General features: G+C 49.9%; 3 protein-coding genes and 1 non-coding gene across 13 annotated transcripts; 3 read left to right on the forward strand and 1 right to left on the reverse strand.

Annotated features, from left to right (window-relative positions):
* The first annotated feature begins 6,256 nt into the window (after positions 1-6,256).
* PIK3R6 (phosphoinositide-3-kinase regulatory subunit 6) lies at positions 6,257-63,974 on the forward strand. Of its 9 annotated transcripts, none has more exons than XR_004347350.1 (22): positions 6,257-6,273; positions 6,931-7,039; positions 18,521-18,622; positions 27,583-27,666; positions 28,268-28,359; positions 29,029-29,097; positions 29,566-29,698; positions 29,843-29,912; positions 30,910-31,093; positions 35,879-36,044; positions 38,145-38,243; positions 39,304-39,727; positions 40,093-40,171; positions 40,806-40,928; positions 43,491-43,601; positions 44,842-44,932; positions 45,232-45,302; positions 46,066-46,156; positions 47,351-47,466; positions 51,586-51,698; positions 62,548-62,699; positions 63,569-63,974. XR_004347350.1 is itself a non-coding variant. In XM_032615823.1 (21 exons), the coding sequence occupies exons 3-21, from the start codon at positions 18,610-18,612 to the stop codon at positions 53,728-53,730; spliced, it is 2,307 nt and encodes a 768-aa protein (XP_032471714.1). In that variant the 5' UTR covers positions 6,257-6,273; positions 6,931-7,039; positions 18,521-18,609; the 3' UTR covers positions 53,731-54,390. The 9 variants fall into 9 exon arrangements, 7 of the variants coding, with proteins under 7 accessions (XP_032471714.1, XP_032471716.1, XP_032471713.1 ...); XR_004347351.1 differs by lacking the exon at positions 63,569-63,974 and adding an exon at positions 60,554-62,206 and having other exon boundaries at positions 62,548-62,662; XM_032615823.1 differs by lacking the exons at positions 62,548-62,699; positions 63,569-63,974 and adding an exon at positions 53,547-54,390 and having other exon boundaries at positions 47,357-47,466.
* On the forward strand, positions 54,737-57,326 carry MFSD6L (major facilitator superfamily domain containing 6 like). The gene has a single exon (XM_032615829.1). It carries the CDS (start codon positions 55,284-55,286, stop codon positions 57,069-57,071), a length of 1,788 nt encoding a protein of 595 aa, XP_032471720.1. The 5' UTR covers positions 54,737-55,283; the 3' UTR covers positions 57,072-57,326.
* Positions 63,975-79,904: 15,930 nt separating the features above from the next.
* Positions 79,905-92,819, forward strand: CCDC42 (coiled-coil domain containing 42). 2 transcript variants are annotated; one of them, XM_032617069.1, is made up of 7 exons: positions 79,905-80,187; positions 80,483-80,588; positions 80,897-81,001; positions 83,346-83,543; positions 87,750-87,971; positions 88,056-88,214; positions 92,550-92,819. In XM_032617069.1, the coding sequence occupies exons 1-7, from the start codon at positions 80,105-80,107 to the stop codon at positions 92,625-92,627; spliced, it is 951 nt and encodes a 316-aa protein (XP_032472960.1). In that variant the 5' UTR covers positions 79,905-80,104; the 3' UTR covers positions 92,628-92,819. The 2 variants fall into 2 exon arrangements, with proteins under 2 accessions (XP_032472960.1, XP_032472961.1); XM_032617070.1 differs by lacking the exon at positions 87,750-87,971 and having other exon boundaries at positions 80,104-80,187; positions 92,550-92,627.
* A 38,540-nt stretch (positions 92,820-131,359) lies between these two features.
* TRNAR-CCG lies at positions 131,360-131,432 on the reverse strand. Its single transcript has one exon. It is a non-coding gene; the product is annotated as a tRNA-Arg (tRNA).
* Between the last annotated feature and the right edge of the window lie 10,261 nt (positions 131,433-141,693).

The following is a 141,693-nucleotide window of genomic DNA, read 5'->3' on the forward strand; positions in this document are numbered from 1 at the left end:
TCACTCCCCTAACCCTAACCAGCAAATCAGGGTAAAGGGAGCCGGCTCCCCTGGGAGAGTGCCCACCCCATCCCCCTGGAGCAGAGACAGGCAGCTGGCAGGCTATCCCCCTCTGTGCCCTTTATTTCTCTCTGTCCCGGGCACCAGGCACACCTGTGTCCTGGGCCAGTCCACAGCCCCCAGGATCTCAGTCAGCTTGGGCTGCTCTAACAAAATACCATAGAGTGGGTGGTTTAAACAACAGACATTTACTTCTCATAATTCTGGAGGCTGGGAAGTCCAGGGTCAAGGTGCTGCCAGGTTTAGTGTCTCGTGAGAGCTCTCTTCCTGCGTTGCAGACAGCCGTCTCTCACTGTGTCTTCACAAGGTGGAGGGAGGAAGCTCTGGTGTCTCTTCCTCTTCTTATAAAGACGCTAATCCCATCATGGGGTCCCCACCCTCAGGACCTCATCTAAACCTAATTACCTCCCAGAGGTCCCACCTCTTAACACCATTGCACTGGGGGTTCAACATGCGGATCTGGGGAGGACACAGACATTTAGTCCATAACACCTGGCAATTCTGAGGATGTGGGGACTCGTGCTGCAGCAGAAGGGAGCGAAAACAAGCGAAAGGTGCCCTTGCTCGCTCCCTGAGTGGGGGCGAGCTGGTCCCTTAAATGGGGTGAGGGGGGGTTGGGCCGGAGCGGTGGCTCAGGTGGTCTGCCCACCCCTTTGGTGGTGCCGTGTGCAGGGATCATGTGCAGGACCCTGCTTTTCCTCCCCGCCCCTCAGAAGTGGCAGTCGGGTGTTGACCTTTTTGTATCTTCTTGTTCATAATTTGCCCCAACTGCGCCTGCGTGCAGGTATTTTTAGTCCCTTTTAGTTTCTTTGCGTTCTGTTGCTGGAGGAGACGTTTGTCCAGCTGCAAGCCCTGCAGTAGAGGGTCCGAGGTCGCAGCCTGCCTCATCCTGAGGTAGGTACTATTGTGCCCATTTTACAGATGGGGAAACTGAGACAGAGAAGCTAAGGAACTTGCCCAAGGTCACAGAGACAGTGAAAAGGGGAGGTCAGGACTCAGCCAGGCACCAGAGTCCCTGCTCTTAAGCTCTGCTGCTCCCTCAATCCCCTCATGTGAGCTGTGGGGAAACTGAGGCCCAGAAAAGTAAAGTTCGCACAGATCTGAGGGGGATGGCTTCATCCTAATGGAATTCCAGAGATGCCCTGCTGGTTTCACAGCTACCCTCTTCACACTCCCTGGGGATGGTGGCGGGGCGGGGTGTGGAGAAGTGGAAGTGGGTGGGGGGGCGGTGAGGGAGGAGAGTAAAGGGTTGGCGGGGCTCCAGGCGAGTCTGTGTGGCCACTGCTGGGGGGCGGGGCAGGGGAGTCAGGAAGGAAGCCCTTGTGAATGAATGTCGCTTCAGCCCCCAAAGCTGGCCCTGATCCCAAAAGGGTCCCCTGAGACATCGGGAGAGAGGAAAGTGTGGGGAGGGAAGGGAGCAGAGCAGCCTTCCCCACGCCCAACCCCTCCCCCACCAAGGAAAGGGGCCTCTCTGAGCAAAACTGTAGCCGCAGGTCTACAGAAGCAGGACTGCCTGGGAAAGAAGCCGGAGAAAGCTAGGAAGGCTTTGCAAACACACTCTCCAATCCCTCAGGTTACAGATGGGCAAACTGAGACCCAGAGAGGAGGGGACGGAGCAGAGGCAGCTAGGACCAGAGCCCGGCCAGGACGCTCTGTCTCCTGCCCCAGTGCGTGTACACGCAGGTGCACAGGCCAGGCAATTTGCCCAGGTAATAAGGGATTGGGCTCTTCGGGTTTTCTCACTGATGTCCTGCTGGATCCTCAGCCTTCTAGGTGAGAATTTTATACAGACAAGCGCCTCCAACTCTTCCTCCACACTCTGCGAAGCTTGCAGACCTGTCCTGGAGGAACCTGCCTTATTAGGAAGGTAAGGGGGGGGGGCGGTGCGAGGGTGCCGGGACAGGGAAGGATGGTCTCCAGGCTGACCTGAGAACAGGGTGTGTAAGAGTATTCCAGGCCCTGCCCTCCAGGGCAGCCCCAGGTTCTCTCTGCCCTTGACCCCGTTTCAGAGGGGCCTGAGGGGCCTGAGCAGCTTGGAGGGGGCACAGGTGCAGAGGGAGGCCTGGACAGAGAAGTTTTCCTCACCAACTTGAAGAATGGCTTGTGCAAGAAGGAATGGTCTGGGTTTCTCTGTATCTTTCCCATCTTGATCAATGTAAATGTGTTACTAGTCCAGAAAATACGGATATTTAAATTTAAGAAAGAATGTGGTTGATCCTTAGGTACTGATAATGATTTCCAAGAAAGAAAGCAAGCTGAAAAACAATTTGTATAAATCACCCCAAGCTATGGACAATGGTGGTCACTGGGAGAGGAGGGAAAAGAAACTGGGAAGGGGGAGAAGGATTGCCTTTTTTTTTTTTTTTTTTTTGCGGTACGCGGGCCTCTCACTGTTCTGGCCTCTCCCACTGCGGAGCACAGGCTCTGGACGCGCAGGCTCAGCGGCCATGGCTCACGGGCCCAGCCGCTCCGTGGCATGTGGGATCTTCCGGGACCGGGGCACGAACCCCCGTCCCCTGCATCGGCAGGCGGACTCTCAACCACTGCGCCACCAGGGAAGCCCTGCTTTTTTATTCTGTATACTGCTGTATAATGTTTGTTATCACGATGAAAATGTATTTTTGAATTGCTTGAGCCATTTCTTAAACACGAAAATTTAAAAAAATGTTGCCAGCATTTAAAATCAAAATTCCTTCTCCCCCCAAAATAAAAGGTGAGGGAATGGATAAAAACATAAATCAGCTTCCTACACATGTCACCCCATTAGCCCTAACTCTGCGCTCTCTCACACAACCAACAAAACCACACTGCTGGAAGTAAAGGGTGGAGAATCCCCGATACGCCTACTGTTCCTCGGCAGACAGTACTAGTTGCTAACAAGGTCCCAGGTGATTCCGATACTCCTGGTCCAGGAACCGTACTTGGCGAAACGCTGGTTTAGGGCATTATGTTGTTCTGCTGCCCTGGAGGGAATTCACTAGAAGCAGAGGTGCCCACCAGGTGAGTGCCAGCCCTGCCACTGCCTTGGTCTCCCTGCAGTAGAGCTGAGAGCCAAGGAACACAGGCCAGGCTTCAGGCTGGCTCAGCCTGGAGGTCCTCCCTGTGGTCCTACAATGAACTCGCTGGACTAGGTGTTTCCTGGTTCAAGTCCCAGCACCTGCCAGTTATACGAGCCTTTAAACTCAAGTTTACCCATCTCCATAATTGTCCTAACTCTTGAATTGATTGTATAGGTAAAGTAAAATGTGTTTCTATAACAGCTATTTTCTTGTTTATTACCTCTCACTGCTTCCTAAGGATGGGTCCTACCAACCAGAGAACCATTTGTTTTTTGGTTGTTGTTAATGAGTTCGGGGTATAAAAACTGGCAGGCAAGGATTAGAATGGAGTTGAGGTGCTCTGAATGCACTTCAAGAGTCCTTTGATGTGTTTGTGAAAAAATCTGGGTGGGAGGAGCCAGGAGTTAGTGAGTTGCGGTCACGGGGAGAAAAGAGAAAGAAAAAAAAAAAAAAAAAACACTCTACCAGTCCAACGGCATGGCCTGGAGGAGGTTGTCCGGACAACAGAAGACTCCACGGAAGATTTTTAAATAGCTTGTTAAGAGATGAGTGATATCCACTTCTTCTCCATCCTCCTCATGTAATCGTCAGTAAAATCTACGTTGCTTATTAGGATTTTCTGAGAGCGGACTCCTTAGAAAACTCAAAGAGATGATGAATTCTGCATCAGCTGCTAAATGATCCCAAAGGGGACCCCTGCAGAAGATGGGGCTGGAGCAACGCACAGGTGGCCCTGGGTTTCCTGTATCCAAAACAAATAATTCTTCCCTGACTCCAATACCCTGGCCCTCTAGAGTGCCCTGATCACAGCACTCATCTCCCTACCACCACAGTTACAAGAGGATTTAATTTGTTTAAGAATTTAAAGTTCCGTTTGTTTAAACCTCTCAGTGGCTTAGTAATAGACAGGGAAATAAGTAAGACATATCTTTCTGAATAAAGGGGACTGGAAAGAGGGATGAGGATGGAACAGAAGCAGTGGATTGTCTGCAGGAAAGATAAGTAATGTGGCAGCTCCAAGGTGAATTAGTGAACAGACTTCCAAACGCCCAGGCTGGGATAGAGGAACCTGGGAAGCTATCACAGCTCTGCCCAAAGGGGCCATACATGTCGAGCCTCTGCTTCTGTATCTTGGGCGTTGATCACCCCAGAGTGGCTTTTCAACCATTAGCTAACCAGGTGATCTATGAACCAGAGCCGTAAGTGCAGGGAACCCTAACCCTCTCGAGTCTGATGCTTATGGATCATGCGGTCTTGTTGGGGGAAAGGGCTGTTCCTGAGAGATCGGTGCAGATGGGAAACTTGGCAACAGACGGCCTGAAAAGCCCAGATTAAACAAACACTAAGAGCGTCTGGAGGGACACGGCATCACTGGGAACAATCAGAGGGGCAACGCCATCCCCTCGGTGATGGTAGGCGTGGTGCGCTGGGGGCAGGTGTGGGGCCTTGGTCCTTCCTCTGTCCACCTCCTTCACTCTCTCTTTGTCTCCTGGCTGGCTGTCAGCTGCGTACCCACAAAATGAGGGCACCTCAGCTCCTCCTTGCAGGGCCCAGCTCCCAGGCTGTCCACGGTCACCAAGCAGCCCCTTCCGTGGCTACCACACCCACGGTAGTTGCAGAGACATCAGCCGATGATAAGAGGAGCAGAGCAGCCACAAGAGGCTGACATCAACTTGTGATTTCCGACTCAGGCCAAAGCTGATAAGGAGAAGGGGCCGCCCGTGATGGCCACACTGCTGGCTGCTGCCGAGTCCTGAACCTGCAAGGGCTGAGTTCTTGGTCCTTCGTCCTGTCCTGGCCTTATTCACTTCACTCATTCATTCCCTCATTCATTCGTTCATCCATTCATCCTTTTGTTTTATTTACTGAGCCAGACTGTCTCTTAACATTTTTTATCCTGTGATGGATACAATAATGAATAAGACCTAGCCTCTGCTTTCTCAGAACTCACAGGGGGAGGGATGCGGCAGACGTGTGACCTAAGAATACAAAGATGCAAGATAAAATGTGAGTTCAGTCACGTGAGTGGGACCGAAAAGAAGTAGCCATGAGAGGGAAGCTGAGCTCTAGAGCAAATGATTCAAATTTCTGGACTTTTTTCTTCTTTTCAAACGGCCTCTTCTACAAAAGGAAGGGATGGAACAGAGCCCACTCGGCCCTTGCAGAGAAAGGTCAGCGGCTTCTCCTTTGGTTGCAAAGGAGAAACCCAAGTGACAGAAACCCAGTGCAAACAGTCTTAATCGAAAAGGAGGGAGCATTTATTGGATCACATAGTTGAACAATTAAGAGAAGATCTAGACATCAGGGTTTCAGGCACAGCTGAATCCAGGCATTCATGCTGTCTGCAGTCTGCCTCTCTCCAGAGCCATTTAGGCCATATCGGATGACAGCCTAGAGTGTGTGAGTTTTTCAAAGGTCTAGAAATGTGTTGGAGCTTCCCCAAAATATTGCTTGTCTTCAAAATATGGGAAAAAGAAAGAATATGACAGGGGCTTCCCTGGTGGCGCAGTGGTTGAGAGTCCGCCTGCCGATGCGGGGGACACGGGTTCGTGCCCCGGTCCGGGAAGATCCCACGTGCCGCGGAGCGGCTGGGCCCGTGAGCCGTGGCCGCTGAGCCTGCGCGTCCGGAGCCTGTGCTCCGCAACGGGAGAGGCCACAGCAGCGAGAGGCCCGCGTATCACAAAAAAAATAAAAAAAATTTAAAAAAGGATATGACAAACTAGCAAACATGGCACCGTGGAGGTGGTCTGCTCCCCAGCACTGCTCTCTCCTAATCATCAAGCTCAGCAGGTGCTTTTGGTGTTCATCCACGTCCTGTCTGCAGTCTTGGACACCGTTGACCATCACGTCCTTGACACTGTCCCACCCCCAGCTTCCGTGGTACTCCACTTTTCCTCCTGACCTGTTTTTCCCTCTTCTGTACCGAAGCAAGGATGGTTAGGAGTGAGCCAGGAGAAGGGTTGGGAAGAGAATCCCAACTTCACTGCACATGCGAAGGCCTGGAGGTGGGAGACGGCCTGGATCATTAAGGAACTGCAGGCGTTCTGGAAGGCATCAGAGCAAGGGGATAAAGCCTGAGGTTGGGGATCAAGGAAGGACCAGATCAAGAAGGGCCTTGCAAGTCATGCTAAGGAATTTGGCCATTCTCTTGAAGGTAATAGGGAGCTATTGAAGGTTGTAACTAGGTGTAACGCGATCAGATTTGTGTTTCACTATCAGAAAGAGACCTTTGGCTACGAGGCGGAGGCAGGCAGACATCAGGCAGTTGTAATAATTTAGGAGAAAAACAGTGGTGACCTCATGACTGCCATGGGAGATGGAAAAAAAAATGGGACAGTTCATGAGACAGTGACAAGACTTGGTGCTGTTTAGGTGTTACAGTTGAGGGAGGGGGAGATGTGAAGAATGACACCCAGGTTTCTGATTCTGAGATGAGCAGCAGAGAGGTGGGTTTAGAAGGTGAAATGAGGACCTGGCTTTGCACCTGTTGAGTCGGAAGAACTTGGGACCATCTGGCTGATGGTGTCGGGGGTGGGGGTGTGGTTCTTGGTGTGTCTGGAGCTCGAGAAAGAAGTCAGGGCTCCCTGCATCGCTGCCCAGGCAGCACCAGCGGGGGGCCCACAGAGGTGCCACCCTCCCACCCAGTCAGAATAAAGAACCTCCAGTGACCAGTGGCTGACCACAGACACTTCTCTAGAAAGCAACCTAGTAGCAGGATGTGCTCTGGGAGGAGCTTTGAGGGCCATGGGGAAGGGGAAGGAAGAGGAGGGGACAGAGCCAGGGCTGTGCGACACTGGGCTTTTCTCTGCAGGTCTGGAGGCTGCAGACACCGGTCAGGGCTCGTCTAAGACATCAGGTGGTCCCGGGCTGGAGGCCTCCCTGGGCAGGACTGTGGACAGCCGAGCTGCAGCTGAGCCAAGGTAGGCGCTGGCTGGGGGTCGGGTCTCCAGGGAGGGAGCCGGGAGAGGCAGACCTGAGCAGAGCAGATCGAGGGTCCCGGAGGAGGGATGCTGGAAGGGGAGCCCGTGAGGGGCAAGACACCCCTGGAACTTGTGAATACGCGCCCAGCCTTTCTGAGACGGGTTGCCCAGATGTGGTGGCTACTATGACCATTCTGCCAAGTTAAAATTATCCAACCTGGGCTGTCCAGTGGTTAGGACTCCGCACTTCTGATGCAAGCGGCACGGGTTCGATCCCTGGTGAGGGAACTAAGATCCCATATGCCTCGAGGTGCGGCCAAAAAAAAATTAGAAAAAGATTATTCAATCCATTTTCACAAGAAGAAAGGACGCAGGACCCTGTGAGAAGACCCCTCCTTTCTTCTCCGAATCCTGTAAATGCCAGTAATAACAGTACTAATTATTCACGCCTGGTGCTATAGGATACATTCTTTAGCCCATTGGATTCTCACGGGCAATTGGAGGAAGGCTGGGTATGTTTATAATGCCCGTTTATAGGTCAGGAGACTGAGGCAACTTACTTGCCAAAGTGCAGAGTGGGTAAGCAAGGCACAGGGCTCAGAGAGAATCTTCTGGGTCCCCATCGGTGCCCCTCCTGGGACATCATCTGTCCACCTCTGTCCCGGATCTTGGCCATTCTCTACACATACACACACACACACTCACACACATTCACACACACACGGATCCAGCGTCTTCTACATGTGCAGCCGGCACCAGAGTCCAACCAGAGCCGTGTCTCCGTCCTTGAGAAGCTGCCCGGCTGGTGTGCGGTTGAGACACAGCCGTGAGTGACTAACACAGACAGTAACAGGCACCGGGGCCGCTGGCGAGGCGCGGTGTGCGCGCAGGTGGAGAGAGCCCCGCAGGTGTGGGATCAGGGAGGGCTCCGCGCAAAGTGGCACCTGGGTCTTGAGGGAGACAGAGGGCTTGTGTGCAGAGATGGAGCAGCGGGCGTCCCAGTGAGGGGGACAAAGTGCGCAAACCCAGAGTAGGAGAGCGGGTGTGAACAGCGAGAAAGAAAAGCTAGAGATTCAGTTTGGCTGCTAACGTGGGGTTTGTGGAGAACTTAGCAGCATGGGCCTGGCCTGTTACTTTATTCAGCTCTAAGTAAGTGGCTTTTGAATGTCATCTCATTGAGTCCTCACAGTAATCTTATGAGGTAGGTGCTAATATTAGGTCTCCTTTAAAGATAGGGAAACTGAGGCACAAGGGCTCTAAGCAACATGTTGCCATAGCAACAGAGAGGCTTGGAACCCGGGCAGTCCAGCACCAAATGCTACCTGCCCGGCCACTCCGCCACTTTCCTCTGTCACCTCCTCGGCTCTCATGGTGGATGTGAATGCCAGGCTGGCTCGTGGCTTCCTGGTCTGCATCCAGGCCCTGTCACGTTCCTCCCAGGCTCCCCCCGCCCACCCCGCCCAGGAACAATGCTCGCCTCCTCCCCACTCGACCAGCCCTCTCGCATCCAGGTGTTTCCTTCCCAGCCAGAGGCAGACTCAGTGAGGAAGTGGGCCTGCCCGTTCCTCAGGGGACAGCTGGGGAGCAGGGCCCTCGGGAATCTGGAAAGCCCAGCGGGCCTCGTGGGATGAGGGTTGACAGGGGCCCCCTCAGAACCCCAAGCTCTGCATTTCCACCCCCCACTAATCACAGGCTCTAAACCAAAGAGCTGGGTGCGTCGTCTGGCAAGTCTGTCTCTACAGAGAGAAGAACTCAGAGTCCTGGAAATGGCATCTGCCCCGATATCCTGGGGGCGGCCGGCTGGCAACGCGGGTGGGAGGAGAGGGGAGTGATTCAGTGGTGGGCGGTCCCTTCTCTCTGTGCCAGGGCGGTGGGCGCAGGACAGGAGGGAGGCAGGGGTGTGGTCCTGGGAAACTCCGTGTCTTTCTTCCCAAGGGGTGGCTTCTCCTGTCTGAAGAGTCTGGCCCGGGAGCCAGCCATGGGGCAGGCAGGGGATCTTCCGAAGCTGGGCTCTTCACGGCCAGACACTGACCCGGAGCCAGGCCTCCTCAGTCCTGCTCTCTGCAGCCCTTCCTCCAGCAGGGAAGTCTTTCCCACGATCTCTTGCACAGAGAGAATGGGTAGCCGCAGCTGCGAACAGGGCCCCATCTGCTTCTTCCTGCTGTGTGTCACAGGACCGCCTCTGTGGCTCTGTGGCTGGTCCTGTGGCCTGTTTTATCCCAAGGCAGTGAACGGCCATGTGTTCGCACCCGCCCTGAGGACTGTTCATTGCTAATGTTCTGTGTTTAAGGAGGAGCGTCCTCTGCATCCCAATTCATTCATTCACTCGTTCATTCTTTGTTTCTGGTCTCGCCCCTCTGCTGGAAAGGGTCTAAGATTTTACCCTCCTTGTGACTAACAGGTTAGCGTACCACAATTTTAGGGATGCTGGCAGAAAACACGAGATTCTAGAGTCAGAGACCCGGGTGTTTACCACTCACGGTGCAACAGGCAGTGTGAGCGTCCTGCCCCCAAGTCCCCTGGGAGAGCGGGGAGGTGGCCCCAAGTGGATGCTGTGCGTCACGGCTGAGATTAGCCCTGAGCTAAGGAAACCCCCAGTGTTCACCGTGGGCTGCGAGCAAACCTGCCGTCTTTGCCCTGGAAGGAGACATCGTCTCTATCATACTGGTTGGCAAAGAAATCCACCCTTGGCCCTGGAGGAGATACTTGCTCTCTGTTCCAAGGCTGTTCACGATACAAACCTTCTTGAAGAAATGATCTGGAACGAAAGCTCACCAGACAGGCACAAACCCGGGAGGACTGTCTGCCAGCAACCTCCTACTGTCCCCTCGCCGACTGCACCCCAGCTGCACTGCCCCTTGAAAATCCTCGGGCACCTCCCTCCTCAGCGCTTGGGTGGCTGTTCCCTTCGTATGGAACATGTTTCCTGCAGACATTGGCTTGCTCCTTTCCTCCCGCAGGCTTCTACTCAGATGTCACCTCCTTAGGGAGACCTTTTAAAATCGCACACCCAACGCTGGAACCTCGCGATCCCCTTCTCAGCCGTATTCCTATAGCACTTCTCAGCATCTCATATACAGCTTAATTATGGCACTTATTGTCTTCCCCCGCTCCCACCCTCACTACGTACCCTCAGGAGTGCAACCTTTATGAGAGCAGGTGTTTTTGCCTACTTGATTGCCACATCCCCAGGAACTGGAACAGTGTCTCACACTTAGAAGGGGCTCGAAACAGAGTCGTTGCGTGAATGAATGAATCCATCCACTTATATGATCTTCGGTTGAAGACCTGGTTCTCCTACCTTGAGTCTGTAGGACAGATAAGGCTCAATCACTATTGAGCAAATGAGACAAGGAGCGAATAGCACTGGCCAGGGATGGGGGTGGGGGATGTATGAGAGGCCGCAGTGCCGTGACTCGTGGGGCTGCTCCCAGGTGGCTGGGATTCTCCCCTTGGCCGCTTTCCGTGCTGCTTGTACCAGCTGCTGGGAATCTTTCCAACTGGTGGCAGAGGCTGGTGTGTTTCTATCCTGTGATGTCGCATTCTTGCTATGACTGGGGGAACCGGGGGAGGGCAGGGGCTTGTGAGCTGAGCTTGGACGTGCCGTTTGCCTGGTTAGCAGCACAAAAGCCACAGTCGGTCATCCGAGACGGAGCCGGAGACCAATGCCCCGCACAAGTGGCAGGGCAGCGTCCTTACCACTGTGTCTGGGACCCCCTTCCCATGGGACCGCTGCCTCTTCACCAGTGTTTTCAGCATCAATGTCATCTCTGTCTCCTGTGCCAGTTGCCATAGCAACCATGCTGAACAGACTTGATTCCGTTCCCTAGCCTGAGAGCGGCTTGGGGACAGGGACCCTGTCTTGTCTTCGTACAAGTGGTTGACATTCACGAGGCAGTGCATCAGGGGCTGCGGAGAAGTAGAGAAGTGTACCGTAAATGCTTGTGGAATGACTCACATGGCACCTCGGGGCAACTGCAACGCCCAGCTCCCGTCAGGCATGTCTGTAATTAACTCTCCTCTCTGAGAACTGGGACCTGGGCCACAGTGGACAGTCCCCAGCTTACAATGGTTTGACTTAAGACTTTTCGATTTTACGATGGTGGGAAAGCAGCGTGCATTCAGTAGAAACCGTACTTCAGATTTTGACCTTTTCCCAGGCTAGCGATATGGGGTTCGATATGCTGGGCAGGGCAGCTCCTAGCCAGCCACGTGATCACAAGAATCAACAACTAATACGCTTACAGCCGTTCTGCACCCAGACGATCATTCTGTTTTTCACTTTCAGTAGAGTATTCAATCCATTACGTGAGATAGTCAGCCGTTGATTATCGAGTAGGCTTTGCGTTAGAAGATTTTGCCCAACTGTAGACTAATGGAAGGGTTCTGAGCAGGTTCAAGGTAGGCGGGGCCAAGCTGTGATGTTCTGTAAGGGTAGGTGTGTTCAGCGCATTTTCGACTTAACAGTATTTTCAACATACAATGGGTTTATTGGGATGTAACCCCATCACAAATCCAGAAAGATCTATATAGCTTGTGGGTTGCCAGCTTGTCTGCCTCAAAGAGCCCAGCAGGAAGCATGAACGATGCCACAGACCAGCTGACAGTGGTGGATGCAGTAGGAGGGGCGGGTGCCTGGCCCTTCCAGGGGGGCAGCTGCAGTCCAAGCCCACTGATTGTTGCCACGTGGAATTACGGGCCCATTGTTTCCAGATCTTCCAGTTATTCCTTCTAAGTAAAAGCTGAGAATCTCGATTTTTATGTGAAATCTGACTTTTAAATGTGGGCTACAGAGTCACATTTTCTAGAACCGTGGCTGCTTCTAGGGAAGGAGGATGCTTGCTTTTTCACTGTATAGCATGTGTACCTTCCAGACATTTGCCACGGGCAGAGTTTTTAGCGTGGGCAGTGAATTCTAACAATGTACCAGGCAGAGCAAGTCTCTGGTTCCCCGTGCAAATGTTACCAAACACGTTTGGTCTGCCCGAGTCGCAGTGAGTCAAATGCTGAGGTGCTGAGGTTGGCAACAGAGAAAGGGTTTATTCGTGAAGCAGCCAATCGAGGAGACGGGAGAACAACCCTCAGATCTGCCTTCCTGACGGCGAGGGGGCGAGGGGTACTTACGAGGTAAAGATGAGGCGTGTGGAGCATGGGGAAAGGTGATGGGGATAAGAAAAGGTGAGGTAATCATTGTTCTGTGCAGGTACAACTAAGCTACAGGCTTCTTCATAGGACGCATGCTCAGAAAATGGTGCTGTTAGCGTGTCCTGAGGGTGGAGGTATTGGGCCCCTGACGCCAAATGGTCACCAAGTGGACATTTGCGCCTGCCCAGATGGAGGGTCGGTGGTCTCAACCAGTCTTAATGGGCTCAAACTCGAACTGGACGCAGCTTTGAGTTCCTGAAAAACCACTTGGGCAAACGTCTTATCGTTCAGGCTTCATGACACTTGGAGGACACGCAAGTTTTTGTAAAAATAATTAAAGCAAAGCCTGACCAGCAAAGGCAGTATTTATGAATGGCTAACTGATAGCTACCCTTGGTTTCTGTGTAACACGTGTGTCATAAAGCTTGCTGTGGGCATGGACACCAGTGTGCCAATCGTGGGCCGAGAACGTGGCGAGTAGGGCCACACTGCAGTCAGTGAGAAGTCACGGGCTGGTAGGCCCCCAGCTCCTGAGGGCCTGTGAGGGCCTTCAAGGACTGTGTCTCATTTAGTTACCTCTAAACGTTCAGGCCCGGCGCGCTTTCTGCCACGTGAACAGTGTTCCATAGATGCTGTTTGATTTACTCAGCAATCTCAGTCCCTGGAAACACTGCCAGGAGCTAGGAAGAGAGCCAGAGGGCCTCGGAGCGGCCCAGATAGATGTTCCAAGAGCATGGGAGTTCCATGCTCTTTTTTCATAGACCAGTTTCTCGGGCTTTGTCTCCCTATTTTACATACAAGACAATGCCATGTGTTTATCTGGCTCCCCAGCGTTCAGCAAATTGGCAGTCTGGTGAAAGAGCAGAGACAGCAACAGGGCAGCCACCCGCACAGAGGAGCCTTTGTTCCAGTTTAAGAGAGGCATCCCCGCTGAACAGACAGATGACAGCAAGCGCCCTTTTGGATGGATTACAGAGCCTCGCCCTTCCTGGCTGGGAGGGCCAGTGAGGCGATGGGCCAGACGGCAGCCCCGTCCACCCACTTTGTGCGGGGTGCAGTCCCCACTGCTGAAACGGGATTCATATCTGAGAAAGTAGGAGCCTTTCAGCGTAGGATGGAGGCTTCCTTCACCTACCAGCAGCCCCTGAAATCGTCACTGTGTTACGGTGAGGTACGTGCAGTCATCTCCCATGAGATTCATCGAGGAAACCTCAGAGGCAAGTTTGGGTGCTTAAAAGGGCAAGGTTTATCTCCTGAGAAATTCACATCATCCTGAAGTGAGACAACTGAGATGTTGCTGCGTTTTGCCAGAATGACCTGGGTTCTGCCTGTTTCTATTTCCTGTCTGGTGCAGGCTTGACCCCTGAGGGCTCTGCCCCATACTGGTGTGGTCAGCAGCCCCAAAGGACAGGAAATAGATTACAGAGGTCCCCTGCAGAGGAACAAGGGGGTGACACAGCATATACCCAGGACCTGCACAAATGCATACAGGCACCGAATACATGGTTGATGAGTGAATGAGTGAGCGAATGAATGAGTAGAAGAATGAAGGAGGCTTTCTGACAGCGATTGTTCAAACCTCTTAGGATTTTGCTTTCCATTAAACATCATCCCAGACCGAACCCGGGCCCCCTGCACTGGGAGTGCAGAGTCTTAACCACTGGACCACCAGGGAAGTCCCTACTTCTCTTTTTTTTTATTGAAGTGTACTTGGCTTACAATGTCGTGTAAGTTTCAGGTGTACAACACAGCAATTCCGCTACATATATTCTTTTTCAGATTCTTTTCCCTTATAGGTTATTATGTAGTATCTATCGAGTAGGGTTCCCTGTGCTATGCAGTAGGTCCTTGTTGGTTATCTATTTTATACATAATAGTGTGTATATGTTAATCCCAAGCCTCCTAATTTATCCCTCCCCCGACCCGACCTACGCTTCTCTTTTCATCTATATCTTTGTGGTTTCTTTTCCTTTAAGTCTGCTCAATGGTCATTATTAGCTGATTCCTCCCCGACAAAAGTTTAACTGCGTGTGTACTTTATTTTCCTCGGGCAGAGGGTGCTTTGTGAGGTTTGGAGCAGGGGAAGAATGGGTACGAAGGGAAGGGAGGGGGCCGTGACTGGGCACCCCAGGCTGAGATCTGAGCTCTAGCCCTGGTTCATCATTCACTGGACATGTGACTTCAACTATTTCTCCAAAATATTTATTCACTGTCTCCTGGGTGCCGATAACTGCCTTAGGCACTGGACATGCTGCTGTGAATAATAGACACTGGAACCCACTGTTTGTGGAGCTCACATTCTAATGAAGAGCCCAGAAAACTGATCATTACATGGGAAAATTCTGATCCTGATGAAAGCTATGAATAAAATAAAAGAGTGTGCTAGAGCATGACTGGGAAAGCTATTTTAGAAAGACTGCTCAAGGGAAGGGCTCTCTACGGAGGTGACATTTCAAATGAGACCTGAGTGTTGAGAAGGAGCCGGCTGTGAGGAAGGCTTGGGAGAAAGGTGTTCCGGGCAGAGGTGTGCAAAGGCCCTGCGGTAGGACTGAGCTTGGCAAGTTAGAGGAACACAAAGAGCCATGAGGTGAGATCCTGGTGAGCCAGAGGGAGAGCGGGATGAGATGCAGCTGGAGAGAAGCACTGAGGCCAGATCGGGCAAGATTTAGGCAGGGTGAGGAGGGTGGACTTTATGATAAGGTCTAAGGGAAGTCATTGGAGGGCTTCAGTCAGGGGCTAGGCTGTAGGGGGAAGAGTGGAAGCTGGGAGACCCACTGGGGGCACTGCCGTAATTTGCACAAGAAATGATGGTGGCTTGGACCTGGTGGGGCGGTGGGGTTGGAGCAGAGGTTCTTACCATCCTTCTTCACAACCACATAACCGATAGAGGGGGACTTGAGAACACAACTTCTGGGCTCCCACTTGGGAAGCTTCTCTTTGTCTCCCTCCACCCCTGGATTTGGGGATCTGCCCTGTTCCCACTGCCTGTCCGCCTTGGGCGGTGGCTCTGACTGTGTTGCCATTTTCCAGCTCCTCCGTGTAGACTGGGAACACCCACAAGGTCTTCCACTCACAGTCGAACTTTCATGTTTGAAGTTTCATAGTTCATTTAGATTTCAGTGTCAAGTCTCGCCCACCAAAACATGCCACTGTGCATTTTTAGAGAGAACAAACAGCATGAATGCCTGACACCGTCCTCTCTTGAGTGGAGTTTTAGTTCCCCGACCTGCATGCCTAGCCCTTGATCAAAATGTCATCATGAAATAGTCTGACATTCTAGCTGGTTCTTCTGGGTGTCCATCTCACAGAGAGGCCCCCAGTGGGCCCCCTGGGGATGGGGGTGCTGGGACTTGAGCCGGATTCCTCAGACTCCAGAAGTTACGCCCACAGCTCAGCATGGTCAGCCTTACAGTACAGCAGTCCCAGAGACCCAGGGAGGAAGAGAAGAGCAATTATTTTAATAGTTTTATTGTTTTTTTCCCTGAGATTATAAGCTACACGCACAGTGTAATTCAATGGCCGTGTCCTTGAGTGATGAGCTCACAGGTGTCTATTTTATTATGCTTCCCAACTTACATACATGTCATCTCTCTCTTTTGTGTGCCCTCTGCCACATAATAAAAGTAAAGTCAAACCTATTTCATATTAAGACATCAGATGTAGAAATGTATTAAAAATGAAAAACAGTGCCTATGGGTAAGTGATACCACTTTTTTTTTTTTATAGTTTAGTGTGTATCATTAAAAGATAAAGGACTCACACACATACACACCAGGGAAATCTGAATAAAAAGGTATCGATGTCAATATCCTGGTAATGATACTTGCACTGCAGTTTCACAAGGTGTTACCACAGTGGGAAACTGGGTAAATCACACGTGAGATCTCTCTGTGTTATTTCTTACAACTGCGTGTGAATCTACAGTTACCTCAACATTGAATGTTTAATTTAAGAAAAGACAACAGCTGTTACTTTTTTTCAAACAGAACTACAAAACTATTATCTCCCTCCACCCAAATTTCTGTGGTGTTCAAATTCCCAGTTGCCTCAAATGTCATAGTTTTTTTTTTTTTGCGGTACGTGGGCCTCTCACTGTCGCGGCCTCTCCCGTTGCGGAGCACAGGCTCCGGACGCGCAGGCTCAGCGGCCATGGCTCACGGGCCCAGCCGCTCTGGGGCACGTGGGATCTTCCCGGACCGGGGCACGAACCCGCGTCCCCTGCATCGGCAGGCGGACTCCCAACCACTGCGCCACCAGGAAAGCCCCTAACTCCGTAGTTTTTTGTAATAGTTTGAATTAGGATCGAAATAAGAGTCACTTGGTTGATAATGTCTCTTAAACCCTGTTAATCTGTAGCCCCCCCCACTTCCTTTGGCTTTACTGCTCCCCTCCTCACCCTCACCCCATCTTCCCTGCAATTTATTTGTTAAAGAAAACAGAATGTTTGTCCTGTAGAGTTTCTCAAACGCTGGATTTTGCATCCTGGTAATCTCCGTATTTCCTATAAATTGGTAATTAGATATAGAGGCTTATTTGCATTTAGAGTATATAAAACATGCACAAGCTTAAAAAAATTAAAATGGTAAAAAAAAAAGGGTATATATTAAAATATGTCAATTATTTTCCACTCCAGTTCCTCGGATGTTTCTCAAGAGGTAGCTGTGCCTTGTGTGTAAATGATCTGGTTTTTTAAAGATGTGAGAGCACCATTGAACAAACATGCCTTTTTCTTGGTAAATTCTAGAATTTGGTCAAAGCCAGCTAAGCACCCAAGCACGTGATCCCAGTTACAGATTCAGATGTGGGTTTCTTTCTTTTTTTAATACCTTTTTATATTTACATACAGTAAAATTGACTATCACTGCTATGCAGTTCAATGAGTTTTAACACATATATCGATTTTACCACAGGATACAGAGCAAATCCATCACCCCAAAAGTTCCCTGTTGCCCCTCTGTAGTCACCCCCTCTCCCTATCCCAAACCCTTACAACCACTGATCTATCTTCTTTCTTTTCTTTTTTTTGGTAATAAATTATTTATTTATTTATTTATTTATTTATGGCTGCGTTGGGTCTCCGTTGCTGCACGTGGGCTTTCTCTAGTTGCGGCAAGCGGGGGCTACTCTTCGTTGCGGTGCGCGGGCTTCTCATTGCCGTGGCTTCTCGTTGTGGAGCCAGGCTCTAGGCGTGCAGGCTTCAGTAGTTGTGACACACGGGCTTAGTTGCTCTGCAGCTTGTGGGATCTTCACGGACCAGGGCTCGAACCCATGTGCCCTGCATTGGCAGGCGGATTCTTAGCCACTGCACCACCAGGGAAGTCCCTAGCAGGCAGATTCTTAATCAATTCGCCACCAGGGAAGTCCCTTCTGTTGTATTTCTTTTTTTAGTAGCTATCCCAGTGGATGTTAAGTGCTTGCTGTATTTTTTTAAACTATCCTCATTTGATTTTTGGTACCAAGGGTAGGCTGGCTTTTTCAGAGAATCTTTTCTTTTTTCTCTATTCTTTGGGACAGTAAACTCTGTGCTAAGTAACATAAAAACTTGCTTCACTCTGTAGGTTTGAGAGAGCTTATCAAAGGAACCATCTGAGCCAGATACCACTTTTTTAGAGCCAGTTACTTGATGGCTTTCTCTGTTTCCTCACTGGTTACTAATATAAGCAGTTTTTCTAACCCTTCTAGAGCCTTTTGAGTCATTTTTATTTTCCTAGAAAATTGTGTATGATACAGAGGGTTCAGACTTTCTTTATACAGATAAATGTCATATGGGATGTTTATCATTCCTAATATTGTCTCTTTGTTTTCTCTTTCTCAATTAGCTTTCCCAGGTGTGTGTGTGTATGTGTGTGTCTTTTTTTTCTTCAAAGAACAAGCTCTTGGATTCTTTCAGAGTTCCTCTGCTTTTCAGTTGTGGAGTGTGTTGCCCTGGGAAGCAGACTTGGGTGGCCCTCCCTCTGGGGTCACAGTGGGGCAGCCTGTGGTCATGATTGAGGGCATGAGCTCTAGAGCCAGATGGTCTGAGTTCAGGTGCTCATTCCTTTACTTACTAGCTATTTGACCTTGAATCGTTATTTGTCTCTGTGTTTCAATTTCCCCGTCTGTGGAATGGGGAGAAAATAGTGCCTACCTCATAAGGTTAATATTAAAGAGTTGATAGTTTTTAAGTGTTTAGAAGAGTGTCTGGCACATAGCAAGCACCATAGTAGCACTTCTTAAATAAATCTAGACTCCCTCCCCTCCAGTTTGAGAGAAGCCTCGTTCCCCCGGGAGCCTCTCCATTCCACAAATATACTTTGTACACGTCCCACCCACCACTAACTGTCTCTTCTTTTGCAGAACCAGCTCTTTGCAGGAAAACAAGCACCTTACTTTCCATTCTGCTGCCTGAGACAGTCACACCCTCCTCACACTTACCCCAGGCCCCCATGGAGAGCTCAGGTCAGTATGGTCCGGGAGAGAGGGGTCTGGTGTGCCTGTTTGCAGAGTGGGGAAGGCCCATCTGGCAGATGAGGTTGCCCCCAGGGCTGGCAGGACCACCTCTACCCAGCGGGGCTGAGAGACCCGCACTCAGCTCCCCAAATGCGAGACCATCTTGAGAGATGGACATCTACACGCTTGTACGAGCCCCAGCTGCCGGCAGATCACTGAGCTGGACATTGGGAGTAATGACAATAATAGCAACATATATTGCCACGCACTTGCATTTATTTAACAGAAATCTCTATGGCACTTACAATATATCAAGTAGTGGGAAAAGCACCTGACAAATGTTAATTCGTTTAGTCTTCATAAAGACCCCATAAGATAGATATTATTATTACTTCCATTTTACAGAAGACGGGAGGGGCTTCCCCGGTGGCGCAGTGGTTGAGAGTCCGCCTGCCGATGCAGGGGACACGGGTTCGTGCCCCGGTCCGGGAAGATCCCACGTGCCGCGGAGCGGCTGGGCCCGTGAGCCATGGTCACTGAGCCTACGCGTCCGGAGCCTGTGCTCCGCAGCGGGAGAGGCCACAGCAGTGAGAGGCCCACGTACCGCAAAAAAAAAAAAAAAAAAAAAAAGAATATGGGAAAGTGAGTAGAAGACAGGTATTGTCCCAAGATCACATAGATATTATATGGTCAAATCGGGATTTGAACCCAGCAATCTAGCTCCAGCATCTGTGCTGTGAATGACTTCTCTACGGGTTGCCTCATGCAGAATATCAGGAGGATTCTGCGAGGTAGGGATATCAGTACAATTGTCCTCATCTTACTAAAAGGGAAACAGGCTCAGAGAGGTTAGGTAATTTGCTCAAAGCTACAGAGCTAGTGAGTGGCAGATCCAGGATTGGAACCCACGTCTGGCTGCTTCCAAAACCTAGACTTTTCTCCCTACACCGTCCTGGGACAACAAGCAGAGATGACCCTTCCCCCAAGATGTGTATCAACTAATGTTCTCCTGGCAAGTCAGAAACCACTCCTCCGGCCACCAGGCATAGACTCCCATGCCGTTGAAGATCCCTGTCCCAGGGAAGAGTAGGGGACACCCCGAGGCAGGCACAGCCACTAGCTTGTTATCATTCCTAAGACAGCATCCTTTCCACACCCCACTCACCCTCAGAGAGCCTCACCCAATCAGAAGAAGCTTCAACCAGTGAATCTTGGTGTCACAAGGTTCCTGGTCACCTTTAACCAGCTGGGGTTTGGGCTGGGAGGATAAGGGTGGGGACAGCACTGTGAAAATCTCCTACTGAACATTTCAAAACCAACTTACTTTGCACTCACTTTAATTACAACAATTAAGACACGTGGGTATCGTGTTTTAGGAAGGGAGGTATACCGATAAAGGTTCTTTGGATACAAGCAATAGAAACCCATATGGTTCATTTAATATTCAAAGAAGAAAAGTGGCTGAGCATTGAAGGAACAGCGGAAGCATCCAGAAAGGGCAGGGAACAGGGTGGATCTGCCACCAGGACAGGAAGAGGGAGGCTCTCTCCACTCCGGGCTGTCACCCACACAAAGGTCACCCAGAGGGACAGAGAGTCCGTTGGCCAGCTTGGTCCCATGCCACTCCAAGGCCAGGTCAAAGCAGGGCAGCTGGGTCACAGTGCCACCAGGATTATAGTGAGCAGGGAAGGCTACAGAGCAAGAAAGACCACCAACATCCAAATGACCCCCTGACCCAAAATCCAGTGGGTGAGAGAAGCATCCCCAAATTAGGATACTGGCCCGAAAACAACTCCGAAAGGGAGTTTTTCCATCAGGACCAGGGACTGCAGTTGTCCTGGCTGGCTTTCCAAATTATAGTTGTTTTTAACTTTTCCCACCTTCCTACAGCCCTTAGAGACCTCTCATCCTAGAGTCAAGAAGAGGGGCACCCGAAAAGTAAGACGTTTATTTGGAGGGCTGCAAAGAGCAATGTTTCAAGGTCACCAAAGGTATTGTTATTTTGCCACTCCTGCAAACAGGGGCAAGATTGCAAACCTTTTTAGAAACATCTGAGCCTTTGTACCACGTGGGGGGATGGTGGGAGTCAGGCATGGGATGGAAGAAAGAGGAGCACGTGAGCGTGTCACTCACTCCAGCCAATGGTGCAACTGGGTGCTGAGCACGTGATTTCAACGAGCAGCTGAGATGCTCAGACAGTGCTGTCTGTTCACCAGGGGATTCTCAGACAAGTCCTCGCCCCTGGTAGGAAGGGCAGTCGGTAAGGTCCAGGTGGTCAGCGTGTTGGGGCCCCATGGGCTCCAGGAAAATGGAGCCCAGCTCAAAGGTCAAGGTCAGGAAAAGGTCACCCTCCAAAATGGAAACTAGTAAACACAACATGTACCACATGACATTCACCGGTTCAGAGCTAAGCTGCCTGCGGTAGTCCAAGGCTGAATTGGAACACACACAAACAAACCATATTCTTCTCAATTGTTTTATGGCTCACCCGGCGTGAGGTAGTGGGACCCCTGGGTTAGGGATTTTATTGTGATTTTAAAGGGAAGGGACCAGAAAGAGTTCATTGGTGTGTTTCCATTTCCATTCCAGGGAGGGGGTTCTGATTCTGACGGCTGATACCCAGAGAGTGGAAAAGGACAGTTCTCCACAACATCCTAGTTTGAGGGAAACATCCCTTGGGAATTATGAATTCATCTCTTTGGTAGTAATTTTATGTCCCCTGTAACCCTCTCGTCTGGGTGGTTCTGTGCAGCGGCTGGAGCAGGCTGAGGGAATTTTAAGTTTGATTATTCCACCAGCTTTCCCCATACTGATGCCAGGGTCCTCTCTGGGCATGTTTGTCGGGGTTCTCCAGAGGAACAGAACCAGTAGGATGTATATACCTATACAGAAGGAGATTTATTATGAGGAGTTGGCTTACATGATTATGGAGGCTGACAAGTACCAAGACCTGCAGTCAGGACAGCCAATGGTGTAAATTCCATTCCAGAAGCCAGCGGGCTCGAGACTCAGGAAAAGCCAGTGTTTCAGTTCAAGTCCAAAGGCAGGGGAAAACCAGTGTTCCAGCTGGAAGGCAGTCAGGCAGGAGGAATTCCCTCTTCCTTGGGGGAGGGTCAGCCTTTTGCTCTATTCAGGCCACCACTGATTGGATGGGGCCCACCCACATTAGCAAGGGCAATCTGCTTTACTCGATCTATCGATTTAAATATTAAACTCATCTAAAACACCACAGACACAATCAAAATAACATCTGACCAAATATCTGGGTGCCCTGTTGCCCAGTCAAGTTGACTCGTAAAATTAACCATCACAAGAGGGTATGGGACAACTTCAAGAAGACAAAGACTGGTCTGCTTGAAAAAAATCTTAGGAGATTTTATTCCTGTCATGGCTGGACCCAAAGAGTGTCAGAACACTGGTGTCTATAAGGGTTACATTTCTAAACAAAGGTTATATCTTTTGCAAACAAGCTAATGGACAACAACAAAAATAATAGTAATAATAATAAACTTTCTCCAATTGTATTCTTTTAAATAAGTTTATTTATTTATTTTTGGCTGCGTTGGGTCTTCGTTGCTGCGCTTGGGCTTTCTCTAGTTGCGGTGAGTGGGGGCTACTCTTCGTTGCAGTGCATGGGCTTCTCATTGCGGTGGCTTCTCTTGTTGCGGAGCACGGACTCTAGGTGCGCAGGCTTCAGTAGTTGTGGCTCATGGGCTCTAGAGCACAGGCTCAGTAGTTGTGGCGCACGGGCTTAGTTGCTCCGCGGCATGTGGGATCTTCCCGGACTAGGGATCGAACCTGTGTCCCCTGTGTTGGCAGGTGGATTCTCAACCACTATGCCACCAGGGAAGCCCCTAATTGTATTCTTTTAAATCTCCTCCCACCACCGTAAGAGCCAGGAGTATCGCCAGGGAGGGGCCATCCTGACCCTGTGACTTAATTCAGGGACATTTGTCCTCTGTGAACTGAGCATCTTGTCACTTCAGGGCTTCTCTAACAGATCAGTTACTCATATCTCCAAACTTATCTAATTCTCACTGAATTAGATTAGTTCTGTAATCCTGTACCTTAGATTCTCCTGGGGAGATATTTTTAAAAGTTGATGATTGGGCCCCACCCTCAGATATCTGATTTATTTGGTTTGGGGTGGGCTCTGCATTGGTATTTTTTTAAATCTTTCCAGGTGATTCTAATATGAGCCAAGGGTGGGAAGTAGGGGAAAAGCAAACATCTAAGAGGAGGTTGGGGAGAGATTTGACTGTCTAGGATCGCAGGACAATGGACAGCTGACATTGCCAAGTCCTGGGTCAGCTTTGAGTGGCCGGAAGTAGAGGAGCAAACCCTGAACTATGGGTGTCCTGCCACAGCAGGACCCTGTCAGCCTTTGTTCTCCCTTCCTTCCTCCCTATTGTCTCTTTAGCTGTAATAACATCTACCCTGGTTGGAGAGCGGGGAACCCTTTTCCAGGCAACTTTATCAGGGGCGTTTTTTTCTGCATTCAAGCCCCAGGCACACATAGGTAGACACGCGCTCACAGTCTCACCTGGGTGTCCCCTCTTCCCTTTCCCCAGTAAAGAGGTGAATGGTCACAAGTAAGATGACAGCTTTAGAGGAAGTGCATTTTGGCAAGCAGAAAGCTCTGCTCCAGCAAAAAGCTCTGTGACCTTGCGAAAATCGCCTCTCCCCTCTGAGCCTCATTTCCCCCTCCGTGAAATGGGAAGAGAGAGAGCCAGCCTCCGAGGTCCCTCTGGGTCTGACCTTCTGTGGTTGGAGAGGCGATATGGGGTGACTTTCAATCTGGATTCCACAAAACAGGGAGAACAGTAATTGTTCTGGCAAACTCACAGGGCTCTGCTCAGAATCCAGTGAGACAACACACACAGTTTGTGTGTCCCTGAGTCAGAGAACAGTGGCTGCCGTAACAGATGACCCCAGTGTCAGTAGATCAACACAACAAATGCTTCTTACTCTTGTCACCACCCAATCTGGGCTACAGTCTTTCAGGGACAGAGGCTTCTTTCCTCTCAGGGCACCATCATCTTCCACATATATATTCCAAGCTCATGGAGGATAGGGTGGAGGGTTTTATGGCCACGCCTGCAGGTGGCACATACCACCTCCACCACGTGCCATTGGCCAGAACTCAGTCACATGGCTCCTGTGAAACAGCAAGGGAGTCTGGGAAATGTAGTCTTCTCATCTACCTGCGACAAAAAGGAACTTGGTTTGATGAACACGTACCGTTGTCTTGCTGCGCCTACGTAAGACTCTCTACACGTGTACCATTCAAGTGCTATTTATTTTATTATTTTTTTTTAATGTATTTATTTTTGACTGCGTTGAGTCTTTGTTGCTGCACGTGGGCTTTCTCTAGTTGTGGCAAGCAGGGGCTACTACTCTTCGTTGCGGTGCGTGGGCTTCTCATTGCGGTGGCTTCTCTTGTTGCACAGCATGGGCTCTAGGCATGCGGGCTTCAGTAGTTGTGGCGCACAGGCTTAGCTGCTTTGCGGCATGTGGGATCTTCCCGGACCAGGGCTCGAACCTGTGTCCCCTGCGTTGGCAGGCGGATTCTTAACCACTGTGCCACCGGAGAAGCCCTCAAGTGCTATTTAGATGTTAGGTATTAATAGTAATCTGGATACCTGATAGTTATATCCTATTCCTGGATGGAGGGGTGGATAATGAATGTTATTTATTTAGTGGGTGTTCTGGACCAAGAATGCGGTTAGACATTGCATATCATGTATAAACGACCCTGAGATACTTGAGGCACGAGAAATATTATTTCTTTGGCTTAATCAAATCAAATCCAGCTTCAAGCCCTTGTTTTCCAAGGTCCGTACAAATTCCAATGTCATTCACTTGCGGTACCCCCCTCCTCTCCTTGGGATCCTGTGAGAAGGCCAGGGGTTACAAAGTCTGCATGATGGGAAGTGTCAGTGGTCTTCAGTCCACTATGGCTACAGCCCCCAGAACAGCTTGCATGGTCCGTAAGGAGACAGGGGGCTCCTTTGGGGACATTCTTGTGCTCTGGCAAAGGTGGCCCAGGAGACCACAGCAGTGGCACTCAAGCACACAGAGTTTAGTGCTTAGCTGCCCTCATCTGAGATCTTTGCCACCACCGTTCAGCTATGTCCCAGCCAACCCTGGTCTTCCTCCTTCCTGGGTCCCCATAACCCTCGTACCCTCACAGTCTTGGGAATCCAACCTTCCACCCTTGAATCGCCACTCCCCTCTTTAACTAAAAGCAGCAGCCTTCACCCCCATCCCTTGGAGACAATCCAGCTTGATCGTCTCAATCAGACAGCCAGGGGTCTCAAAGTCAAGGGGCTGGGGAGAGGATGTAAGTGAGGGAAACAAGGAGAGTGACCACTCTGAAGCCCTAGGGGAGCTGTGCCCTGTCTCAAGCGGCAGCTGCTCCCCAGCCCCTGTCACTGTCATATGTAAGAAGAACGCACGCCCAGTGTCGACAGACTTTCAGGAGATGCCAGAAATCCGAACTTTGATGCAAAATCTCCTGATTTGTGAATGTTGGCAGCTAGTTCATTTTTAAAATTTTTTCCAAGACACTCTACAAGCCCAAACAAGACACGTCTGCAAGCCAGATGTGGACCAAAGCCTGAGAGTTTGTTCCAGCTGCCCAGACTTTTGAAAATAAAGTTTATTGGGGGTTGTCTCCCGGGGCTACTGGCAGAGTCTAACTTCTCCATTTTTTCTCTGAAACATAAAAACTTAACTCCCTCTGCAAAGCAGGAGAACCTAGGGCTCGGAAGACAAAGGTTTGGCTGCCCTTCTAATGAGGGGGCAGGGAGGAAATCACAGATATCACAGTTTTAAGTCTTTTGTGTAGTCCATGGCGGGAAGGTGGGCAGAAGAAGGGAGGGGAGAAGGAAGAAAGAAGGAAAGAAGAAATAGGACATAGCATTATTTTTTAATAACCCACCCTGCGTTAACTCATTTATTTTCATGCCAGGTGGAGCTCGGTAGATGGAAGGATGGCTTGGGACAAGACTTCTTGCCAGGCTAAATCATTTCCTTGCTAGTTTTGGGAGACGCTGCACTGCCCAACAGGGTGGCCGGGTGGGCAAACGTGCGCTGTAACACCTGCCCACTTCCTGCCCGCTCTGAGCCTGAAGGAGACTCAGATTCAGACCTGGACCTGGTCTGGGCAGGGGAACAAGTGAGAGGCAGGAGGAAAATGAGGGTTTCAGAGATGCTGGGTGGCCCCAGCAGACGTACAAGGGCCCACGCCAGAGCTATGGAAGGGCCAGTCCATGAGCACCAGGGCATGAGGTGCCTTGACCTAAAGAAATTCTAACTCCTGGGCTGCAACCTGCTGGTTTTTTAGATTTGTCCTCTCTACCCTACCTATTTCCAAAGGAATCTGAGGCAATTAAGATATATGTTTAGTAGAACATGAAGCAAACGCACCCGAAAAGGAGCAAAGGAGAGAGGTCTCTGTCACTTGAGATGAGCTGATTTTTGAGACGGGGCCCCAGTTTGGCTGTAAGTTTCCTGACCGCCAAGGCAAAAGGGGAACCTCTGAGGCGTGTGGTTTGTACTGTCTGACAACAGGAGACTGCACCCTCGCCTGTAAAAACAGCCTCTTGGTTGGAGCTGATCATAAAGGGGAATTGATGGTACAGGGAGTGTCTCCCGTACTTCCTGTGTTGGTCCAGATCCTCTAAGAAGCAGATAGCGAGACAAGATTAGACATGCAAGGCTTCATGTGGGGAAACACCTGTGGGACAGAAAATGGAGACGGAGGGAGCTGGTGAGAGCTGGGAGAGCGAGCGCCCAGACGGTGATGAAAATCCAACTCTGAGAGAAGGAGGAAGGGTTGGGTGGAAATGTGCTAGACTGACGGATGGGTCTTGGGTTGGGCAATCCCTGAGCCACAGGGTCAGCCGCCTACAAAGCTTCCCGAGCTGGCTTTAGAATTCCTGCTGCTGCCCCTATTGGCTGGGAAGTGTGGCCTCGGCAGGAGGCGATGGATTTCACAGCCCAACAGCACAGAGCTCCTTGGTTCCTCACACTCGTTGTAGCGGGAGATCAGTGAGGTGCATTCTCACGGCTACCGTGCTCTCCAAGTGTCAGTTACTGATTCGCGTACCCACCTCCACAGCTCTGCAGTGTCAATGCCCTGCTGTTAAAGAAAATAATTATTTTGACACTTGTTAAACCCTAAAGAAGACTTTATTCAAGATTATTGCAATGGAGGAGAGAGATGGGCCTGTGCTCTGAATAAGGCAAAGACAGCTGGGGATTTACAGCCAACAAACAGAGGGAGGGGTCAGTAGATGGAAAATTCCTAAGAGGGGACCTCAGGGGCGGGAGATTCTTACTAAAGTGACCTAGCAGGGTTCTTGCCGGACACAGGTCAAGAACTTACACATCAAAGGTGGGGAATAGAGAGCTTGGTCAGATATCAGGGAGAGGGACTTCTATCGACTGACAGCAGGATCCTTGCTAAAACTGGGCTTGGAGACCAAAGACAGGACAGGGGCTACGCTGAGGGCCTAGTGGAGAACAGGGCTCCGAGGACCCCGAGAGAGTTCTTGTCACCTCCTGGTATCTATCTGATATGTTTCTTTAAATTGACTTTAAATTTTAGCTTCATACTAGTTGAGGAACTAGTTATATATTTTTTTCTATACATTAAAATAAGTGCATAATTACTCAAATTTTAGAATCATCTGTGTACCATCTAAAATTGTCTCACATGTCACTGGCAATATACGTACCGCACTCTGGGGAATGTGGAGTTTACAAAGAACAGAGAAATGCCGATTGAAAGGCTGTATTGCAGTCCTGGCCGGGATGCAGGCTGCCAGCTCTAAGTTGATTACTTCCGGGCACCTCTTGAGGCTCAGAGAAGACGCTAAGGACATTCTCAGGGAGAGTGGAGGTGGGAGCGAGGGTAAGGCCAGGGGCTCCTGGCCTCAAAGCTTCCCCACCCTGCTGCCCAGATGTGGACCTGGACCTCCAGCGGAGCGTGCGCGCTGTGCTCCGAGAGCTCAGTGCCCAGGCCCCTGCCCTGCCGAGCAACCAAGGTAAGAGCCGGCAGGCACCGTCCGCTCTCTCTGCTTCCCCCACCCCAGCCCAGCCAACTCCGCCCACGTGTTCTCGCGAAGAAAGCGCCCCAGCCTGGAGCTCACACAATGAGGGGCTTCCAGCCAAGCCCCCGTCCTCCTGGAAATCCTTGGAGCCTGAAGGACCCAGAAGGTCTTCTCTGCACCCTGGCTCACCCTCCAGGGACTGTGGCACAGCCCACCGGGGGTCTGCCGCCCTCTTTCTTAACCGCCTTCTCCAACTTGCCTTGCAAATAAAATCCCCTGGCACTCCAGGCCCGCATGACTCCCAGGAACGTGGCTTGGGGTGCTGAGCTGTAAACATCGCTGCTCCAGAAGACACGTGCACAGACCTGTCCCCGCTAGCGTCCCGCCTCCCTCCTTTCTGCCCTGGGAATTCACCGCTCATGGGGGCTGCAGATCAGAGAAACCTCCCCCCGCATTGGCGCGGAGCCCAGCACCTGGCAGTGGGGGCGGGGGTCAGACCTGGGACTCCAGGGCTCAGAGTCCTGCTCAGAGGGGTCTCCTTTCAGAGGCCCCCCTCCCCCCTGGCTGGGCTGGACACCCCTTTCTCCTGACCCAGGCATGTGGAGATGGTCCCTGCACAAGAAGGTCGAGCGGGATCCTGGTAAGAGTCCGGCACTGGTCCGCATACTGCTCAGAGAACTGGAGAAGGTGAGTCCTCGGGCTTCGGGCAGGGGGCAGACAGGGGCGAGAGGAAGAGAGGCCGTTCCCGCTGGGGACTTGGGCCCATCCACCCCGTGTCTCACACACTCTGGTCGTTTGATTTCTACCGTATTTCTCCCTCTCCAGTACTTTGCTATAAGCAATTTTATCTTTACGTTGACTCCCACTCTTTGACCCGAGTTAACGTCTTTCAAAAAGGATCTCTACGACACGACCGTAAATGGAAAACCCGTATCACTGGACAGAAATGGAAAGTACCTGTAAACGTAAATGCCTAACTACTGAAAATTTTCAAAATTATCCTCGTAATTACCCTCCACACCACCCAGTGCTCTACGTTTGGGAAACGCTGCACTCAGGGGAGCCTCCAAGCTGGCGCCTCACCTGTCGCTTTGCTACCAGCTCCTGCCCTGAGTCAGTGCCGCCCCTCCCTCAGGGAGTTCCCTGCACCCCTCCCACACGCCCTCACACCTGGGCTCCCGCACCTGTGCCCCCCACCCCCGCTCTTCTACCAGGGCAGGCTGTGGCCCTTTTCCACTCCCCTCGGCCTGCTGGGACACTGCCTTCCACCACATCTCCCGCTAGGATGTGGCGAGACCCCTGCGACCCCCCGCACCTGTGCGCCCCATCCATGTCCTGTGATCTCCTGTTTTCCAGGCAGAAAGTGAGGACGCCCGGCATGTCATCATTCCCTTGCTGCACACTCTAATGTATGTGCTCACTAAGGTGAGCGGGGACTGAGGGTGAAGGGGGTCGGGGTGACCCACGGGTGACGGGGCTGGACACTCAGGAGACAACCAGTCTCTGTCTGGTGAGCGAGCCTAGAGGAGCTCGAGGAGCACCTGCCCCTAACTGGCTTCTCCCCATAGCCCTGCCCTCGCCCTGATACACGAAGAGATGAAATTGGGGAGGTAGTGGCGGTAAATTCGCAACCCCGACAGAGCAGAAGGGCTGCGAGGGGAGTTGATGTGCTGGCAAAACAGGGTGGGGATGAGTTTCCATCTTGAGAAGCCTGAACATGGTGTAGGAGGGGAGATGCCTTAGAGATGCTGGGAGAAGAGGCTGAAGGTGTAGATTTGGGAGGGAAGTGTGAGCCCAGGTCTGGCTGCTCTCCCCGCCCCCCCATCACCCCGCACCACCCAGGACCCTGCGAGACCTGGGCTCCGGGCACCCTGATTCCTCCGTCTCACCCAGGCCACGGGCATCACAGAGGAGCTCCACCGGAGAACCTATGCCTTTTGCACGAAGTTGCTGACCCTGCCCGCCCCCTACTGCACCATCGCCCTGGACTGCGCCATAAGGCTGAAAACGGAGACGGCCGTCCCAGGTAAGAGCCACTCCAGCTCTGCCCAAGGTCTTGCCTTCCTCTCCAGGATTCCAGGGAGCTCAAAAGCCCCAGCACCTTCTGGGAAAGTAGGGAATGGGGGTCAGAGCCTCAGATGCTGGTTGGCTGAAGTGGTCTGCCCCGCAGGGACGCTGTACCAGAGGCTGGTCATTGCCGAGCAGAACCTGACGAGTGAGCTGTACCCCTACCGGGAGAGGTGAGTGGCCCCAGCGAGGGTGCCGCCCGCAGGACAAGTGAGGAGTCTGCGTGGGGAGCATCCCCTCCCATCCATGGCGTTTGTCCAGCAGCGGGCCGTCCTCAGGGTGGAGAGGGCGTGTCCTTCCCTGGAGATCCCTGAAAGCAGTTAGGACTTTCTTCCTGGGCTGGATTCAGAGCTCGCCCGCTCACATGCAGAACGTGGACACGAGCACCGGGCCATTCTGCAGATCCATGGTTCCACCTCCATTCTGCCCTTGGCCATGGTGTTGCACCAAGCAGCCAGAGGCACCTCTAGAATATCAGTAATTCAGGCCACAGTCACACCATGAGATCTGGGGTCTTTCATCTGTGTGTGTGTAAGACTGAGGACACGTCCACTGCTCGTGCTGGGGAGAGAGGCTGATGGAGTCGGGGGGGAAGCAGGGGGTGCGTAGCCTCCTGCCCTGCAGGTACCTCTGCTCGCCTGGTACTGAAAGGTGTAGCCTGGGGCTCTGTGTTCGTGGAGGGTGCAGGGAGGGGAAGGGATCCAGACGACTTGGCATGGGAGAGGTTGAAATGACAGTTGAGTACGGAAGAGAGGGTGGGTGAGGTTGGTTTTCTGCTGTGATGAGGGGGATGAGAGAAGAAGGGGCTCACTTAGGGTTCAGAGCTCCTTTCGGCAGGAAGGATTTAGGGTCCCTCCTAGAGGGCTACGGGGTCAACGGGCCACGACACTGAGGGAGGGAGGGGCATTTCAGCTGGAACTTACCTAGACATGAGAGGGACCCAGAGGGACCAGCTGCCCCCCTGGAAGGGCCGTGCCTGCTCTTCTTTGCCGCAATCCCCACCACTCCCTAGTGTTGTCCCCCAATAGAATTTTGAATTTGAGGCTCCTGTTTTTGGAGGAAGTAAATAACTTGGGGGTGGGGGGTGGCGGGTGCTGCAAGGCTCTGAGGGTGGCCCTTCTCCCCGTGGTCCTCGTCATCAGCTCCCGGTCCCCCCACCTTTGCCCTCAGAGTGTTCCTCTTCGTGGATCCTGAGCTGGTGTCTCCCTCCGTGTGCAGTGCCCTGCTGCTGGAGATTGAGGCGGCCCAGGGGCAGCAGACACCAGAAGCCTGCATGCGCCACGTGGTCTCCCACGCCCTGCAGGCGGCGCTGGGGGAGGCCTGCGAGGCAGGTGTGCTGCAAAGGAAGCTTCAGGTAAGGTCACTGCCCTGCCCCCCCATACCAGCGCTCACTCTCCTGGGCTTCCCCCTTCTCCTGTTTCCACATCACCTTTTTCCCCAAACCAAAGATAAAGACACATTCACTAAGGAAAATTTGCGAAACAATGCAGGAGAGCCAAGAAAGAAAATAAAACTCACTCACACCCCTCTACCCACACACATTAGCAATTAACATTCGGTATGTTTCCTGAATAATATCGACAGTGATCATCACAAGAGCCACTGTTTATTGAACGTCTGCTGTGTTCCAGGCACCGTGTTCAACACTTTACAGGTATCACCTTAAAAAACTCTCACCACAGCATTGTGAAATGGATGTACTTACCAAAACAAAGGCGCAGAGAAGCCGATAACCTACCTGTGGTGACACAGATAGGAAGTGGCTGTGCCTGGATTTGAACCCAGGTCTCTCTGACTCCAAGCCTGTGTTCAGTCGCCTTCCAGCCCCATCCGCAGCCCCACTCCTTTTTAACAACTGAGCTATCAGACTCTGTATACGGTTTATATACTGCCTCTCTATGTGCATAAATATAATACCTATTTCTCCTTGCCACTGGAACTATGCCGTATGGAAATATTTTCCTTGGAAAACACGTGCTTCCGCTGGCGCAGAGAATTCTCTCTCGTGAACGTGCTGTTATTTCTTTATCCCCGGCTCCTGTTGCGGGCATTTAGTTTGTTTCCAACACTTGCCCACCTATTATTTCCTAGCTTTTCTCTCTGGCTCAGCCTCACCCCTGTCCACAGCCAAGACTGCAGCAGGTTGCAGATTCTCTGGCCGCCGTGGCCCCAGGCGCTGGATTTCTTGGGTGGGGGAGGATGCCAGTCGGAGTCTGCACAGTAGGCGGAAAGGTGCCTGCCCTTCGGGAAGGGGGGTCGGAGGGTCGCTCAGGGCTGTGGTGCCGTAGGAGGGGCCGGCTCCAGAACGGGGCGTGCCCTTGAGGGGTCCACGATCCCCTGCCCGTCCTGCCCCAGGAAGTGGGTGTCTGTCCTTTCTCCAGCCCGAGTCTCAGGACCTGCTTTGCTCATCAAAATGCACTGGAGCCGTTGGTCTTCCTTCTCTTGTTTCCATCTGGGATTCTCCACACCCTGAGCCCTAGGTCTTGGATCCTTCCTTTGATGGGTGTCTTTTATGTGCGGCTGGGTTCCTTCTTTTTTCTTTTTTTTTTGCGGTACGCGGGCCTCTCACTGTTATGGCCTCTCCCGTTGCGGAGCACAGGCTCCGGACGCGCAGGCTCAGCGGCCATGGCTCACGGGCCCAGCCGCTCCGCGGCATGTGGGATCCTCCCGGACCGGGACACGAACCTGTGTCCCCTGCATCGGCAGGCGGACTCTCAACCACTGCGCCACCAGGGAAGCCCTGGGTTCCTTCTTAAACCATGTTGGTCGTTTTCTGTCATTCCTTTTCTCTAAAAGGACCATCCCCACCATTCCTTTGTGGTTGCCCACCTGCTTGGATCCACTGAGGGTTCTTGACTCCCTTCCCCCATGCCGCCATCCGGGACATCCCTCCTTCCATAACAGCCCCTTTGGGGGCTCACAGCACACAGACGCGTGATGGAGGAATGCCCCTCCCCGCCGGACTCGTACCTAAGCCCCAGGCTGGTTTTAGCACAGGCACCTATGGCCCCTAATGTGTCTCATGTGTCTGTCCTAACGTGGGCTACTGTCCCCTCTCCCTGCACTTGGCCGTGGCTCTCGGGAAGGGGGGAGGGTAGTCGCCTTCCTGACCAGAGTTTGCCAGCTGACCCGGCAGCCCCTGTGTGGCCACCTGCGTCTCTGGAGATTGTTTCTGCCTCACCAAACAGCCCATGGTCAAGGCGCCATTTTCACGCAACAATGGCAAACATGTAAGTGTTGCAGGAAGGGGGACCGCTTCCAGGGCCTGAGAGTGGGCTCTTGTCTAGCACTCGGAAATGAATTGTCCGAGGAGACACACGTGCTGACAAAGCGAGAGACTTTATTGCGAAAGGGCTCCCGGGCGGAGAGCAGCAGGGTAAGGGAACCCAGGGGAACTGCTCTGCCACGTGGCTCGCAGTCTCGGGTTTTGTGGTGATGGGGTTAGTTTCCGGGTTGTCTCTGGCCAATCATCTTGCTTGGTCCATAGTCTGACTCAGGGTCCTTCCTGGTGGCGTATCTCTCAGCCTAGGTGGATTCCACTGCGAAGGATTCTGGGAGGTTGGTCATCTCCTCCCTCTTTTGGCCCCTCCTGAATTCTCGGGACCTCCTGTTGTGAGATAGCTCAGGCAAGCGGTGATCATCGAGCCTGGCCCAAGTGAGTGGTTTTGGTCAACAGTTCCCAAACATCTTAAGCGCATTGATTTTTGTTTCTCAGTGATGCGGACATTAGAGGATCCCCAGCCTCACTCCGTCCCCGAGTTGGATGTGGCTGGAGTTCAGGGGTTGGCTTGGGAGTGAGGCTGGGCTGGGTTTGAGGGCATCAGGAATGGGGCAGGATTGGGAGGTGCTGGGTCAAGAATGGGGTGGGGTTCAGGGCTGAAATTAATGGGTCTGATGCGTGCACTACTTCGCTATAGAAGAAAGAAATGTTGAAAGTGAAAGCTGTATTTTTTTAAACATAGTCAAAATCTTATGCACCCTCCGCCACCTCTCTTTATGTGGAGCTCACGGCTCTGAGTCTCCATGTTTGTGAAAAGAGAATTGGGGCGGGGGTGGGGAGGGACCAAAGAAGAGCCAGGAGAGACCCAGGGAATGCGTCACTGATCTGAAGTTAGAGACCCTCGGAAGCTTGGAGTTAAGGGGTCCTCAGTGGTCCCCCCGGCACCCCCTCTCCCCTTTTGGGTGCTGGGGCTCCTAGACCTCAGCCCGGCCTGGGGCTCCCCGCCCCCTGAGACCCCAGCCTCCTTATCTGGAATTCTGCTTGAGGGGTGTCGTTCCCAGTCATACCTGCTGGCTCGAGGGCCGGTGGGGCCTGGGAGAAGTGGCCCAGCCAACCACGGTCTGGTGGGTAGGCCTTTTCTAGCCACCAGCCCACATCCTGTCTGCTGAGGGCCTGGTCCGAGGCCCAGTTAGGAGGTGGGGGGCGTAGATTGGTCTCCCTTCGTGTCCACAGGATCTGACAAGGTCTCGAGACTGGGAGGGCGGCCTGGGACAGCCCAGCCCTCGGACCCTCTGCTCTGTGTTCCGGATGCTAGAGACGGTGTCCAGGTGGGGCTGCCCCGTGGCAGGTATCCACATGACTCGACCCTTCACTTCCTTTAAACTTTTAGTCAAAAGTCACCTTTCAGTGAGGCTCCTCTGGTCACACTGTCTAAAACTTCAGCCCCTCCCCCAGATTGCACATCCTCCTCCCCTGCTTTATTTTCTTTTCATCACTTTACTGTTATTTATCATACTATAAATTTCACTTATCTTGTTTATTATTTCCCCCCCCCCCCACACACACACACACAAAGAGATCCACTATAATATAAGCTGCATGCAGACAGGAATTTTTGTCTGTTTTGTTTACTGCTGTACTCAAGCACTTAGAACAGTGCCTGGAACCTAGTGGGTACTTGATAACTATTTAATTAATTCACTTATAATCAATTTATAAAATGAAGCAACAAGACGAGATGGTCCCCGTGGCCCCTTCCAACTCTGATTCCCTCTAATTGCTCGTGTTCATTCAGCAAATATTTACTGGAGCCCTAGCTAGTCAGAATGACCCACTCTCCCTCAGCCCAGGAAGTTAAGACCCTGCTCAGCGGACCCCTAGCACAAAAAGGAGATCAGAGCAAGCCCTGCTGTGCCTGCCCGTGTCACTCGTTTGGGCCCCGCATCCTCAGTCATGAGCTGGGATTAGCTGGTGGTGAGTGGGGGTGAGGGGACACAGCCAGAGAACAGTGATCCAGGGGAGTTCTCAAGGTGTCCGAGAGGTACCCATGGAGACAGTAGCCTTCGGTGCTGGAGAGCATGGTGAAACTCAGAGAGTGAGAAGCTCTTCAAAACCTGTTTGCGTTAAGGAGAAAGGCTCAGCTTGGTGCTTTACCCTTAACCTCTTGAATGCTTGCTAATCTGCCTTTTTTTAAAGAAAAAGCAAGCTTCCAGCTCTAAAGCCTTGGCAGGCCATAGTACCTGGCTACAATGTAGTAATAGAGTTTTGTGATCATTATTTTCATCTTAGTGATTTTCTGTTTATGACAAGTGACACTAGCCATTTTACTTAGAGCAGCAATATAAAATTTGCTTTTGAAATAGTTTTGAACCAAATAAGTGCAATGATTTAAAGAAAAATAATGACTTATAGGTGGTATGTCAAGGCAGTATAGGAGCGACAGACGTTTAGGAAATGTTCAACAAATATTTATCGAGCACTTACTATGAGCCAGCAGACGTTCTAGGTGTTGGGGATGCAGCTGTAAATGAAACAGACAAAACCGCTACCATCCTGAGTTTACATCCGAGTGATGGCAGAACAGTGATCCAGATACTTAGTGACATCCCAAGGAGGGTGGGCGCCAGAGGGCATCCCTGCCCCCCAGGGTTCCCAACATTGCCGGGCACCAGCTGTCCCCCCACACCACGGTGTGAGGGGCCGAGGGGACCCCCCGCTGCAGGCGGCATCGGGCAACAGCTATGGCAGGGCAGGAGCGGAGCCCTGGACGTGGGAAGGCCTTCATGGGGAAGCTCCTGCCGGAGTCCCGGGCAGAGGGGAGGTGCCACTGGGCTCTCCGTGCACCTGCAGGCTTGGCGTTGGAGCAGGGGTGGGTGGGTGCAGAGCCGGAACTCAAGCTCTGATGCTCCTCCCCGGCAGACCAGCTCCCGCCGCGCCCTGGAGCACTATTTCCACGCCGTGGTGGCAGCCGTGGAGCAGATGGCCAGCGAGCCCAGCCCGAGCCGGGAGGGCCACCTGGAGAGGCTGGAGGAGATTTACTGCTCGCTGCTGGGGCCGGCGGCGGCCGCCAGGGGGCGCTGCGGCGGTAAGCGTCAGGCGCGGCGAGCTGCGGTCCGGGTACCCTGCAGGGGGCGCCAGAGACCAGCGCTGTACCTGCTCAGAGTCTGCGCGCGTGGCTGAAGCGGGGTGGGACACGCAGCGGCTCCCAAGAGCTTGAATGTCCCGGGCTAATTAGAAGGTGGGTAATTAGGGTCATGATAACAGCTGACACCTACTGGGCACCTACTATACCCCAGTTGCTGTTCTCAGCAGTTTACATATATTAAATCAATTAATCCTCACAGTAGACTAATGAGGTAGAAAGCATTAACCCCATTTTGCAGGTGAGAACACAGAGTTAGAAAGAGGCTATAAATCTTGCCCAAGATCACCCAGTGAGTAAGTAGCAGAGCTGAGATTCAAACCCAGACTGTCTAGTTCTTAACCACCATACTATAGTAACCAAGGGATCCAATGGTCCACAGATCCCCTAAAGAGCATCTGAGTCTACATCACTTACATCTGGTCTCACAGATTTTTATTCCAACGCTTCCTTTCTGCTTGCCTTTTTATAAGACAATGCCATACACTGATGGGAAGCAAGCCCGTGTGTGTTGCAGAAACTCCAAAGAGCCGAGAGAAGTGTCTGGAACATATATTTTCTGGCTACTGGAGGACGGTTCTGATTTGTGTCCTGTTTCATGGCCGCTCAAAGCACCCGTGGAGTTTGTCAGCCTGCATGCCCCGAACACACGGTGCACCCATAGGTACACAGCACTTGCCTGAGGACTGGAAACCACGGGCAGAGGCCAGTGTGCCGGCCCTTCCTGGGCTTGACCTCGGCAGCCCAGGGAGGGTGGAGACTGCAGAAGTCAGGGTGAGGCAGGCAGGTTGGGCACCTGCTTAAAACTTCCTCCTTCTCAGCCTCCTCTTATTTTGCTTTAATATTCTACACTGCCTCTGATTGCCACATGGAAATGTCTGTTCATGAAGCCTCTCCCCTCCCAAAGCTGGGCGAAACCCTGAGGCAAATCTGGCTTTGCTCTCCTTGGGTACCACTTGCTAACTCAGCAGTAAATCTGCGTGGGCAGGACAAGACCACTCTGGGCTGCCCCCACCATCCCAGACACATCCAGGCACCTGCCTCCCGCCCAGACTTGCCCTGCGCATCTTAATGGCCAGCCAGCACCCCCGTTGAGCCCCTGCTACTGGGGGGCAGCATGGGACAGTGGTTATGGGCACCGTGTCATGGGTAAAAGCATGGACTCTGTAGCCGGGCTGCCTGGGCTCAAATTCTGGCTCTGCCACTTACTGTGTGACCTCAGGCCAGTTACTTAACCTCTCTGTGCCCCTGACTCCTCCTCTATAGTGAAGATAATATTACCTGTGCCCCAGGGTCGCTGGTAGGACCCGGTGAGATGATAGCACTGTGGGCACGGTGAGAACAGTAGTAAGTGTTCAGTGACCGTGGGTTGCTCTCCCCTAAGGAAGCTTGCAGCCTTGTTCAGAAGGGAGCTGTGCTATGTGGAAGTTAAATCCTAAGGCTACATGTTAGGTGTGCCCAGTGTGCAGCCAGTAAGGTCTGCGGAGGGGATGACTCCCAGGCTGGAGTGTCAGGAAGGCTTCTGGAAGCAGGAGACGGGGGTTGGTTGGCCCTGCTCTCTCCCCTGGATGCAGGCTTCCTGCTGCCCTTCGTACTTGGCCGTGACTCTTTTCAGCACCAGGAGCAAACATTAATTGAGCATCTACTGTGTGCATGCTCCTGGAGGAGGCCCTGAGAAATACGGAGGCCTTTCCCCTGGTCTGCATGTGGCCAGGATGTCTCTGAACAGTCGGAAAGGCAGCATGGCTGCAGCGGGGCTGGGGGAGGGAGAAAAGGTTGGGAATGATGCAGTGAGCTGGCTTGTGAAGGGTCTTGAAGGCCCAGCTAGGAAGTTTGTAGGAAACTGTGAGCCGCTAGGCATCCTTGGGCAGGTGTTAGGCCCTGGATGAGCTGGTGGTGGAAGAGAGGCAGAGGAACTCGACAGGGCCAGATACGGGAGGGCGAGGGTCTCTGCCACCCACCCCCACAGGCCCCACACAGGAGCTGGGGGTGGGGAGAGGGCAGAGGAGAATCCCACAGTCCTCTCCTCCGTGGTCTCCACAGCCTGTCCTTCAGGTGAGCCCCCCCAGGACCGGCTTCCAAGCATCCCTCTGCCCAGCCCCCATATCACCTTCCACCTGTGGACCAATGAGGAACAGCTCTGTAAGTGCAGTGCCTTTGACCCCTCTGGGGGGAGCGGGCTGGAAATAGTGGTGTATGCGTGTGTGCATGTGTGTGTGTGTGTGTATGTCTTTTGGTGTGTGTGCAGGTGTCTTTGTGTGTCTGTGTCTACATGTTTGCGTCTGTGTGTGCACTGTGTGTGTCTATCTCTATGTATATTTATTGTGTATCTGTGTGTATGTCTACGTCTGTGTCTCTGTGTGTGCCTGTGTGTATCTTTGTGCGTCTCTGTTGTGTCTTTGTGTCTGCCTGTGTATCTGCTGTGTGTGTGTCTGTGTGTGCTCCTTGTTCCCTGAGTTGTTTGCAGCATCTGAAATGAGAATACATTTGCTCGATGTCAGAACACTCCGTGCATTAGCCACTGGCCACATGTGTCTAGAAAGCGTCACATGCCATGATGATGCAGACAGACAATACGCATCCCCAAGAAGGAGGCAGGCACAAAAAAGTTATGGTTTCCAGAGCAGGAGGGGGCCCACACTTCCCCTCCACGCTGATGTCTGTCCCCCAGTCCCCCTGGCTCTTCTCAGGGGAGGGGGGAAGATAGAGCGGCAGGTTGTGGTGGGAAGTGCCAGACTGGTGAACCGGATTCAAGGCCCACGTGTCCTTTCACGTGCTGGGTCACGCTAGACGTCAGTTCCCTGGGGGCCTCAGTTTCCTCAGGAGCAATAAAATGAAGGTCAATTAGAAAAGCCAGGAGCTGATGCTCTGTTATCTGTGTCCCGGGGGAAACTATGGGGCCGCTGGAGAATGGAGGATGCTAATGAGCAAATGTGGAGAAGAGGGCTCTAGAGTCAGCAGGCACTGCATTAAGCTACAGGACTTCTCAGAGCCTTTAAGATGTTTACTTTGACAGGAGTGTGTGGGGTTCTTAGTCTCTGTTGGCCACAGAACCCCTGTTCCTTCACGGAGCATCTCATGGGGCTTCTGTTCAGCTAACCGTGTGTGGGAAACACGGAACCACCGACCTTGCCAGGGTGGGGCCCCGCCAGCCTCGCGTCCGTTCTCCGCCCTGATGGTCCCCTTTGTCTCCGCGTCCCAGGGAAGGAACTGGTTCTCTTCCTGCGCCCGCGATCCCAGCTGCGCCTCAGTGCAGACTTGGAAGCCTTGGATCTGCAGGGCCTCCTGCCAGACCGGGAGTTGGCCCGGGCGTCCATGCTGTCCACCGACAGCGGCATCGAGCGGGACCTTCCTTGGGGGGCCGACGAGCCGCCCACACCTGGCAGCCCCGAGGTGGAGCGAGCCAGGCTGAAGCGCAAAGGGGGCATCAAGAAGCGGGTGTGGCCCCCAGACGTCCTGATGCCCGGCAGCTGGGATGGGCCCCCGGGGCTGCACCAGAGGACTGGCAGGCCCAGCGGGGATAGGGGGCTGCTGCCTGGGGTCTCCCGGCTGCACACGGCCCGGGTGCTGGTGCTGGGGGACGACCGGATGCTGGGGCGCCTGGCCCGGGCCTACCACAGCCTCAGGTAGGGCCCCAAGGGGCGGCTGGGGATGGTCGGGGCACAGGTGGGCCCAGCCTGTGCTGGTGAAGGGTGGAAGGGTCGGCGGGGGGGGGGGGGGGGGGGGGGCGGCCCACAGGAGGCCGAGGCCAGGCTGGGATGGCAGAAGATGGTGCACAGTAATCCCCCGGCCCCCGCACCCGGCCACCACGGAGCACTGTGCTGCCTGCTTTACTGCACCCATTCTACAGATGAGAAAACAGAGGTTCAGAGAGAGTAGGTCAATTGCCCAGAGTCAAGACATAATAAATAGCAGAGCCAGGATGTGGAACCAAGTCTGTCTGAAGTCAAAACCCCTGCCCTCATGCCTGTGCTCTGCTCCCTCTTGCCAGGAAACGAGAGACCCAGAAGTTCTGCCTCACCCCCAGACTCAGCCTGCAGCTCTACTACATCCCTGTGCTGGCATCTGAGGTGGCTGGATGGGGGCGGGCGGGAGACGTGGGGGAAGAGATGGAAGGTGTCAGGAGCGGGAACTGGGATCATTCTTCCTTAGGATGTGGAGCTGGGAGAGACCTGGAGGCTTTCTGTCCCAGAAGCCACAGACGTGGGCCCTGGGGGCTGCATGTGGCCAGAGAGAGATGCTCTCTCACTGGGAGCATCGTTTTGCTTTTCTAACGGAATCAGTGGCAAGCTTCTCAAACAGGGCTCTCTCTCACACACACACCCCCTCAGCCACATACACACCACCCTTCCCGGGGGGCCGGGAATGAAGCCGTACCGGCAATTTTCCTCTTCTGTTGCCCACTCTGCTTCTGATTGGAAAGCATTAAATTCAAGGCAATACTTGTGTCTCCCCTTTAAAGGCTGATGATCATTTTTCAGTGTCCCTGGCAGGCATCCTCAGGGAAGGGGATTCCAGCTTCATCTCAGGTGTAAAACAAGTCTTCACATGGTGCAGAAATCAACGCCCCAAGAGGTTGAGTGATTTGGTCATATTCCCAAAGCTAGTTTGCCCGGGGCTGGTACCTGGGGACCCTGCGATAGGAAGAGAGTGCCAGAGAGGGCCTGACGGGTCTGCCCTGTCCCCTTGTCCCTTTGTCCCCAGAAGCCCACAGCATCCAGGCGTTCGGAGCTCGGAGAGTTGGCTGCGTTCCTGGGCCGCGCAGACCCGTGGTACGAGAGCATCGTCAACACCCTGTGCCCCGCCATCCACAAGCTGGCAGAGATGGTAGGGCAGCGGGGGTAGGAGGGCGGGAGGGAGGTGGTAGGGGGTGTTTTCTTGACCCTTGACCTCAAGAGTCAGCCCAGGGAGCCCCATGAGGGGTGAGGCAGGAAGGAATACAGAAGAGGAGCCCTAACCAGCTAGTGGCTGGAATTCACTCAGAGCACGTACCAGGCCCCTATGGGAACGCTATGGAGAAGATAAAGTAAAACATTCTTAAGTGTGTAGGCCAATTATATGCCTTCTTTTGTGAGTTTCTTGTGCTATTTTCTCTCCAACTGCAACAGTTCATGCTTCCTGAGCACTGCCCCATGCCAGGCACTGTTCTAAGCACTTATACGCAGCAGCCCTACCAACCAGGTACTCCTGTCTGTCTACAGGCGCTATTGCCACTGCATCCCCATTTTACAGATCAAGCAGCTGAGGCACAGAGATTAGGTCACTTGCCCCGAGTAACAGAAGGAGTTCCACTTGGAATCACGCAGCTTGATTCCAGAGCATGTTCTCTTAACCACAAGCCATAGTGCCAATCCCCCACCCCCCAGGCAGCGGTGGGGGGCGGGGGGGCAAGGAGAGCTCATCTTTTATTGATTTGAAAGGCCTTCCCTTTCTGCTGTCATATGTGCTGCAGACATTTTCCCCCACTTTTTTATTTGCCTATCAATTTTGTCAGAGTGGTGTTTGTTTTTGACTTACAGAATTTCAATATTTTTACCCTTTATGATTTTTCCCTTTGGAGCCATGCTTTGAAAGGCCTTCTCCACTCCAAGATTAAGTAAATATTTACTGATAATTTCTCTAACCATCTTATGGTCTCAATTCTTACATGTAAATAACCTATCTGCTATTAATTTTAGTATGTAATTTTATGTTTTCCAAGTGTTCAGCCATTTACTGTGCAAACCATCTTACCCCATCAATTTGAAATGCCACTTTTATCATTTACTAAATTGTCACACATGCTTGAGTTGATTTCCGGATACCTATTCTTTCTGATTCATCTATCCATTTTTGTATAAATTAGCACTTTTTAATGTCAATGTTTGGCACGGTACATCTACCCCGTTACTCGTTCAAAACTTTCCAGACTTGGAAAGTCTTGTTTCTTTATATTTCCAGATAAATTTTAGAATCCCTTTGTCGAGTTTTATTTTTAATTCCCTTGGGATCTCGATTGAAGTTTGGAGAATTAACATCTTTAGCACATTATGTTACACTCTCTGGGGGTGAGGTGTAACTCTTCACTTATTAAAGTCTTCTTGTATCTCCCTCTTTTTCTCCCATTATATTTGGGTAGTAGTTACTGCTAGTGTAAAAGGAGGTTATTGATTTTTACATAATTACTTTCTAACTGGCCACATTTTGCTTCATTGCCTGATTGATTAGGGCATCTTCTTATATTCTAATAAAGATATCGGAGATAGGCATCTTTTCTGAATTATTACTTATCTGAAAATGTCTTTGCCTATATATGAAAGACTGTTTAGCTGGGTATTAAAATACCTTTTCCTCGAAACCTGGAGGATACTAACAGGAGAAACATCTGATGCAGGGTCTCATTTATACTCCTTTGTTGGTAGCTGTTTCCCCTGCCAAGACACATGTAGGATGTTTATTTTCCCCTGCTCTCTTTCCCCTTATAATTAACAATTTATGTGACCCTTACACTTAACTCCAAAAGCAGTTTCCACATGAAGAAAATGGAAACAGTGTGAACAACGGCAGCACTATTAGAATAAGTTCATAGTTCCTCAGTGTGAGCTTCTTGAAAGGAACGAGATTTCAATAGACCAGATGTGAAAGTTAGAAGAGATATTATAAGATTGGATATAGGTGAAACACGCTCAGCTTCTTTCCAGCTCTGATACTATCAGACATTATATAGACGTTCTGTTTACCTGAAAAACCCATTATGCTTTATAATCATACGGGGTTGGGGAAGGCCTGTAGGACATGGCACTAGTCATTTCCCAATAGCATGTAAACGTTAGCTCATTTATTAATATATTCAGATGCCACAAGAACTCAAAGAGACATCAGATCATCTGGTTCCAGCTCTCACGCCCAAGCTTACCTGGCTAGTGAGTAACTAATGCAAACTAGGACCCACTCCAGTCTCTCTCATCATTACTTACATTCTCAAGCATCTGGTCTACCCCAAGCACCCAGCACAGTGCCTTATACACAGAGCTGCCCAATATGTCTGTGCGTGATTGAAGTGAGTCAGAGTCCCTGAGATGGGGATTTAGACAGTCATCTTTTGATTAGGAGCAGAAATTGGGTGGTCGGAAAGGCTTGGACTGTTGAAGGACCAGCTGGGTCAGTGTATCACAGAGGGCACGTGGGGGCTTTGGAGTTTCTCTGTTAAGAAAGTGGTGGGAATTCCCTGGTAGTCCAGTGGTTTAGACTCAGCACTTTCAGTGCCAGAGTTCGGGTTCAATCCCTGGTCAGGGAACTAAGATCCTGCAAGCCATGCAGCATGGCGAGAAAGAAAAAAAAAGAAAGAGTCAGCTCCCGCAGTAGGATGGAGGAAGCTGGCTGAAGACAGTACCCCTCCCTCACTCACAGCCTCTCTCCCTGGACACGTCCCAGACCGTAGACCCCTTCATCCTGGATGCCATCACCTACTATGTTCGCATGGGCACCCAACCCATCTATTTCCAGATCTACGCAGTCAAGGTAAGCTTCCCACCTGGGGCTCCAAGGAGACCGTGGCAGCCTGCTGGATCCCAGGACCCCACAACCTAAATACCCTGGCTCCAGGGAAACAGGGGGCCAGGATGCAAGTCATAAACTCATCCAGACATTCTTGGTTGTTAACTTTCTCTTCTTACTCTCTGGATGAGTCAGATAATTATTAACTCCTAAGGCCTCAAGTTCTAGCAGAAGCAGGTCTTCTTCATGTGGAAGGTTCTCTCCCTTACCTCACATCCTCCCCTTCATCCTTGCTAGCCCTCACATCCTACAGCAAAACTGCCCTCATCTCTGCTCCTCTCAGCCCGATTGGGTGCTTCTCCTGGGTGCCCCTGTGATGCCCTGGGCATCCCTCTGATACCTCACTGCCACTTTGTCATATATCTGCAGACACCTGTCTCCCCCCACCAAGACTCTGAGTCCCCTGAGATAAGAGACTGTCCTTTGTTTATCTTTGAATGTCCTGCTATTAACACCATGAAGTGTATGTGTGTGTGAGTGTGTGTGTGTGTGTGTGTGTGTATGTGTGTGTGTAAACCAAAGAGTGGGTCAGTGTGGGACCGGCTGGGTGCAGTGGGTGTAAAGTTAGAGTCTGTGTGCGGTGGTAAGAAGTTCATGGCTTTGCCTCCTGGTCCCCCCACCTGCTCACTGTGGGATCGCGGTACGTTCTACCTCTCTAACATTCATTTTCCCCATCTTCAAAATGGGAATAGGGACTTCCCTGGTGGTCCAGTGGTTAAGACTCCACGCTGCCAATGCAGGGGGCCCAGGTTCGATCCCCGATCAGGGGACTAGATCCCACAGGCATGCCGCAACTAAGAGTTTGCAGGCCGCAACTAAAGATCCTGCGTGCCACAACTAAGACCCAGCACAGCCTAAATAAAGGCAGAAAGAAATATTAAAAAAAAAAAAAAAAAAAGGTGGGGCTGTCTCAATTGGCACAAGCTTTTCTCCTTTCTGGAAGGCAGATGCAATGTAGGAGGTGGGGCAACCATTTAAAATAGGAATAATCTTCACCACAGGGTTCCTGTGAGAATTCAAATGAGTAGAAAAATAAATTAAAAGATAGGGGAAGATAAGGGCAAGGAAGTCGGCCCATGGAAGATCTGAGGGCGGCGGTGGGCACTTGGATTAGAAGCCCGCATCCCGGGCTGCGGGGGTTGGGGGGAGCTGCCTCTGCAGGGGACGGCCTCCTCCAGCCTCCCTCCTCCCCGCCTCCCTCCAGATCTTCCTCAGTGACCTGAGCCAGGACCCTGCAGAGGACATCTTCCTCACCGAGCTCAAAGTCAAGATCCAGGACTCCAAGTTCCCCAGAGGTGGGCATCTGTCTCCCCTTTCCCAAAGCTTGCCCTGGCTCAGCTCCTCAAGGCCCGCTTCCAGAAAGTCCCCCCACCTCTCACCTAATGGTTCCCCCCAAGCCCCGTCCCACCTCTGCTGAATACCGGGGGGGGGGGGGGCTTTGCCCTACTGAAGGGCAGCCTGGCCCCCCTAGGGTGCTGCTGCCTCTCCATCCCGGGACAGATGCAGCTTCAGCTCCACCTCAGGGAGGTGGGGAGCCAGGGCGGGAGGGACGGGGACCTCCCACCTTCATTCAGCCTCTTCTCGTCCCCTGCAGAGAGCCTTTCACCCCGGAGGAGGGGCGTGGCCGAGGGCCCAGGGGCTGAGCTCTCCGTGCGTTACCAGAAGGTCAGTGTGTGTGTGTGTGTGTGTGTGTGTGTGTGTGTGTGTGTGTGTGTGTGTGTGTGTGTGTGGCGTGGTCAGAAGGTGGCCCGGAGGTTCAACTGGGGGGAAGCAGTTGTCAGGGACATCAGGGGGAGCGGATAGAGCCAGAGGAAACTTCTGCCCTTTTCTCGTGGCTGCCGCCAGAGTTTCCCAGCCTCCGGGGAGTTTTGCAGGGATGGGCGGGTTACAGTTGGCCTTCCACACAGCCAAGGAGGCGATCTGACCTAAGGAGCAAGGCGCTGTCGCCTTGCTCAGAAATACCCTCCTCGGGCTGCCCTGGTGGCGCAGTGGTTGAGGGTCCGCCTGCCGATGCAGGGGACGCGGGTTCGTGCCCCGGTCCGGGAAGATCCCACATGCCGCGGAGCGTCTGCGCCCGTGAGCCATGGCCGCTGAGCCTGCGCGTCCGGAGCCTGTGCTCCGCAACGGGAGAGGCCACAGCAGTGAGAGGCCCGCGTGCCGCAAAAAAATTAAATAAATAAATAAAATACCCTCCTCTCTAGCTGACCCGCTGTATGGGGGCGTAGTCCTTGGTCTGGAAGGCTCCCTGGGCTGAGCGTTCTGAGCCTGCGTCCTCTACCTCCTTACTGGACATTAGTGACACGGCCAACACTCAGGGCTGGGGCGGGAAGCGGGGGATGGGGGGAAGGGGACAGAAGCAGGACTGTTGACGTGGTGTCGTGTACCTTGTCCTGAGGACCCCCCTCCGTCCCCGCATCCCCCTCCCCAGGCCCTGCTCAGCCACCGCACACGAGAGGTCACCGTCTCCCTGCGGGCCACCGGGCTGGTCCTAAAGGCCCTTCCAGCCGGTGACACTGAAGGTGAGGGGCTGGGCACGCAGAGCAGAGACAGGGAAGGACACGCACGGGAAAGCTGGGGTGCGGAGGAGAGAGGGCGGAGAGAGAAGGAGACGGGCTGATCCAGGGGAAGGAGCCTCCCTCCCTGTCCCTGGGATCACGGAACGTGGTCGAACTCCTACCCGTGCTGGGCCCGGAGCTGGGCGCCAGGCTGCCCGGGCGAGGACCCGCCTGGCCTTCAGGTTGGTCAGCGTCGAGCAGCGCTGGGTGATGCTTCTGCCGCCGGATGTGCCTGAGCTGGAAGGTGGAGGGACCACGCGGAGGGGTGTACGTGGCCTCGTGTACGTGAAGGAGACGTGGAACTTGGGAATAGCTCTAAGACAAGAGGCGGTCACAGAGCAGTGGGGCAGGGGCACAGATTCTAGAACCAGATGGGCAGGCGTCGAAGCCCAGCTTTGCCGCGTTTCCATCTGTGTGACCTCGGGTTACTTGTGACCTGTCTACCTGCTTGTTCATCTCTAAAATAGAGACAAGATGCTAATATATGTGCACACAGTAAACTGTAGCGTCAGCCCTATCGTTAAACTTTGTTTTCTTCTGTTTCCCTTACAAAACTCCCACCCCATCCACCCCCACTCTAACTCCTGAATCTCCTCCAAATTTTCCATCACTCAGTCCTGTCCGAACTTGGATCTCTAAGAACCCTCCTTTCTCGCCAGGGAGGGGTAAAGCCGGGCAGCAGTCACACAATAATGGTTTTTGACACATTATACACTGTGAGGAAAGTCAAAGAAATGCTCTCGACATGTTGGGACAGATGCCTTCCTACAGCCCTCTGTCTTACACACCATCCTGGGCTAGGTGGTCCTGCCATTCTGAGCATGCCCAGTGGCTGCAGAAGAACTTCTTCCCATTGGAAACGGGTACAGGAGAAGGTGAAAGAAAGGATTTAGGTTGGTGATGGCCGCTATGCCTCAGGATATAGAAATGTGGATTCTCCAGGGGACGGAGACGGATGATCTGGAGGGAACCGAGGCTTGGCGGGGACCAAGGTGGAGTCAGGAATTAGGGGCTGCGCAGGGTGCGGGGAGGGGTTAAAAGGGGGCGGGGCAGTAGTCAAGGTGGGTTCGTGTCCTTCTTGGGAGGTGGAGTCTCAAGCTGCCCTACTTCCCTAGAGGCCCATTCACAGCCCCTCACCCACCATCTCATTCTTCCCAGTTTCAGGGCCCACCCACTGCCCCCCAACTGCTGCTCCAGAGGCAGCCCACACATGCCTGAACATTAGCGTGACAGAGGTTGTCAAGACCTCCAACTTGACAGGAAGGTCCTTCTCTGTAAGTACTGGGGAGATTCATGCCGGGTAGGTGGCGGGGAGCCCAGGGGGAGGGTTTCAGCGAAGGGGGAATGGACTTTTGAGCCTTTGCTGTTGAAGTGGGTCATCCTGTTGGAAAGAATCTGCTTTCCAGTCAGTCTGTTTGAAGTACTGAGCACCAACTGGCATAAGTAAGGCCCTGGAAGAGTTAAGGCCCCGCCCTCCACCTCCACCTGGACCATCTGAGGACCTAAGACGTACCCAGATAGTGCAAAATGCACCCGGGTTCTGGCGTCCCCTGCACACAGCAGCTAGACTCCCAAACAGCAATGGGCCGGCCTTTGACCACATCACACCAGCTCTTTCAACCTCATCACCCTACCGCCGCCCTTTGCCCTTTGCCTTAACCCTTACCGACACTCATAGGGAGTCCCTTATTGATACAGGCATAGGACCCGCCCATTTTCTCCCTATCTGATGGCCTCTCTGGACTTCACTGCCCTACTCGGCTGGGCTTGGAGCCCGTGATCATACCTGAGCCACGTTCTTCAGACAGCCTCAGCTTCCCCACATCGCCTGTCAGGCAGACACTGCCTTTAGGTCAAGCCGCCCACTCGGTCTAATGCTCAGGTGTCTGAGTGCTTCCGCGATACCCTGCATCCACGAGGTCAGGGCCGTGACCTTCCACCTCATCCCAAGCCTTGGCATCACTCAGCCCTTTTCTCTGGACTCTTTTTCCTAAGCCAATTCCTCAAATAGCCACTGTTCTCCACTTCAGTCCATGGCCCACTTCTTTTCTCATTCCCTGGACTCTCAAAACCACGTCCATGGCTTTAGTCCAAGTTGTTAAGGGTGCCCAAACCTTTATCTCCTGCTCTGACATTCATCCCTGAGTGTCTGACTCCTGCATTCAACTAAGTTAGCATGACCTCAGTGTCCCACGACACCCCAAACCCAAGATATTCAAAACCAGAGCCAGTGCTTTCTAGTAGTTAAGAGCTCTCTGGAGCCAGACTGCCTGGGCTCAGATCTGAGCTGTCATTTACCAGCTACGTGATTTAGGCAAGTCGCTCCAGCTCTCTGTCCCTCAGTCTCGTTATCTGGAAAACGGGGACAGTAATGGTACCTACCTATCCGGTTGTTGTGAGGATTAAATGATGGTGACGTGTCAAGCTTCTAGAAGAGTGCTTGGCCAAGTCAGAGCTATATATGTATTCGCGACTGTTTTTATTTCATCCCCTCCTCCCCTGCGCCTTGTCTCTCATTCAGCAGGACCATCGTTAACCAGTCACCTGTCCCGGCAACTTTGGAGTCAGCTCAGATGCCTCCCCTTTCTCACCTCCCTGTGTCCACTGGTTTTCTCTCTCAAACACTCTCACACCTCTCTCTTCCTCTCCATCCTCCTTCTTGTGGTCCAGTGAGGTTGACCATCTGTCCCAATTTGCCAGGGACTAAGGGGTTTCCTGGGACGAATTGGTCACCCTTGGGCCAGACCTTCATCCACCCCCTTCTCCTGGACAAACTCTACAGCCTCCCAGCCAGTGTCCCCGATGTCATTCCAGTACTCCTGCAATCCACCCTCCATACCTCTGCTTGCACGATCTTTCTAAAACAGAACTCGGACACATGACTCTGTGCTTGAAATCCCTCGACCATTTCCTACTCTCCAGGGCAGAAGGGCGGAGAAACTTGCATAGCTTGGTTCCGCTTTCTCTCCATCTGCAACCCTGGCCACCCCTGCGTGCACTTTACACGGGGGTATCTGTGATACCGAACCAAACCTGGGTCCTCTCGCCTGCACTCGGCAAAGCCAGTACACTGACAGCGGGTCGTGGTGAAGGACAGTGCAGTGTTTTTTGCAGGGTGCCAAGCAAGGAGTCCAGGGCAGCTGGTGCTCAAAACCACCAAAGTCCCCGATGGGTTTCAGCAAAGCGCTTTTAAAGGCCAGGTGAGGGGAGGGCGTCCCAGTGTATGTGATCAGCTGGTGCGCAGTTCTCTGATTGGTTGATGGCGAGGTAACAGGGTGGTGTCACAGGGGTTAACGTTATCAATCCTTAGGCGCCAGTAGGTCTGGGGGCTACGTGCTCATGGTCATCAAGTAGTTAATTTCTTCCATTTGGTGGTGGTTTTAGCATCTGTAAAACAGCTCAGGAAATGTGCATCAGATACTGTTATCTAGGTACTTCAGAGAGGAGCTACAGCAGAGGATATGGGGGAGGGGTCTGTCTGGGGAAGGTCCCGTAGTATCCTGCTCGGTTCCATTTGGAAGTGTACTGGCAGACCTTCCTCTGTGCCTTTGTTCACGCGCTTTGCTGGGCCTGAAACCCCGTTCCTCCCTTTCTCTTCCCCATCTTCCTTTCGTAACCCCTATCTCTCTTTCAAGATGAAACTCAGGTGTTATCTCCCCCAGGAGGCCCTTCCCTCCACCTCCTCCACCACACCCCCCATTCCCCACTCCCCGGAGAGCTAGGGACCCCACCTCTGTGCTTCCCCAGAGCCCTGGGGACAGAGCCACTGAAGCATTTGCAAAACTTGTCAATGACGTGATCTCGTGGCTCAGGCCGTCTTTCCAGCACCCACCGTGGGAATGGCCCACAGCAGGAGCGGGCTAGATGTTCCCTGATCATCTGATCCAGCCTCCACCTATGCAGGATCCCACCTCTGACCAGAGTTCATTTTTTCTGGGGCAGCCTGTGCACTGGAGGAGCGCTCTGACGGGCTGAGAGCTTTGTACTGAGCTGAGATCTTCCAACAGGACAGCTCTGTATTTGAGCTTCAGGTTCCAGGGTGGACCTATTTACCTTTATGTATTTCCCCTTTCAAAGTCAGTTCCTTACCGCGGTTTCTATTTTTAATGACCTCTTTAAATAACCTGGTTGTGAGCTTTTTGAAAATCTAAACTTACCACCCTAGCGAGTTCCCTTTTACCTCTGTACTGTCTCGCTACCTACAAGGTAGTTGCAAAGGTGAGAAACAAAAGCACGGAGTAATTAAGAATCACGTCCAAGGTCACACGGCTAATAAGTGGCAGAGCCAGGATGAGAACCCCGGTGGTCCGGGTGGAGAGTCTCCTGGGAGATTGTTGCACACTCTGCCCATAGACTCCTGGCCGCCAAACCCACCTTCCACCCCACAAAAGTCCAGCAGAAATGCCTGGACATGCTTGACACCCCCGCCCCAGGTTGAGGCTTTGTTTGTCCCTCTGCTGTTTGACAGTAGGAAGGTGGATCAGCCCTGCCTACAACAGGGAGCTTATGAAAAATGCCCAGGCCGGGGCTGGACTCCAGACCACTTAGATCAGAATTTCTAATTTTATGTTGTGGAAAGGTGACTCCAGGGGTTGAGAATACTTGAATGAGATGGAGGCTAATGCTCTAGAAACTCCAATGCTCTGTGGTGGTGGGTCATGCAAAGCTGCTATCCACGTGTGCTATGGGCCAGTGACCGGAAAGGCCCTCAGTGCCCCACCTGGAGCCCAGGATGCTCTACATTCTCTGTCCAGGAGGAGGGGTCTCTCGGGAGCAGCCCCCTCAGGTCACGGGTTGGAGGGCTGCCTCGGGGCTGCTTTCCTCTGCTCCTGGGTACTTTCTGGAGAAGCTGCGCAGGGCTGTGGGTGTGGAAGGTGGGAACACCATGACCCGGGTTCCCTGTGCAGAGGACGTAACTGGCCCCATGGTACAAACTGGTACAGGCTTAGCCTGAGTCATGGGGAGAGGTGGCTGTTTTCCAGACCCTCTGTCTCTGCCCCAGGGAAATAATTTTGTATGCAATCCAACACTGAGTACAGGGGTCAGGGCTTATAAAAACCCTGAAGTAGCCCCAAATTACATACATAACATGCCTGTCAAAAAGGAGGTGCTCAGGTCACTTCAGCACCTGGCAAGCTCTAACTGTAGCACCCCAGGTTGTGTTTGAAATTAAGGACAACAGGTGGGAAAAAGAACCGTGGAAATGATGGGAGAGCCAAGGACCAAGGCTGCCTAGAAGCATCTTATGCGGGTTTGTCACTACTCAGGGTCACCTGCAGGAAGAGAGGCGGGACCCTTGTGTACTGAACTGACACACACAGGACTCCAGGGTAGGCGGTGTTGGCGGGGCCTCCATTACCCAGGTGATGCTCCCCAAGCTGTCCCTATTGCAGACGGTGACAAACACCTTCCGGTCGGCTAACGTCCAGATCCAAAGCCAGGACCAGAGGCTGCTGACACTGTTGCTGGACAAGGACAGTTGCCGCGCGTACAGGGATGTGGCCAGGTGAGGCTGGGCTCCGTGCCCCTGGGGCAAAGCTTCCCGGCTGCCGGCCCCGCCCCCGCTCTTGTGGGCCAGGCAGGTATGCCTGATGGGTGTGGACTCAGGTGATGACTTATATCCAGGAAGAAGAGCAAACGATGGGCTGACCTTGGGCAGTAGCCGAGATTAAGTTCTCCCGAGATTCTTCTACAAATGCTCAGCCTGCAGCCCTCCCGATCCAACCTCCTGTGCTGGCACTGCCCCCAACACAGGCTGCCCTTCGGTGGCAGCTACGACCCAGTTAACACGACACTTACTGGTGTCCCCTGGGGAGGTGTTTTTGGGTCAGGCAGGCGCACAGGGTGACCCGTTCAGGCGTATCCTCCTCTCCGTGCGTTCGCCCCAGGCTCAGGGCACCCTTTCTCCTTCTGACTCTTCCTCTTCCCTCTGCGGAGCCCCCTTGTCTATACCCGACAGTAAAGGGGCTACGTTTAAAAGGCCCAGACAGATCTGACCCCTGAGATGGGTCTCCCGAGCTGGCCTCTCTCCGCCCACAGGTTCGAGGTTGCTCCCTGCCCAGAGCCGTGTTCTGGGGCCCAGAAATCCAAGGTGCTGGGACTCAGCTCACACCAGGAGGAGATAGAAAGGACCAAAGCCAAGGCCAAGCCCCTTCGAATGCCCATCAACACGTTCTCTGGCATTGTCCAGTGAGCCCAAAGGGGCTGCAGAATCGCTGAGTCTGAGAGCGGAGGGCCCGAGGGGAAGGATACACTACCCCACCCGCCCCAGACACTCACAGCAACGACTAGAACAAGGCTCCCTGGGGCGGCTTCCAGCCACATCTGAAAGCCAGCAAGTCCCAGGAGCACAGGGAGCTGGCCGTGGCCGGTGCGGTGGGGCAGGGCCCACACGAAGGGCCGAGGAGGCCCTGGCCGAGCTGTGCACACAAAGCCCAGCTCCTTGCTCCTGTGTCCACTCCTTCGTTGATTTCCGATCCCTGCCTCTCCCACTCAAGCTCCCCACCCGGCCCTTAAAACCAAGGTGAGAGCTGCTGTCCCGTGGCCTGGGGCAAACAGGACGTGGGCAGCGGCAGCCCCTCCAGCCCAGTCTGTTCCCTTCCCTCTAGCGGGCCACTGCCCACCTCGCCCACTCCCAGGCGGGCGTCCCTCCCAGTTGAGAGGAAATGTCAGATTCAATAAATGCACACTAAAGTCTTTCTGCTCTCATCTATATCGAGCAATACTTGTGTTTTAGTAGAGAGCAGAGGCACTACGTAGTCTAACCTAATGACTCTGCTTAGGCCCAGGTAAGAGCTCGGTGAAACATTCACTGGCGTGTTCTGTCCACCTGCCCGGCCCCCTCCTCCTTCACGTTCACTGAGGGCCTCCTGATCAGAGATGTCCCCAGAACCGAGGTGGGAATGCAGGCTCATTTCAGAGGAGCCAGAGATTAAAGACATCAAAATTCTTGGCTTTTGAGTTCAGATGTTAAGTCCAGATGTTATCCAGATGTTAGGTCCATACGTATCACCTGGGCAATCCCAGGGGATGGTGGCAGTGGGATGGAAGAGTCCCTTCCAAGTTTGGGACCCAAGAGTGTAGAGGTAGGCACTTCACTTTTGGCCTTATTGCCCTGGGAGTGGGGGCAGGTCTCAGAGCACGTTCTCAGAGCCTAGGGGCATGGTGTAAGAGGGGCTGCCCGGGGGCCTAGGCAGATGGGCCCAAGAGCAAGCTTAAAGAGAGCGCCTCTGTGGGCACGGGAAGCAGGTACGGTTTTCCCCAGGTAGTTGAAAGCAAACAAGCCCAAGGTAAGAGGTGCAGCCGTGAGTGGCTACAGGGACCACAGAACCTAAAGCCTGGATGTGGACCGCAGGCACCTTGATGGACACTACGTGGCGAAATCCCTGCCCCTCAGTGGCGATCCACCCTGGACAGGTGAAGACCGAGAAGTTGATGGATGTGCGGTCCTCCACCAAAGCTGCCCCTGCGGAGCCCGGGGAGGAGAGGGACTAGGGACGGCCCTGAATGTAACGGAGATGGTTTTAAACAGGAAGTGACTGATATCACTGAATTTGAGTGAGTTTATCTGAACATGGCTAGACTTTCTTTTTCTGTCATTGGGGTTATGTAAATTGATTCATATCAATTTGGGCAACAAGTACTAGGTTCGTGAAATAAACAGCTGCAGGGGTTACCAGCTGTTAGAGTTAGGTGAGGGCTCTGGGCCTTCTCCCGCAACAATTTCTCCACCAGCTTACAAAGAAAGTACGTCATAGACCAAATTCTGCTGCCCAGTCAGATATGCATCCCCACCCCCAGTCAAATTAGGTGCTCCGAACAAACCTTACTTGAAACATTCACGCAAGGACACTGGGTGGCTGGACGCTGTAAAGTGTCCATCTCAAAGTAAAGTCTTCCCTTCCAAAAGGTCTGGACTGCTGGAATCTCCGGATTCTTAATCCTGTTCACCAAGGGAGGAGATGCCTCCAAAAATTATAAACAATCCATGTGACTTGGGCACCACGAATTTCACCAGCGAAATTTTGCCAATATCTCTCAGGATAACTAATGAATCCACTTCCGTTGATCTGAGATCGTTAACGTGCTTATATTCACTGCCTCTGGAGTGACTTTTGGATGAAGTGTTAGCTAACCACCTCTGGCGTGTGTATTCCCCACACGGACAACTAAGCACCCTCAGGTATCGATTAAAGCGATCCAGTACATGCATAACGTTGGCCGGGGGTGGGGCTGAGAGTGGGTGCTGCACGGGGCTGCCTGGAGGAGCTGCTGCCTCAAGGCCACCCTCAGCTGTCAGTCCCTCTCAGGGGATTGTCTCCACTGAAGAAAACTGTGTCACCTAAGGTCGTGCCTCTTCCAGAGGCAGCTCACATCCAATCAAACAGTTCTAGGCCCTGGGGACAAAAATAGCACTTTGATTCCAATGGAGACAGACAATCAACGAGATAGACCCGTGAAACAGAAACCGGTAGTGTGTCTGACAGCGATGCGTACCACGGAGGAAAACAAGCAGGGAAGGGGAGAGTGGGAGTCTGGGGAGGGGGCGGGGTTTGTCAGCGAGTAGACAGGGACGGTCCCTGAGGGAAACAGGGTCGTCCTTGATCAGGCGGCCCATGAGCAAAGACCTAAAGAACACGGGGCAGGGGGGCATATCATGAATTCCACACTCGCGCCTCCCCAGCCAAGTTTTACTTGCCTGAAGCAGTTCAGGGATCTAACTCAGCACCGTGGGCTACGCGGGGGCCCTGGGGGTGGCCTCGAGCGCCCCCTGCAGGCCTCAGCCCGCGACCCTCCTGCACCTGCGCACGTCTGGCAGGTGCGGCGGCGAAAGCCGTGGGGCGAGGCAGGTGCGGGCCGCAGGTGCGCCGGCCCCGCCCCTTAGGGGCGGGGCCCTCAGGGCGGGGCCACTTCCGGGTCGATGGCCGGACGTGGGGGGGTGGGCGGCCGTTGACCCGGTGACCGCGGCGCCGCCGGCGGCTGGAGGCGCCGTGCGGCTCGCTCCCGCCTCCCTTCGGGGGACATGGCGCCGCGCCCGCCCCGCGCCCCGCCGCGCCCTCCATCCGCCCGGGTCTGACGGAGCCGGGCAGCCATGAGCGCCAACCCCCAGTGGGACACCGGCAGGGCGCTGGGGGTGGCCAGGTTCTTCCATCTGGTGTGCGGGGTCCGGGATGCCTGCGTGACCCCGTTCCTGACCCTCTACCTGCGGCAGCTGGGCTTGGCCGCGCCCTGGGTGGGCATCCTCATGGGAACCAAGCACCTGATCGCAGCCTTCTGGGCTCCCTTCTGTGCCTTCCTGGCCAAAAGCTACCAGAAGCGGAGGGTGCTTCTGATAGGCTCGCTGCTCGGCTCGGTGGGAGCCAGCCTGTTGATGGTCCTGGTGCCGCCCTTGGACAGAGACCCAGGGTACCGCTCGTGTAACGGAAGCCACAGTGTGACCGCCACGGTCCCACCACCGGCGGTCGCACTCGCCGTGAACGTCACCTCCGCCCCCGAGCCAGCTCCGAACTACCCAGCGCCCAGCCTCCCAGCCGAGAGGAGTACTGGGGTCGGCCCAGGCGATGGCTTCAGAGAAGGGCCTGGCGAAAGTGGCCAAGAACCTTTCAGTCGTCTGCCCAGCTCCTTTGTGGGCTCCATCCAAGGAACCAGGACCACATCCCGAGTTCTCCTCCATCCTATTACTTCAAGAGTGAAAGATACTCCCCAGGAAGGTGCTTTTAGGGTGGTCAGTCCTGCCCATCCTTTGCTTGCTGGGGGTACGGCGTTGGCAAGTCCGGCCAACCAGTCGGCAGCCAGGGGGATGGCGGGGGCCCTCGACCTCTCCTTGGAAGGGTTGCGGTGGACTTTCATCCTCTCCCTGGGCTCCATGGTGGTCTGGGAGCTGCTGACTTCCCCTCTGGAGCAGGTGGCCGATGACAGCCTTTATGAATACCTGGATTTTGTGGACGCCACTGACCGCTACAGAAGCCTGTGGATCTGGAGGCTACTGGGCATGTCGGCAGGCGTGTGTGGCATCTCAGCCTTGGTGGGGCAGCTGGACTGCTTCCTGATGACAAATGGCCCCCGGGGTGTAGTGCACTTCTACGGCTACTCACTGGTCAGCACCCTGGCTTTACTGGTGGGCATTGCCTTTCCCGTCCCCGTCTGCAGGCGGTGGGAGCCCAGCTGCAAAATGGTCAAAGCCCTGTCTCTCGTAGGCGGTGACCCCCGCCTCATCACCCTCGCCCTCACTGTCTTCTTGATAGGAACCGCCACCAGCACCGTGCAGAACTTCCTGTTCTGGCACATGAAAGACCACGAGAGCACCGAACTGGTCATGGGCTTCTCAGTGGCCCTGGGCTTGCTGGGGGAAATTCTACTTCATCCTCTCAAAACTCGGTTGCTTAGGAAGCTGTCCAGGGTGGGCACGGTGGGGCTAGGGCTGGGCTGCCTGGCGGGGCAGCTTCTGTATTTCTCTTTCCTCTGGAGCTGGTGGTCTGTCCTCCCCGCTCAGCTCTTGAGCGCCGTCAGCCACGGGGCTCTGTGGTGGGCAGTCGGGGCCTCCATAGAGCATCTGGCCACTCCCGGAACAGAGAGACCCCTGAGTGCCGTGTTCCGAGGCCACTTTTACGGGGTCGGGGCCAGCCTGGGCAGCTTCGTGGGGGGCTTCGTGGTGATGCACTTCAGCTTAGCTGTGCTCTACCAGTCCTGCTGTGTGGTCCTGTTGCTCTGGCTGGCCTTGTTCCTGTCCATCCAGTCCAGACTGCCCCAGGAGCGGACAATCAACCACTCTAAGCTGCTGGCCGTGGAGGCCAGTGACACGAGTGATTCTGAGCAGGGGACCGAACGGGACTGGCTTGTGAAGGCCATGAGAGACGAGCACTCAGACTGGAGGGGCTGAGAGACAGTCAGGATGCGCTGATCTGGGGAGGAGCCAAAGGGATGGACAGCACTTAGCCTGCTGGGGACAAACCCCACGAGTCCTGCCAGGAGTGCAGGGAGCCTGGGGAGACAAAAGCATGTCTGTGCCAAAGCCCCACGGGAGCATCTCATCGCATGATTTTCTTTACTTTTGTAGTAAAAGGAGATTTAACTTTTGGCTGTTCAGTCTTTTTAAAATAATGGAGCAAGAATACATTTGCTAAAAAACAAAACATTTCCCTTTGTGGTCACTCTTTTTTGGCGTATGCGGTTTGCAAGAGCTTTGCACGGTGCTGTTGATTTCAGCCACGGCTGAACTGCTCAGGTGAAACTGACAGGGCTGGGAAGGCGATGGAACTGCAGGACTCAGTCGGCGGAGGGGCAGCAGGCTTCGATGAGTCGTGTACATTCCTGTGGATCTTAAGGCTTGAGCCCGAGCCTATAAAAGCCATGCCGTGGGCAGGTAAGGATGGTCATGAGAACCGAAACTCTTCTCTCTGTCTCTCTCTCTCTCCACTGATATACAGGTGCCCACACTCACACCCAGGGACTTAAGTCTCCAATAAGAGAAAATGATGGGAAGTGTAATGTGTGTTTGGAGGGATAGGGGGTGGAGGTGAATAGGTTTTCTTTCTTACTCTCAGATGTGCGCGTCACCAAAATGGGATCCTTGGACTCGTCTTCCATGCTTAGATGAGGGCAAGAGCCATTTCACGTCCTCTGGACTCCCATTTTGCAGGCTCCACCTCTCAAGAGCGCATGGAGACTTTCTGCATCTGCTCCGTGAGGGTGCGGTAGCCTCCTTAGGGCTGGGATGCTAGTGCCTGTGCCATTGGACCTCCCACAACAAACCTATGAATAAATCAAAGCTGTTCACTGCATTTTACAAGCAAGAAAACAGAGTCATAGGAAAGTCACACATTGGGTCACTGTCGGAAACACCTCCAGAGCCCTGATCTCCTTCCCGCAAATCTGGTGCATTTTCCGCTATGCCAGCAGTTCCCAAGGCTGGATTCAGACACCAGCCACAAATTCGGGGGTCCCCAGGGCTACCCTCACTTCTGACCAACTGGCTACAAATTTGGGGTTCCCACTTTCCCTCTCAGGTTCAATAATTCACTAGAATGACTCACAGGACCTATGAAAGTGCTACACAAATGATTACAGTTTTATTATAGCCAAAAGAAGAGACACACAGAGTGAGGCCTGGAGGGTCCCAAACGTGAAGCGGCCATGCCCTCTCTCCACGGAGTCAGAATCCACCACCTCTGAGCCACGGATGTGTGCAAATACACGGAGCATCGCCATCCCGGGAGACTCTGGCATCCGTGGTCTCCATTACATCAGCATATGGTTCATTGAGTCATTGGTCTGAGACTCAATCTTCAGCCCCTGTCCCCTTCAGCCCCAACAGAAGTCAGGCCGTTGTCACATGGCGCAAAGCCCCAAACTTCTACTTAATCACGTGGTTGGTCTTTCTGGTACCGCAGTCCCCTCCCCAGTTACCTCATTAGCATTAGGGTCCCTCACTAGTTACTTCATTAACATAAACCAGGGGCCCTCCAGGAGTCACGCATTAGCATAAACACAGGTGTGGTCCAGAGAGACCCACCAAAAATAACAAAGACACTCTTATAAGTCAGGAAATTCCAAGGATTTAGAGGCTGCCTTCCAGGAACCAAGGGACAAGGGGCAGCCAGCAGGCCCAACAGAAAACACATACACAGAACAAGACAAGCTGAATGTCAAGTGAGAAGTTCAAACAGTGTTTCAGAAAGTGTGGGGCAGGCGTGATGGTTGAATGCTGGGCGAAAAGCTCATGGAGATGATGAAATAGGCCTGCATATTGAAGGAAGGATCGGGTCACAAAGACTTAGACCTCAGTGGTGTGACTTTTCCGCTAGTAACCAGCCACTAGATCAGTTCAGCGTCATAAAGTTAAAAGCAAATGAAATCCTTAGCTCACAGCCTCATGGCTATCAGAGATACTGAGTTCTAACACATCTTAGTTCCGGCTAAGAGGAAAGTAAATATTGGATGAGCCATTAACCTTTCTGCTCAGCCTTACTTAAACCTTCATTTCCCAGGTGAGTTTGCAGAAAACTTGATCCTAGCAGGGAGGGGGGTGGGGGCATTAAAAAAGAATTCAGTGCCAAACAATTTAAGAAATTATGTAAATGACGTCACCTCTTAGAAACTTACAATACGTATTAGCAATGAAAGATTCTGGAAAGCCCTATAACCAACAAATTTGTTTAACTTTGTTGGCCCTGTAATCCCCCTGACATAACACGTATCACAACCTTCTTCCAGGTACACAAATCAGTATCTTTCAGAGCTAGTGTTCCCTAGAAGAGGCTTGGAAAACACCGATGTTGGTAGTTTTCTGTGTGACCTTTGTGACTCAGGGACACATCTGGGCTCCCACACCCAGACTGGCAAGAATCGAGGGTATCTGTGCTACAAAGCTATCTCATTAAGTCAGAGCATCCACTCATTTTACAGGTGAAGCAGCTAAGGCTCAGAAGGTTAAAACTCAAAACCAGATCTGTTTGGGCCCATCTGCTCAAGCTGTGTGTTGAAACTGGCTCAGATAAGTGGAGAGGCTGTTCTACAAGGGTAGCGGGTGATAACCAGGCAGGGGCATGGCGGGGACAAGACACTAAACTTGCTTGTGGATTTTGTATGAGGAGTTGTGGAAAATAGGCTGGAGACATGGGTTGGAGTCAGATTGTGGACACCCTCAATATCACCCTAAGGGAAAGGGAATTCACACAGGTTCAACCACGCCCACCCGCTCTGCGCCTGACACCTGCACATGTCACGCTCATAATTCTCACCACACAAATGCTCATTTTACAGCAGGGGCAACTGAGGCTCAGAGAGGTTAACCGACTTAGCTGCTCAGGGTCATGACCATTGGATGGTGGAACGTAGCTTGAACCCAGATCTGACCACTGCCAATCTCATGGTCCTTCCTCTGAATATTCACGCTGCTTCACGGAAGTGAAGATTTTACCAGCCAGCTGAGAGGCACTGAAAGTTTAGACTCTCTCTTGCGGGTTGCACTGTGAACAATGGGTCTGGGTTGTGGGAGCTCCATCAGGGCTGGGACGTCTGTTTTGGACAGACCATTGCAATTGCCTGGGCAGGAGGGGGGCTGCATCCCAGAAGCATGTGATGATCTAATGATGTGACAATATATGTGCCACGGATTGAATTGTGTCCCCTCCAAAGTCATATGTTGAAACCCTAACTGCCAGTGTGATGGTATTTGGAGATAGGGCATTTGGGAGGTAACCAGGGTTAAATGAGGTCATAGGGTGGGGCCCTAATCCGATGGGATTGGTGTCTTTATAAGAGGAAAAGGAGACACCTGAGAGCTTTCTCTCCCTCTCCCTCCCTCCCTCCATCTCTCCCTCCCTCTTTCTTTCTCTCTCTCTCTCCCTCTCTCTCCACCAGTGCAAGAAAGGCCACGTGAGGACACATCAAGAAGGCCACTGTCTCCAAGCCAGGAAGAGAGGCCTCACCAGAAACTGAATTCGCCAGCAATTTGACCACGGACTTCTAGCCTCCAGAACTGTGAGAAAATAAATGTCTGTGGTTTAAACCACCCAGCCCATGGTGTTTTATTATGGCAGCCGGAGAAGACTAGTGCAGTATGCAAGGGAGTTTCAGAGATGGAATCAACAATATAGCCCTTGGTTATTGATTGACTAACGATGTGGAGGTTAGGGAAGAAGGAGATATCAAGGATCACAGATGATTTTGCAATTTTGAACCCATGTGATGAGGGAAAAAGTCTGTAGAAATGGCAGAGTCCAGAATGACAGAAAACCAGTGCCTATATCATAAAAATGAAAGACAACACAGAAAAGACATTACTCCTAAGCCTGCTAGGTCCCTTCCACAATGGATGACTGCCACCGAGACCAGGGATATGGGTGTTTGGTGATACTTGTGATGTGGGGCAGAGCAGAAGACATTTCCAAAATCAGAGGGCTTTTCCAGAGCAATGTTCAGGAAACCTGACTCTCTTTTCAAGTCTGGTTGGGGAATAGCTTGGAGACATGAGTTTGGACTGGACTGCAGTTCCTCTGGACCCTGGGAGCCTGTGATCTGTGATGGGAGGGTGATGTGGTGAGGTGCCTTCTGTTACAGAAATGAAGCTTAAGATGTGACCCCTCGGGCAAACCACTTACCCTTCCAAGGTCTCACCTTCCAAGTCTGAAAAACAAGGGCCTTGGCCTCCATGATCTTCCAAATTGTGCCGTTTGACTGGACATGTTCCATTCCTTTGAGCCTCGGCCCTTCTCACCCGGCAGAACGGCATGGCGTCCTGGAACCCGAGGGATGTACTGAATGACTGTTTATTTCCTTCTCTGAACCTGGCACTGAGCCCCTGGTCTGCTGTGCAGCGTGGCCACATGGAGCCCCAAGTCCCAGCCCTAGACTGACCCTCTGCCCTCAAAACCAGGGCTCCAGGGGAGTGATGGGATGAACCCGAGGGGCAGTCCCTGGGGGCTGGAATTGCGAGCCTGTGGTTGGGGGTCTGCGGTGGAAGGGGGAGCCCCAGGCAGGCACCTTTGGCGCAGGGAGCTCCCTCCTAGCGGCATCCGAATTCCAGCTCTGCACATGTCAACCATCATAGGCTGCAACCTTGGACTCCTGCATCCCCTCTACCCTGTGCCAGGGATGAAGGCATCCTCTCGGGCCAGAGAGGCCATTTTCTACCTCCACATGGAGTGCGAGGGCCATAAGCTGAGGGCCATGAGCTGGGACCGCGGAGAACAAACCAGGACCGGAAGGGAAGAAGGGAGTCGGCTCGCAATGCAGAAGTGTTCCACCAGGGGGCACCAAACACACGGCGAAACACCCGCCTGGCTTCCTTTGGCAAACATGGGCCCGGGTCCTTCCCAAAGCTCCAGTTCAGGGTGAGGCCAGCTCCCCGAGGACCCTTTAGATCTTGAAGCTGGGAACTACAGGGGGAAAACAACAACAACAACAACGAGGATCAGGTGCCACTGTTGAGCTGGCTTTGAGTGAGAGATAGGACTCCTCCGGGAGAAGGACTTGGGAGCGGGGATGCTGCAGGGTTTGCAGCGGACTTGGCAGGTAAGAGACACGGGTACCAGCGGCCCTGCCAGCTCAGAGCAGCCGCTGGTATTTCTTCCTGAGGAGACAAGCTACCCTTATGCTGCTTTGGTCTTGGTCAGGGTGGGTGGGAGTCCCTGTAAGTGTGAAAGAAACAGGACAAATGGCTGCATGTACCACTTGAAGGTCCCAGGGCTGATGGGGGCCATATGGGGTCAGAGCCTGGATAGGAATAGTATCACCTCCTGCTTCTCAGCCCCCATCCCTCCAACCCTGGCTGCCCCTCGAGTCTCACCTGTTTATATTTGGGTGCCTGCAGTGAGGGCCTCACCAGCGTTTACCAATTATTCTGTTTTCACCAGCCTTCACCCCCTACCGATGGAAAAAGATGGGAGGATTTGTCACCTTTGGGAAAATCCTGAGACCCTCTGATACCGCCGTGATACGACCTCTTCCTTTCTCTCCGGAAGCAGATGGCATCGACAGACTGCCGCTTTCTATTGTTCTTCACAAGGTATATTAAAACCTGTGTGCCCTTTTCCCAGAAAAGAGACTAGACTTCCAGTAAGGAGAGAATCTTTTTTTTTTTTAATTAATTAATTTAGTTAGTTAGTTAGTTTTGGCTGTGTTGAGTCTTCATTGCTGTGCGCAGGCTTTCTCTAGTTAGGGCGAGCGGGGGCTACTCTTTGTTGCGGTGCATGGGCTTCTCATTGCCGTGGCTTCTCTAGTTGTGGAGCACGGGCTCTAGGCTCGCAGGCTTCAGTAGTTATGGCACGTGGGCTCAGTAGTTGTGGCTCGCGGGCTCTAGAGCGCAGGCTCAGTAGTTGTGGCATGCGGGCTTAGTTGCTCCGTGGCATGTGGGATTTTCCCGGACCAGGGCTCGAACCCGTGTCCGTCCCCTGTATTGGCAGGTGGATTATTAACCACTGCGCCACCAGGGAAGTCCCAGGAGAGAATCTTTTGCTTGGAGGTTGTAGAGGCTTTCAAGGTTTCCATTGGAGAATAGTGAAATGCTTGCCCTCCATGGGGTGAATTAGATGAGAGAACTATGGTTGGGTGGTGTCACTACTGAACCTGCCATAAATACTGGCCACGGAGGACCACCATTTCTAAGGAAAGTTGTGAGAGGGATCTGAATGCTTCCCCCCTCACAACAGCTGCCACCATGCCAGTTGTGGGCAGCAAACCTACCTGGCTGTGTCTGTCCCAGGGGCTGGTGAGCCAGACCAGCTCGGGGGCTCAGGACATTTAAAGAAACACTGTCTTCCACAGAGGGGGTAATATATGAATATGCTTGGCATTTTCTTGGATAGAGACTAAAGAAGCATTTAGAAAACAAAACCATTTTTTAAAATGAACTCTTCTGTATTACTTGGTGCCCAGAAATCTTTGCCTTACTACAATCAAAGGAATCTAAGCAAGGTGACCTGGGAGAGGAGAGAAGAAATACCGGGTACCATTACTACATCCAAACTGGGGCCCACCACCAGCATCATGACGTCCACCAATGGAAACATGATGGGGTTTACAGGTGGAGGACAAAGTTTGCAAACAGGCACGTGTAGCATCAAAGCATACAATCAACAGAGCAAAAGGCAACCTATGGAATGGGAGAGAATATTTGCAAATCCTACATCAGACAAGGGGTTAAGATCCAGTATAAAGAACGAACTCCTACAACTTAACAACAAAAAAACAAACAACCCAATTATAAATATAGGCAAAGGACTTGCATAGACATTTCTCCTAAGAGTATATACAAATGGCCAACAAACACATGAAAAGATGCTCCACGTCTATAATCATTAGGGAAATGCAAACCGAAACCGTGATGAGATACCCATTGTGGATGGCTGCTATCAAAAAAACAAAAGACCAGAAACAAAAAACCCAGAAAATAACAGGTGTTGACAAAGATACGGAGAAATCGGAACCCTTGTACACTGTTAGAGGAAACGAAAAATACTGCCTGTTTCTGAACATACGTCTCATGAGGAAGCCTGTAACTTAGCTGCACCTGCACCAGCACAGAAGGATGACTGCCTCACCTTTTTCTTAGTTCCAATCCCCTTTCCCCACGCTCCCCACACCTCAGACCACCCTGCTTCTTTATCCCATAAATACCTCGAGGCCCTTACCTTCAAGGAGGTGGAGCTTAGATCAGTTCTTCCGTCTCCGGCCTCGTGAATAAACCCTTTCTCTGGTGCAAACCTCAGCGTCTCAGCGTTTGGCTCGCTGCACGTCGGGCAAACAAACCTGGCTTGGTGACAACATGAGGTACCTACAGTGGTCAAACTCATACAGACCGAAAGTAGAACGGTTGTTACCAGGGCTGGGGGCAGGGGGAAATGGGAGGTGGTGTTTTGGGTTTTAGTTGGTGGGTATAGGGTTTTAGGGTTTTAGTTTTCCAAGATGAAGGAGTCTGGAGGTTGGTTGCACAACCACGTGAATGGATTTAACGCTACTGAATTGTATTCTTACAGATGTTTGAGATGGTCAATTTTATGTTTCACCACAATTAAAAAAATTTTTTTTTAAAAAGAGGCAGGCCGGGGCTGCCCTGGTGGCTCAGTGGTTAAGAATTCCCCTGTCAATGCAGAGGACACGGGTTCGAGCCCTGGTCCGGGAAGATCCCACATGCCGCGGAGCAACTAAGTCCGTGCGCCACAACTACTGAGCCTGCGCTCTAGAGCCCGCGAGCCACAGCTACTGAAGGCCTTGCACCTAGAGCCCGTGCTCTGCAACGGGAGAAGCCACCGCAATGAGAAGCCCGCGCACCGCAATGAAGAGTACCCCTGCTCAGCGCAACTAGAGAAAGCCCGCGCGCAGCGACGAAGACCCTACGCAGCCAAAAATAAATAAATTAAATAAATAAAAATAAAAAAAGAGGCAGGTCTAATGGAGGAAGGCTCTGTCTCTTCCTGAGTTTAGCTCTTGGTGCTGAGGGTTCTAGGGTAGGGAGTAGGGGTCCCAGCTCTGCACCTTTGGCGCTAAGAGAGCTTGAGGTTCCCCTGGGGGTGGGGTGGATATTGCCTCCTTCCTTCAGCAAAGAAGCTGCTACTTTGTTCTCCAGCTACCAAAAGACTTAGCAAGGCCCAAGCAATTGTAGGGCCAGGAGAGCCATTCTTCTCCACGCTGTGAGCACTTTGAACTGTTTGGGAAATGAAAGGATTTCAGGGGACTCACAGCCCGGCTACACTTATCTCCAGGGCTGTGAGCCAGGATCATGCCTTGCATTTTCAAAAGTATTTTCCTTCCAAGATATTCAAGTTGTCGTCTGTGACCTTTGGTTCCAACTATAATTTTAGCCAAGGTTAAATCAAAGCGTTCGAAGCTCACAGCTCATATTTCCACAATATACTTTGTAAAGTGTTCTGTCTGGTGTCCTGTCTTTTTTCTTTTCTCAAAAAATTTTTATTTTATATTGGACTATAGTTGACTTACAATGTTGTGTTAGTTTCAGATGTACAGCAAAGTGATTCAGTTACATGTACACATATATCTATTCTTTTTCAGATCCTTTTCCCATATAGGTTATTACAGAGTATTGAATAGAGTTCCCTGTGCTACACAGCAGGTCCTTGTTGCTTATCTATTTCATAATAATGTGTATATGTTAATCCCAACCTCTTAATTAATCCCTTCCCTGCCACCTCTCCCCTTTGGTAACCAGAAGTTTGTTTTCTGAGTCTGTGAGTTCGTTTCTGATTTGTAAATAAGTCCATTTGTGTCCTTTTTTTTAAGATTCCACATATATTCCACATATAAGTGATAGGGTATGATATTTGTCTTTCTCTGTCTGACTGGCTTCACTTAGTATGATAATCTCTAGCTCCATCCATGTTGCAGCAAGTGACATGATTTCATTCCTTTACATGGCTGAGTAATACTCCATTGTATATATGTACCACAACTTCTTTATCTGTTCCTCTGTTGATGGACATTTAGGTTGCTTTCATGTCTTGGCTATTGTAAGTAGTGCTACAATGAACATTGGGGTGCATGTATCTTTTTGAATTATGGTTTTCTGTGGATATATCCCCAGGAGTGGGATTGCTAGATCATACAGTAGCTCTATTTTTAGTTTTTTAAGGAACCTCCATACTGTTCTCCATAGTGGCTGTATCAATTTACATTCCCACCAACAGTGTAGGAGAGTCCCCTTTTCTCCACACCCTCTCCAGCATTTATTGTTTGTAGACTTTTTGACGATAGCCATCCTGACCGGTGTGAAGTGATACCACATTGTAGTTTTGATTTGCATTTCCCTAATAATCCTGTCTTTTTTCTTCTTGTTCTGTAGGAATGTCTTCTACATTCTAGATATTCATCCTTTGTTGATTTTCATGCAGCAAATATCTCTGTTCAGTCTGTCACCATCTTTTAACTTTGGTGTCCTTTTTTGAACAGGAAGCTTTGATTTGTGATGTAATCAAACTTAAAAATTTTTCCCCTTACAATCTGTTTTGAGGATCGTATTTAAGTATCTACTACCCCTGACTACCAGGTTACAAAGATATGTCTTACATTTTTCAATATTAGATCCACAGTTTTAGTCTCTCACATTAAGGTCTTTAATCCATTTGGGGTTTCCTTCACATATGCTTAAGATAGGCACCCACCTTTATATTTCTCCATCTAGCCAATTGTTAAAATACCATATATCAAACAGCCCACCTTTTCCTCCACTGATTTATGGTACTGCCTCTGTATACCTAGACCTGCCTTTGAGTTCTCTGTTTCCTTTCTTTAATCTATTTATTCCTGCACAATGTCACACTGTTTTTAGCACTTGGCTTTGTAATATGTCTCAGTATTCAGTGTGTCCTTCCTCTTTGCTCTTCTTTTCCAAGTTTCATTTCCCCTTATAAATCTGGAGTTCGTTTGCACCATCTCCGCCCAAAGTCTGGAATTTTTATTGGAATTACATTGAATTTGTACATTAATTTGGAGGAATTTGGCGTCTTTACAATTGCTAAGTCACATTATCCATGAATATGGTATATCTCTCCGTTTGTTCAGGTCTCTTTTATATCCTTTAATAAAGTTTTAAATTTTACTTCAAAAAGATCTTATGTAGCTTTCATTATATAAGATCATAAATGCTTGATAGTTTCCGATACTATTGTGAAAGGTAATTTTACTTTCTCTTATATTTTCAATTGGTATTGACTACTGCTGTCAAAACAAACCCTATTGGTTATTGTATGCGGGGCACCATCTCCAGTTATCTTGCTGAACCCTCTTTTTAGTTCTCTGTCTCTTGACTCCGTTGGGTTTGCTATGTAAAAGAGCATGTCATCTGCAACTAATATCAGTTTTGTCTTTACCCTGTTGACACTTGAACATTTTGTTGTCAGTGGTGATGGTGGTGATGAGGTTCATTGTCTTGGTTAGTGAGGCCTTCTAATGCCATACTAATAGTTATGGTTAAATAACCATATTTGTTTTGTTCCAGACCTTGAAAAGAATGTATCTAAAGGTTTAAGTATGATGTTTGCTGAAGGTTTTATTAAGTTAAAGAAACTCCCTTTTTTCCCTAGTTTTCTAACATTTCATCATAAACTATGTCAAGAATTTCCTGCATGTATGGAGAAGATGAGGTGATTTTTCTTCTCTACTCCATTTGTGTGATGAATTTTACATCAATATATCAATACTTTGGGTTTTTAACTAACCATGAAATCTTAGATAACCCCTATCTGATCCTGATAAGTTATGTTTTTTAAAAACACACCATTGGATTTGACTGCCCAATATTTAATTGATTCGTTAATTAATTAATTTTGCATTAATGTTCACTTTGTTTTCTTTCACTTTCCTTAATCAGTTTTGTCATTATGGTTATACTAGCCTCTAAAATAAGTAAAGCAGCTCTCCCTCTCTCTTATGTTTTCTATTGTATGGAACAACTTGTATAAGACAAACCTCAATAAATGGTAAAAACTGGTTGTGCTTGAAGGTCAGTAGAACAGGGGTTTTTCTGTACATCCAAGTGTATATACACTTAGTTTTCTATTTGGTCATATGAAATTTGCATTTTTCTAGAAATTTATCCTTTTTACCCAAGTTTTCAGATGTATTGGTGTATAATTATTGAGGCAGAAACCTCTGCTTGCCTACCCAATATCCATTCTTCTCTCTTCTTCACCCAAATCGTGTTCCTGGCAGCAACTGTGTTCCAGTGACATGTTTAGCTTCCCAGATACCCTTGCAGGTGGGGAAAGCAAAAACTTTCCCAGACACAGGTTCCACCTCCTGCGTAAGCTTCATCCCCTCTTCTTCCCCTTTCCTGAGAGGAGAAACAGCCATCTCGCAGCCGTAAGGCAACAAGCGTGAGCAAGGGAACCCCGCACTCAGCTGAGCACAGTCCTTTTTGCTTAGTTACTCTTCTCTGAAGTTTGCATTTAGTGTTTCTAAAGGACCTGTGTTTGGTCTTGTTAATTTTTTTTTTTTTTTTTTTTTGCGGTACGCGGGCCTCTCACTGTTGTGGCCTCTCCCGTTGCGGGGCACAGGCTCCGGACGCGCAGGCTCAGCGGCCATGGCTCACGGGCTCAGCCGCTCCGCGGCATGTGGGATCTTCCCGGACCGGGGCACGAACCCGTGTCCCCTGCATCGGCAGGGGGACTCTCAACCACTGCGCCACCAGGGCAGCCTGAGGTACTTAAAAAAAAAATGGTTTCAAGGGAGATCAACTTCTAGAACAGTGAAGTGAGGATCTTGGTGAACCACTCTCCCATAAAAATAACAAAAACACTGGCAATACAACTGAAGTCAACCATTTGAGTACTCTAGAAATGTACCAAAGCCACTGACTGAACTGAAAATTATCTATCCAAGAGAAACTACTGAACTTCAACAAGACAGTCGTGTCCAGCCCTCTGTCCCTCCCCAGCTTGGTGGGCCAGTAGCCATGAAAAGTTAGCAGTCTCAAAGCTGATGGAGAAGTCTGATTTCTCTTGGAGTTCTGTTAAAAGCCCATTCCTAGAGCCCAGTCAATATTTTTTCCAAGTTAGAAGCTACCCGAAAAATCTCCATTCCCAAGGTGTTATGGCTATTCGACTTGACTCACAGCTGGGGGTGGCGGGGGAGGGAAGGTGGTATTCCTAGGGCATTACCGAAAACAATAGCAATCTTCTAATAATATCTCAGCAGCCTAAGGTTGTGATTTTGGTTGGAACAAACAGAAGCCTGGCCAACAACAGCAGAAGTTTTAAAGTAAGCCCTGGAGAACTAGAAAACCACAGGGAACTTTGAAAAGCTCCACCCTATTCCTAGGGATCTAGAAGGCTGTGCACAGGCACGTGGTTAGGAAAGGCCTTTGGAAAAAGGCTGCAGGCACTCACCTCTGACTGACCTTTAGGCCCTGTGTACTCAGGAAGTGAAAGCTAAGTCTGTTCTGTTAACTGCCTGAAGTTTGAATGTGTGTCTTCAGACACAGATCTCCTTGTCATAGGGTAGAAGACATACAAGCAAGGCGTTTAGCGAAATCTTTAGACCGATCATCGGCTTACCGCTAAATTATACTGAACCAGGAGTGAACCCTAGGAAACCAGACTTTATTTATTTTTTTTTTTTTTCAGTACGCGGGCCTCTCACTGTTGTGGCCTCTCCCGTTGCGGAGCACAGGCTCCGGACGCGCAGGCTCAGCGGCCATGGCTCACAGGCCCAGCCGCTCCGCGGCATGTGGGATCTTTCCCGGACCGGGGCACGAACCCGTGTCCCCTGCATCGGCAGGCGGACTCTCAACCACTGCGCCACCAGGGAAGCCCAGGAAACCAGACTTTAAAATACGAAGTTAAGAAAAGAGTGGGGGGGGATGCGTAACAGAGAACTCAAGTGCTATACCCTTCAGGGAATACAGAATCTATAGAATTAATTGAGGAAAGTCACTAACAAGCAGCAACTAGAAAAACAATAACAAAAAAACAGCAACAACAACAAATCTGGGGAGAAAGAATCTGATTTCAAGTTGTTACAATATATTATTTTAAATATCTAATTTTTGACAAAAATTTACAAGACATGCAAAGAAACAGAAAAATTTGCCACATAATTAAAGTAAACAGCCGGCAGAAAATATCCCTGAGGGGGCACAAATGTTTAATTTAGTAGACAAAGACTTTAAACCAGCTACTACAAATATGTTTAAAGACCTAAAGAATACCATGCCTAAAGAATTAAAGTATGACAACAATGTCTCACCACATAGAGACTATCAATAACAACAACAAAAACAGAAATTACAAAAAGGAATCAAATAGAAATTCTGGAGTTAAAAAGCATAGTTACTGAAATGAAAACTTTGCTAAAGGGTCTCAATAGCAAATCTGGGCTGTAAGAGGAAAGAATCAGCAACTTGAAGGTAGGTTAATAGAAATGATCCAATCTAAGGAATAAAAATGAACACAGCCTCAGAGACCTATAGGATATCATTAAGCATACTAACACACGCATAATAGGAGTCCCAGAAGGAGAAGAGAAAAATAAAGAAAAAAAAGAATATTTTTAAACATAATGACTGAAATCTTCCCAAATTTGATGAAAAGAATTAGTTTTGTTGTACTATGTCTAGGTGTGGTTGATTTTTTGGTTTTGTTTGTTTTTTGTTTTCTCCTTCTTAGATATGAACTTTTTTCAATTTGAGGTCTCTTCTGGAAATTCTTGGTCATTTTTTTTCTTCAAATATTTCATCCCTCTCCATTTTTTTTCTTCTTTTTTTTTTTTTACATCTTTATTGGAGTATAATTGCTTTACAATGGTGTGTTAGTTTCTGCTTTATAACAAAGTGAATCAGTTATACATATACATATGTTCCCATATCTCTTCCCTCTTGCGTCTCCCTCCCTCCCACCCTCCCTATCCCACCCCTCTAGGTGGTCACAAAGCACCGAGCTGATCTCCCTGTGCTATGCGCCTGCTTCCCACTAGCTATCTATTTTACGTTTGGTAGTGTTTATATGTCCATGCCACTCTCTCGCTTTGTCACAGCTTACCCTTCCCCCTCCCCACATTTTTTTCTTCTTATGAAATTTCCATTACTACTTTAGATTTTCTATTTTTTACTTCAATCCTCTGTATCTTAGCTTATTTTCCATATCTTTCTGATGCCTTCTGGGAGAGTTGCTAAAAATGGTCTTCCACCTACTAATTGCTCTTTGTCTATATGCATCTGCTCTTCAATGCATCCATTAAGTACTTCTCTCAGTTTTCGTATCCAGCACGTCCTCTGAGTTCGTTCATCCTTTATGCTTGCTTCCAGCTTCATGTTTCTGATATCTTCCCTCCTCTCTCTGAGTATATTTGTTATGTTTATTTTAAATGCTTATTCCTTTAATCCATTCGTTCTCTTTCCCTTGGTACAGGAAAACAGGTTCTTCTGTCTGTTGCCTTTCTTTTATAACAGTTACCCTCCTCAGACATCCCATTATTTTCCCCTCTGAACTCATGTGTCCTTGGAACCACCAATGAACTTGGCCTGGCGGTGTGTACTTGGGCAGTCAGAGAGTCTCTGTGTTGCTGTCTGAAAGCAACCACTCCCCCTTCCCTCTCCCAACCAGGCAATATTCTTTCTCAGTAAATCTTCCAGAACCTCCTCCCCAGACATTGCTCTTTTCCAGGGGCTGCCTCCCTCTTGCAACTCTCTGTCCCTTGAAAGAGGGAACATTTAAGTGTGTCCAGCCTGGGTGCCCCTGTATCTACTCCAAGGCTGCCTCCCCCTCACCTCACTGCTCCGGGCTGGTATCACATTGGCACTGGGTTAATGCTATTTTCTTGCCAAACAGTGGAAATAGGGTGTGCAGTGATCTTCCCAGCAATGTAAAGGAGAGAAATGGCATGGTCCGAGCCCCCCCAACTTTTTTTTTTTTTTGGTATCTGGCCCTCTTCTGCTCTAGGCTACCATTAGAGAGAGAGAGAGAGAGAAATCCAACCACTTTCTGTTTCCCTAGGGTTTTCTTCTTAGTTTTTATGTTCGGTTCTGGTATCCCTCAACCTCCCTCCCATCTCTGCAGCATCTCAGGACAGGAGCAAAGAACCTCTCCTGGTTTGCAATCTTGTGGGAAACCTGAAGTCAGCCTCATGTGTTGTGGCTGAAGATGAATTTTAATCTCCAAGCCTCCATTCTTTTCTTCTCTGTAATGAGAAGTTTGGAACAAATGATCTCAAGTTGTCCTAGCTCTAAAATTCTGTGATTCCATGCAGTACACGCAGAGGCGGCAGGTAAGAGACATTGAGATATTTTAAGACCACACAGTTTCCAAGGTGATATAGAGACATAATGGGGGGAACACCCGACAAGAGAGAGTTATTAACGAAAATGAATGTCAAGTTAGAGGGTGGAATGTCAGTCAAGTTTCAAGGAATGAGAAGGGGAGGGTATTGACAGAGAAAGAGAAAGGTGTCACAAGAGAAAGGGAAAACCACTGATTGGAAAATGGCTTGGAGGAGAATCAATAAGCGTTGAGAATGACATGCAATTAACGCACCATGGGAGCAGATGCCATCTTTTCTTTCTAATTTATTAGGGAATATTTCTGACTTACCAATAGAACACAGAATAACATAATGAACACTTGTGTGCCCAGTGCCCAATCTAAAATATTACTCACGACCAATGTATAGCAACCTTCTCTCCACCATCACCAAGAGGTAGTAGCCATTATCCTAATTCAGTGTTTATCATTCTCAGTGGTTCTTTATACTTTTACTTCATATATGTATGCAAGGCAATATTTTGTCTTTGAAAAATCAGTTTTCATGTTTGAAGACAGAAGTATGATGACTATGTATTGAAATACTTGTTTGAGGTTAAAAAAAAGTGTCAATGCTGAAGGAGTCCCAGGAGAGGGGAATAATAAAATAGATGGAATAACTTGGATCAGAACATGAGAAACTTCTTTCTGCTCATTAGGTCTCTCCAGGGCGATGACACAGTGACTGGCAGAAGCTCCCGTAGCTGGACTGAGAGTGTTGGCCCCCTTCCTGATGGAGAGAGCCACACTCCTAGGACATCAAGAGCAGAAGGAAAGGGATGGTTTCAGCTGCTGCCTAGCAGAGCCGTTCATTTGGATCAGTGGTAGTTCGCTTCTCAGAAACACCAGCGTTGGGAAATCAGGCATCAGAACACAGCAGGGAGTCATTTATCATTTCAGAGACAAGCCCAGGAGCAGGCTGAGGTTTGGGGCCAGGCGCCAAGGTCAGAGTTGGCCCGTGACTATTCATTGAGATGAATACAACCAAGGTTCTGCCTCATCCTTTCCCTGTAAGAAGCCCTTGAAACTGCCTCTGAAGGGGCCTGCCATCCCCAGCCTCAGCAGACTGCCGAAAGGGAATAAGAGAGCCATTCTGTGAAAAGATGGCTGGGGTCAGGGAGGCCCTGGCTTTGCACGATCCTACTAGTGACGACCCGACTGGGCCATCTGTGGACAACCCAACCCTGCTGGGTACATCACTCAGCCCTAAACCCTGCTGCAACAAACAGATTAAAAACACACTCCCACTAAGTATAAACGCACTCGACACTAAGTATCATTTGCGTCGACACTAAATATAATTTTGGGGGAAAAAATGTGAGAGGATTTTTGTAAACACACTTTTGAAATTTTTGTCTATAAATAACTCATTTAATTCGCAATTTGCTTTGATTTTTTTCCAAAAATCTGTGCATAATTGGGAATTTTTGAGAAATGAAGAAATCAAATCCACAGATTACTTTCAAATGTGTGAGACATTGTATGAATGCTAACATTAACACTTCATGAAGTGGGAAAACCATGTTTGTATGCATCTAATTAAACATTTATTCTTTACTTTGTGGTTTTCATTCTGTACTCTAGAGCCAACAATCATTTCCAGGCTTCAAACATTGTCGCAAGCTCTTGAAAAGCTCCTAGACCCTGGGCCCTGGGCCCACAGGGCCTGGAGGATAAACAACCCAGTTGGGGAGATTTTATGGGAGGTGCCTGGGTCTGTGGGCCTTGATTGGCTCCTTTGTCCCAACTCCCTACTCCTCCCGACTCATGGTCACTCGTGGTGGTAGTAGGGGCAGCGTCTCAGATGTAGTCACCAGAGTTCATTTCCTATTTTCTCCCCCAATCACCGTAAGACTGGGAACGTTGTTGTGTTCACTGCTGTATCCCCAGCCTAGAATAGGGTCTGGCACATCACAGGTACTCAACACAAGTATTTGTTGAATGCAGCTCATTTCTGGGAAATGGGATTGGATGGTGGATCACTAGGGCTCCGGCTGTATCAATTTTGTTTGAATGATGGACAGTGAGAATATATTCACTCGTTACCCTTCTGATTCAAAAATAACATATTTTCGCAACGAGATATCACTTCATACCCATCAGGATAGCTTCTTTCAAAAAACCCCAGAAATAACAGGTATCGGTAAGGATGTGGAGAAATTGTAACTCCTGTGCTCTGCTGGTGGGGATGTCACGTGGTACAGCCGATATGGAAAACAGTGTGATGGTTCCTCAAAACTGAAAATAAAACGACCATACCAATCATTCCAGCAATCCCTCTTCTGGGTATATACCCAAAGGAAATGAAATTAGTACCTCAAAGAGATATCCGTACTCTTATGCTATTTGCAGCATAAACACAGTAGTCAAGATATGGAAACAACCTAAGTGTCCGTCAGCCAACGAATGGGTATAGAAAATGTGGTGTATATGTGAACAACGGAATATTATCCAGCCTTCAAAAAGGAAGGAGATCCTGCCTTTTGCAACAACATGGGTGAACCTCGAGGACACTACACCACATGAAGCAAGCCAGACACCGAAAGATAAAAACAGCATGATCTAACTGATATATGGAACCTAGAACAGCGGAATACAGAGGAGCGGAGAGTGGAATGGTGGTTCGAGCAGTGGGGGTCTGAGGGGAGTAGGTTGGTCTAAAGGTACAAAGTTGCAGCTGTGTGGGATGAAGAAGCCTGGAGATCTAGCGTTACAGCATGACGACTATGGTTAATAATACTGTACTGAATGCTGGAAACTTGCTAAGACAGTAGATCTCAGGTGCTCTCACCAGACGCACAAAAAATGGTAACTGTGTGAGGTAGCTACGTTAATTAGCTCGACTGTGGTTACCATTTTCACTATGTAGATGTATATCAAATCATCGTGTTGTACTCCCTAAGTATATACGATTCTTACTTGAAAAATAAAATAAATTCGTATATATTTTTCTTTTTTCCAAATAATCAGCTAGTTACCCCAATACCATTTGTTTAATAATCCACACTTTCTCCACTGGTTGAATGCCACGTTAGCATACAACGCATCCTTATGTAAACTTGGGTCTATTTCTGGGCTTTCTATTCTGATTCAGTGTAGCCAGGATCACAAACTGTGGCACTGTGGGTTCAACAGACCTCGAGGTGTGTGCTTCAACTTGTTTTGGTTTTGGCCGGAGGTGTTTTTTAAGCCTGTGAATTTTAATACCTTTAGGGCAGTGGTCCCTAACCTTTTTGGCACCAGGGACCGGTTTCGTGGAAGACAATTTTTCCACAGACGGCAACGCGAGCAATGGGGAGCGGCAGATGAAGAGTCGCTCACTCGCTCGCCCCTGCTCACCCGCGGCTGCGCAGCCCGGTTCCCAACAGGCCGCGGACCGGTACTAGTCCGTGGCCCAGGGGTTGGGGACCCCTGCTTTAGGGGGTCTAGAGAGTCAGTTCTGTCTTAGACCAAGTTACTCGCCCAAGCTCTTAGGTTATTGAGTTTTTTCTGTCTCGAGTGACACTAGCGACATTGATATTTTATCTTTATAACATATTTTAGTATGGAGCAGTGGACATTCAGTCTTGTTATTCTTCTTTTTCAATATTTAAGTGCTCTAATTCTCCAAATAATTTAGACATTATTTTGTCAGCTTCTGGGGAAAAAATATTCTCTCTGGGATTTTGATTGCAAGTATGTCAAGTTCCTAAATCCATCTGGACAGAATTTACCTCTTTACAATATTGAGTCATTATTCAGAAGTGTAAGTCTCTACTCAGTTCTTTATATCACTGAGTAAAAATTTTTTAATTTCTTTTTGAAGATCCTGCATACTTCTCGCTAAATTTATTTATTTCTAAGAATTTCTTTTGTTGCTGCCAAGACGGATGGATATCTTCTTCTCATTTTTTTTCAAGATTACAAAAATAACATGTGGTCATTGTACAAAAAGAAATTAAACACTATAGGAATATAAAGAACCATCACCCCACCCCCATGTCATTCTGTCCCCAGAAATATGGTGCTATCCTTCTAGGGCTGTGCTTAACTATACACACACCGCAGGCACACATGCATGCACGCACACACACACACACACACACACACACACACAGACTACACATTCTGTTCTGCATCTTGCTTTTGTCACATAGCAATTTATCACAGAAACCTCTCCATGTCCGTGCATATAAATCAACCTCAATCTTCTTATAAATAGCATAGAATTACATTAAATTCTAATTGTTTTTCACTAATTAACCATTCTCTTGGATTTTCACAGTACATGATCACAGCATCTGTCATTATGAAAAAAAGAAAAAGAAAAAAAATAGAAAACTTTTTTTTGTCTTTTTGCAATAGGCAGAGCATCTAAAACAATGTCAAATGATTGTAGTGACAAGAAAACCTGTCATGTCTCTAATTTTAACAAAAATGTCTTTAATGGAAATTATAACGTTATCTGTTTATCATGTTGATAAAGTGTCTTTGTGTACTGATAATTTGGAATTTTTAAAATCAGGATGGATGTTGAATTTTCCAATGCATTGTTGGCGTATATCCCAATGATCATTAAGTCTTTTCTCCTGAGACGTATTTATAGAATTAATTTTATTAATAGACTTCCTAATATTAAACCATTTTTGTATTCATGGTCCTGGTGAATTATTCTTTTAACCTCACACTAAATTAAATTTGATAATGTTTTCATTAAGATTTTCTTCTTTTTTAAATTGAAGTATAGTTGATTTACAAGGATTTTCATACTTGAGATTGTGACTGGCCTGTTTTTTTCTTTCTTTGTCTATAATTAGTTCTTCTATAAAGCTCTGCTTTCAGCTTACAGCCAAACATTCTTTTAATTCTCAAAAGAAGTACAGCACAAACTGGTTTGATGCTCCTGGGAACACAGCTAAACCACATCGCTAGCCCCTTGCAACATAACTAGTCATGTGACCGGTTCCCCCCAGAGGTCAGTGAATGGACATGGCGATGGGTTTGTTAAGAGCAGAAGGGCCTTTGCTTTCTTTCTTTCTTTCCCTTCCGTAGCGACCTTGGAGGTCATGGAGCTGCGAGATGGAAGGGGCTTACACTTTTCACTGCTTGGAAGAGAATCTCCCAGGAGAGCTGCCCCACTGAGAAAATCCGTACTGGAACTTGGTAAGCTATTGAGACTTGAGATTGTTTGTTACAGCAACTAACATCAACATAGTTGACCAATACAAGGAATTTCCATAACGTCCATTTTGAAATGTATTTAATATAGTTTATCTGTGTGATTCCACTTACATGGAAAATAACATAGACAAAAAGTGGTTTCCTCGCACCCAGTACTCTGTGTGTACCTAGCACTGTGCTGGCCTATATGGCAGGAAATATTTTTTGAGACGTTAACCTAGATCTTTCTTCCTCCTGATATTTTTTGCCCCTCTCCCTTTTCAAACAGGTAATTGTCTCAGAGGGAGAATGGGACAGGATAGAAAACAGAAAATATTATGCCTGTTGGTTCCCAACAACCTAAATCCATCAGATTTTCCTAGATGCCTCAGAGGCAAATATCAAGATGGAAAAGTGGAGGTAGGGGGTGAAGGGTGGTAAGAAAGCTGGGCTCACCCAAGGAGGGAAGGGAAGAGGAGAGGATTGGGGGAGAGCACAGACTTCTGTGAATCCCAGACAGCCCTGCATCTTGACCCACAGCTCTGGAAAAGGCAGTGAGACCCCAGGGAGGGATGGTGGGTGATGGGGATGAAGATTCTCATGACTTTCCCACAAGGTACAGAAGCAACAGAAACGCTACATGGGCACGTAACCGGCAGGAGAAGAAGATGCCTTGGCAGCTGCCTGTATGCACCAACCTGGCCCTGGACCACTTGGTTGTAAATGCAACCAAGGACGTGTCAAAATACCAGGGCAGGGGCTTCCCTGGTGGCGCAGTGGTTGAGAGTCCGCCTGCCGATGCTGGGGACACGGGTTCATGCCCCGGTCCGGGAAGATCCCTCATGCCGCTCCGCCACGGGAGAGGCCACAGCAGTGAGAGGCCCGCGTACCGCAAAAAAAAAAAAAAAAAAAAAAAAAAAAAAAAAAAAAATCCAGGTCAAGCAGGTGAGAGAAACAGAGAGCCTTCTCCTCAAGGCCGGGCGTTACACACACACCCTCTTGGGGGAAACGGGAGGGAAACCCCCGCTGTGCCAAACTCTAGGGAGTAAAAAGGAGAGCGTCTGTTTCGTGCGGGTGCTCCCGATGGAGAACCCTCTCGGGTGGAGGCGCTGAGGGTGGAGTGGGCTGGTGAGGGGGTGTTTGGGCGGGGTGGGGGCCGTCAGGATGCCTCTGCAGATCCCGCCGGGCTGGCTCTGGACGCGAGACTTGGGGGAGGGAATGCGAAAGGGCGGGGTGGGCCGCGCCCCGCCACGTCTCCTCCTCCTCCCCGGCCGGGATTGAGGGCGGGCTCGGGCGGCCAGCAGGGGGCGCCAGAGGACAGGCACTGCCTCGCGGAGGACTTGCCGGGCTTGGGACGCTGCCCCGCCCGAGACCCCCCGCCCGACCCCGGCTCCGCATCCCAGACCCGGAGGGGAACCGGGCCGCGCGGCCGGCGTGCGCGGGGGAAGCAGGGAGAACCCAGCGGAGCCCGGAAGCCTGTGCCCGGCAGCGGCGGGCGCGAGGTCACGGCTGTTAACCTCCGGGCGGGGGCCCCAGGGTGTCCGCCTCACACACAGGGTCTTAGATTTAGACGCTGGACCTCGGGCCAGATGCACAATGCCCTGATGGGATCAAGGAAGGCAGGCGTCATAAAGCAGACATGTAAAATATCTGACATTTATGTTAACACATTTCGGCATTTCTTCCTATTTTAATACTCCGCCAACCTCAAAACATGGCACTGGCCCTGAGTCTCTTACCCTAAGAGGGGCCTCGTCCTGGGCCTCCTCCATCTCTCCGGGGGGCGGCCTCTTTGGTCCCCAGGCTTATCGCCTATCTGCACCCCTCCCCAGCCCCCTCCCAACACATACACCCCTACACATCCTTCACCCACTACTTGTCTCTCAACTTCGGGCCTTCTCCCCCTCCTCCCACGGGCCCCATGCGCCTCTGTCCACCCCTACCCCTGCCTCAGCTAAACAGCTTCCTTCAGTTCTTTCCTCCTCAATCATCTGTCCCAGCCCCAGCCCCCTGCCTCGCCCTCACACACACACCTGAGCCCAGGAGGGAGCCCCCCCGGGCAGGGCTGCCCTGCAAAAACACGCCTCTACCAAAACCCCCCTTTCGCAGCCATGGACGCCCAGCCCCTGCCTCCCCGGCCCCCCACACCAGCATCAAATCAGGCCTCAAATCAGGCCGAACTCGTTCCCAGAGTTCCTGAGGGATAAATAAATACAGGAGCAGAGAGCCAGACCCCAGCCAGAGTGGGGTCAGTGTGGACAGGGGTCAAAGGGCAAAGTCTGGGTTCCGCTTGTGGTTCACAGAACCCAGAGACCTGTTGCTAGGTCACCAGATCTCCCAGCCGACACATCCTGAGCTGCCGATAGGCAGCCTCCAGCCATCTTCCCTGAATCTCTCAGACACCCACCCTCTGTGGGACCCTGAAAAGCAGGAGGAGGGGAGAAGCAAGCCCTGCCACCACCCCTGAGCTCCGCTACCCCGTTTCACTGTGAAGGTTCGGCCGCTGGGCCGTCAGGTCCCGGCCGCCATGAGTCTGGGCACCACGGAGGGGGAGGATCTGGCCGAGTACTTCCGGTTGCAGTATGGGCAAAGGCTGGTGCAGCTGCTGCAGTGAGTGTCGGAGGGCCCGGGACCACCGTGCCCACCCGGTGCCCCACCTTCCCACCTGTCCCCCTGCTCCTATAACCCAGCACCGCAAATCACGCTGGCACCAATCCCGCCCATCCCCGGCCCCAGCTTGCTCCCCAGCACGGCCCTCTCTCCCTCTGAGCACACCGTTCTTTCCGCTCAGACGGGGTAGGGCGCCTTCCCTCCCCGTGGGTGCCTGTCTCCATGGGTTCCTCCTGGTCCCGGGCTGCCCCAGGCGCTCAGAGTCCACAGTCCCTATTGCCTGTGTCTTGGGCAGGAAGTTCCCCAGCACTGAGGACCACTCAGACTCCCCATCCATCCGGCTGCTGGAGAAGAAGAAAGAGGCCAAGCTCATGCACCATGCCATGGAGCAGAAGAAGGAGGTGGGAGACGCAAGGGCTGGATGCGGGGAGGGCCACGGCTCCGGGAGAGCCTGAGGACGGCCCTCTGTTTTGGGGGTGGTGGTGGCTAGAGCCAGGCATCGTGGGCGGTGATCCTGTGTTTCCTCTGCACAGCACAGAAGGGATCCGAGTCTTGGGGTACCAGTGTCCTGCGATGCTCTGCTCTGAACCAGACATGGGGTGGAAAGTGGGCACCTGGGGACAGGGGCTCTAGGGCAGGGGATGCTGGGGCCTTCCTTGGTTCCCATTCAGGGGTCCTTCTGACCTCTCTGCTCCCCCCTCCCCCCTAGACATTTCAGCGCAGAATGGAAACCCTGAACCTGCGCTGGGAGGAGCTGGGAGTCAAGGAGGCCCAGCTGAAAGCCCACATACAGAAGTTTGAGCAGTTCATCCGGGTACGAAGGGGTGTGGCCTGCTGCAGCAGGGCTGCCGCACTCTGCAGTTGGCCAGCTTGCCCCTCCTCCCACTCCCTACCTCTTCCCCCTCCCTCCTCAGCCTCCATTTCCCCGACTCCTCGTCCTGGGTTAGAGGTCTCCTTGGTGCTCACCAGTGCCTGGGGCTTGCCCCTGTATCTCCCCCTCCTACTGCTCCGTTTGCATTGACAGTTTCCTGCTGCCCTGTCCGTCTCTGCCCCCTCTAGATTGCTGTTTCCTATTCCCTTGCCTGTGGTCGGCACATACAGTTTATGCGGTGAATGCATGAATGATGGATGATGAATAAATGAATGAATGTGCCACGGTTAGGGCCAGGCACTTGGGGATACAAAGATGAATCAGACAGGGTTTTATTTTTTTAATAAATTTTTATTTATTTTATTTATTTCTGGCTGTGTTGGGTCCTTGTTGCAGCGCACGGGCTTTCTCTAGTTGCGGCGAGCAGGGGCTACTCTTCGTTGTGGTGCGCGGGCTTCTCATTGCGGAGCACGGGCTCTAGGTGCGCAGGCTTCAGTAGTTGCGGCATGTGGGCTCAGTAGTTGTGGCACACGGGCTTAGTTGCTCTGCAGCATGTGGGATCTTCCTGGACCAGGGACTGAACCCGTGTGCCCTGCATTGGCAGGCGGATTCTCAACCACTGCACCACCAGGGAAGCCCCCAGACAGGGTTTTAGTCACGCCAGCTCACCCTACCCCTCCACCCTTGCACTGAAGGCCCAGGCAGGGGGCATTGAAGAACCAGGTACTGGAGTCCCCTCCGAGACAACCCCTCTCCGTGTGTCCTGAGAGGAGGGATTTAGCCATTTTAAAATCCAGATTTCTCCAGACTGGCTCCAACCGGGCACCTGCCGAGCCTTGAAGGGCTGGCCCAGCCCCAGGGGGTAACCTCTGGCCTCTGCTACAGGGCAGTCCTGTTCTCAAGCATCTTTGTCTCTCTCTCTGCCTAAACCAGGTGGGAAAGGAAGCTGATGGACCAGGCATTATTCTCCAGAGGTCCAGTCTTTCTTACCGGCCAGAGAAAAGCTCATGGAGTGCTTGGGGTGGCAGGAGATTTGGGGGTGAGGGGTTCTGCAAATCGTCGGAATCCTAGAGAGCTTGTTACAGATATGGACCCTGGGCCCCTCCCCTCTCCTTGCTTTCAGCAGGCCTGAGGTCAGGCCCAGTCGACTGTATTGTTAAAAGTATCCCCAGGGGATTGTGATGCCCGGCTGGACTTGGAAACCACTGGTTTGGGGCCCCTCTGTCCTCTCCTGGACCCACAGGGCAGAATGCAAATCCCCCGGGTGCCTTCTTCCGTGTCTTCCAAATGCCACCACCACAGGCACCCATCTGGGTGGAATCACCACAGCCCCTGAAGGCGGAAAGGAGCCACACACAGGCAGTGTGAGAGGTCTGCCCCTCATCTTGGGAGGAGAGCTTGTCCTCCCAAGGAAGGAAGGAGGACGGGACCAGCCCACTTGCACCAGCTAAGCCTCGTGTCTCTTTCTGGGCATTGAATTCCCTGCATCATCTCCTCCTGTCCCCACCTGATGCCAGTCTTGAGCTACAGGAACATCCTCTCCAGAATGGCCTTGCCCCACCAGGCCCTCCGGACTAGGCCCACCTCCTAGCTCGTCTCCCTAGAGCTCCAGCAGTGTTGCCCCAGCTTTGGAAAGGAAGAGAGGGTCTCCTGCCTCTCGTTTCTACAACTGGAGGAGGTGAGGCACCAAATCAGGAGAACATTTGGGCTTCCCAGGTCTGGGCCCAGGACTCCGCCCTGTGACAAATGGCCACCACTAAGGATAGAGATGAGGGACTTCCCTGGCGGTCCAGCGGTTAGGACTCCGCGCTTCCGCGGCAGGGGGCTCCGGTTCGATCCCTGATCGGGGACCTAGGATCCCACGAGAGGAACGGTGCGGCCAAAAAAAAAAAAAAAAAAAAGAATAGAGACGGAAACTTTATCAGAAGATTTTCCCAGCCTTTCCCAGGGTTTGAGTTCTCTCCAGACACTGAGCCCAGTGGGGCGTGGGGCTCCCGGAGCTCAGATCCCGCAGAGTCAGGATCACGTCCTCTCTTGTCCCCATAAGGCCACCTTCTGACGTTGGATTAAATCCCTGTCCTCTCAGCCTCCTCAGTCCATAGAAAGCCCCTCAACCAGCTTCAAATAACCCTGGAGACGTGCTTCCTTACACCTCATCCGCCACATGGGCAGCCTGGCCACCGCCGTCCACCCTCAGGGTGGACAGAGGCCTTGTGGGAGCCCCACCAGCCTGGGCCCCAGGGAGGGCAGGACCCACGCCCGATTGGCATCATCTCCCTGGCCCCAGGAGAACGACCAGAAACGGATCCGGGCCCTGAAGAAGGCCAACAAGGAGCGAGAACTCAAGAGGCAGTGCACGCAAGAGCTGACCAAGGCCAAGCAGGAGATGGCGGCCCTGCGGCTGGAGCACCAGAGGCTGAGCGCCAAGCTGCAGGAATACTCCATCTTCAACAAGTACCTGGAGAAGGTGGTGGAGAACTCCGAGGTGCGTGGAGGGCCGAGGGGGGTGGGAGGTTCCTCAGGCCCACCTACTCTTCCCCAGGGGCCTGGGCTGTGGGGGGACTCGGGCAGGGATGGTCACCTGCCCTGGGGAGAGGCCTCCAGCCAAGGAGGGCAGCTGGCAGAGGCCCCTGGAGAGGCTGGACTCATTTCTCAAGGGTGGGAACCTGGCGGTGTATCTTTGTGCGCGTGACGTCTGTGGACCTGTCTCTAAATGGGTCCCATGTCTGTGTCTAGGAGCGAGGTTTTGTTTTGGAGCACCAGCGATCAGCTTGGCCTGCGTCGGATGTGACCCACACTCTCCCTGCTTCCCCTCCTCCCTGGTGTTCTTTAGTTTACTTGAGAGTAGATGGGCAGAGAAAGCACCAGCCTTGCGCAGAGCTGGGCACTTAGCACGTGCTGCGCCCTGGGCTGGGTGGGTGCTGCAAGCGTAGCCTTGCTCAGTCCACTCACTAGCCTCCAGAAGAAAGCCATCATTTCACCCTGTTACAAGGAAGAAGCGGAGGCTCAGAGAGGTTAGGTAACCTGCTCAGGGATGCACAGCTTATAAGTGGCAGAGCCCTTGCTTCTAACCACCCTTCGGTGGGCCCCACAAAGCCACTGACAACTGCTCTTCACAAAGTTGCCTTGTTGCCAGAGCTAAGGGAACTTGTCTGCCCTCTGCCCACCCATGCTTTCTGGAGCGTTTGACACTGTCCATGCTCCTGCTTGAAATATACCTGTGCCCTTGCCTCTGGGACTCCTCCCTCCTCTACTTTCAGGCTACCTCTGGCCCTTTCTCCTCAGGCTCCTCTGGGGCTCCTCTTCCTCAAGTTCCTCGGGTCTTTGTCCCACACCCTGCACTTTTCTCCCTGAGGAATTCCCTGGGCCTCTGATGGATGTCACCCATGTCAACGGCCATCCACCTATGTCCCCCATCCTCCCATGTGACAGCAGCAGGGCCCTTCACCAGGGTGGAGAGAGGTATGAGGTACGCCCTCTGGGGTGCGAACCCATGTCCTGTGGGGGGCACAGGGAGACAAAGGATGCACAACTTTTTTAAAAGTCCTGGCAATTTCCATATAGAACCACTAACCTAGTTTATTTATGCATGAGTCCCAAGTCCGTGTTACTTCCTGCATTCTAAGGTACTACCTACTGTATGATAAATTGTTCATTTAATAATTGGGTTTTGGGGGAGGTGGGGGAGTGAGAGAAGACTAGTATATTAAAGCAGTAGATAGATTATAGGACACGACTCAAATTTAGAGCCAGTAAAATGTGTCTTAGAATGGAGGAGATTGGCCTGGATCTCTCTGGCCTGGAGCTCCCTCCTAAGTTTCAGGCCCCTACATCTAATTTATTGAGTCCACAACTGCTTCCCGCCATCCCCAGGCCAGCGCTGCTGCTGGTGGGTCCGGTGCTGGTGAATGGCAAGACCACCCACCCACAGCCTCGCCAGAACTCCGGCTTCTTCCTGGACCCCTTCTCCTTCTCCCTCACTCCCCGCAGCCATCCATCAGCAGATCTGGTCTATTCTGCCTCCTAAGTATTTCTGGAATCCAGCCCCTGCCCCTTCCTCATCCAGACCACCGGTGTACCTCATCAGGAGTTCAGCTCTGCGTTATTCCTCGCCACCAGTCTGTCCAGCATTCTACAGCCAGTGGGGTCCCAATCTCTCTTTCTCTTTCCTCGTCCTTTATTTCTTTCAAAATATTTTAAGTGTACTGAAAAGTATACATAAATATATAACAGCACCCAAGTACTCTCCACAGCTTCGTCACATCTTAATATTTCCCCCAATTTGCCCCTTTTTTTTCTAAAATAAAACACGACTGGTAATTGAAACCCCCAGTGTGCCCCCCTTCCAAACACCATTCTTCTCCTCTCCTTAGAGGTAACCAGTAATCCAGATTTTTAAGCTTCTCATTCTCAGGCTTGTTATTATTTGGGGCCACAGTTTACACTCTCCATAAACTATGAATAGTATGTACATGTCCTTCTATGGCTTTTTTCCAATCAATGATTTAAAGAGAAAAAAAAGCTTTGTATCATGGGAAATTTCAGCCGTATACAAAAGCAGAGAAAATAGTCTATTGAATGCCCATTACTCATCACCTAATTCCAGCAATCATCAGCTCATTGTCAGATCCCCATCGCTGCCATTTTGAAGCAAATGATATTGTTTTCATCTGTATTTCATTATATGGCTCTAAAAGAGCTCTTTTTAACATAGCCACAATACCTATATCCAGCTGACGTCAAAATTTCCCCAGTTATTGCACAAAAGCTTTTTGTACAGCTGGTTTGTCCCAATCGGGGTCCAAATAAGGTCCCCAAACTGCATTTGGTTGATGTGTTTCTCAAGTGTCCCAGACGTTATTACTATGCTGATCAAAAGAAGCCAGACATGAAAGAGGACATACTGTGTGATTCCACTGATATGTTTAAAAACAGGTGAAATGAATCATGGGGGATAGAAGTCATAATTCTGGTTTCCTCGGGGCAGATACTGACGGAAAGGGGGCCAAAGATTCTTCTAGGGTGCTGGAAATGTCCTAAGTCCCCCTCTTCACATATTAGCTAGAATACTACCATCAGGAAAAGGACTTCATACTTCCCTTCATCAACTAGTTGATGACTAGGTGGGCCTTAAAGAAAAATCTTGTTAAATGCTTGATTCTTTATTACAGTCTTCAGAATAATGAGTTGGTTCTCCAGCAGCCTCTGAAAGTGCCATGTAATGTTGTTAGTATCACTGCGAACAACACATTTGATATGGTTCAATCCTTTGCACTTATTCTTACTGATGTTCAAAGGGTCCCATCTTTGGAGAGTGGGAGCCTCTTCAAGCTGGCACCTGAGGCCTTTTGACATCAGCGTTCAGTTTTGGAGAGGTGCTCCTAGGTGCTCTGATGTATCCCATTCGTTTTAGCTGTTGTATACCATTGCATCTCTCGGAAATGCAGACAGGAAGTTCTCTCTCTGCTCTCTCCTTCAGTGGATGAAGTTCACACTCCTCAGGGTTTACTGGGCACTTTTTTAACTTCTCCAGGGTGATCTCTCCCTCCCCATCTTGAACCCAGGCCATTCATATTAAACTCTCTTGCTCATCCTGGATATGCCACACATACCCCATCATCTTTACCCAGGCTGTTCCGTCTACCTGTACTACTTCGCTTTCCCCCACCTGCCTTTACCTGCCCGTCTTCTCGTCATACCTCTGGTCTCATTTTAACCATCCTTTTCCTGAGGAAGCCTTTTCTGGCTGTCCCCATCTCCTCTAATGCTGGGTTAAGTGGCCCTTGCCCACAGAGGATGTATTTGGGGAGAGGCCAGTTCCCGGAACACCAGTCTATCACTGGAAATGTCATGAGATGGAGAGACAACTCAGGGAGTGTCCCCTGGGTGGCTGGAAGTCACGTGTTGATAAACCCCCCCCCCCCCCCCCCACGCCCCGGGACGTGAGTTGGCATCCTGGAGCTGGTGCTTACAGCGCCTTCTAGAGAGGGAGGGTTACAGGGCTTCTGTTCTGCTGAGTTAGGGCCAGAGCAGCGTGGCCCTGCACTGTGGCAGACGGGGCAGCTGAGCCTGGCCAGCCACCTGCCCCACTGGTACCCACCCTCTCCAGACCCCGCCGGAGGGAGGCCTCAGCCCCTGTTGAACAAATACCAGAGAGCACCAGGCTGAAGATACTACCCAACGGTCGCCTGCAGCCCATCCCCCAGGCACCGAGAGGGCTTATCACTCTGTGTTGTAACTGACTATTTACTTGCCTGCCTGTCCTACCCCGCCACCCCAAGTTGTAAGGCTTCCTAAAAGCAGGGTCTGGCTTTCTTATCTCCTGTTCAGCTGGGGAACCTTCAGAGCGGTTTGTTAATCCAGGTCTCTGAGGGTGGAGGCTGGCACGTAGCTTTGTTGAAGCTCCCAGGTGATTCTAATAACCGGCAGTCAAGACTGAGAGCCCTGGGTGGAGATGCACGTGCTCCCAACACGTGGCCCACGGCCCATACCAACTCAGGAGGAGCACAGGGGGACTGCAAGGGCCTCACAGCCTCTGCCCCTTGGCCCAGGGCCTCACTGCCGGGCAGAGGCATCGAAGGCTGGGAGTGGAGGGCGCAGAGTGGGGTCGGGCCCCTTGGGCGGCGGTGCACTCGTCCGAGTCCGTCCCTCCCCTCCACCCCCACCCCCGCCGGCCCATCCCCGCCCGCAGTTCGAAGAGATCCACGAGGTAATCGCGCGCTACAATACGCTGGTGAGCATGCACCACGACCTCATGCAGTCGGCGCAGGAGGGCCAGGAGAAGGTCGAGCGCGCCAAGGCCCGGCTGGCGCGCTACAAGGAGGAGAAGGACGACGAGGTCCTGCAGCACAACAACGAGCTGGCGCGCCTGCAGATGCGCTTCGACCGCGCCCGCAGCGACGTCATCATCTGGGTGAGCGCCCCGGGTGGGTAAGGGACACACACACGCGCGCACGCACTCCTAGCACTCACGCCCCGCCCTCATTCTCCTCCCCAGGAATCTCGCTGGGCGCACATCCAGAACACCGCCGCCAAGAAGACCCTCTTGCTTGGCACCATTAAGATGGCAACGCTGAACCTCTTCCAGATCGTGAGCAAGCAGCTGAAGGAGGCGAGCTCCGTGTCCCTGGAGGACACGCACAAACAGCTGGACACGGTAAGAGGAGGCCCAAGTGCCTGGCCAGCTGGCTCGACTGAGCCACGATGGTTCTCCATGGGTTGGGCAGAGGCGTGATTCCTACAGAGTAGGTGCTTCTCAAATTTTCGCAGCATGAGAATCACCTGGGGGCTGGGGCGTATCGCTGAATCCCACCCCCAGAGTCTCAGACTCGGTGGGTCCGAGATGAAAAGCCATGAATTTCCATTTTCAGCAAGTTTCCAGGTGATGGTGCTGGTCTGGGTTCCACACTTTGAGAACCACTGCATTAGCGCCAAGGCTCTATTGGCCCCTACTGCAGGGACCCGCTACTGCATTCATTAGTTACACAAAAGAGTCTTATTAAGTTCTAGTGAGATGCTGAAGGCTTGTGACTGACCCCCACGCTCGGGGAAAAGAGAAAATTGGCGGGTGGTGCGGGGAGGGAAATCAGCAAGGGCAGGGAAGGGTCAGAGTCATATTAGTACCATTCTGAGATTTTTCTCTTTGAAGTAATTGAAAGGAAATGACTTTTTCACTGTCTGATTCAAAGCTATTGGATGCCATGTCCGTGTGCCACCTGAAACGGTCTCACTTCTGACCAAAGGTACCCGCATCCCGCAGTCTGGGAAGCTGCACCAGCAGATGCAGTAGCCGTGCTTCTTGTAACGTGCAGAGAACCATGATTAATTATTTATCCTTTTTGGCAAAAGCCTTTAGCTCTGCCATGAAATAGTAGAAAGTAGGCTCCCAAGGGCTGGGATTTCTGTTTGCTTTTTTCCTGCTGTATCCCCAGCATCTAGAACAATGCCAGGCAGATTGACCAGCCGGGAAGTAGGATTTCCTTAAACCAAAGAATCAGCCTGCATCGTAAGGCTTATTAGAGCAGAATTATTAACAGTCCAAAGACTGTAAAGGGAATTTGTAAGAAAAGTTGTTCTGAAATAGCGCTCCTCAACCTTTTTTGGTAGCAGGATACCTTTACACTCATAAAATTTATTGAAGACCCTCTAAGAGCTTCTGTTTATATGGGTTCTATCAATTGATGTTTCCTCATTAGAAACTCAAGCAGAAAAATTAAAAGTAATTCATTTAGAAATGACAGTAAGAAGCACATTAACACAAATAGCATTTTTAAAATTTTTATTTATTTATTTATATTTGGCTGTGTTGGGTCTTCGTTTCTGTGCGAGGGCTTTCTCTAGTTGTGGCCAGTGGGGGCCACTCTTCATCGCGGTGCGCGGGCCTCTCTCTGTCGCGGCCTCTCTCGTTGTGGAGCACAGGCTCCAGACGTGCAGGCTCAGTAGTTGTGGCTCACGGGTCCAGTTGCTCCGCGGCATGTGGGATCCTCCCAGACCAGGGCTCGAACCCGTGTCCCCTGCATCGGCAGGCAGACTCTCAACCACTGCGCCACCAGGGAAGCCCCACATACAGCATTTTTAATGAAAAACACGTTTTCAAAAAGTATTTATGCAAATCCCTTGAATGCGTGGCTCCCTGGAGGACAGGTGGATTGCCACACCTGCTTCTGCATTCAGCCTGTCGTGATAGCCTACGTCACGGGCACATCCCACTCTGGTAAAAGCCCCTGTAGACTCTCAAGAAAATAAGAGCAAAAAAGACAAGTAACATCTTAGTATTATTATAAAAAGAGTTTTGGCCTCATAGACCCCTCTCCCCGGCAGTAGGGTCTCAGGACGCCCAGCCGTCCTCAGATCCTCTCCTTTAGCCGTTGTAAAGAAAGGTGGGGCAGGAGGTGGTGGGCGAGCATCCCCTGCTCAGACCGTAGCTTACAGTCCATCCACTCCAAATTCTGAGCTTTCAGACTCCCTCTCAACCTCTTTTTTTTTTTTTTTTCGGCTGCACGGCTTGTGGGATCTTAGTTCCCCCACCAAAGATCGAACCCAGGCCCCCAGCATCGAGCAGTGAACGTGCCGAGTCCTAACCACTGGACTACCAGGGAATTCCTGTTCTCAACCTTGATCTGCTTCGATAGGAATTCCTCATATTGCCCAAATGTTATTTTTAAATATTCCACTTCATTCCTGTAGGATATGAGCCTACACACACGTGATTAAGTAGCCTGAAAAAAGAAAAATAAAGACCTGGGAAAATATAAGTTAAAATCTGAGGTCAAGGCGAGAGAGAGATGTATGGACTCTGGATTTTTGGATTATAGAGGACAGTAGTTCAACAGGGACAGTAGTTGGCTCTGAGCTTCCTGGTAACCAGAAGCAAAAGCAACACATAGTTCTTGTACCAAAATAAGAAAACACATGGTTTCTTCAGGAAGAGCGAAACGTTCCCAGCACTTAACCTCTAGCTGAACATTTTCAAGGAGGCTTCAGAGACACTCAGTGAAATGATCGTTCTCAGCAGTGTCCCTCCAACAGATCCACGCATGGGCTTCAGAAAGCAGCCACTTACTTAGAATCAGGAACGAGGTACCACTCAGGGAAAGTGATTTTGCAAAAGGCCAAGACGATTTGCGTTCAGTATAGTGTGTGTGGAAGGTTGAGCATTATTGTTTCTGAATAAAGCCCAAACTGGAGCAGCATTTTCCAAACCGTGCTTGGCAAACCCTAGAATCCCAGGATGGTAGTAAGTCTCCTCCAGGGAAATAAACGGGCTCTACGGTCTACAAAATTTAGAAAACTCAAGTTAAACAAAGGTGGCTGGTTTTAAAATACAGGACTTCACAGTGCCTTTGCTATGGTTCTGCCCTGAGACTCTCCAAGCAGATAAAGTTTCTAAAACGTACTTGACCACAGACCCTTTTTGGGATAGGTGATTACTTACTACAAGAACATAGTTTGGGAAATACTGGACTTGTCATCTCTATAACCTTGGGAAAGTTGCTCTAATTCAGTCACTGTTTGTTTCTCTCCTCTCTTGCAAAATAGGAATTACGTTGGTAATAGTAACAGTATTAGCAACTAACTGGGCTTTTGAGAGTGTTGGACAGTCTGTGTAGCCCCATATTTAAGAACATTCTTAAAAAGGAGAAATTTTAGGACTGAGATTTTTTTTTTTTTTTTTTTTTTTTTGGTACGCGGGCCTCTCACTCTTGTGGCCTCTCCCGTTGCGGAGCACAGGCTCCGGACGCGCAGGCTCAGTGGCCATAGCTCACGAGCCCAGCCGCTCCGCGGCATGTGGGATCTTCCTGGACCGGGGCACGAACCCGTGTCCCCTGCATCGGCAGGCGGACTCTCAACCACTGCACCACCAGGGAAGTCCAGACTGAGATCTTAAAGGCCATCTAGACCAACCTTTTCTCCCTCTTCCCTTTTTAAAGATAAACTGAGTCCCAGAAAGATGAAGTGATTTCCCCAGAGCTGCATCAGGACCCCAGGTCGTCATCCTTTTTTAAAGTGAAGTATAGTTGGTTTACAATATTGTAAATTGTAAATATTGTAGTTTCAGCCGAACAGCAAAGTGATTCATTTATACGTATGTATGTATATATCCATATTCTTTTATTTTCAATTCTTTTCCATTATAGTTTTTTGGGGGGTTTTTTTGTTTGTTTTTGTTTTTCCCCTTCGTTAACCGTAAGTTTGTTTTCTATGTCTGTGAGTCTGTTGCTGTTTTGTAAATAAGTTCATTTGTACTATTTTTTAGATTCCACATATAAGTGATATCATATAATATTTGTCTTTGTCTGACTTACTTGAGTTAGTATGATAATCTCTAGGTCCATCCATGTTTCTGCAAATGGCATTATTTCATTCTTTTTTATGGCAAGTAATATTCCAGTGTGTGTGTGTGTGTGTGTGTGTGTGTGTGTGTGTGTGTGTATATACCACATCTTCTTTATCCATTCGTCTGCTGATGGGTGTTTAGATTGCAGGACCCTGACTTGTGTGGCTGTGCTTTTTCGCTATGTCATACTGATTGCATGTTCTTTACAACAAAAGTTAGTGAATAGAATTTAAACTTCCCTTGATGACTCAAGATTATCATAGCGAACATCAGTTCTGGGTTTCAAGCAAATGACCTCCTTGAAGGCTTTTAAATAGTGGAGAGCCGTCTGCCCTGACCCTGGCTGACCCCTTCCTGCTAAGTGCGTGTAGCCTCTGAGTCCGCTTAGGATCCTCCCTTTGTCTCCCTTTGTTAGACTGTCAGCCTGTACTTCATCCTCTCAGTGCGTCTTCCTCTAGGGGTTCCCAACTCCGTCCATGTTCATCACTTCTAGTCTGCTAAGCCTCATTCTCCATGTCAACTAGAATAATTGTCAAATGAGGGAAAGTCGGTCACAGGAAATGGTGACTCCTTACAAGCAGGTTATGCCTGGACATTTCTGGATGGGTGGCTTGTCGCCTGCTGGGATTAACTGCGGTCCCCTGGCCTTGCTAGATCCAGCAGTTTATCCAGGACCTGTCAGACATCTGGGCAGAGGTGAAGAAGAAGGAACAACAGCAAGTTCGGGTTTAAGGAGCAGCCGTGGTTCCAGAATGTTCTGAGACAGAGAAGGGAGAGAGAAAGTACCTGGTGACCTTGCCGTCCAGTCAGCCCAGCCCAGCCCTCTGGGACCGCTGGGCCTTTCGGAAATCCCTGTTTATCCCCTCAGGCCGCAGCCCGTCCCATCCCTGAAAACATTAAATTCTATTAGAAGTTCGTTCCTAAGTTCTCTCTCTCTTTTTGGTGGTTTATTCATGGGGAAGAGGGTCCACTGAGGGGAGAATCCCCCAAAGCACCCCCTTCTGAAGCTGCCCAGGTCTGGTATCTCTTAGGCTTTGCAGTTTACACAGGAAGTATCCGCGTGGCAACACACACCAGGGTGAGTACACAGGACCCTTCTTTCCTCTACCACTTCCATTTTTTTTTTTAAGTTGGTGTTTCCAGTTGGGGTGCAAAGACTCAGTAGAAACCATGAAGGCAGCTTCCTGGGTCCGAGCGCCGGAAGCGGTAAGTTAGGAACTGTTTCTTCCCTGACGTCGGGAGGAAGCCCTGCTGTCCTGCCCCCGCCGGACCCTAAGACATGCAGTATGGTATCAGGAATGCTGATGTAGGAAGAGCAGGCAGGCTGCCAGGTGACAGCGTCTTAGCAGGCTGGAATGATGGCTTCAAACCGACAGAACTAAACTGAGTGGAGGTAAATGTGAAGTCTCGCACTCGACGGTCAAAAACCCAACGGCACTGTTATCAGTCGTCAGCGGCAAAAGGCAGGTCAGGGACTGGACTGAAAGAGCAGCACTTACTGAGCATATGTTTTATATACGTCATCCCAGTGAGAACCGTGTGGCACCATTAACACCTGAATTACCGAACAGGACACTTGCCCAAGGACACTGGCTCCCGTGACAGGGTCGGGAGTCGCATTGGGTCTGCCTGCCCCCAGCCTGTGCTCCCTCCACCAGGCTGCTTTCCCCTCCAGGGGCAGCCGGGGGCGGAGGGGGCGGCCTGAACAGGGCTCCTTGTTTCTCCTTGGCCCTGTGATCCCAGAGGCCCTACGGGGAGACCACCACCTCCAGGGGTGTCTGCTGCCGCACCCCTGCCTGGACCCTGCTGTGGGCCGCCGTCGCCCCTCACCTTTGTGTTCACCATCTTCCAGCAGCGTCAGCATCCCCTGGGAGTTTATTGGAAAGGCCAATTCTCGGGCCCCATCCCAGACCCAAGCATTGGAAGCTCTGGAGGTGGGGCAGAGCCCTCTGGGTTTTAACAAGGCCTCCAGGTGATTCGGATACAAGCTCAAGTTTGAGAACCACCACTTTAGGGTAAACCAGACACTTTCAAGGACCTGGGATCCCAGGTCCCCCCTCCTTGGCTTCTCTTTTTTTTTTTTTTGCAGTACGCGGGCCTCTCACTGTTGTGTCCTTTCCCGTTGCGGAGCACAGGCTCCGGACGCGCAGGCTCAGCGGCCATGGCTCACGGGCCTAGCGGCTCCGCGGCACGTGGGATCTTCCCGGACCGGGGCACGAACCCGTGTCCCCTGCATCGGCAGGCGGACTCTCAACCACTGAGCCACCAGGGAGGCCCCCCCCCCCTTTTCTTTGATCCTCCTCAATCCTGGGAGGAACAGGGGCAGGACAAGAAAGGGAATAAAGTTTTGGATAGAGAGGTTAATCGTAAACTTGGCAGGGGAGCTCAGTTTTCGGGGGGACTGGGTTTCTGGAGGGCAGAGGTCATCCGCAAACCCAGGAGGGCAAGTTCTGGGGGTGGTGCTGAGAGGAGGATGGGTAGAGTCTCTCACTGGAGGGAAATGTCTGGGCCTCCAGAACCAGGGTTGGGGGTGAAGGATATGCCTCTAATACAGCTTCCCCTCACCTTTGAGCCTCCTGGGCTGTTTCCTGGGAGGCAGGAAAGGGCGCAGGACAGATGGTTATGCTAACCCCCATGCACACAGCCCCACTGTGTTCTGCTGTATCTGTGAGGTGGTGTTTGAGAAGTTCAGCCTCTAAGGGCTAAACGCACTTCCGGGGAGGCCTTGGGGTGGTGGGCGGCCCAGCCCCTCCCTCCCTCCCTCCCTCCCTCCCTCCCTCTTTCCCTGTCTTGGAGCATCAAGTTTCCCCGAAGGGAGGAATTGTGCAGTCACACTCAGGATCCCTGTGATCACACGCAAGCTTACCCTAACCCACACGGCTTTACACGCGTGTGCATAACTCACTCGGAGACTCCCTGCATTTTTCAGGTTTCGAAAGGGGCCCAGCCCAGGAGCAGAAGAAATTCTGTGGGTCTAGGCAGATTTCTTGATTACGCGAAGCCACAGACCCACAGACTCATTCCCAAACCCACAGAAAGGGGCAGAGCCACTCCAGGAGGGCCAGCGGTTCTCCCAAGCCTGAGCGAGAGGGCTTCGCCTTGGATGGGAGGACAGGCAGGGGTCACGGATAGGCCCTCACTCCTCACTCCTCTCCCCCAGCCCCTGAGCCTGTCCACCCCGGGCCCTGGACCCACAGAAAGAAGCCCAAGACCGCCCACTCAAGAGGGATTGGGGCTCCCAGATGCAGGAGTGTTTTCAAGAAAAAAAAAAAAGATGGAGTTAAGATGACTGGAGTTCTCTCAGCAAGAAAAGACACCAGCTCATTAAAGCAGAAATAACTGATTGGTTCCAGAAATGAATGGTTCTCATCAGCACAGGCAGGAAGTAGGGTTCCGGGTGTTTTATGGGTAGCGGGAGGCAAGAGGAGGGAAGACCTTCAGGGACTTACTGTCAACGCTGTTAGTGCTTCCTGATTGGGGGCTGGGAGGGGGGGAAGGAAAAAGGAGGAATAGGGCCTTGAGGCGTGAAGGAGCCCAGCCCGCCAGCAGCCAGGTAGGAGGACATCTCCATGTCTGTCACTTACGCCACGCCACACACGCAGTCCCCAAACAGCAGTCAATGTCCCAAAGCTGCAGGTGAGGAAGTGGCTTAGAACGAAGAGCTGCTTTCGGAGTGGTATCCGTGTCTCTGGAGTAGTTGAAGAGTTCATGCTTCTGTAGGATTAGCTGTTGGTCCCTGGGATCACACCCCTTTCTCAGACTCCAGGCTGGGATCCCACATCTTACATCCAAGGCTTTTGGGCAGCTTGCGGGGGCCTGGAACCTTCCTCATGTCATTTCAAACCATCTTAATTAGGGGTCATCCCTCAGGCACCTCTGGTCTGAAACTTCCGATCCAGCGATATCTATCAGAAGTGTCCACAGCAGGGTGTGGAAGGCAAGCAGAGTCCCAGGAGGCCCCAGGCAGCTCCTTCCCCTGGGAGATGAGCTCTCACTGACAGCCGTGGGCCTCACCTCCACTATTTTCACCTGCCCCGACACTCCCCCCTAGCTTTAACTCTTTGAAACTTTGAACTTTTTGAAATCGAGAAGTCTCCCGCTGCAAACCACAGAGCTGGGGATGGTAAGAGCCAGGCTCAGAGGCATCCAGAGCTTGAGGATTCCACCTTCCGGGGAGGCAAAGAACCATTTTAGGAATTTTTAGGAGGAAACAGGCTGGATCTAGAAACATCCAACAGAAGGAAAGCCAGCTGCACGGTGACGCGAAACTGATCGTATTCGTTTTCCATTCTGCGTGACAGATTGCCACAAACTCAGAGACCTAAACCAACACCCATTGCCTGTCTCACAGTTGTGGGTCAGAAGTCCCCGTGGACTCAACTGGGGACTGAAATCAACATGTTGGACGGCCTGGGCTCTTGTCGGGGGAGTTTAGGGGACAATCCACTTCCCAGCTCATCCAGGGTTGTTGGCAGGACTCCTCTCAGCTGGCGCTCTGAGGTCCCCAATTCCTTGCTGGCTGCCAGCCCGGAGCCACTGTCTGCTCCTAGAGGCCGCCTGCCTTCCTTGTCGTGTGTGGTGTCCTCCATCTTCAAAGCCAGCGATGGAGTCATTGTCACTCTTCAGATGCCTCTGACTTTCTCTTCCAATACCATCCGGAGAAAACCCTCTGCTTTTAAAGGGCTCAGGTGATAGGTTTAGGCCCATCTCCCTTTTGCCATACAACGAGAGAAACACGAGGGCGTGAAGGTCACGCAGGCCATCTTAGAACTGTACCTACCCTACTGATCAAGAAAGGATGTGGATGGGTGTGGAATGTCTAGCATGGTGACCATCGTTAATACTGGAGTGCAGGGCTTCCCTGGTGGCGCAGTGGTTAAGAATCCGCCTGCCAATGCAGGGGACACGGGTTCGAGCCCTGGTCCGGGAAGATCCCACGTGCCGCGGAGCAACTGGGCCCATGCGTTCACGGCTGCTGGGCCTGGGCTCTGGAGCCGGCGAGGCACAACTACTGAGGCGCGAGCACCTAGAGCCTGTGCTCCGCAACGGGAGAAAACACTGCCGTGAGAAGCCCCCGTACCACAACGAGGAGGGGCCCCTGCTCGCCACAACTGGAGAGGGCCGTGTGCATCAGCGAAGACCCAATGCAGCCAAAAATAAATAAATTTATTAAAAAAAAATACTGTAGTGCATATTTGACAGTGGCTAAGAGTGTAGATCTTAAAAGTTCTCATCACAAGAGGAAAAAATGTTGTAACTGTGTGGTAACAGATGTTACCTAGATGCATTGGGATGATTCTGCAGTATATACGAATATCAACTCATTACGTGGCACACCTGGAACGAATACAATGTTGTATGTCAATTATACCTCAATTGAAAAAAAACAGATGTCAGGACAGCTTGAAGAGGGAGACGAGGAGAAGGCTAGGAGGGACTGTGACAAGGGTGGTCCAAGGCCAAGATGAGGCGTGGATGGAAAGGAACCTTCCTGATGTGCAGCTGACCTGACATTTACTCGTGATAGTTTCATCAAGACAGGGTTCTCCTGGGGCTGTTAACCATCCAGGGAGGCAATAAGTGGGCTTTAGCCAGGCTGGGAGTCTCCTGATATTTTATGAAACTTTTATATACATGCACATATGGATTTTTCATGAGTGAGGGGGTGGGGTGGGGGCAGGAGGAGGTCCATGTCTTTCAGTAGATTCTCCCAAGAATCTTAACCCAATGAGGTTAGGAACTACTGCCTTTCTTTCTTTCTTTTTTTAAATTAACAGCCTTATTGAGATATAATTCATATACCATACAATTTACTAATTTAAAATGTGCAGTTCAGCGGTTTATAGTATATTGACAGAGTCGTGTAATCAACACAATCAATATGAGAACATTTTCATCACCCCGCCCCCAAAAAACCTCATACCCATTAGTAGTCATTCCTGTTTCCTCCCAAACCCCCAGCCCTACCCAACCACTAATCTACTTTCTCTGGATTAATCGCTTATTCTGGACATTTCTTTTTTTTTTTTTAATTTTTAAAATTTTTTATTTTAATTCTAATTTTTATTTTCGTTTTTTTTGGCTGTGTTCAGCCGTTGTTGCTGCACGTGGGCTTTCTCTAGTTGCGGTGAGCGGGGACTACCTTTTTGTTGTGGTGCGTGGGCTTCTCATTGTGGTGGCTTCTCTTGTTGAGGAGCACAGCTCTAGGCACATGGGCTTCAGTAGTTGCAGCACTCAGGCTCAGTAGTTGTGGCTTGCGGGCTCTGGCGCACAGGCTCAGTAGTTGTGGCGCATAGGCTCCGTTGCTCCGAGGCATGTGGGATCTTCCCGGACCGGGGCACGAACCCGTGTCCCCTGCATCGGCAGGCGGACTCTCAACCACTGCGCCACCAGGGAAGCCCCATTGCTTTTTTTAATGGCTGAATAATATTCCATTGTATGGATTTACCACATTTTATAAATCCAGTCAGCATTTGATGGACATTTGGGTTTTTTCTACCTTTTGGCTATTATGAATAAGGCTGCTATGAACATTCTTATACAAGGTTTTCTGTAGATGTAGGTGTTTGTTTCTCTTAGGTATATACGTGTGTGTGTATATATATATATTTAGGAGTGGAATTGTTGGTTCATGTGGTAACTCTGTTTAACCTTTTGAGGAACTGCTAAACTGCCTGGAACTACTGCATTTTGAAATACTCTGGGAGCACTTTCATTTCAGGGATTAATGGCAGATTAGCAAAAAGGAAGGCCAGCTGGCAGGGAAGAGTCAGATAGAAAAGCAGGATTTGATGAAGCAATGGTCTAGGGACAGTTCAAGATTGATGACTGTAATATCCAATTACAGGCTGCCTGGACCCAAGGGAAGGAGGCTGAACCATGAATTAGTAGGCAGCTGTCACAGCCTTACCCATAATTCACTTATAACCCCCCTCCCGCCCCACCCTTCCCATCCGCCACCCTCACACCTGGGCGTCAGCACCCTTCTGTCAGTCAGTCAACAAATAGTGGTATAATTGGGTGACTCCTATGTGCCCAGCACTGGTGGGGGGGTGGGCAGAGGGGCCAGATTAGCAAACAATTGATATGGTTCCTGAATCCTGGAGCTTGTGGTCTTTTGGCAAAGAGAGATAAACCAATATTTATAAATAACTGAATAATTAGCACTGCAAGGCTGTCGGGAAATGCTGGGTGCTGAGATCATATGAGGGGATGGAGGTGGGAACCAACCGAGTCTTTCTGAGGAAACTGTGTAATGTTTATGGAGAGACTTATACAATGAATAGGTGTTTTTCTGAGCCAGACAGTGGTGAGGAGAAGGAGAGAGGAGGGTAAGGCTGTCCTAAGACAAAACAGGGGGCCTGTGGGTCTGGAAGAGATGGCGCAGAAGGCCAGCGTCACGGGAACAGAGAGAGTAAGGGGAGGAGGTGGGCTAGAGCATGCAGGGCCTTTTGGGTGGGTCTTTCCAAGGATCTCGTGTTTTATTCTAAGGGAACTGAAGAGCACTAGAAGATTTTACTAAAGAGAAAAAGCAAAGGCTAAGAGACCAAAGGTTGGGCTCTGAGTAGAAGTTTATTTGGTTTTTGTTTTACAGTGACAAGCTTAGGAAGCCAATGTGGCCCCTCCCCGCCCCAGGAGCAGGGTGGGGGGGATGAGGTTTGGGCGAAGAGAAAGGGAGTAGATCTTTAAATCTGAAAAACAGAACAAAACAAAACTCAAAACCCTCTCTGTCCTGTGCTAGGAAGGTAAGTCTGTGAGTGCTGCCGGTGAAATCTGGGCTTAATCGGGTGGGCGCAAGGTCCCCCAAGGGGAGATCCTTCCTTGGGGGCTGTCCCGCTGTTTGATGCAAGGCAAGGTGCCCGACTTGGGGTGACGGCATGCCGTTGTCTTAGAAGCCAGACCTGTACTGCTGTCAGCAGGCTACACAGCATGTCAGGGTTGAGCCAGGGAGGAGCATGGTGACACTTGCCCTTGGAAGAGATGGCTTTGGCTGCTGTATGGAGAATGGATTAAACAAGGTGCCCGAGAGGAGGGAGGCCAGAGCACCTGCAGGGAGACCACCTCGCTAAAGGATATTTTTTTAGGTAGAATTATAACTTCCGTGTAAATATAAAATGGACACGTCTTAAAGATTTTACCGAACTCATCAAGGGAGTGAACCAGTGTGGCATAAGACCCAGTTCAAAGGAGAGTCCAAAGAACAGACGTTCCAGAGAGACAATCTGGTATGCTGAAGTTAAGTTGCTAACAGATGTAAAAATGATCTCCGCCACAGGGCAGCAGTCAACTGCATCCTCCCTGTACGAAATTCATGTGAATTTCTATGAGCAGAAATCATTGGCATCACCTCGGTAAGTTTCCTGTCTCTACAGAGTTGCAAACTGGAAAAGAAAAAAGAACAGAAAGGTCAAACCCCTCTAGAATCAGATAACTCTGGAAGGGTCCTCTAGAGACAGCACTGAAAGGAAACATGGTAATATTTATGCCTATTGCAAAGCGTTTCACAAATTTCCCGGGCCAGTTCGGAGCTGCTGCGGTGGTCAGCAAACCTGGACCTAGGTAGAGGAGCAGTGTGTGTGGAACATATCCAGGTGGTGTGCTGTGGTTGAATTGGGGTGGTGAGGGTCCCCAGATCTCCCTCCCTCCTGCCTGCAGAACCCGGGACACCCCAGGAAGCCTGGGACTCTTCAGAATCCAGTTTGAAAACTTGGGCCTTGGTATTTCCTAGGTTCTTGCCTATTGAGCATTCTTTGGGCTTTCTAGTTCCCCAGGTCTTACTCTGAATTTTTTATGTATATTTAAGTACCACCTCCTGCTTGCATTTAGAGATCTTAAAACATTAAAGAGAAATTGTGCAGTTTTGATGAGGCAATCCAGCATAGTGCTTTTAAACGCAGACTCTTGGAATCAAAACTCTGTACCCTTGTCACCTTAGGCACGTCTTTTAATCTTTCTGTGCCTCTGTTTCTTCACTTGTAAAATGGAGACCATAGCAGCTCCTGGGGTTGCTTTGAGGAGTAAATCAGTTACTATATGTACATCACTTAGTACAGAACCTGAGGCATGGGAAGTATTAAGGATTTCCTATCCCTGTGATTCTGAGACAGTCCTGGGACCTGGGACGCTTTGCTGCAGGGCTGCAGTACTTGTACCTGAACACACCTGTCCTCCAGCAACCAAATATAAAGAAACCCTATGGGACTACAAATAACTGCACGCGTGCACAGTTGGGGCAAAATTATGGACAAAAGGTACAGAGAGACCAAAAAACCCAACTGCCACTTTTGAAGAACCGGAACCAAAGCAGGGGACTGCACGTGCCTCCTGCCCACACCACCACCTAAGGGGCGGGCAAAACACCTAAACCACCCCTCTGGCCTGACCCCTGGACACACCCCTGCCCTCACCCCATATAAGAAACGAGCTTGCCCCCCTCTACTCAAGGAGCGGAACAAGCAAGGGAACCTGTTGTTTGTTCTAGCTTCCCCCCGCTGCAGCAGGGGCCCCAATAAAGCCTTGCCTGAATTTCTTGTCTGACCTCTAGTCAATTTCTATTGCTTGGGGAAGGCCAAGAACCCTAGTCATTATCAATTCTAGTGGTTGAATGAATCCACAAGCCATCATTCCGCTTCAGCCTGCTCATGAGAAGCCCGGTGGTTGGGATCACGATGCCAAGTGTCTCATCAGAATTGTGATCCGTAACTAACCGACAAGACTCAGAAGTGAATACACAGACAGGTCGCAAGATTCAGCTGTATAAACAAATAGCAAATGGGTGAGAATCTTCGACATCATCCTCATCATCAAATATTTATTGAATGCCTGCGAAACCCAACGTGACTTGTAAGGCATCCGAGAAGGGATGCTGAAGACCATGGATGCCCACGTAACCACACTACCCGAGCCATCCTTGAAAAAGAATCACAGAAAACTTGGAGGTAACTCCTCGTAGCCTTTTCCTTCCTGAGGCACAGCAGATGTGATGAACAGAGAGGTTAAGGGCTGTTCTCACGCTGAATTTTTGCCCCGTCTTCTCTTCTCCCAGAGAATGCTTTCTCAGGCTCCTGTCAGCCCCCTAATCACAGAGAGTTGAGGACCAGTTAGAGGAAGGTCTGTGGACAACCCCTCGTCTATGGGAGCTCCCAGCAGAGTTAAATATATTGATAAGACTAATTATTACAACAGATCGGGTATAACATTTACAAAGAGTATTCTTTGATACTCTGCTTTTCTAAGAGATGGAGCGACTTCCCCTCCCTTTGAGTGTGGGCTGGACTGAGCAACTCTCTTCTGAAGAATAGAATATGGCAGAAGTGAAGGTGTATGATCTCTAAGACCAGGTCAGAAAAAGCATTGTGGCTTCCTCCTCTCTCTCTCTCCCTGGGTGCATTCAGCCTGGGGGAAGCCAACCACCATGCCATGAGGACACTCACGCAGCCCTATGGAGCCTTCCACCTGGTGAAGAACTGAGGCCTCCCACCAACAGCCATGAGGGTGGATCTTGGAAATGGATCCTCCTACCTCAGATAAGCCATCAGATGCCTGCGGCCCTGGTCAATAGCTTGACTGCACTTCATGATAGACCCAGAGCCAGAATCACCCAGTGAAGCTGCTCCCAGATTTTTGACCCTCAGAAATCATATGAGGGACTTCCCTGGTGGTGCAGTGGCTAAGAATCTGCCTGCCGATGCAAGGGACACAGGTTCGAGCCCTCGTCTGGGAAGATCCCACATGCCGCGGAGCACCTAAGCCCGTGTGCCACAACTACTGAGCCCACGTGCCACAACTACTGGAGCCCACATACCTAGAGCCTGTGCTCCACAGCAAGAGAAGCCACCACAATGAGAAGCCCCCGCAACACAACTAAGAGTAGCCCCTGCTCCCCGCAACTAGAGAAAGCCCATGCACAGCAACAAAGACCCAATGCAGCCAAAATAAATAAATAAAATAAATAATTAAAAAAAAAAAAAAAAAAAAAAGGAAATCATATGAGATAATGATATCATTGGGGTTTTTTGGTTGGGGTTTTTTCACCTCACTTTCTCAGCCCTTTCTTGGCTGACACCCTAATCTAAAGTAGCCACTCAGTCACCCTCAAATATATAAGCCCATTGTATTTTTTTATGTAATTTAAAATTAATTACTACTTGGGACTTCTCTGGCGGCCCAGTGGTTTAGGACTCCGTGCTTTCACTGCAGGGGCCGCAGGTTTGAAATCTGGTCAGGGAACTAAGATCCGACAAGCTGCAGGGCGTGGCCAAAAAAAAAAATTACTGCTTAATTTTCTTATTTGCTCATTGTTTAAATAACTTCACTATAAGCTCCGTGAGAGCTGGCATAGTTTCTGTCTTATCCAGAGATGTGTCTTCATTGCCTAGTTAGTGCCTGCTACATAGGAAGTGCTCATTAAGTGTTTGTCGGGTGAATAAAGTGAATGAAGTATATATTCTTTAATGGAAGGACCTATGTTGATCTTTGGATCTCTGTAGTTCTGAACATAGCACCTTGAACGTGATCGGAGCTCAACTAACATTAGTGACCGAATTAATGTACTTTATAAGACAGTAAAGAAGTGAAAAATGAATAGAATGTATGTGATATTATTGCTTTATGCCCCTAAATTTGAGGTAACTTATCACTCGGTAATAGATAACTATTGCAGATAGCTAGGGTTTTTTCTTTTTTGCCTAATCACTTGAAAATAGGTTGCAAACATCATGACTCTTCAGCTCTAAATGTTTTAGCAAGTTTCTTAGAAGAACAGTGACACCCAAGAATTTTATTTGGATTTATTAGGAATTATCACATGCGTAAATTTGAATATCGATTAAATGATTTCTAATATACAGTTCATACATTTCTCCAATTGTCCAGTATATCCCAATGGCCTCCCACTTCATACAGAGTAAAAGCCAAATCCTTATCAAGGCCACGAGGCCCTCCGTGATCAGCTCCGCCCACCCCTGTCATCTCTCTGACCTCATCTCCTCCCCTCCCCCTTGCTCACTCCTCTCCAGCCTCACCAGCCTCCTCCACGTTCCTCCCACATCAGGGCCTTTTGCACTTGCTGTTCCCTGGGTGCAGAATTTGCTCTCACCTCCTTAAAGTCTTAGCTCAAAGGGCTCGGATGTCTCTTCCTCTGTGGGGTCTACCATGGGTACCCATTCTGAAATCGCAGTCCCCACCCCTGGCACGCCCATTCCGTTGCCCTGCAGATTTTTCTCCATAAACATACCACCTTCTAACATACTGCATAATTCACTTGTTGACTTTGTGTAACATCCGTCTCCCCTATTAGAATGTCAGCTCCACGGGGGCAGGGGTTGTCATCTGTGGTCACGGCAGTATCCCCACTGCCTAGAATGATGCCTGGCACAAACGTCAGTGGAGCTGGTACATCCATCAATGGATGTTTGTAGGATGAGTGAATGAACGAAGGAGTGAACTGAGAGAAATGCCTCCCGTGGACACTGGCGAAGGGGATCCAAAGATCAACATAGGTCCCTCCATTAAAGAATATATAATGAACTGAACACCTGCTGGGGAAGTCTGCCACGTTTGGGGCAGAGTCAGCAAAATGAGGGTGAGCCTTGCTAGCCAGAGAGGGACCCTGTGGCGGATTACCTGTGTTCTGGGTTACATCCGGCATCTCAGAACATCCCTTTTACCTCAGGACATTTCTATACTCTCCTTTAAGAAAGAGTGAATAATACTAATAATTGCTGGCCCGTCATATTGAAAGCTTACCATGTACCAGTCATGATGTCAAACACTTCAAACCCAGTGTCTCATTTAAGCCTCCCAACAGTCCCACAAGGCACGTATTACCATAAATCTCATTTTCTAGACAAAGATGATTCAGAGGTTTCACTGACTTTTAAAATTAATGCTTGATTTATTGGAATTACAATTCACAAACCCTAGTTCTTCCTTAAGCTTCGGCTTACAAATCTTACTGTCATTTGTGGCCAACATATTTTCACAATCACTTTTATAAAGATGTGGAATGTTTGATTCCCGTTACAAAGTTAAACTCCCTTAAACATTTTAAATAGCATTTAAACATTTATTGTGTTCGGTTTCCTTTTATGTACTTTAGTGGTCTGACTTAACAAACAGAACCTTTCCAAGTATTTAAATTTAAATTATTCTTCCAATAAATTAAACTTATAAATATGGTGAACTTTGAGTTCTCTTAAATGTTCCCATACTCTAAGTTCAAAGAGTTTTCAGTTTAAAATTATAAATCTGAATCAGTTCCATTCCTACTGATTTTCCATTGGAAATTCAAGATTTTTACTCTAAATAGGCCAAGTCCTATTGAGCTATAAATACGTAAATATCAAATGTGCACAGATTCTTTTACATGAAAACATTAATATCATGACTTGGGTTCCCTTAAACTTTCTATACTTAATTTTAAATGTATAAAGATGCCCACTCACCAAGGAAACCGTAATAATTTCACATTGTTTTGGGGGTTGCCTTCTCGACTCTTCTGAGATGACAGAACATCTTCTCTGCCCTGTCATTGCTGTGTCAGTGACCCCATAATTCAAAGGAGGTGCCACACGGCCTAGGACACCTAGATTTAAATGACACGTTATACCCCTACCAGGAAATTCTACTGCCTGATTTGATTTTGCACCTTTGGCTTTTAAGATGAGTCAAGCCATTTTTTATCTAAAGCTAAAGAGCTTCAAACCAGATGGAATCCTGCATTCTTTCATATTCTATTGTCTCTTTGGACCGTGCAAACGTTAGAGATATTAAACTGATATCTGATTGAATTATGGCCTAGGAATCAGCTATTTTCCATCTAGAAGTGGAACCCCAGGCATCCGTCAACAATGGGAATGGACTCGAGGGGTTATCAGTTCCTTGCCAGGTCTGTGACATCACACCCTGTACTTCCACACCTGCGAGGGCAGCCAGCTCTCAGGGCAGGAAATAGGGAGACTTCCTCCAGGGGCCCTATGTTGGATTCTCTCCTGCCGTAAAGGTTAAAGTTCACACATGAGACTAGAAGACAGAAGCAGCAGAATTGCTGCTAGACGCACTCCTCTGGAGGAAGCACAGAGGTGCCTGAGTCCTGCTTTACTCATCTCTTTATAAATCACAATAAGCCTGGTGAGGCTAATAAGGCAGGTGGCATTGTTCCCATGCTTCATTCATTCACTCAACAAACATTTATTGCCCATGTGTTATGGGCAAGGTCATTGCCTTTGAGGTGCTCACAGGCTACAAGGGAGACCACCAGCCAGAGCTCAGGGCCGAATGAAATTTACAGTTTGGGAAGTGCAGGGGGGCCCAGGGGAGGGAGAGTAATGTCCTTCAGGTGGAGGACATCAGGGAAGGCTTATGAAGGAGGGGGCATTTGACATTCATCTGTGTTTACTGGGTACCCACTATATGCCAGGCACTATTGGGAGAAGGGTTTGGGGATGAGTAGGAAAAAAGTAAACAGTGTAATTTCAGGTTCTGGGGAGCCGTCGTTTGTTGAGTGCTTACAATGTACTGACACTAAGTGCTTTACATAGGTGGACTTGTTTAATCCTTCTGGCCCTTCTGTGAGGCAGGAAAACATTAATATCCCCACTTGGTCAGTGAGGAGACTGTTTCACTTATCTATGGCTGCATAGCAATCCACCCCAGATGTAGTGGTTGAAAAGAGCCATCGTTTTCTTGCGTCACGAGCCGGTGGGTCAGGAATTCAGGCAGGGCTCAGCAGGGGCAGCTCGCTCCTCTCTGCTCCACTGTGTTAGCCGGGCTTGTGGCTGTGGCTGGAGGATCCAGATGGCCTTGTCCCTTGTCTGGAGTGTCAGGCTGCCCGTCAGCTGGGGCACTCTAATTGTCCTGTACGTGACCCCTCTCTCCAACAGGGTGGCCGGGACTTCTTTACTCTTCTTCCCAGAGTGCAAACACAGAAGCTGCAAAGCCCAGGTTCAAGTGGAAGGGCAACTGACATGGGGGGAGAGGCGAAGTCACAATGCAAAGGGCACGCAGGATGGAGGGGATTGCTGTGGCTGTCTTTGGAAACAATCTCCTGCAGACACGGGTTTAAATAACTTGCGCGTGGTCATACAGCTAACAGTTAGGCTGTGGGGGTCAGTAGGGCAAAGGTCAGACATGCAGAAATATGGAGGACGTCTCAGATAAAATGATGCTGTGAGCGAGGGCCCAGAGTCATGAAAACCTGGAGAGTCATTGCACTGTTTGCTGGAAGAAGTAGGTAGACAAGAATGAAGCGATGTAGGGAATTCCCTGGCGGTCCAGTGGTTAGGACTCGGCACTTTCACTTCCGTGGCCCGAGTTCAATCCCTGGTTGGGGAGCTAAGATCCTGCAAGCCTCGCAGCACGGCCGATAAAAAAAAACCCGAAGCTGTGTGTGTGTGTGTGTGTGTGTGTGTGTGTGTGTGTGTGTGTGTGCGCGCGCGTGCACGTGTGTATGTGTAAAGTGGAATATTCCTCAGCCATAAAAAAGAATGAAATAATGCCATTTGCAGCAACATGGATGGATCTAGAGATTACCATACTAAGTGAAGTAAGTCAGACAAAGACAAATATCATATGATATCACTTATCTGTGGAACTAAAAAAATTATACAAATGAACTTATATACAAAGCAGAAATAGATCACAGACATAGAAGACAAACTTATGGGGAATTCCCTGGCGGTCCAGTGGTTAGGACTCCACACTTTCACTGCCGTGGGCCCGCAGGAAAACTAAGATTCCTGCGAGCCTCTCGGCCAAAAAAAAGGAACAAAAAAAGAGACAACAAATTTAGGGTTACCAAAGGGGAAAGGAGTGGGGAGGGATAAATTACGAGGTTGGGATTAACATATACATACACACTGCTGTATGTAAAATAGATAACCAACAAGGACCTACTATATAGCATGGGGAGTTATATTCAATATTTTGTAATGACCTACAAGGGAAAAGAATCTGAAAAGGAATATATATATTCTGAATCACTTTGCTGTATACCTGAAACTAACACAACATTGTAAATCAACTATGCTTCAATAAAAAGAATTTTTTTTTACATAAAAGAATGAAGGACTTCCCTGGTGGCGCAGTGGTTAAGAAGCTGCCTGCTAATGCAGGGGACACAGGTTTGAGTCCTTGTCCGGGAAGATCCCACTTGCCATGGAGCAACTAAGCCTGTGAGCCACAACTACTGAGCCCGTGTGCTACAACTACTGAAGCCCGCGTGCCTGGAGCCCGTGTTCCTCAACAAGAGAAACCACCACGATGAGAAGCCCGTGCACCACAATGAAGAGTAGCCCCCGCTCTCCATAACTAGAGAAAGCCTGCACGCAGCAACGAAGACCCAACGCACCCAAAATAAATAAATAGATTAAAAAATAAAATAAGATTGGTTATGATGATAAATGTTAAAAAATAAATAAGTAAATAAAAGAATGAAGCCAAAAACCGTAGGCTGGGGCCAGACCGTGGCTGACCTTGAACACCAGGCTGAACTGTTTGGACTTGACTCTGTAGGCAGTGGGCAGCTATGGAAAGGTCTGGAGCAGGAGAGTGACTTGATCTCACTCTAAGCCGGATAGAGTGACTAAGCCGGCCCTGCGTCCCCATGTGCGGGATGCATACAGGCAGCCGGATAAGGGAGGAGGCTCCTGCCGGTGATGAAGACCTGACCCGGAGAGCACACATGCGAGCAGAGGGCTGGGTCTGACGGCAGGAAACCCCACAGGGGCGCATCTGACACAACTTGGCATCTTGACATTTTACAGATGAGGAAACTGGCTCTGAGGGGTTAACACGCTCCAGGATCTCCTAGCAAAGCAGATGGCAGAGGCAGAAGGTAAGAGGTCTGTGGGCAAAAGAATAAGAGGAGGGTGTGTCCTGGGATGAGGTCTAGGTCTTTGGACCCCTCGTCCATTAGAGCACAGCGGGAGTGTTCGTGGTGGGGGCCAGAAAAGTAGGGGCTCCGGTGACTTCTCTGTAGGGCGCGTTGGCATCAGCGACGTGTGGTGTCAATGCCTTGAATTGTCCAATGAGGAGATGACTTGGCTTGAACCAACAGAAAGAGCCCGCACTGGTGGGGAACCCGCCCTCTTCCCAGGGCCAGGAGCCCACTCATGGGGAGCGAGGCCTGGTCCAGTGGGGGCTGGTGTGGACGGGGAAACAGAGGCTAGAATTGCCATCTCCACGCACATCCTGAGTTGCTTCGAGGCTCTTTCTGAGTAGTACATCTTTAAGAAAGCAGCAGGGAAAAAGGAAGAGGGGACACGATATGCAGTTCTTTCAAAGCTCTTAGTTTTCAAAGACACTGAGGTTTTTTTTTTTTTTTTTTAAAGAGAGCCTGGTTGATCTCATTCTTAGCATCTCTGGCTGAAAGGGGCCTCCCCGCCCCCTCTGTGCTGGTTGCTCCCTGGGATTTGTATCTTTTCTTCTGACATACTTCATGCAGGGAGAACTCATTTTGGCTTCCTCAAAAATTGGACGCTAAATTTAGAACTGGCCTCAAAACTTCTGGTCTTTGAGCTCAGCTTGTCTGGCTCAGCCCAGCCCGCCACAGCCGTCTCTTATCACCATGAATGTTGTTCCTATTTGGTTCTCCAGTTGTCTTAGAAACGTGAGTTGGTATGATCGGTTACGGCCAAGAAAGGGGAGCCAGAGCCCACCGGTCTGTCCGGGTAGGACACTGTCTCTGCTCTTCCCTTGTAAATGTTCTCCCCGAGCAGAAAATATTTGCCCCTCGTTTATGAGAGCCGGGCCCCTTGGGCCCATTCCAAATTCCTCTGGTCTCCCTTCCATCTGTTGCAAGTTCCTTCCCTAACTTCTCCTCCCTGGAACCACCAGAAAGGGGAGGAAGCAGCCCTTCGTTTGCGCCTGGGCCCATCTGCTTGCCATCTGGACTCAGGCCTGTTAACCCCTGACCTTCAGCCATAATCCCTCCTCTCGGCTCCTTCTATGAATTCACTTTGGGAGAAAGAGCCCAGAGCTGAGGGGCCTCCCATTCCCCGCGAGCGGTCCTTTACATGCCCAGTTCTAACGAAGGAGACGTCATCTCCCTTGGAGCCTAACGGCTGGTTCAGATCTCTGGGCTCTGTCCCTCACTTCGTATGTCCTTGGGCAAGTCACTTGACTTTCTAGCCGAGCCTGTTTTCCCAGCTATAAAACGAAGAGTGGAATAAGTGGGCCTCTAACCTTAGGGTGCATCCCGCTTTAAAACATGCCATGCCTCTATGACCATGACCAGTTCTTACTGGAGGAAGCGTCCTTTTAGCATTCAAGAGAGGAGTGTCATACAATGTCACCCACTACATCACCACAGAGCATCACCCCAGAAGGGCACTGGAGAGTGCCAGCATCCCTCGCTGAAATGCAGTCATAACCGCCCCTACAGCTCAACTCACAACGATTCTGCAGGAGGCCACGGCCGGCTGGATCTCATCTGTGCTGGTTCAGAAGGTCCACAGCATTCTAAAGATAAAAGCTAAGTTCTCTAGAGCAGTGTTTCTCGAATTGCTTTCCATGGAACACCGGAATCCCGTGTGGGCTTGGGCTTTGCCAACCTCTTGTCCAATCAATTTCGGGAAAGCTGGATTTCTTTACTGCAGGGTTTCTCAGAGCCTTGAACTCAGAGCCACCACTACAGACATTCTGCTTGTCCTTCAGAAGAGCCTCTGTTTTTGCCCTTTTGCTAGTTCCATTTCACAGTTGAGAAGATGAGGTTCAGAGAGGTTGTTAAATGATCTGCCCAGAGTCCTGCAGCTTGGACGGTTGGGATCTGAAGCTACAGCCGTGTTCCTAACACGAGGCTATATTTTCATCCCACGTTACGGGCCCTGAGAGGCTGCCTTTGTCCCAGCTGAAACCCCTCAGAAAAAAACAGAGCAAAGGGCAGCTTTCTGGGGAAGGAGAGGAGACAGTAAGGGGGAGTGTTACGGGTGTATTAAAGCTTCCGGTATAGGGACCCTTAGCTGCTTCCTGGGGACAATTCGCTGGGCTGTGGGGGAGTCACAGGCTTGTGTGCTGCCCCTCGCAGCTGTAACTGTCTCTGGAGTAAGTCACGGGAAAAAGTGTCATCCCCTTTACAAGAAGGTTTCGCAGAGATTTGTGTTGATCCAGAGACGCCCGTTCTAGAAGTATCCATTGTTCTATGCGGATTAGTACCACACAACTCCCCTCGCAGACATACCTGATTTCACGGGGTCAGCAGCAGCTCCCAGGTGGCCGGCTGCTGCCAGGGGATTCTGAGAGCCTGAGTTAGTTACTAGTCACCTGTTCATTCTTCCCCGTCTCTAACGAGCACTTACTGAGCACACTGCTGTACGTGGGAGACGCAGTGGTGAACAAGTTCAGTGTCCCTTCTCTCCAGGAGAGACAGACCTTACACACAAAGGTCCCGAGGGGTGTAGTTACAACCGAAGTGAGTTCTCCAAAAGGAACGTCGTTCTGTGACAATAGGTGTCACGGGAGCGTGACCGAGTTTAGGAAGGCATGTGTGGCCGTGAGGGGCCCCACTCACATGTCCCTTCAAGAGACCCTCTTCCGAGGAAGCTGCTTGGCTGACAGCTCCCAGCGGCCGCACCTTCAGGTGTTCGCACCAAGGCCACACCCTCCCCAAATAGCTTGTAGCCAATGGCAGCACAGCAGAGACATCACAGCTGGGCCGTCTCTGCTGACCCAGGACCACTCCCCCAAGCTGAGCTGCCCTGCGGTCCACGGCACCTCCTTCCCTGTCCCCCTTCACAGGGGTCAGACCCGAAGGCTTCTCCCCACCTGCACGCCCCCCCATTCCATTCTGGCATCTGCTTCTGGTTTAAAAAAAGACATAATTGAGTAAAGATTCATGACCTTATTGAATGATTCATGAATCGGGCAGCAACCAATCTAGCAGGGAGAAAGGAGCTCCTAGGAGCTATACAGAATGAGAGGCTCTAATAGGCAGAAAGGAGCAGAACAGGGAGGTTAGACTTGGCAAAGAAGCGGGTTGGTAATTGCAACGTCATTTTCCTTTAGGGGATGGCGGGGGTCTACCAGGCAGTTTATCTAACACCGATCAGGTGATGCCCGACTGGCTGATTTAAGATTTCGTTTTTGGGGAATTCCCTGGTGGTCCAGTGGTCAGGACTCTGCACTTTCACTGCCAAGGGCCCGGGTTCAATCCCCGGTCAGGGAACTAAGGTCCCGCAGGGCACATGGCGAGGCCAAAAAAAAAAATTTTTTTTTCATTTCTGGGAGAGCTGAAACTGTAATTAAGTGTCAGTTTAATGGTGACACGGGGCATAAGCCACTCCATTTTGGACCTGCTGTCTTGTTTTGAACACAAGGAAAATTAGAAATTAAATATTTTGAGCTGAATGATCAATGAAAAGATAATCTATCAAAACTTGTAGTATACAGCTAAAGGAGTGCTTAAAGGAAAATATTAAGTTTATTAGAAAAGAGAAAGATATAAAATCAGTGATCTAATACTCCATTTCAATAAGCTAGAACAAGAAGAGCCAAGTAAACCAAAAGGAAGGAGAAGGAAGGAAATAATAGTGATACGAGCAAATATCTGTGACATAGAAAACGTACAAACGGAAAATTAACAAAGCCAAAAGTCGGTTCATTGGAAATATAAACAAGGTCGATAAATTCCTAGCTAGACTGATGAAAGAGACAGAGAAAGGAGGAGAATACATTATGAGTACAAGGAATGAAAAAGGAGATATCACCACAGAGCCCGCAGACACTAAAAAAAGAATGATAGAAATAATAAGACAATTAGAAGAATAATAAGAAAATATTATAAACAACTTTATGCCAATCAGTCTGACAGCATAGATGAAATGGACAAATGCTTGGCAAATCGCAGCTTACCAAAGTTGACACAAGATGAAATTGAGAATCCAAGGAGTTTTATCTATTAAAGAATCCGAATTCATTATCAAAACCCTTCCCTCCAAACAAACTTCAAGCCCAGATACTTTAACCGGTGAATTCTATCAAACATTTAAGGAAGCGATAACACCAATACACACATTTTCAGAAAATAGATGGGGAGGGAACCTTTCCCACTTCATTTTATGAGGTCAGCAGTACCCTGATACCAAAACAACAAAGACATTATAAGCAGATTGAACCCAGATCTCAGCGCCATAATTAACAAGACATTTCTTAGTAGGCCGCATGTCCAGAATGGGTCATCAGGAAGACTGTGCTTGTCACAGACACTCGGGGACCAGGCTGATGAAGGTTCTGTCTCAACAGAAGCTTCCACTGCGGTTAAGTCACAGAAAGGAGACGTAGCGTATTGCATACTGACTCTTAAAGCTTCTGCCCTGAAGGGACATGTGTCACTTACGCTCATGTTCATGACCATGTCCCAGGGGGATGGGGGTGTCCTAACATGCTTTTGGAAGGAGAGGAGAATGGATAGTGGTCATCTTAGGAGTCATAGATGTATATATTGTAACAGAAGAGCCGAAATAAGTAACATGAATGACCTGCCCAGTGAGAGTACAGAGTGGACCAGGGGGCCCTGGGGGCCTGGGCTTCGGAAATCCCACCAGCCCGAGAGAGGGGGAGAGCCTGGGCAGGAGGCTGAGATGGAGCGACCAGAGGGAGGGGAAAAATCGGCTGAGTCCATGAAGGGACTGGCCAACGGTGCGCCATGTGATTGAGCGACGGTCGTGTAAAAGGAGGATGCGGACCACCAGGTTGTCACTGGTACCCCAGGTAAGATCCTGTCAGTGGAGTGATGGTGGTAGAAGCCAGAAAGAAATGAGTCAGAACTGAGTGTGGGGTGAAGGAAAGCAGGACATGGACACGTTTTAAAGAAGTTGGTTGTGAAGGGAAGGAAGGCAGTCACTGGAAGAGCACGTGTTAAGAGAAGGTTTGTTTATTTCAGTGGGTGAGCCCAGAGGATGTTTAAATGTTGACGGGGACCATCTAGTTTGGAGGAAGGGATTAAATGTATAAGAGAAGGGAGTCAGGGACAGTAGAAGGTTCCTGGAAGGTGGGACTTGAAAGTCGGCAATGAAGGTTGCCGTGAGGTGGAACGGGGTGGGGGTGGGGGGCTGTGGCTGAGCCGCTGTTGGGGGGGGGGCAGGCAGGAGGGGAGCCACAGGGAGAGGAAGGTGAGCAGAGCAAGCACACGGTGAGGCGGAGAACCGAGCGGGAGAAAGCCTGCAGCAGAGCCTTGCTGGTCCTTTTACTTTTTTTTTTTCTTTTTTTTAAAATTGAGGTATAATTGACTTACAATGTTGTGTCAGTTGCAGGTGTACAGCAAAGTGATTCAGTTATACATACATATATATATATTCTTTTTGAGATTCTTACCCCTACAGGTTATTATAAAATATCGAGTAGAGTTCCCTGTGCTATACAGTAGGTCCTTGTTGTTTACCTGTTATATATATAATAGTGTGTATGTGTTAATCCCAAACTCCTAATTTATCCCTCCTCCCCCCTTCCCTTTTGGTAACCATAAGTTTGTTTTCTATGTCTGTGGGTCTATTTCTGTTTTGTAAATAACGTCATTTGTATCATTTGTCTTAGATTCCACATATAAGCGGTATCATACGATATTTGTCTTTCTCTGTCTGACTTACTTCACTTAGTATGATAATCTCTAGGTTCATCCATGTTGCTGCAAATGACATAATTTCATTCCTTTTTATGCCTGGGTAATACTCCATTGTATTTACGTACCACATCTTTTTTTTTGCGGTACACGCGCCTCTCACTGTTGTGGCCTCTCCCGTTGCGGAGCACAGGCTCCGGACACGCAGGCTCAGCGGCCATGGCTCACGGGCCCAGCCGCTTCGCGGCACGTAGTATCTTCCTGGACCGGGGCACGAACCTGTGTCCCCTGCATCGGCAGGCAGACTCTCAACCACTGCGCCACCAGGGAAGCCCTATACCACATCTTCTTTATCCATTCATCTGTCGATGGAGCTGGTCCTTTTTCTTGAAAAGATTTCATTCATTCAACAAATATTTATGGAGCACCTGCTGTGTGCCAGACCAGGTCCTGAGCACCGTGGGTAGAGCAGTCAACAGCATCAATGCCATCCTCGTCCTCAGAATCCATGCCTGTATCCAAAGAAGCCAAGTGGCAACAACCTCTTTGGCCAGACAGGTGCCCTCAGTTTGGACCAATTTCTTGAATAGCAGCAGATAGACACAACAGATATGGGGGTCAGAGGAAAACAGACTTCCCATAATAGGAAGGGGCTGTTGGTTAAGGCTTGTGCTCTGGAAAGTCTTAGGGACTTTGGGGAAGGGAGGTGTGTGTGTCCAGATACATCTCTGAAGCAACCTGATGCAGAGAACCCCTCTGTGCTTTTGAGTGTGTTGGTGGTTGACTCTATATGTGTTTGGAAGAAAAACAGCCAGGCCAGCAAGGTGGCACCCTCCTAGGAAGCATGCCCGTTCTGGTTCTTTGTTGTTTTTTACTTTTTGTTCTAGAAATTTGAAAGCAGATCCAAAAATGGAGAGAAGGGTACGGTGAGCCTCCACGGCCCATCATTCTCACCACCACTGACCGCTTCCTCCTCCAAACACCTCTGACTTGTCCGTGCCTCCCATCTGGCAGTGAATAATGTACTTTCTCATGAAATCTGAGTTTCAGCTCCTCCTGAAACCGGCACTGTTTCTGGGCTTTTTCCGTTATGTGAGCCAATACATTTCTTTCTAGACTTCATTTTGAAGTGATTTTTTTTTTTTTTTTTTTTTTCTCTTGTGATGGAAAGAATCCTGTCTACTCTAGAGACTCAACCTTATTCGCCCAGCTCCCTGGGCCCAGGTACCCTTACAAGGGCATCCAGTGCTGTGTTAGTTATCTATGGCTGCATAACAAATGACCCCAAATTTAGTGAGTGTGGTAACCAGCCTCTAAGAAAGCCCTTAAGGATCCTCTCCTTCTGATATTTGTGCCCTGATCTGTCTCCTCCTATATCCTGTTGAAGTTACTCTGTGAGACCAACAGAATGTAACGGAAGTGATGTGACTTCCAGGTCATAAGAGACTTGAACTTGGCACCTTGCTTCCCCCAGGCATGTCCCACTGCATTGTTATGTCCGAGGGGGAGCCAGGGAGGGCTTCCTGGTGGAACTGCATCCTAAAACCTCATCTCCCCTCTGACTGCTCAGTGGACACAGGCCTCTGAAGGCACATGCAAGGATGACCTCACCCCTTCAGGACAGGCTCTCACGCCTCCCAGGACGTCAAGGGACATGTCTGGATGTATGCATCCTCGAGGGGAGAAAGCCAGATAAGACCCCAGACCCTACTTCCCAGCTGGGCCTCACAGGAGCACTTTCTCAGGGGCCGCCTGCCTCCAGTGCCCCAGCCTCTGTGGTCAGTGCAGATAAAGGGGGGAGCCACAGTCCCCACAGGCAAGGCAGGGCGGGTGGTGGAGGTGAGGGTCGGAGAGGAGGTGTTGACCCCCTGCAACCATGCAGACACACGTCCTGAGCCGCGCTGTCGGCCAGGGGAGGCTGGCTACTGGCTGGTGCTTGGGCCCCCAGCCCCTCTGCTGGCCAGCTGTCTCCGTGCCCTGCCTGTGCCTTCCCCAAGGGGCGCGGGGAGCAAGCCAGGACACCTCTCCCCTTCCATCAGCAGCTCCTGTCCTCCCGCCCACGCACTTCCCACTCCCACAGAACCCCTTCCTGGCAGAGCGCCTTCATCAGGCCTGCGTTCTCCCCCAGCTTCCCGTTTGTGCTTCATTGTTCTTCTCTTCCCTTTTGCTAAAGGTCCTTGCTTATGTGATGTGGCAGTGGGTGGGCATTAGCATGGGTCTCTGTGAACATTCCTGTGTGTGTGTGTGTGTGTGTGTGTGTGTGTGTGTGTGTGTGTGTGTGTGTGTGTGTTGTTCACCACCGGGTATCGGTGTGTAAGCTGGACCCCGCATAGGGGTATGCGCATATGCTGGGGGGTCACAGGCTCAGATGTGAGAGGAGGCGAGGAGACAGGCAGAGGTCCAGACTCTTTAGCACTTCCTGGAAAAGACCCCCAGCTGCTCTAGCCCCTGCCTTAGCACTCACCACCCCCTACAGAACTCACCCAGCTCCTGCCCTCTCTCCCCCCTCAGCCTAGGGTTTCTGTTCCCAATCTCCATCCACTACTAGGCAAACTACTACCTGACCCTTCAGGCTGTGCTCAAGTGTCACCTCCTCCCAGGAGCCTCCATGAGCCCCTGGGTCTGGGCTGGATGCCCCTGCAGCAGTCACTACTGCCTCTTTTCTGCCCAGGGCAGCTGCCGGAGGCCAGGACCTTGCCTGTGCTGGTCATCTTCCCTCAGCATCCCACCTGATACCAGGCCCTGTGTGGGAACTCCCTGCAGAGGGGTGAACGAAAAGAAAATGATATATATATGTATATAACCATAGCCAGAGAGAGAGAGAGAGAGACAGAACTTTTTTTCCCCCAGCTAAGCTATCTAGACTGAACTTTTCTCCTGGTGGCTTAAGTAAGGTTCAAGCGTATTGTAGGGATGTTGGGCGATGTGGGTTCATTTAATCTTTGGAACTGGGGGTGGTGTGTGCCTCTCCACCCTGCTACCCACATACACGCTGGTACCACACCAGGCTGCTTTCCGAAAAGAATGTATGTTATCACTCAACTTCTAATCTCGCTGGTTTAAAGCCAGCGTCAAACCCCTCAGCCGTCACCCTCCCCACCAGAAATAGACTTTGAAGTCAGTCTGGGCCTTAGAGGGGGCAGAAGCCTTCGGAGGGAGGGAGGCCCCGCCCCCTCAGCCCCCACCCCTGCTCCCCCCAGCCAATCACTGAGTCCGTTTGGTTTCCGGAGCAAGGGTTGGGGGCGGGAGGCAGGGAGCGGGGCTGGAAGGGCTTTCGAGCCCCGCAGGCTGCGTGCTCCAGGGGCTGACGCAACTGGAGAATTCGGCTTCTTTTTATCACATATATCATTTTGCCATATATGGTCACCGAGAGCTCCTGGCAGCGAGGCTCGGGCCCAGATGGTGGGCTCCCAGAGTGAAGTGAGCTACATACCAGCGCAGAACAAACAGACCATCGCTCAACCCGCCGGACAGGTGGGTGGGCCAGCAGGGGGCTTCTGTATAGTTCTGTTCACATTCCTTCACTAATGCATGTTGGCCCCCAAAGGCGCAAACAGCCTCCGTTTCTGGCTCCTTTTACTGAATTTGCTAATTGCTATTCTTCTATAACCAGGGGAACGAAAAGAATTCCAGGAGGAATGTGGGGAAAGAGATGTGCTGGCCATTCCCCTCGCTTCATCCTCTGACCCTCCCCTCCCCTCCTCCCGCTGCCCCTTACCCCGCAGCCCCCCAGAAGTCTTTCCCATCGCGGCTACCCCCAGAGGGCCTTTTCTGCTGGCTCGCCTCATTTCTCCCCTTGCGCCGGAGTCCCCTCCTCGCCTGCAGCCCTTCAGCCCAGGTGAAGCTGGCCGGGTGCAGATGAGCCCCTGAGGCTGGGCGGGACGCAAACAAGTGTGGAGTCACAGCAGACAAGATGCCCCAGCTCCCAGAACCTGTCCCGGCCAGATCGTGGCCTGGCCAAGCAGGAGGTGCTGCCCCAGCCTTCCCAGGGACCTGAGGTGGCAAGAACGGCAACACAGGAAGCCAACCGCTAAGACTCTGCAAGGCCCAAGTAAATATCGGCGATCCCCCAGGGCCACTGTCAGGACCTCAGTTTACATCACCAGCCTGAGACAGTCAAGATTTCCGAGGTTTACTCCTCCAGCCCAGAATTTCTTCAGAGCTTCAGAATCACAGGTCAGAGGCGGCACTGTTACACGCCAGGGTGGTGGCTCAATCCTAAAGCAAAGACAGATGGAGCAAGGTTAGACCCGGCCTGGAGTGGTGGGTGCAAGCTTAAGGGTGTTCACAGGAGCGGCTGGACCTCTGACATCAAGGGCGAGGAAGACAGGCGGCCAGCCTCTTGCGTGGTGTCCAGAAGCATCCTTAGAGAGTACACCCTGGGTGAAGTGCGGCTTTGGTGATCCCTGTCTTCTGATTTGCTCCAAATAACGGGGACTGGTTTTTCCAGCAGTGCACCTCCTGTGCCTCTAGCACAGAGCGGCAGCTTGACCCTGCTACACAGAGAAACACAAGGGAGCTTTTACAAGCTACTGGTGTCCGGGCCCGGTACATTCTGACCTAACGGCCTGGGGTAGGTCTCGGCTGTATGATGTGTTATATGTCAGTCCCTCCTGGCTTCCTTGGTGATCTGATGTGTGCACAGCTGCAGACAGGGTGGCTCTTCCTGGAGTGTCTGACATGAGCACCCCAGCTCCTGATCCCCCTACCTGCGTCAGCCTCAGGTCCCCCAGGCAAAGCTCCTTCCCAGGGAGCTGCGAGGTCCAGCTGGCCGGTAAGGCTGAGCCCTGGCCTGGAAGTCAGAAGCTGACTCCCACCTGGCTCTGCCCTGAATTGTCAGAGCCCCCTATTCAACGCTCCGAATGTCTTAAAACCCCAGTTCCTTCCACCGCAAAATCAGGAGGTAGAGAAGTTCTAGAAGGACCAGTGAGATTGTTTACATCGTAGTAATGCTACTAAATAATTGCTATGTACCCCACCAGGCTGGGTACTGAAGGCATGCTATTTCATTTGGTTCTACTCCTCTGCCCACGTTAAAGATGAGAGAATTGAGGCTAAATTGTCTGGCCAAGGTCCCACCACCGCTAACTGGTGGGGTGGGCCAGGGGGAGCTGGAACCCGATTCCAGAGCTTGCAGGTCTGAGCACCGCCACTGGTTTACACACCAGACGAATATGAAGGGACTTTTCGCTGGCTGTCTTTCGCAGGATGCCAAGGCTAGACCTGGCAAGACAGACTCTGGGAGGATGCTTCAGGTCGTGAAGAGCAATGCCCTCGGCAGGCTCCTGGCTCCGGCACAAGCAGTGTGTTGCTTCCCCAGCCCTCCATCGTAGGCTGCCAAGGAGTGGGTTTCAAAGTCGGCCTCTACATTGACTAAGAGCACAAAATAATGGTTGGCCCAAATGCGAAGTGACATCAGTCAGCTGAGAGAGTACGGCAACCCCTCTCTGCCCAGCAGGAGGGAAAGGAAAAAGAACAAAATGAAACAGGAGGAGGGTGGCTGAGTGGACGGTGGGCCTGTCTCCAGGAGACCGGTAGCGTGCAGGTTCTGGTCTCCTCCATCTCACCTCTACCTTCCACCTTCTTTAGAGCAAAATCAGAAGGAAAAGCAATTATACCCCAATAAAGATGTTAAAAAAAAAAATCAGAAGGAAAAGGAATTTGAGCTTAGAAGAAGGTCGGAGATGTTAGTGTCGTGACGGAGTGAGGGTAGAAGCAAGCTGAATCAAGAGACTGAGCTGCGGTGACTGGAACTGGCAAGTCCCGGGAAGAGCCAAGAGGCCGAGGGAGAGAGGCCAGAGAAGCAGCTTTGTCCTTGTGTGACCTTTGTCGACTTAATGGAAGTTGGACTTGAGACATGTGCGTTCAAGAGGTGGTCGATCGCCTCCAAGGTACTTTGCCTGAATTTAAGGGAAGCTGCCACTGGTGGGGCTTTTGTCCAGGTGTTTGAACAGTCTGACTACAGTCAGAGTGCGGATAGCTGTACAATCAGCGTCCTTCTCTTCTCATCGTTTTCATTAAGGACACACACATACAACTCCTAAGTTAAAAATCAAGAAAACCGAGTTTGAAAAATGATAACTCTATAAGACAAAATAGAGAGAAACCAGTTTCTGGGTGATAACTTTATAAGACAAAATAGAAACCAGTTTCTGGGTGATAACTTTATAAGACAAAATAGAGAGAAACCAGTTTCCGGCTGCTTTCCTTTCCACTAAGGCTGGACGCCGGTGGTTCTGGATCTTCTTCTCAGATGGTTTCGGTGAGAAAACCTTGCCTTTGTGTTTCACCTGCTTGATTGGATGCCACACGCCCCCTCCCCTGAGAGGTGTTTGGGGCTAAGCTCTACAGCCTCATCCAGGGCTCTTCGTGCCCACGGGGCCACGTAGGCAAGGTTTGAAGGTCAGGAGGGAAGAGGCCCCCTGAAGCTCTGATGACGAGGCTTCCTGCTCCAGTGCTGATTTTAGAAAATGTGGAGTGTCAGTGGCAAAGCATCCCTCCGGATCTAGTTTTCCACCTCCCTGCGAGGCAGAAGAAGCAGGTAGGGGACGTACAGGTGAAGCTGGTATAAAGCCTCTTGATCCAATCAGGTACATCCAGAGAAGATAAACCACCAAAGAGAGGTGCTGACAAGGCCCAGATGAGGCTGGGTCAGGAAAACCAGACTTGAGAGGAGCCTGGGTCTTCAAACCCTTACGATGATATCATTCTTTTAAGGTGTTTTCCTTATTGAAATTCTCAGACATACACCAAAGTAGACAGACAGTACAAAGAACCCCCTCGTATCAATCTCCCAGTTTCAACAGTTGGCAATTCTTGCTTCATCGTTTCCTCCCACATTTTTTTTTTCCTGGAATATTTAAAAGCAAATTTCAGATACGTTATGTCACCCGGAATACATCAGTATTTATCTCTAACAGATAAGGACTTTGTGTTTTTAACACAACAGTATCACATCCAACAAAACGAATAATCCCTTAACATAAAATAGTTTGTGTTTGTTTTTCTCTCATTGTCTCAGAAATGCCTATTTTTAGTTTGTTCAAATCGGGATCCAGACAAGTCCACGCATTGCATTTGGGTGTATGTTTCAAGTCTTTTCGTGTATAACACGTTCCACTGTCCTGCTGTTTTTCATGTCATTTATTTGTTGAAGAAACTGGGTCATTTGTCCTTTAGAAGTAGTCACATTGGCTGACAGAAGCCTCCTCGGTGGTGTAACTGTTGTTCAAGGATAAAGTCATATGTCAAGATTCAAGACCCGGGTATTCTCAACCCTGACTGCACGTCAGTATCACCTGGGGAGATCTTAAACGTTTCAGAATTCCTGGCCTTGCCCCTGGTGATTCTGATTCAGCCAAATCTAGGGTAGAGCCCAGGAGTCTGTTTTTTTTTAAGCTGCCAAAGCGATTCTGCTGTGCATCCCCCAGTTGAGAACCACTGACCCCGATAGTTGGGCTTTTCTCAGAAGGGCTACTGATTATCCACAAGGAGGAGGGGAAACAGGGGGAGAAGGGGGAGGAGAAGGGGGAGGGGGAGAAAGAGGTGGAAGAGGAGTTGTTGACAGATACTTATTGAGCCCCAAGCACCAACTTAGATTGGGATGGTGTTGAGAGAGAAATAAAAGAGGTTCAACTTACTGGTTTAAAAGTTTAGACCAGGGAACCAACTCTGACTAAAAATGCAACAGACTTCAAGTCTGAGACCTAGCTCACGTTTTTGATTTTTTTTTGTTTTTTTTTTTTGCGGTACGCGGGCCTCTCACTGTTGTGGCCTCTCCCCTTGCGGAGCACAGGCTCCGGACGCGCAGGCTCAGCGGCCATGGCTCACGGGCCCAGCCACTCCGCAGCATGTGGGATCTTCCCGGACTGGGGCACGAACCCGTGTCCCCTGCGTCGGCAGGCGGACCCTCAACCACTGCGCCACCAGGGAAGCCCCTAGCTCATGTTTTAACTCCTTCTCCCCCCCAGACAAATAAGATTGGGAGATACCAGGTTCTGGTGGGACTGAAGGAAGTGGTGAGAATCAGTCCCTCTGCCCAGAACGGGAGGCTGACCTCCATGGGCCCTGTAGGTGCCCATCTTTCTCTGTATTCTGGATCTGCTGCCTTGAAGCTGGCTTTCACTTAATACTGCAGATCATTTTCATCCTTGGTGGGTCTACTAGTGAACAAGAGAAAGACTAAAATGAAAGATCATGCCAATAAGTTAAAATGTTCTGTGACATTCAGCTCATGGGATGAATCCCTTATTTGGCATATAAAGAAAGCCATATTCCACTTAAATTATAATGTCTAACAAGTAACGGATATCAGTTTGAAAGGTTACTCTTTATGCTTGAATATGATAAATTTCTCATTATCCACAGAGGTGAGTCAATAGATATTAAACAAGATTCAAATTGGAGGGAAAAGCATAAAGGAAGGACGTAAGTTTGATTCATTTAAAACATAGCATATTTGGGGAATTCCCTGGCTGTCCAGTGGTTAGGACTCAGCACTTTCACTGCCAGGTCCCGGGTTCAATCTCTGGTCAGGGAACTAAGATCCTGCAAGCCATGCAGCCAAAAAAAATATCTATATCTATATTTATTTATTTATCGTAGACTAGAAAGATAATATAAACAAAGTTAAGTTAAAAGCAACAGGTTAGGGCTTCCCTGGTGGTGCAGTGGTTAAGAATCTGCCTGCCAATGCGGGAGACACGGGTTTTGAGCCCTGGTCTGGGAAGATCCCACATGCCGCAGAGCAACTGAGCCTGCGCTCTAAAGCCCACGAGCCACAACTACTGAGCCCGCCTACCACAACTACCAAAGCCCATGCGCCTAGAGCCCGTGCTCCACAGCAAGAGAAGCCGCTGCAATGAGAAGCCCGTGCACCACAACGAACAGTAGCCCCCGCTTGCCACAACTAGAGAAAGCCCACACCCAGCAAATGAAGACCCAACGCGACCAAAATAAATTTTTAACAAATTAAATAAAATTAATTTAATATATATATAATTTTTTTAAAGCAACAGGTTAGGAGAAATAATGGTCACATATTTAACAATTTTTTTCCAAACTAAATAAAAATCTCCCACAAATCAATAAGAAAAACACAAGTAACTAAGTAGGAAAAGGGACAAAAAAATAGGAACAAGTAATTTACAAATAAGTTTCCATGTGGCCAAGAAACAAAAACAGGATCAACTATAGTAGTAACCAATGAAATACAAATTAGAGCAGCAGTAATATACAGGTTCTCTTGTATATTATTTGTGGAAGTATAAATCAGTCAGATTGGAGGTCAATTTGACTATATCTATTGAAATATTTTTTTTTTTTGGTACGAGGGCCTCTCACCGTTGTGGCCTCTCCCGTTGCGGAGCAACAGGCTCCGGACGCGCAGGCTCAGCGGCCATGGCTCACGGGCGCAGCCGCTCCGCGGCATGTGGGATCTTCCCGGACCGGGGCACGAACCCGTGTCCCTTGCATCGGCAGGCGGACTCTCAACCACTGCGCCACCAGGGAAGCCCTATTGAAATTTTAAATGCCTGGACCCTTTGACTGAAAGCTCCACTTCTAGGTACCTAATCTGAAGAACCAATAGCCTGTACACCCAAAGAGCCATTTACAAAGATGCTCTTTCATTCGTCTGTTTATTCAGTGAATATTTATTGAGTGCCTACTGTGTACCAGACACAGTTTTAGGCACAGCAAGAACAGAACAGGAAATGTTTTTCTTTAAAGAAGTTCTAGTGGGAGCAGACGGAACAATAAACAAATGAACAATCTAACAAATGACTAAATAGGATAAAGTCAGGCAGTAATAAATGCTATGAAAAGTGTTTAATGCAGCATAATAATGAAGAAAATTTGGAACCCATTTAAATGCCCCTAAATAGGAAATCATTTTAAATATATAAATATAAATATGTGTATATATATATATATATATATATATATATACACACACACATACTATGGACTATTACATAGCATTTAAATAGGATGACATAGGTCTGTGTGTACTGACGTGGTAGGTTCTCCAAGACATAAATTTGCTAAGTAAAAACAGAACCAAAAAACCCACAAAACACAAAACCTTGCAATTCAGTATGTGGAATTTAATCCCATTTCTGTAAAAAAGAAAAGTACCAAATTATATAGATGTACGTGTATATATGGAAATGAAAAGGTTTAGAAGATAAGGTGGTCAATTCTAGGCAGGGGATTAGGATTTGAAGGGAGAGTCAGAGAGAGTTTTTGCTTTTTCTATATGGTTTGAATTATTTTTACGATGAGAATGTTTTTATAAATGCCTCACATATTAAAAGGAACAAAATAACTGTTACAGAACATAGAAGATGGAAGCTTCCCAATTCAATTTATAGAACTAGCATAACCCTGATATTAAAACCTGACAATGTTAGCACAAGTAAAGAGGACTGGAGATCAGTGTCACTTATGAATATGGATGGAAAATTCCTATGTAGAACATTAGCAAATAGAATCCAGCAGTATATAAAAAACCATGGCTCAGCAGGGTTTCTTCCAGAATCACAAGGATGGATGAATATCAGAAAGTCTATAATATAATTCATCAAGACAGTCAGTACTGCCCTTGGACCTGGGCAGCAGGGCCACCTACCTTGGCCCCCCTCCAGCCCTGCTGAGGGGTAAATCCTTTACCCAAAGGGTAAAGGATTCCTCTGGGCCAGGGAGACTTGGCCTGTGTTCCTCCTTCCTAATAGACCACACTGTCAGTACCAGGACTCCAAAACTGCCTGCCCACATGGCCCCAAGTCCATTTCCAGGGCCTACACTGACCTCTCCCCTGGTTCCAGCCCATCAAGGGTGGATCTTGCCACCAGAATAGGACGCAAGGACCAAGGCCTCAGGGACGATGGCCAAGGTGAGGCTGTTTGTGTGGTAGGGTAGAGCTTGGATTCTTGGGCTGGGGTGTCCATAGGTGTGCATATGAGGTTCCGGGTATGGGATGGAGCTGGGGGTGGGAAGAAAAGGATGGTGGGCGGCAGCCCGGGGTTAGGGATGGGCAGCCTGTCTCCAAACTTCCCTATTCTAGCACGATATTCCAAGGAGTGCGAGTATTCTAAATTCAAACCTGGCCTGCCAGGTTGTTACGAAGGTAAATGTCAAGGTAGGAAACAAGAACGTATTTTATTTAACAGTTTGACATTTTGGTTTGCAGTTTCTAAATATTTCCAAATATAACAGGCCCCACGGTTGTTAAGGGCAACTCGGCAATAACAGAACCCAGGAGAAAGAAGCATGATACCAAACATAGAAAAGACATTGGAAAGATGAATGGAGACAAAGAAGAGACAGAGTGGTGGGAAGATGGAAATGGAGATGTTCTGAAACGCAGTCACTTGGTCCTTAATATGTGCCTCCTCTGCTAGGTGGTATAAGGAGTGGAGAAGAGATCCCGTGGATTTTGAAACTTGGAGGGGATGAGAGTGATGGCCGTAGTTGAAAAGTTGGGAATAATTTTCTGTCACTAAAGATGGAGTTTTATATGTATCTTTAAGGCCAACTGTTTTGATCATTGTTTGTCCCAGGCCCCAGCAGTGAAAGCATTGGAGTCCTAACCATTGGATCCCCCAGGGAACTCCTGATGGCTTTTAAACAAACTGTGAAGTCAACACAACCTGAATGCTTGTGTTAATTGTAATGATTTCCTCATGCTGGTCTCAGTGTCTGCTGTATCAGAGTCTATAAGAATGTGCCACTACTCCAGCTCTTTCTGTGGAGAGGTGGTTTTGTGGTTATTTTTTCAGGGAGGTTTGACTTCTGGAGACGAGAATCCTAGATAAAAAGCACGAGAGAAGGCACTCCAGGTTTTCTAAATTTCTGTCTTTAACTTTGCCCCCTAGCCCAGAATGACTTTTTTCTTTTTAAAATAGCTTTGTTAAGGCATAATTTACATATCCTAAAATTCAACTCTTTTAAAGGTACAGTTAGACAAGTTCTAGTAAATTTATACGGTTGTACAACCATCACCAGAATCCAGTTTTAGAGTATTTCCATCACCCCAAAGATTTCCTTTGTGCCTGTTTGCAGTCCATCCTTGCTTGCACCCCCAGCCCCAGGTAACCACTGACCTGCTTTCTGTCTCTATAGTTTTGTCTTTTCTGGAAATTGCGTATAGATACAATTATACAAATTTTAGCCTTTTGTAGTCTGGCTTCTTTGAGTTAGCCTAATATTTTTGAGATTCATCCATGTTTTAGAGTATATCCGTAAGTCACACTGATATTGTATTCTTACTACTCCCGAATAGTATTCCACTGCGTTGATACATCAGCCTTTGTTTATCCGTCCATCAGTTGATGGACGCATGGGTTGTTTCCAGTTTGGGGCTATTATGAAAAATGTTGCCGTGAACATTTGGTACGAGTCTTTGTGTGGACAAAGAATTTCTATGTTTTAATTTCTCTTGAGTATATTCCTAAGGATAGAATTGCTGAGTCCTATGGTAAGTTTATGTTAAAAATTTTAAGAATCAGCCAGACTGTTTCGTAAGGTGGCTGCTTTATGTAAATTCCCACCAGCAGGGACTGAGGGTTCCAGTTTCTTCACATCCTTGCCAGCACTTAGTATTGTCAGTCTATTTGATGATAGCCATTTTAGTGGGATATTTCATTCTCGTTTTAATTTGTATTTTCCTAATGTCTGACGATGTTGATTCAGCGTGCTTTCATGTGCTTATTTGCCAGCCAAGTATCTTCTCTGGGGAAGTGTCTATTTAAATCTTCTGCTCAGTTTTAAAACTGGGTTATTTATCTTCTTATTAAGAATGCTCTGGTAAAAACGTCAGTTGAGGGACTTCCCTGGTGGCGCAGTGGTTAAGAATCAGCCTGCCAGTGCAGGGGACACGGGTTCGAGCCCTGGTCCAGGAAGGTCCCACGTGACGCAGAGCAGCTAAGCCCGTGCGCCACAACTAACTGAGCCTGTGCTCTAGAGCCCGCGAGCCATAACTTCTGAAGCCCACCTGCCACAGCTACTGAAGCCCATGTGCCTAGAACCCGTGCTCGGCAGCAAGAGAAGCCACCACAATGAGAAGCCCGCGCACCGCAACAAAGAGTAGCCCCCACTTGCCGCAACCAGAGAAAAGCCCGCGTGCGGCGACGCAGCCAAAAATAAATAAATAAATAAATTTATTTTAAAAAGCCAGGTGACTCAGATTACCTTCTTTGCTGAACACTTTTCAGTGATTACACATTTACCTCCCCCCCCCCACCACTTCTTCTCCAGGTTAATTCCCACTCATCGTCCTCCCTCAGCTCACATGTCTCTTCTTTAGTCTCAGGAACCTCCAGTATGATACGCTTTGTCATTGCCTCCTGGATGTCTACTTCCTAGCACTTGCTACCATTGTAATTACATACTTAAATGTGTAATTTAAATCTTTGTCTCCCATGTCCTTCAACAGAGCGTGGGCGCCATCTTGTTGTCCCCCTGCATCCTCAGTGTTGAGCCAGTGCCAGGCACACAGTGGGCATCTCAGACACATTTGTTAAATAAGTAAGTAAACAAAAAAGGTCCTGCTTCCTTAAGGAGCGAGGTTTCTGAAAGGCCATGTTCATTCCAAGCCAGGGGCTGACAGCTGTGTGAACCCCCAGGGCACTCAGGAGGCCTCAGTGGAGCCCGGTATGGTCAGGGCCACAGAGAGGAACTGTGCACTGAAAAAGTAACGGGCTGGGGGCAGGGAGCCGGGGGACTTTGGGATTAATTTACACACACTCCTATACATAAAATAGATCACCAACAAGGACCTACTGTATAGCACAGGGAGCTATACTCAATATTTTGTAATAATCTATAATGGAAGAGAATCGGAAAAAGAATACCACTACCACCGCCGCCCCCCACCAAAAACAAGTAATAGGCTGTGTCTGAGGAGGACTTGTAAAAGGCCAAGTGTAAAGAGCCTGTCCTATGGATGGGCCTCCACCTGGAGAGAATTTGTGCTCCCAGAATTCCTTCCTGGGGAACAATAATTTAGCTCTTGAATTGAGAGATGAGGAATGACAGTGGATGTGATAAGGAAAAAGCTCTGCTGTAGAAGAAGCTATGGGGAAAGGCCTCTGTGATTCCATGTTGAAAGGAGAAAGTCCCTCTTTCCGGGCCAGGTTGTTTTTTTTAAAAAGGGAACTTTATTTTATTTGTTTGTTTGTTTATTATTTTGGGGGGGCAGCGTTGGGTCTTCGTTGCTGCACGCGGGGTTTCTCTAGTTGCGGCGAACGGGGGCTACTCTGCATTGCGGTGTGTGGGCTTCTCATTGCCGTGGATTCTCTTGCTGCAGAGCAGGGACTCTAGGCACGCGGGCTTCAGTAGTTGTGGCTCGTGGGCTCTAGAGCGCAGGCTCAGTAGTTGTGGCACACAGGCTTATTAGTTGCTCCGCGGCATGTGGGATCTTCCCAGACCAGGGCTCAAACCCTTGTCTCCTGCACCGGCAGGCGGATTCTTAACCACTGCGCCACCAGCGAAGCCCCCAAGTTTGCGTATAAAACATTAACTGGAGACCAGTATTTTCAGGAGACACAACAGTTCCCCTCCCCCACCCCCATGGTGCCTGGCCTCTGCTTGAAATTTTGTCTCAGCCTTTTTCTCTTCCTCACAGTCCCCGTGTCTCTCTTTAGTTCTCTGTCTTTACTTAGAATGGAAATGTATTCACTGGTGATTGTATTTGTTTGAAGTAAACCAATGTTAATGAAGCTTTGGGTGCACTGAACATTTTGAACATTTGAAGTATCAGCCTCAAAGAAAATCTAAATGTCCCCAAATGAGCTTCTGACATATTATATGTTTCCCACGGGTGGGTGGCTTGGGTGGGTGAGCTATTTGAGCAAGAATCATTTTATTTCTGCAAAGCTGTGTGACTTCTGTTTTTCATTTTTACCTTTTGTAATTCCCTTTTTGGTTTTTAAAAAATTTTTTTAATTTTATCTTTCTTTTTATAATTTTATTTATTTATTTATTCTGGCTGCGTTGGTCTTTGTTGCTGCGCTCAGGCTTTCTCTAGTTGCGGCGAGCGGGGGCTACTCTTCTTCGCATTGCACAGGCTTCTCATTGTGGTGGCTTCTCTTGTTGAGGAGCATAGGCTCTAGACGTGCAGGCTTCAGTAGTTGTGGCACGCAGGCTCAGTAGTTGTGGCGTGCAGGCTCTAGAGTGCAGGCTCAGTAGTTGTGGCACATGGGTTTAGTTGCTCTGCGGCATGTGGGGTCTTCCCGGACCAGGGCTCGAACCCGAGCCCCCTGCATTGGCAGGCAGATTCTTAACCACTGTGCCACCAGGGAAGTCCCTCTTTTTTGTTTTTTAATTAAAGTGTACTTGATTTACAATGTTGTGTTAATTATTGCTGTACATACAGCACAGTGATTCAGTTATACATATATATGCATTCTTTTTTACATATTCTTTTCCATTATGGTTTATCATAGGATGTTGAATACGGTTCCCTGTGCTATACAGTAGGACCTTGTTGTTTATCCATTCTCTCTATAAAAGCTTACATCTGCTAACCCCAACCTCCCGTTCCACCCCTCCCCCAACCCCCTCCCCCTTAAAGCCGAATCACTTTTGATAAGAGGAGAAAGAGGACGAAGAATGCAAGTTGCCGTCCTGGTAAGGTGAGCCATGAGAACGGGGGCTCCGCACCCCCAGACTGGGCATCCCCAAGAGCTATGGGGCTGAGGGACAAGGTACCCAGAGCTGGGTCTGGAGCCCTGGCAAGGTTTCAAGATCCTCTAGCAAATTGTGATTCAGAGATGGTCCCTGTATTGTAGAGTTCCTCTTAAGTTGTGGTCCTTGGATTATTCATTCTTATATATACATTAGAAAGAAAATCTCTAAAGAATACATCAGGCTATATGGTTACCTGTTATTGGGGAGGGGTAGCCAGATGGGGGTCAGGGATTCGAGGCAAAATTTTTACTAGGTAATTTAAACCAATTTTTAAATTTTGAAACAATCTCAGATTTATGCAAAAGCTGCAAGTATGGTAAAAATACCTTCCCCTCCAGCGAACCTTTTGAGAGTCAGTTGCTGATAGGATTCCTGATCACCCCTGAGTACTTTAGTGTGGATTTCCTGCAAGAAGGACCTCCTCTGACATAACCACAATATAATCAACAAAATCAGGAAATTAACATTGATACATTTCCACCATTCAGGTGTCCCAATAATGTCCTTTATAGAAACAAAAGGATCCAGTTCATAATCATGTGTTACCTTTAGTTGTCATGTCTCTTTCAGTCTCCTTCATTCTGGAATAGTTTCTTAGTATTTCCCCAGCCCTCATGATCATATAGATTATAGGCCAGTAATCTTTTCTTTTTAATTGAAGCATAGTTGATTTACAACGTTGTGTTAGTTTCTGGTGTACAAAAAAGTGATTCAGTTTTATATATATATATATATATATATATATATATATATATATATATATATACTTTTTCATATTCTTTTCCATTGTAGGTTATTACAAGATATTGAATATAGTTCCCCGTGCTATATACACTTGGACCTTGTTGTTTATTTTTTATATAGTAGTTTGCATTTGCTAATCTCAAACTCTTAATTTATCCCTCCACCCCCTCCTTCCCCTTTGGTAACCATAATTTTGTTTTCTATGTCTGAGAATATGGTTCTGTTTTGTAAATAGGGTCATTTGTATCATATTTTAGATTCCACATATAAGTGATACCATATGATGTTTGTCTTTCTCTGACTTACTTCGCTTAGTATGATAATCTCTGGGTCCATCTATGTTGCTGCAAATGGCATTATTTCATTCTTTTTTTTTTTAATATTTAGTTGTTTATTTGGTTGCATTGGGTGTTAGTTGCAGCAGGTGGGCTCCTTAGTTGTGGCATGTGAACTCTTGTTTGCGGCACGTGGGATCTAGTTCCCTGACCAGGGGTCGAACCTGGGATCCCTGCATTCGGAGTGCAGAGTCTTATCCACTGTGCCACCAGGGAAGTCCCTTCATTCTTTTTTACGGCTGAGTAGTTCCCTTGTGTGTATGTGCCTGTACATATATAGATATACATATATGCCACATCTTCTTTATCCATCCATTTGTTGATGAACATTTAGGTTGCTTCCATATCTTGGCCTTATTGTGAACAGTGCTGCCATGAACTTTGGAGTGCATGTATCGTTTCGAATTAGAGTTTTCTCTGGATAAATGCCCGGGAGTGGGACTGCTGAATCATATGGTAGCTCTATTTTTAGTTTTTTAAGGAACCTTCATATATTCTCCATAGTGGCTACATCAATTCACATTCCCACCAGTAGTGGAGGAGGGTTCCCTGTCGACTTTTTAATGATGCAGGCCTGCAATCTTATAGAATGTCTTTCAAGTTAGGTTTGTCTGATGTTTCCTTTTTTCTTTTTTTTACTGGAGTACAATCGCTTTACAGCGCCGTGTCAGTTTCTGCTGCACGGCGAAGTGAATCAGCCATATGCATACACACATCCCCTCCCTCGTGGACCTCCCTCCCTGCTGTCTGACGTTTCTTTGATTAAATTCAGGTTATGAATCTCGGGCAGGAATATCACAGAAGTGATGTATAATCTTCTCATTGCCGTCTATCCGGTGGCACGTGATTTCGATTTGTCCCCTTCCTGATGACATTAACTTTGATCACTTTTTTAAGGTGGCGTCTGCCAGGATTCTCCACTGTAAAGTTACTCTTTTCCCCTTTGTAATGAATGAGGATTTTGTACTTTGAGACTATGTAAAATACCCTGTGCTGTCTCGAATTTTGAATTTACTCATTTTTTAATTATGGACTCATAATTTCCTAATTTATTACTATTTCCCTTCTTTACTTTTTTTGGGAACCGTGTGAATGGATTAAATATTTTAAAAACTAACTTTTAAAAAGAAAGAACCTGAAGTCTAAAACCTCTGCTGATCTTTAGCCTTTACTGATTTACCATTATCCTTTGGCCAAGCTTAGGGCATGTACCACCCAAGGTGCCAGGGGGTGTGTATGGTGGGGACAGAGGGGGTGTTATCAACCGCAGGGGAACTCAGGACTGAGTGGGGAGAGAGATTTCTCCACATGGAAATGGGTGGCTGTTACCAAAAGCAGGGAGAATGGAAACTAGGCGGCGAAGACACTAGTGGATACAAAAACAACAAAACACAAAAAAGAAACTATGACCAGAGGGCCTTGGGAGTCTTGTGCTGGGAAACAGGGGATGTGTTGGAGCGGAAATGGCTACCAGCAAGTAACGGAACGAGCCCCAGGGCCAGAGGGTGATCCCAGGGCCAGAGGCCCCCGCTCGCTGGCGTTCCGAGTTGGAAGCCAGGCCACTTTCCGTGGAGTCGGGACCCAAGTGGGGACGGTTGGCAGCACCTGGCTGAGGGAGCTATTCAGAGGCAGAGGACTGGCTCCTAGGAGGGCCTGACCGCGTCTCCAAAAGCATAACGTGTCTTGGTGGGAGAGTTCAGATGAAAGAACGGCCCTGGGAATTTGCGAGTCGTTCTTCCTAGAAGTGGCCTTGAGCCCAGCATTTGAACTTTGGCAGCGTTGCTGGGATGGAGAAAGTTGTTGGCAGCCTCTGAACTCTTTGTAGACTGTTTTTCAAACCCAGGAAGGGTCTGCCACATTACGTGAATTATGCTTGATGCCGTTCACCCTATGCCTCTCAGCCAGGCATTCCTCCACTTCTCAGCCATGAACCCATGGAGTCTGCTTATCATTCCTGCGTTCACAGGATATTTTAAGGAACTGTTTGTATGCCAGCTGTCCCTGGCCTGACCAGAGCACACCTCCGCAGACAGACTCATTCTGCAAATTTCTAACAAAGCAAAAATGTTGATTTTGGCATGCGTTAGCCCCAACTTATCAGACTCGATTGCTCGATTGACTAGGAAAAAATATCTAGGGAAAACACATTTTATGATTTTAATTGTTATTATAGGTGCTCTCAAAAAATAAATCTGTGAACTGCCATATATTTCAGTGAAAGAACTCACATCTGGTTCTGATTAACTCCGGAGTCTGTTGGCTGACTTAGCACGGGAGTCTTTTCTGGAAGTCAGCTCTGTGTCTCAGGGATTTTTGTTTTCACCCAGAGAGACACAGTGGAGACCTTGTTCCAGCACAAAGGCATTAACTGTTAGCGTGACCCTTCACAAACATGGCGATGCTCATCAAAGACCTCAGAATCCCTCCTGGAGGTCTGACACAGACAAGGCTGAAGGCAAGGGCGGGTGGATGGAGAGAGAGAGTTCCAGGCTAGCTCAACAGACTAGGCTTCAGGCGTTGCCATTTTAACCCCCAGTCACAAGAAGGACCCATAGAGGCTTTGAGAAAGACGTTGTCAACCCTCACCCTCTCTCTGGGAAAGAGGAAAGAAAAAATAATGAACTCTATGCTACATTCACTTTTGTGATGAACAAGATGGTAAAATCTGTAACAGACATCCTGGGATAGCCCACTTTCTTCTCTCAAGATATAAGAGCTATAATAAACACACATCTCGGACTTCCCCGGTGGCGCAGTGGTTAAGAATCAGCCTGCCAGTGCAGGGGGCACGGGTTCGAGCCTTGGTCCGGGAATATCCCACGTGCCACGGAGCTGCTAAGCCCATGTGCCACAACTACTGAGCCTGTGCTCTAGAGCCCGCAAGCCACAACTACTGAGCCCACGTGCCGCAACTACTGAAGCCTGCGAGCCTAGGGTCCGTGCTCCGCAACAAGAGAAGCCACCGCAATGAGAAGCCTGCACACTGCAATGAAGAGTGGCCCCCCTCTTGCCGCAACTAGAGGAAACCCCGTGCGCAGCAACAAAGACTCAACACAGCCACAAACAAAACAAAACAAAACGAAAAAATACACATCTCACTTCCTTTATGGGCAAGATGGCAGGATGAATGGTAAAAATGTGAAATGAAGCCACCACAGCCAATAGCTGTGCTTGGTCCATAGGAGTCAAGGAGTCCACTAAGCATTGTCCAGGATGAAACGCCTTTGACCTGAAGCCTCATGTTTTTTTTTTTTTTTTTTTTTTGACCTGGCCGTGCGGCTTGCAGGATCTTAGTTCCTGGCCAGGGATTAAACCCAGGCCCTCAGCAGTGAAAGCGCAGAGTCCTAACCACTGGACCGCCAGGGAATTCCCTGAACTCTCACGATTTTAAAATCCTCTGGCAGTAGGCGATTCTGGCTAATGGGGAGCCACAGCTCCTCCTGCATCCTGCTCTGTGGATGGGAAGAACAAGATAGCTTCAAATTCTAATTCCTCCCTCTTAACTCACATTCTCTCTGTGGACGATGGGAACCATCGTCCCAGCATCCTGCCCTGCTCCTGGGACGTGAGTGGGTCTCGCTTGGGGTGGCCTCCCCTTACTCTCCATCTGCATGGTCCTTCCTCTCCAGTCACACCCTACACACCCCAAGAACTCTTTGCCTAACTGCATGTGCATTGCATCTCAAAGGAAACAGAGAGACCAGTTGTTCCCAGTTACACCAAGGAACAGAGAGAGGTAATGATAACCTTGAACAAACCTGACTTAATAGGGGCAGGACAGTTTCTTTCCCGAGTGCATACCTGTAATAGACTTTATCCTTCAAAAAGCCTTTGATGAGTTCCCCACATACAGCTCCACGAGTCACTGGATGACTGGTCGCTTTTGTCACAAGTAGGGAGCTACCTTAGGGGCAGGGATAAATGGGTTCTTCTCTGCATGGAAATGTATGAGTACTAATTTTTTTTGAATCGAACAAATTATTTTTTTTTAATTTATTTATTTTGGCTGCGCTGGGTCTTAGTTGCAGCACACGGGATCTTTAGTTGCAGCATGCTTGCAGGATCTAGTTCCCCGACCAGGGATCGAACCCGGGCCCCCTGCATTGGGAGCCTGCAGTCTTACCCACTGGACCATCAGGGAAGTCCCTGAATACTAATTTTTAAAATAGCCAACAGTTATTAAGCACCTACTCTGTGCCAGGTGTTGCCCTGAGCACATCCCAACTGTTAACTCACGTCATCCTCACCACAACCTTCTAAGGGAGGTACCGTGACAATACCAATTTTATAGGCAAGGAGACAGTTACAGAGAGATTAAGGGCCTTGATTGAGGCAACTCAGCTAGCTCTAGAACAATCATCAGTGACATTATAATAATTCATTTAGATTTTACAGTAAGATCTCATTGTAATATTTGTGAATGACACAGAACATTAAGCGTATTGAAAATTCAATGAGACTAAATTGCAGAAAGATCCTTTTAGTTTTAGCTCTGTCTGCCCGCAGTCTCCTGACAATTCTAACCCTGCGTCATCCTGCAGCAATGTCCCTTCCTTTCCAAGCCCCAGTCACCACCCTTATTTAGGCCTTTACTCTGTCTGCCTTGAACTTTATAACGGCCTCTTAACTAGTCTCCTGGCTTTCTGTTGCTCCCCGGCTCCAATGCAGTTATCGCATCACTGCCAGATTAAATGAACACAGTACAGCTCTGTCTGAGCCCAAGCTAGTTCCAAGCCCACCCATATCTGGGTTCAAAGCCGTCCACGGCATGCCATGGCCAACTTTGCCAGCGTTGCCGGAGTTATGCTCTTTGACCCAAGACGTTTTTGCTAACTAGCAGCCTTGAGCCAAAGTACTGCGGTAGGTTATGGGGAGTTGGAAGGCCACAGTCCTCGTCCTCAAATTGGTTTTCGTGGTGAGAAGACAGACTTGTAAACAAATGCAAAATCATAAGTTAATTGTTCCAAGGTAGGAGTGTACAAAGTACACACAGGAGAAGAAGTACCCACCTCTGCCCAGGGGGCATCAGGGATCTGTGAGCTGAGAGAAAAAGCCAAAGGCCCAAGTGGACCATAGGAGAGAGTTCCAGGAGAAGAACACAGGGCACAGGGACACCGTGGAAGGACAAGCAGCTGAGTCCAGTGGTAATGCAGAGTTCGACGGGAAGTCGAAGAAGTTTAGAAAACAGGGGGCCAGAGAAAGGCCTTTCACGAGTTGAGTTATTGTACAGATATAAGTCTAATTCCAAACTACAAAATGACCTTAAAGTTTGTCTGGAAAAAATAAGTGTGAGAATTGCCAGGATTTTCTTTTAAAGAAGAATAGTGAGGAAAGAAAAAAATATTACTCTACTAAATATTAAAATATAAGATCACAATGGTCGGAATCGTGTGGTCCCGGTGGGGATTAGAAAGGTAAGGAATACAGCAGGAAATACGGAAATGGACCCAGGTATATATTACAAGTCTTATAAAATATTTTATTCCATTTATTTATTTTTTAGTTTTATTTTTTGGCCATGCCATGCAGCATGTGGGATCTTAGTTCCCCGACCAGGGATCCAACCCGCACACCCTGCACTGGAAGTGCACAGGCTTAACCACTGGGCTGCCAGGGAAGTCCCTAGACTTATAAATATTTTAAATGTGATGTCTCAAATCAGGATCAAAATGGTGGATTATCCAAAAGATGTTTCTGCAACAACTACCTGAACTATTTTGAAAAAAAAGTTGGGTTCCCTACCCTTCCCCATCATTCACAAAATAAATTCTAGATCAGTGCTGTCCAATAGAATTTTCTTTGATGATGGAAATATTCTATATCTGTGCTATTCATTATGGTAGCCACTGGCCACATGTGGTTATCGAGCACTTGAAGTGGGGCTAGTGCATTGAGAAACTGAATTTTTTATTTCAATTGATTGAAATGTAAATAGCCATTTGTGACTGGTAGCTACCAAATTGAACAGCACTGTTCTAGAGGGACTAAATGTATAAATATAGGAAAAAGAAACAAAGGACACGAATAGGAAAATCACAAAAGAAGAAATACAAATGTCCAGTAAATATGAAAAAAAACTTCAACCTCACCTCTAATCACAGATTCACCAACCAAGACAACTATGAGAAAATTCATCAATCTGACAATGCCTTAAAAAATGTTGCTTTATAAAACTTTTAGAGGAAAGCCACTCTTTGACGTAAACCACAGCAAGATCTGTTTTGTTTTGTTTGCGGTACGCGGGCCTCTCACTGTTGTGGCCTCTCCCGTTGCGGAGCACAGGCTCCGGACGTGCAGGCTCAGCGGCCATGGCTCACGGGCCCAGCCGCTCCACGGCATGTGCGATCTTCCCGGACCGGGGCACGAACCCACGTCCCCTGCATCGGCAGGCGGACTCTCAACCACTGCGCCACCAGGGAAGCCCGCGAGATCTGTTTTGACCTATCTCCTAGAGTAACAGAAATAAAAACAAAAATAAACAAATGGGACTTAATTAAACTTAAAAGCTTCTGCACAGCAAAGGAAACCATAAACAAGACAAAAAGACAACCCTCAGAATGGGAGGAGATATTTGCAGATGAAACAACAGACAAAGGATTAACCTCCAAAATATACAAACAGCTCATGGAGCTCAATATCAAAAAAACAAACAGTCCAGTTAAAAAATGGGCAGAAGACCTAAACAGACATTTCACCAAGGAAGACATACAGATGGCCAAGAGGCACATGAAAAGATGCTCAACATCGCTAATTATTAGAGAAATGCAAATCAAAACTACAATGAGGTATCACCTCACGCTGGTCAGAATGGCCATTATCAAAATAGCTAGAAACACTAAATGCTGGAAGGGGTGTGGTGAAAAATTATTATTATTACTTTTGTTTGTGTGTGGAGTACATTTTTATTTAATTGAATCAATTCTTTCTGGATGGCCGTTGTTTGCTCTATGATGGCGGCAGTCCAGGTCCCATGTTGGTGTACTTGGTGGCATCCCTTGGGGCAAAGGGAAGCCGGGGAGAGGAGAGCTCAGGAAGTGATCATCGCTGCCATTCTCTGAGCATTCAGCTCTGTGCCAACCACTTGGCCCCCAGCCTCTCACCACAACCTGGTGAAGTAGATGCCATCATCCCCATTTTACAGATGGGGAAATAGCTCCAGAGGGGTTCAGCGTTCCCATCCCGCAGCCGGAAAGCCAGGGTTTGGAGCCGGGTCTGTGACTCCGGTGGCTGGCAAGGACTCCAGGACCACGTGCGACATTGAGGCCTTCTTGGGGCGAGGCTGTGGCGAAGACACCCCCCCCCCCCCCCCCCCCGCCCCGCACACAGAGAAGCTACGACCCTGGGCCCTCCTGATGGGGAACGGGGACCTCACCAGCGAAGCCAGGCAGACATCCCTCCCCCACTACCCCGGAGACACAACATCCCTGGTGATCTATCCATCTCTTAGCTCTCCACGCTCCTGGGACCCGAAGTAAGAAAACTGGTGTATATGTGGGTGGGTTTTAACTCGTTTTGAAAAGACTTTAACTTGCGGAGGCTGGGATGGGGTAGAGCTCTCAGAAAAGGAATTTGGGGAATGGAGTGTCCTCAGATTTTTCCATCTGCTCAGACAAGGCCCTGCCAGTGATGCCAGAATGCTGTGTGTGTGTGCCCAGCCTCGTCGCGGCTCAGCCATCTTCCGCGACGGGCAGGGGCGGCAGGTTCTGCAGCTGCGGTGGCGGGGGGAGGGGGGAGGGGGAGGGGAGGGGGGGGGGGGAGGGATGGCGGTTCCCGGGGAGGGAGAGCCCGGAGGCTGCCAGGTCCCTCTTGCAGCATAGTTAAAGCCTGAGATAGTTGTGTGCTCACAAGGAAGCGGGGTGGGGAAGCAGAGCCAGACTCCATTTGGTCTCCATCACTGCTCAGAAAGCAACTTGGGTCAAGGCTGCAGTCAGAGCTGGGTCTGTAGCAGGGAGCTGGCGGCGGGGAAATTTTCCGGGTGGCTAGACCTGCCCAAAAGAACAGGAGAAGGGTGGTCTCCACAGGGCAGGGAGGGATGGACTTTAAGGTTTGCAGGGATGATCCATTTTTATTTTAAAACTGACCAACCCGCATCTTTCCCAGAGGAAAGAAGTATTTTGGTTTTGTGTCTGTTTTTAAATGGTTAGAAAACGTAACTGTGTGAACCTGGGCAATCACTTCAGCTCTGTTGAGTCTCATCTGCAATATCTGGACCAGGGAACTAAACCAGCGGATGTTCTGTTAAGGTCCCTTTTAGTGCGAAGGTCAAGGATATTCAAACATTCCCAAGTTCTGCCCCAGACCCACTGAGTTAGGATCTCCGGGGGAAGGGGCCTGAGAACCTATATTTTATTTTATTTTATATTTACTTGTTTTTTTTAATAGATGAGGATACTGAAGGACACTTTTTCTTTAGTCTTACTGAGATGTAATTAACAGACATACATATACACTGTGGAATGATTACCACAATAAGTTTAGTTACCATCCATCACCTTTTCTTTTTTTTTGCGGTACGCGGGTCTCTCACTGTTGTGGCCTCTCCCGTTGCGGAGCACAGGCTCCAGACGCGCAGGCTCAGCGGCCATGGCTCATGGGCCCAGCCACTCCACGGCACGTGGGATCTTCCCGGACCGGGGCACGGACCCGTGTCCCCTGCATCGGCAGGCAGACTCTCAACCACTGCGCCACCAGGGAAGCCCCATCACCTTATATAATTACAAAAAACATTTTTTTCCTTTTGCTGAAAACTTTTAGGATCTACTCTTTTAGCAACTTTCAAATATACCAATACAGTCTTTTTTTTTTTTTTTTACTATAGTCATAATGTTGTACATTACATCCCCAGGACTTATGTGCCTTTTTCTTGAGGAGGGGGTTCTTTTTTTTTTCGGCTGTGCCATGTGGCATGCGGGATCTTAGTTCCCCAACCAGGGATCGAACCCACACCCCCTGCACTGGGATTGTGGATTCTTAACCACTGGACCACCAGGGAAGTCCCAGGACTTATGTGTCTTATAACTGGAAGTTTGTACCTTCACCCAATTCCCCCACCCCCACTCCCTTCCTCTGGCAAACCTCAAATCTGATCTCTTTTTTTATGTTTGTTTTGTTTTGTTTGATTCCACACATGAGTGAGATCATACAGCATTTGTCTTTCTCTGACTTATTTCATTTGAAGCTGTATTTTAATGGTACCCCAGATGAGTCTTACACCAGGAAAAATCAGGAATCGCTGTAGGGAATGGGACATCTCTAACCACCCCAGCCCTGTTTTGCAGAAGGGAAGAGAGAAAGGAGATGGAAGCTGGGAGCGCTGGCATTAAGGACTCTGAGATGTCAGGAACTGAGTTCCTGAGTCCTTCTGCCCCACCTTGGTGTCCCCACCTGCCATCCAGCAGCCCTGGAGCTCTGAATTTCTCCCATGAACTTGCCCACACGCTGGCACCCAGGAGAGGCAGCAGGAGATCAGCACAGGGGTTGGGGGACACATTCCAGACCAGGGTTTAGGGACTTGGGGCGGGGGGGGGGGGTCTGGCCCCACTCTGCCACTGATCTTTGCAGAGTAGCTTTGTGAGGCCTTGAGCCAGGGCTTGACTTTTCAGAGCCCCGGTTTCTTCATCAGTAGAACGGGGACAATTAATAAGCTCATTGATTGTCAAATAGTCAATAAATATTACTGAGGTCTAACTGTCAGGGTCTGTCTTTAGGCTGCCGGCAGTATCCAGTGAGGTATCGATAGAAGAAGTGCTTTGAGCAGAACGAAGCTCTTTGTCAGCATTTCCCGAGTGTGCACCAAGGATGTGGGCTATTAATAGCACTCCGTGAAAATAAAAAGGGTCTGTATTCAGTGGAGGAAGTGCTTGATTAAATCGAATTAAACCGTCTTTGATTTAGGACTTCTCGGAGTCTTTTAATGAATGTGCACTGACTTGCCAGGGCTGAGGCTGTGTGTGAGGGGGGCTGGAAAGGGTAGAATTCAGATCTTGGACTGGTTTGTTTGGTGATACCACTAATTAGTGGAGTATCTCTCTTTGTGTGTGTGTGTGTATGTGTGTGTGGTAAAATATACATACCATAGACTTATCCCCACCATCCATCTCTAGAACCTTTCCATCTGCTTTCAAATGGAAACTCTGTACCTGTTAAACAGTAACTCTCCATTCCCTCTCCCCGTAGGCCCTGGCAACCACCACCCTACATTCTGTCTCTATGGATATGACTACTCTAGATACACCATATAGGGACTTCACTGGTGGTGCAGTGGTTAAGAATCCGCCTGCCAATGCAGGGGACGAGGGTTTGATCCCTGGACCAGGAGGATCCCACATGCCGAGGAGCAACTAAGGCCCTGCGCCACAACTACTGAGCCTGCGAGCCACAGCTACTGAAGCCCACGCGCCTAGAGCCCGTGCTCCGCAACAAGAGAAGCCACCGCAATGAGAAGCCCGTGTACCACAACGAAGAACAACGCAGCCAA

The sequence above is a fragment of the Phocoena sinus genome, chromosome 20, assembly GCF_008692025.1.
Source record: "Phocoena sinus isolate mPhoSin1 chromosome 20, mPhoSin1.pri, whole genome shotgun sequence".
In the NCBI taxonomy this organism is placed as follows: Eukaryota; Metazoa; Chordata; class Mammalia; order Artiodactyla; family Phocoenidae; genus Phocoena; species Phocoena sinus.

What these genes read in the sequence shown, in the direction of transcription:
- PIK3R6 (XM_032615827.1), top strand. An exon ending in TCCACAAGCTGGCAGAGATG is followed by an intron (nt 40,929 to 43,490) that starts GTAGGGCAGCGG and finishes CCTCACTCACAG; the next exon opens with CCTCTCTCCCTGGACACGTC. An exon ending in GCGTACAGGGATGTGGCCAG is followed by an intron (nt 51,699 to 53,546) that starts GTGAGGCTGGGC and finishes TGTGGACCGCAG; the next exon opens with GCACCTTGATGGACACTACG.
- MFSD6L (XM_032615829.1), top strand. Translation starts at nt 55,284, where the DNA reads ATGAGCGCCAACCCCCAGTGGGACACCGGCAGGGCGCTGGGGGTGGCC.
- CCDC42 (XM_032617069.1), top strand. Translation starts at nt 80,105, where the DNA reads ATGAGTCTGGGCACCACGGAGGGGGAGGATCTGGCCGAGTACTTCCGG. An exon ending in GCAGCGACGTCATCATCTGG is followed by an intron (nt 87,972 to 88,055) that starts GTGAGCGCCCCG and finishes TCTCCTCCCCAG; the next exon opens with GAATCTCGCTGGGCGCACAT. An exon ending in CGCACAAACAGCTGGACACG is followed by an intron (nt 88,215 to 92,549) that starts GTAAGAGGAGGC and finishes TGGCCTTGCTAG; the next exon opens with ATCCAGCAGTTTATCCAGGA.